We start from the raw sequence: 137,223 nt of genomic DNA on the forward strand, positions 1-137,223 counted from the left end.
TACAACTGACAGAAAAATTCTTCAAAGAGTTAAAGAAAATAATAAGGAAATTTTTATGGAGAGGGGGGAAACCGAGGATAGCACTAGATAAATTAACAGAATGGTATAAACAAGGAGGCTTACAATTGCCAAACTTTAAAAATTATTATAGAGCCGCACAATTAAGATACCTATCAGACTTTTATCAAACAAGGGAAAAACCAGACTGGACGAGATTAGAATTAGATAAAATAGGGGAAAAGATACCTGAACACATATTATATAAATGGGATGAAAAATTGGTACAACATAGAACTTCTCCAGTATTACATCATCTGTTCAATATTTGGAAGAAGATTCATGTAGAAAGGAATAAAACAAATTACCAACTACCAAAACTAATACTGACGCAAAATCAGCTACTCCCTTTTACAATAGATAACCTTTCCTTTAGAGAATGGGAAAAAAAAGGGATTAAAAGAATAGAAAATTGTTTTTCAGGAAGTAGATTCTTATCCTTTGAACAAATGAGAGATAAGTACAATATAACTGGAGATACAGCGCTGGCATATTACCAACTGAGATCCTACTTGAAGGATAAATTAGGAAGCAATTTGAGTTTACCAGAGGGAAGTAACCTTGAATATGTGATTACAGATACAATGTTAATCAAAAGATTTATAACAAATATGTATATTAAACTGCAAGAAAAGGAGAATGAGGAAACAAATGGTAAAACTAAACAAAAATGGGAACAAGATTTAAATATAAAGATGGGAGAAATTATGTTCTGGAACGATGAGAAATACAATATATACGAGGCTACGTATGATACAATATAATTGGTTACACAGACTATACATTACACCTCAAAAGTTAAATAAATGGGACCCAACAATATCTGATAGATGTTTTCGATGTAAAAAAGAAATGGGAACAACAATTCATGCAATCTGGACATGTGAGAGAGTAGAAAAATTTTGGGATGATCTCAATCAGATATTAAATAAAATAACAGAAGAAAATACCAAAGAATCCAGAGATCTTTCTCCTAAGTAACATAAAAAACAAAGAATTTGGAATTGATTTGGAGGATGCACAAAAAAGATTTGTTAAGATAGCCATAGCCGTAGCAAAAAATTGTATTATGTCAACCTGGAAATTGGAAGATAATTTGAAAATACAACAATGGTATATAGAAATGAATAAATGTATTCCATTAGAAAAAATAACATATAGTATAAGAAATAATATTGAAATATTCGAACAAATATGGGAGCCTTACATTAAATACAATAGCGAAAACCTACCGGGGACAAACATTACCTAAGTTGATGGAAGGAGAAGGAAAGAAAAGAATGGACTCAGTAGAATTTCTGGTGTATTTTTGTTGAATGACAACATTGTCTGACTGGTTTAATGCAACCTGGATTGTATACCTAAAATTGATGAGAGGGGGGGTGGGGGTGGCTTGGGAGGAGGGAGGGGAGGAGAAAAAGTCACTGTATATGTGTGAAAAGGAAAAAGTGTGTATCATGGCTAATGTGATTTATGGTGTGAAAAATAAAAAATTTAAAAAAAAAGATTGGGTGAGGGGTTGGGATTCAGTTTTGAATTACGATTGGGTTTGGGGTTGGTTTGGATTGGGATTGGATTTGGGGTTTGGATTGACGTTGGGATTTGGATTGGGATTAGGATTGGGTTTGGAATTTGGGTTGTGTTTATGATTAGAATTGGCATTTGGGTTAGGATGGGGGTTGGGATTGGGATTTGGTTTGTGGGTGGGATTGTGTTTGGGGTTGAAATTAGGATTGGAGTTTGCTTTGGCTTTTGGGTTATGATTTGTTTGGGTTTTGAATTATGATTGGAATTGAGATTTGTATTGGGATTGGTTTCGGTTTGGGATTGGGATTGGGTTTGGGTTTGGGTTTGGGATTGGGTTGAACATTGAAATTAGGATTGGGTTTGGGATTGGGGTTGGAATTGGGAGTGGTTTTGTATTGGGATTGGGTTTGTGGTTTGGATTGTGTTTGGAATTGGGATTGGTTTGTGGTTGGTGTTGTAATTGGGTTTGTGTTTTGGATTGGGTTTGGGGTTGAAATTAGGATTGGGTTTGGGTTTGTGGTTGGGTTTGTGGTTGGGATTAGGTTTGAGTTGGAATTATGATTGGGTTTGAGATTGGAATTTGTGTTGTGTTTGTAATTAGAATTGACATTTGGGTTAGCGTGGGCGTTGGGATTGGGTTTGGGTTTGTGGGTGGGATTAGTGTTGAGGTTGGGATTGTGTTTGTGTTTGAAATTAGGATTGGATTTTGCTTTGGCTTTGGGGTTAGGATATGTTTGGCTTGTGAATTATGATTGGAATTGAGATTTGTATTGGGATTGGTTTCGGATTGGGATTGGGTTTGGGGTTGAGATTGGGTTTGGGTTTGGTATTGGGTTTAGCATTGGAATTAGGATTGGGTTTGGGATTGGGGTTGGAATTGGGAGTGGTTTTGTATTGGGATTGGGTTTGTGGTTTGGATTGTGTTTGGAATTGGGATTGGTTTGTGGTTGGCATTGTAATTGGGTTTGTGTTTTGGATTGGGTTTGGGGTTGAAATTAGGATTGGGTTTGGGTTTGTGGTTGGGTTTGTGGTTGGGATTAGGTTTGAGTTGGAATTATGATTGGGTTTGGGATTGGAATTTGTGTTGTGTTTGTAATTAGAATTGACATTTGGGTTAGCGTGGGCGTTGGGATTGGGTTTGGGTTTGTGGGTGGGATTAGTGTTGAGGTTGGGATTGTGTTTGTGTTTGAAATTAGGATTGGATTTTGCTTTGGCTTTGGGGTTAGGATATGTTTGGCTTGTGAATTATGATTGGAATTGAGATTTGTATTGGGATTGGTTTCGGATTGGGATTGGGTTTGGGGTTGAGATTGGGTTTGGGTTTGGTATTGGGTTTAGCATTGGAATTAGGATTGGGTTTGGGATTGGGGTTGGAATTGGTAGTGGTTTTGTATTGGGATTGGGTTTGTGGTTTGGATTGTGTTTGGAATTGGGATTGGTTTGTGGTTGGCATTGTAATTGGGTTTGTGTTTGAATAGCTATTAGAATTGTGATTGGGTTAGGACTGAGTTTGGGTTGTGATTGGGTTTGAGTTGGAATTATAACTGGAGTTGGGATTTGAAATGGGTTTGTGATTCGGTTTTGAATTGGAATTGGTTTTGTGGTTGAGATTATGTTTTGTGGTTGAGATTATGTTTTCGGTTGGGATTTGTTTGGGATTAGATTTGGGATTTGGTTTGGTATTGAAATTAGGATTGGGTTTTGAATTGGGTTTGGGTTTGTGGTTGGATTTGGGGTTGGTGGTTTGTATTGAGATTGGGTTTGGGGTTGGGATTGGGTTTGGTATTGGGATTGGGTTTGGAATTGGGATTGGGATTTTGTTTGTGATTTGGTTTGTGGTTTCAATTAGCATTATGTTTCCAATTGGGATTGAGTTTGGGATAAGGATTGGGTTTTGAAGTGGGATTGGGTTTGGAATTTGGGTTGTGTTTGTTTTTAGACTTGGTATTTGGGTTAGGATGGGTATTGGCATTGGGCTTGAGTTTGTTTATGGGATTAGTTTTGCGGTTGGGATTGTGTTTGGGGTTAAAATTAGGATTGGATTTTGCTTTGGCTTTGGGGTTAGGATTTGTTTGGGTTGGGAATTATGATTGGAATTTAAATTTTTATTGTGTTTGGGGTTGGAATTAGCATTGGGTTTGGTGTTGCAATTAGGATTCCATTTTGAATTAGGTTTGGGTTTGTGGTTGGGTTTAGGGTTGGTATTGGGTTTGAATAGGGATTAGGTTTGGGATTGGGTTAGGTCTGGGTTGGGGTTGGGATTGAGTTTGAGTTGAAATTATGATTGGCTTTGATATTGGGATTGGAGTTGGGATTGTGTTTGGGATTCGGTTTTGAATTGGAATTGGGTTTGGGGTTGGGATTTGGATTGAGATTGGGTTTGGGTTTGAGATCGTGTTTGAGATTGGAATGGGTTTGGCATTTGGGTTCTGTTTGTGATTGGAATTGGCATTTGGGTTAGGATGGTGGTTGCAATTGGGATTGGGCTTGTGGGTGGGATTAGATTTGTGGTTGGGATTGTGTTTGGGGTTGAAATTACGATTGGAGTTTGATTTGGCTTTGGGGTTAGAATTTTTTTGGGTTGGGAATTATGATTGGAATTGAGATTTGTATTGTGTTTGGGGTTATAATTAGCATTGGGTTTGGAGTTGGATTTAGGATTGGGATTGGGATTGGTTTTGGGGTTGGGATTGGGTTTGTGATTCCGTTTCCGTTTGGTATTGGGAATGAGTTTGGGGTTGGGAATGTGATTGGGATTAGGTTTGAGATTAGTATTGGCCTTGGAATTAGGCTTGGGTTTGAATTGGGATTGGTTTTGGGGTTGGGATTGGGTTTGTGATTCCGTTTCCGTTTGGTATTGGGAATGAGTTTGGGGTTGGGAATGTGATTGGGATTAGGTTTGAGATTAGTATTGTCTTGGAATTAGGCTTGGGTTTGAATTGGGATTGCGTTTGCGGTTGGGATTTGGTTTGTGGTTTTGAATTAGGATTATGATTTGAATTGGGATTGGTATTGGGGTTGGGAATTGGATTGAGATTGAGTTTGGAATTGGGAATGGTTTGTGGTTGGCGTTGAGATTGGGTTTGTGTTTTATAGTGTGATTGGGTTTGGAGTTGGGATTGGTTTTTGGGTTGGGATTAGGTTTTAGGTTGGGATTAGATTTGGGATTTGGTTTGGTTTTGAAATTAGGATTGGGTTTGAATTGGGTTTGGGTTTGTGGTTGGTTTGGGGTTGGGATTAGGTTTGAGTTGGAATTATGATTGGGTTTGGGACTGGGATTGGAATTTGTGTTGTGTTTGTGATTAGAATTGACATTTGGGTTAGCGTTGGTGTTGGGATTGGGTTTGGGTTTGTGGGTGGGATTAGTGTTGAGGTTTGGATTGTGTTTGTGGTTGAAATTAGGATTGGATTTTGCTTTGGCTTTGGGGTTAGGATTTGTTTGGCTTGGGAATTATGATTGGACTTGAGATTTGTATTGTGTTGGGGGTTGGTATTAGCATTAGGTTTGGTGTTGCAATTAAGATTGGGTTTTGAATTGGGATTGGGTTTTTGGTTGGGTTTGGGGTTGGAATTGGGTGTGAATAGGGATTAGGTTTGGGATTTGGATTGGGTTAGGACAGGGTTATGGTTGGGATTGAGTAGGATGAAGATTCGGGTAAGAGGTAGAAAAGAGAATATAGGTGAGGGTCATTCTCTGAAATGCATATATTTTAATGCAAGAAGCATGGTGAACAAGGTAGATGAGCTAAGAGCATGGACAGATACTTGGGGTCATGATATTGTGGCAATTAGTGAGACCTGGCTACAGGAGGGGCGAGACCTGGCTACAGGAGGGTCAGGACTGGCAACTTAATATTCCAGGATACATTTGTTTTAGATGTGATAGAGCAGGGGGTAAAAAAAAAGGGGGAGGAGTTGCTCTGCTTGTTAAGGAGGACATTACTGCCGTGAGGTGGCAGGATGGTGTGGAGGGATTGTCTAGTGAGGCTGTTTGGGTGGAATTAAGGGGTGAAGGAGGCATGAGGGTGCTAATAGGGATGTATTACAGACCACCAAATGGGCCAAGAAAATTAGAGGAACGAATTCGTAGGGAGATAACGTATATGTGTGAGAATCATAAGGTAGTGATCATGGAATATTTTAACTTCCCTCACGTTGATTGGGATACCCATACAGTTAGAGGGCTGGATGGGCTAGAGTTCGTTAAATGTGTTCAAGATTGTTTTCTAAATCAATTAGTAGAAGAACAGACTCGGGACGGTGTAATACCAGATCTCCTGTTAAGGAATGAGCTAGGTCAGGTATTGGACATTAATGTTGGAGAACAAATTGGGTCTAGTGATCATAACTCTGTTAGTTTAAAGGTAGTTTTAGGGAAGAGCAAGGAAGGGCCTAAAGTTGAGGTTCTGGATTGGAGAAGAGCAAACTTTGAAGGAATAAGAAGGGATTTGGGGAGTATTGAGTGGGACAGGATATGTTCAGGTAAGGATGAAAAAAAAATGGAGGATATTCAAAAAAGACATTTTGAGGGTACAGTGTAGATATGTCGCAGTGAGGATCAAAGGAAAGGCTGGAAATCATAGGGGGGCTTGGTTTTCGAGGAATATTGCAAATTTGGTTAGGAGAAAAAGGGAGGTGTACAAGAGGTATAAAGAGCAGGGAGCTGGGAGTTTAAAGGAGGACTACAAGGAGTGTAGAAGGAATCTTAAGAAAGAAATTAGAAAGGCCAAAAAAAGGCACGAAGAGGCTTAGGCAGACAGAGTAAAAATAAATCCAAAGGGTTTCTATAGGTACATTAAAAGTAAAAGATTAGTGAGGGATAAAATTGGACTCATTGTAGATAGCAAAGGTAGGCTGAGTGAGAAGTCAGAGGAAATGGGGGAAATTTTGAATGATTTCTTTGCCTCAGTATTGAGTAGGGAAAAAATATTGAACCAGTTGAAGTAAAGAAAAATAGTGGGGAGGTCATGAACCATATAAGGATAACCGAGGAGGTAGTGATGGCAGTGTTGAAAAAGATAAAGGTGGATAAATCTCCGGGACCGAACAAACTATTCCCAAGGACACTCAGGGAGGCTTGTGGACAGATAGTGGGGCCATTAACAGAGATATTTAGGATGTCACTGGTCAAGGGGGTAGTGCCAAAGGATTGGAGGGTGGAGCATGTGGTTCCGCTGTTTAAGAAAGGTTCCAAATGTAAACCTGGGAATTTTTAGGCCCGTGAGTCTGTGTGGTGGGTAAGTTGTTCTAAGGGATGGAATTTACAAATATTTGGAGGTACAGGGATAGATAAGGAGTAATCAGCATGGTTTTGTCAGGGGTAGATCATGCTTGACAAACCTGATTGAGTTTTTGCGAGGGGGTTACAAAAAAGGTTGATGAAGGGAAAGCTGTGGATGTTGTCTATTTAGACTTTAGTAAAGCTTTTGACAAAGTTCCCCACAGGAGGTTAGGAAAAAAGGTGCAGGCATAAGGAGGTAGTGTAATGGATTCAGCAGTGGTTGGATGGGAGGTGTCAGAGAACAGTGGTAGAAAATTGTTTGTCCAATGGGAGGCCGGTGACTAGTGGAGTTCCTCAGGGATCGGTCCTGGGTCCACTATTGTTTGTTTTAAATATTAACGATCTGGAAGTAGGGGTGGAGAATTGGATAAGCAAGTTTGCGGATGCTACAAACATTGGTGGTGTTGTGGACAGTGAGGAAGATGGTTAAAAGGTGATTTAGGTAGGATGGAGGTGTGGGCTGAGAAATGGCTGATGGAATTTAATACAGATAAGTGTGAGGTGTTACATTTTGGAAAGGCAAATCTAAATAGGTCATATGCATTAAATGGTAGGCTATTGAGATGTGCAGAGCAACAAAGGGATTTAGGAGTGATGGTAAATAGTACCCTCAAGGTTGATACTCAGGTAGATGGTGTGGTGAAGAAGGCATTTGGAATGTTGGCCTTCATAAATTAGAGTATTGAATTCAAGAATAGGGAGGTTATGATGAAATTGTACAAGGCATTGGTGGGGCCAAATTTGGAGTACTGTGTACAGTTTTGGTCACCAAGTTATAGGAAAGATATAAACAAAATAGAGAGAGTACAGAGAAGGTTCACGAGAATGTTGACAAGATTTCAAGGTTTGAGTTACAGAGAAAGGTTGTGCAGACTAGGGCTTTTTTCTCTGGAGCGTAGAAGATTGAGGGGGGACTTGATAGAGTTGTTTAAGATTTTAAAAGGGACAGACAGAGTAAATGTGGATAGGCTTTTTCGATTAAGAGTGGGGGAGATTCAATAGAGGGCATGGTTTAAGATTGAAGGGGGAAAATTACAAGGGGAACATGAGGGGAAATTTATGCAAAGGATGGTAGGGATGTGGAATGAGCTTCTGGCAGATGTGGTTGAGGCGGGATCATGGTTACATTTAAGAATAGACTGGATAGTTACATGGAGTGGAGAGGACTGGAGGGGTATGGACCGGGTGCTGGTCAGTGGGACTAGGAGGGTAGGAATTTGTTACGGCATGGACTAGTAGGGCCAAACTGGCCTGTTCTGTGCTGTAAGTGGTTATATGGTTATATGGGTTTGAGTTGGAATTATGATTTAGTTTGGGATTGGGATTGGAGTTGGGATAGTGTTTGGGATTCGGTTTTGAATTGGAATTGGGTTTGGGGTTGTCATTTGGATTGAGATTGGGTTTGGGGTTGGGATTGTGTTTGGGATTGGGTTTGGAATTTGGGTTGTGTTTGTGATTAGAATTGGCATTTGGGTTAGGATGGGGTTGGGATTGGGATTGGGATTGCGGGTGCGATTAGATTTGCGGTTGGATTTGTGTTTGGAATTGAAATTAGGATTGGATTTTGCTTTGGCGTTGGGGTTAGGATTTGTTTGGGGTTGGGAATTATGATTGGAATTGAGATTTGTATTGTGTTGGGGGTTGGAACTAGCATTGGGTTTGGTGTTGAAATTAGAATTGTGTTTTGAATTGCGATTGGTTTGTGGTTGGGTTTGGGGTTGGGATTGTGTTTGAATATGGATAAGGTTTGGGATTGGGATTCAGTTAGGTCTGGGTTGGGGTTGGGATTAGGTTTGAGTTGGAATTATAATTGGAGGGGGGATTGGAATTGGGTTTGGGATTTGGTTTAGGATTCGGTTTTGAATTGGAATTGGTTTTGGGGTTGGGATTAGGTTTTGGTTGGGATTGGGTTGGCATTAGATTTGGGATTTGGATTGGTTTTGAAATTAGGATTGGGTTTGGGTTTGTGGTTGGATTTGTGTTTGGGATTGGGTTTGGGATTGGGATTGGAATTTGAGTTGTGTTTGTGATTAGAGTTGGGTTTTGGGTTAGGATGGGGGTTGGGATTGGGTTTGGGTTTGAGGGTGGGATTAATTTTGCGGTTGGGATTGGGTTTGTGATTGCGTTTTGTATTGGGAATGGGTTTGGGGTTGGGATTGTGTTTGGGATTAGGTTTGAGATTGTGATTGGTGTTGGAATTAGGCTTGGGTATTGAATTGAGATTGCGTTGGTGGTTGGGATTTGGTTTGTGGTTGTGTTTGGGTTTGGGGTTGGGATTGGGGTTGGAATTATTGTTGGGGTTGGGATTGGATTTGGGATTGAAATTGGGTTTGGGACTGGGTTTTTGGTTGGGATTGTTTTTGAGGTTGGAATTGTGATTGGAGCTGGGATTGGAATTGGGTTTTTGATTGGGTTTAGCATTAGAAATAGGATTGGGATTGGGGTTGGTTTTGAATTGGGATTGAGTTTGGGATTAGGATTGGTTTTGGAATTTGGGTTGTGATTTTGTTTAGAATTGGCATTTGGGTTAGGATAGGTGTCGGCAATGGGATTGGGTTTGTGGGTGGGATTATTTTTGTGTGGTTGGGATTGTGTTTGGGGTTGAAATTAGGATTGGACTTTGCTTTGGCTTTGGGGTTAGGATTTGTTTGGCTTGGGAATTATGATTGGAATTGAGATTTGTATTGTGTTGTGGGTTGGAATTAGCATTGGGTTTGGTGTTGCAATTAGGATTGTGTTTTGAATTGGGATTGGTTTGTGGTTGGGTTTGGGGTTGGGATTGGGTGTGAATAGGGATTAGGTTTGGGATTTGGATTGGGTAAGGACAGGGTTAGGGTTGGGATTGGGTTTGAATAGGAATTATAATTGGAGTTGGGATTGGAATTGGGTTTGGGATTTGGTTTAGGATTCAGTTTTGAATTGGAATTGGTTTTAGGGTTCGGATTAGGTTTTCGATTGGGATTGGGTTTGGATTAGATTTGGGATTTGGTTTAGTTTTGAAATTAGAATTGCGTTTTGAATTGGGTTTTGGTTTGTTATTGGATTCGTTGTTGGGATTGGGTTTGACTTGGAATTATGATTGGGTTTGGGATTGGGATTGGAATTTGTGTTGTGTTTGTGATTTGAATTGGCATTTGGCCTAGGATGGGGGTCAGGATTGGGTTTGAGTTTGTGGGTGGGATTAGTTTTGCGGTTGGGGTTGTTATTGGTGTTGAAATTAGGATTGGATTTTGCTTTGGCTTTGGGATTAGGATTTGTTTGGGTTGGGAATTATGATTGGTATTGAGATTTGTGTTCTGTTTGGGGTTAGAATTAGCATTGGGTTTGGTGTTGCAAATAGGATTGTGTTTGGGATTGTGTTTGGATTTGTGATTTGGATGAGATTGGAAATTGGTTTATGATTTGGTGTGTATTGGGATTGAGTTTGGAGTGGGATTTAGGATCGGATTGTGTTTGTTATTGCAATTAGGTTTGGGGTTGGGATTGGGATTGGTGTTGGAATTAGTCTTGGGTTTTGAATTGGGATTGCGTTTCCGCTTGGGATTTGGTTTGTGATTGTGATTGGGTTTCGGATTGGGATTGGGATTATGGTTGGGATTGGGATTGGGTTTGGGATTGGGTATTTGGTTGGATTAGTTTTGAGGTTGTAATTGTGATTGGAGTTGGGTTTCGAATTTGGTTTTGCTTTGGGTTTGGGTTTGTGGTTGGGTTTGGGGTTGGGATTGGGTTTGAATAGTGATTAGTGTTGTGATTGGGTTAGGACTGAGTTGGGGTTGTGATTGGGTTTGAGTTGGATTTATAATTGGAGTTTGGATTGGAATTGGGTTTGGGATTGGGTTTGTGATTCGGTTTTGAATTGGAATTGGTTTTGTGGTTGGGATTATGTTTTCGGTTGAGATTCGGTTTGGATTAGATTTGGGATTAGGTTTGGTTTTGAAATTAGAATTGGGTTTTGAATTGGATTTGGGTTTGTGGTTGGATTTGGGGTTGGGGGTTTTTATTGAGATTGGGTTTGGAGTTGGGATTTGTATTTAGATTGGGTTTGGGGTTGGGATTGGGTTTGGAATTGGGATTGGGATTTTGTTTGATTTGGTTTGTGGTTTCAGTTAGGATTATGTTTTGAATTGGGATTGAGTTTGGGATTAGGATTGGGTTTTGAAGTGGGATTGGGTTTGGAATTTGGGTTGTGTTTGTGATTAGAATTGGAATTTGGGTTAGGATGGGTGTCAGCATTGGGATTGGGTTTGTGGGTGGGATTAGTTTTGCGGTTTGGATTGTGTTTGGGGATGAAATTAGGATTGGATTGTGCTTTGGCTTTGGAGTTAGGATTTGTTTGGGTTGGAAATTATGATTGGAATTGAGATTTGTATTGTGTTGGGGGTTGGAACTAGCATTGGGTTTGGTGTTGAAATTAGGATTGTGTATTGAATTGCGATTGGTTTGTGGTTGGGTTTGGGGTTGGGATTGGGTGTGAATAGGGATTAGGTTTGGGATTTGGATTGGGTAAGGACAGGGTTAGGGTTGGGATTTGGTTTCAAATTGAATTATGATTGGGTTTGGGATTGGAGTTGGTATTGGGTTTCGAATTCGGTTTTGATTTGGAATTGGGTTTGGGGTTGGGATTTGGATTGTGGTTGTGATTGGGTTTCAGGTTGAGATTGGGATTGTGATTATGGTTGGGATTGGGATTGGGTTTGGGATTGAAATTGAGTTTGGGACTGGGTTTGGTGTTGGGATTGTTTTTGAGGTTGGAATTGTTACTGGAGTTGGGGTTTGAATTGGGTTTTGGTTTGGGTTTGGGTTTGTGGATGGGTTTGGGATTGGGTATGAATAGGGATTAGAGTTGTGATTAGGTTAGGACTGAGTTGGGGTTGTGATTGTGTTTGAGTTGGAATTATAATTGGAGTTGGGATAGGAATTGAGTTTGGGATTCGGTTTTGAATTGGAATTGGTTTTGGTGTTGGGATTAGGTTTTCGGTTGGGAATGGGTTGGGATTAGATTTGGGATTTGGTTTGGTTTTGAAATTAGGATTGGGTTTTGAATTGGGTTTGGGTTTGTGGTTGGCTTTGGGGTTGGGATTGGAATTTTGGTTGTTTGTGTGATTAGAATTGGCATTTGGTTTAGTGTGGGGGTTGGGATTGGGTTTGGATTTGTGGGTGGGATTAGTTTTGCGGTTGGGATTGTGTTTGGGGTTGAAATTAGGATTGGATTTGGGATTGGGTTTGGTGTTGCAATTAGGATTGGGTTTGGGATTGGTGTTTGGATTTGTGATTTGGATGGGATTGGGAATTGGTTCGTGATTTGATGTGGATTTGGATGGAGTTTGGAGTTGGATTTAGGATTGGGATTCTGTTTGGTATTGGGATTAGGATTGGGTTTATGATTATGTTTGGTATTGGGAATGCATTTGGGGTTGTGATTTGGATTGGGATTAGGTTTGAGATTGGGATTGGTGTTGGAATTAGGCTTAGATCTTGAATTTGGATTGCGTTGAAAGTTGGGATTTGGTTTGTGGTTGTGATTTGGTTTGGGGTTGGAATAAATTTTGAGTTAGTGTTGTGATTGTATTTGGAGCTGGGATTGGGGTTGGAATTTTGGTCGGGTTGGGATTTGATTTTGGATTGAAATTGGGTTTGGGACTGGGTTTGGGTTGAGATTGTTTTTGAGATTGGAATTGTGATTGGAATTGGGTTTTGTATTGGGTTTAACATTGGAATTAGGATTGTGTTTGGGATTGGGGTTGGAATTTGGATTGGGTTTGAATTGGGATTGAGTTTGGGGTTGGATTGGGTTTGGTATTGTGATTGGGTTTGGGTTTGGGATTGGGTTGGTAATTGTGATTGGGTTTGGGTTTGGGTTTGTGACATGGATTAGGGTTAGTATTGTGTTTGTTTTTAAAATTAGGATTGGGTTGTGATTGGGGTTGCGATTGGCATTGGGTTTGAATTGGAATTATGAATGGGTTTGGGATTGGTATTGGAGTTGGGATTGGGTTTCGGATTCAGTTTTGATTTGGAATTGGGTTTCGGGTTGGGATTGGGTTTGGGATTGAAATTTGGTTTAGATTTTGGATTTGGATTGGGTTTGGGGTTGGGATTGGTTTTGGAGTTGGGATTGGGTTGGGATTAGATTTGGGATTTGGTTTGTTTTTGAAATTAGGATTGGGTTTTGAATTGGGTTTGGGTTTGTGGTTGGCTTTGGGGTTGAGATTGGAATTTTGGTTGTTTGTGTGATTAGAATTGGCATTTGGGTTTGGATGGGGGTTGGGATTGGGTGTGAATAGCGATTAGGTTTGGGATTTGGATTGGGTAAGGACAGGGTTAGGGGTTGGGATTGGGTTTGAATTGGAATTATGATTGGGTTTGGGATTTGGATTGGAGTTGGTTTTGGGTTTCGGATTCAGTTTTGATTTTGAATTGGATTTGGGGTTGGGATTTGGATTGTGGTTGTGATTGGGTTTTGGGTTGGGATTGGGGTTGTGATTATGGTTGGGATTGAAATTGGGTTTGGGACTGGGTTTGGTGTTGGAATTGTTTTTGAGGTTGGATTTGTTACTGGAGTTGGGATTCGAATTGGGTTTTGGTTTGGGTTTGGGTTTGTGGATGGGTTTGGGATTGGGTATGAATAGGGATTACAGTTGTGATTAGGTTAGGACTGAGTTGGGGTTGTGATTGGATTTCGGTAGGGATTAGAGTTGTGATTGGGTTAGGACTGATTTGGGGTTGTGATTGGGTTTGAGTTGGAATTATAATTGGACTTGGGATAGGAATTGAGTTTGGGATTCGGTTTTGAATTGGAATTGGTTTTGGTGTTTGGATTAGGTTTTCAGTTGGGAATGGGTTGAGATTAGATTTGGGATTTGGTTTGGTATTGATATTAGGATTGGGTTTTGAATTGGGTTTGGGTTTGTGGTTGGCTTTGGGGTTGGGATTGGAATTTTGGTTGTTTGTGTGATTAGAATTGGCATTTGGGTTAGGATGGGGGTTGGGATTGGGTTTGGGTTTGTGGGTGGGATTAGTTTTGTGGTTGGGATTGTGTTTGGAGTTGAAATTAGGATTGGATTTAGGATTGGGTTTGGTGTTGCAATTAGGATTGGGTTTGGGATTGGTGTTTGGATTTGTGATTTGGATGGGATTGGGAATTGGTTCGTGATTTGATGTGGAATTGGATCGAGTTTGTCTCCGCTCCATCCTCAACATCCATTGGAGCGCTTTCATCCCTAACATCGAAGTACTCGAGATGGCAGAGGTCGACAGCATCGAGTCCACGCTGCTGAAGATCCAGCTACGCTGGATGGGTCACGTCTCCAGAATGGAGGACCATAGCCTTCCCAAGATCGTGTTATATGGCGAGCTCTCCACTGGCCATCGTGACAGAGGTGCACCAAAGAAGAGGTACAAGGACTGCCTAAAGAAATCTCTTGGTGCCTGCCACATTGACCACCGCCAGTGGGCTGATAATGCCTCAAACCGTGCATCTTGGCACCTCACAGTTTGGCGGGCAGCAACCTCCTTTGAAGAAGACCGCAGAGCCCACCTCACTGACAAAAGGCAAAGGAGGAAAAACCCAACACCCAACCCCAACCAACCAATTTTCCCCTGCAACTGCTGCAACCGTGTCTGCCTGTCCCGCATCGGACTTGTCAGCCACAAACGAGCCTGCAGCTGACGTGGACTTTTTACCCCCTCCATAAATCTTCGTCCGCGAAGCCAAGCCAAAGAATGGATCGAGTTTGGAGTTGGATTTAGGATCGGGATTGTGTGTGGTAATGGAACTAGGATTGGGTTTGTGATTGTGTTTGGTATTGGGAATGCGTTTGGGTTGGGATTTGGATTGGGATTAGGTTTGAGATTGGGATTGGTGTTGGAATTAGGCTTGGATATTGAATTTGGATTGTGTTGGTGGTTGGGATTTGGTTTGTGGTTGTGATTTGTTTTGGGGTTGGAATAAGTTTTGGGTTGGTGTTGTGATTGTGTTTGGAGTTGGGATTGGAGTTGGAATTTTGGTTGGGGTTGGGATTGGATTTTGGATTGAAATTGGGTTTGGGACTGGGTTTTGGGTTGATATTGTTTTGAGGTTCGAATTGTGATTGGGTTTGGGTTTGGGTTTGTGACAGGGTTTTGAGTTAGTATTGTGTTTGATTTTAAAATTAGGATTGGGTTGTGATTGGGGTTGCGATTGTGATTGGGTTTGAATTGGAATTATGATTTGGTTTGGGATTGGGAATGGAGTTGAGATTGGGTTTCGGATTCAGTTTTGATTTGGATTGGGTTTGGGGTTGGGATTTGTTTTGGAGTTGGGATTGGGTTGGGATTAGATTTGGGATTTGGTTAGTTTTTGAAATTAGGATTGGGTTTGGGTTTGTGGTTGGCTTTGGGGTTGGGATTGGAATTTTGGTTCTTTGTGTGATTAGAATTGGCATTTGGGTTAGGATGGGGGTTGGGATTGGGTGTGAATAGGGATTAAGTTTGGGATTTGGTTTGGGTAAGGACAGGGTTAGGGGTTGGGATTGGGTTTGAGTTGGAATTATGATTGGGTTTGGGACTGGGATTGGAATTTGTGTTGTGTTTGTGATTAGAATTGACATTTGGGTTAGCGTTGGAGTTGGGATTGGGTTTGGGTTTGTGGGTGGGATTAGTGTTGAGGTTGGGATTGTGTTTATGGTTGAAATTAGGATTGGACTTTGCTTTGGCTTTGGGGTTAGGATTTGTTTGGCTTGGGAATTATGATTGGACTTGAGATTTGTATTGTGTTGGGGGTTGGAATTAGCATTAGGTTTGGTGTTGCAATTAAGATTGGGTTTTGAATTGGGATTGGGTTTTTGGTTGGGTTTGGGGTTGGAATTGGGTGTGAATAGGGATTAGGTTTGGGATTTGGATTGGGTTAGGACAGGGTTATGGTTGGGATTGAGTAGGATGAAGATTCGGGTAAGAGGTAGAAAAGAGAATATAGGTGAGGGTCATTCTCTGAAATGCATATATTTTAATGCAAGAAGCATGATGAACAAGGTAGATGAGCTTAGAGCATGGACAGATACTTGGGGTCATGATATTGTGGCAATTAGTGAGACCTGGCTACAGGAGGGTCAGGACTGGCAACTTAATATTCCAGGATACATTTGTTTTAGATGTGATAGAGCAGGGGGTAAAAAAAAGGGGGAGGAGTTGCTCTGCTTGTTAAGGAGGACATTACTGCCATGAGGTGGCAGGATGGTGTGGAGGGATTGTCTAGTGAGGCTGTTTGGGTGGAATTGAGGGGTGAAGGAGGCATGAGGGTGCTAATAGGGATGTATTACAGACCACCAAATGGGCCAAGAAAATTAGAGGAATGAATTCATAGGGAGATAACGTATATGTGTGAGAATCATAAGGTATTGATCATGGGATAATTTAACTTCCCTCATGTTGATTGGGATACCCATACAGTTAGAGGGCTGGATGGGCTAGAGTTCGTTAAATGTGTTCAAGATTGTTTTCTAAATCAATTAGTAGAAGAACTGACTCGGGACAGTGTAATACTAGATCTCCTGTTAGGGAATGAGCTAGGTCATGTATCGGACATTAATGTTGGAGAACAAATTGGGTCTAGTGATCATAACTCTGTTAGTTTTCGGGTAGGGAAGAGCAAGGAGGGGCCTAAAGTTGAGGTTCTGGATTGGAGAAGAGCAAATTTCGAAGGAATAAGAAGGGATTTGGGGAGTATTGAGTGGGACAGGATATTTTCAGGTAAGGATGTAAAGAAAAATGGAGGATATTCAAAAAAGACATTTTGAGGGTACAGAGTAGATATGTCCCAGTGAGGATCAAAGGAAAGGCTGGTAGTCATAGGGAGGCTTGGTTTTCGAGGAATATTGCAAATTTGGTTAGGAGAAAAAGGGAGGTGTACAAGAGGTATAAAGAGCAGGGAGCTGGGAGTTTAAAGGAGGACTACAAGGAGTGTAGAAGGAATCTTAAGAAAGAAATTAGAAAGGCCAAAAAAAGGCACGAAGAGTCTTTGGCAGACAGAGCAAAAATAAATCCAAAGGGTTTCTATAGATACATTAAAAGTAAAAGATTAGTGAGGGATAAAAATTGGACCCCTTGTAGAAAGCGAATGTAGGCTGAGTGAGAAGTCAAAGGAAATGGGAGAAATTTTGAATGATTTCTTTGCCTCAGTATTCAGTAGGGAAAAAATATTGAACCAGTTGAAGTAAAGAAAAATAGTGGGGAGGTCAAGAAGCATATAAGGATAACCGAGGAGGTAGTTATGGATGTGTTGAAAAAGATAAAGGTGGATAAATCTCCGGGACCGAACAAAATATACCCAAGGACACTCAGGGAGGCTTGTGGACAGATAGTGGGGCCATTAACAGAGATATTTAGGATGTCACTGGTCAAGGGGGTAGTGCCAAAGGATTGGAGGGTGGCGCATATTGTTCCGCTGTTTAAGAAAGGGTCCAAATGTAAACCTGAGAATTATAGGCCCGTGAGTCTGACGTCTGTGGTGGGTAAGTTGATGGAAAGTGTTCTGAGGGATGGTATTTATAAATATTTGGAGGTACAGGGATTGATAGTGAGTAATCAGCATGGTTTCGTCAGGGGTAGATCATGCTTGACAAATCTGATTGAGTTTTTGCGAGGGGGTTACAAAAAAGGTTGATGAAGGGAAAGCTGTGGATGTTGTCTATTTAGACTTTATTAAAGCTTTTGACAAAGTTCCCCACAGGAGGTTGGAAAAAAATGGTGGAGACATTAGGTATGAATAAGGAGGTAGTGAAATGGATTCAGCAATGGTTGGATGGGAGGTGTTAGAGAGTAGTGGTGGAAAATTGTTTGTCCAATTGGAGGCCGGTGACTAGTGGAGTTCCTCAGGGATCGGTCCTGGGTCCACTATTGTTTTTTATATATATTAACGATCTGGAAGTAGGGGTGGAGAATTGGATAAGCAAGTTTGCGGATGCTACAAACATTGGTGGTGTTGTGGACAGTGAGGAAGATTACCATAGATTAAAAGGTGATTTAGGAAGGCTGAGAAATGGATGATGGAATTTAATACAGATAAGTGTGAGGTGTTACATTTTGGAAAGGCAAATCTAAATAGGTCATATGCATTAAATGGTAGGCTATTGAGATGTGCAGAGCAACAAAGGGATTTAGGAGTGATGGTATCTGGTACCCTCAAGGCTGATACTCAGGTTGATGGTGTGGTGAAGAAGGCATTTGGAATGTTGGCCTTCATAAATCGGAGTATTGAATTCAAGAGTAGGGAGGTTATGATGAATTTGTACAAGGCATTATTTTTTTTATTTTTTTTATTTTTCACACTATAAACCACATTGATCAAGATACATACATTTTCCTTTTCAAATATATACAGTGTCATTTCTCACCCCCCTCCCTCTTCCCATCCCACCCTCCCTACCTCCCCTCCCATTCATTTAAAGTTCAGAATCTAAGATACATTAAACCCGTCAAACAATGTTGTCACTGAATAAAAATAAACAAGAAATTCCACTGAGTCAATTCTTTTCATTCTCTTCTCCTTCTGTCATTTTAGGTGGTAGATGTCCCCGGTGGGTTTTCTCTATTATGTTTCATGTATGGCTCCCATATTTGTTCAAATATTGTAATATTATTTCTTAAATTATGTTATTTTTTCGAATGGAATACATTTTTTCATTTCTATATACCATTGTTGTATTCTCAAATTATCTTCTAATTTACAGGCTGACATAACACATTTTTTTGCTACGGCTAGGGCTATCCTAACAAATCTTTTTTGTGCACCATCCAAATCAAGTCCAAATTCTTTGTTTTTTATATTACTTAGGAGGAAGATCTCTGGGTTTTTTGGTATATTGCTTTTTGTGATTTTATTTAATATCTGGTTTAGATCTTCCCAAAATTTTTTCACTTTCTCACATGTCCAGATTGAATGAATTGTTGTTTCCATTTCCTTTTTACAGCAAAAACATCTGTCAGATACTGTTGGGTCCCATTTATTTAACTTTTGAGGTGTAATATATAGCCTGTGTATCCAGTTATTTGGATCATACGTAACCTCGTATTTATTGTATTTCTCATAGTTCCTGAGCATAACTTCTCCCATGTTTCCTTCTTTATCTTTATGTTTAGATCTTGTTCCCATTTTTGTTTAGTTTTACCATTTGTTTTCTCATTCTCCTTTTCTTGTAGTTTAATATACATGTTTGTTATAAATTTTTTGATTATCATTGTGTCTGTAATCACATATTCAAAATTACTTCCCTCTGGTAACCTCAGATTGCTTCCCAATTTGTCCTTCAAGTAGGATTTCAGTTGGTAGTATGCCAACACTGTATCATGAGTTATATTATATTTATCCTTCATTTGTTCAAAGGATAATAATTTATTTCCTGAAAAGCAATTTTCTATACTTTTGATCCCTTTTTTCTCCCATTCTCTAAAGGAAAGGTTATCTATTGTAAAAGGGATTAGCTGATTTTGCGTCAGTATTAGTTTTGGTAGTTGGTAATTTGTTTTATTCCTTTCTACATGAATCTTCTTCCAAATATTGAACAGATGATGTAATACTGGAGAATCCCTACATTGTACCAATTTTTCATCCCAATTATATAATATATGTTCAGGTATCTTCTCCCCTATTTTATCTAGTTCTAATCTAGTCCAATCTGACTTTTCCCTTGTTTGATAAAAATCTGATAGGTATCTTAATTGTGCGGCTCTATAATAATTTTTAAAGTTTGGCAGTTGTAAGCCTCCTTGTTTATACCATTCTGTTAATTTATCTAATGCTATCCTCGGATTCCCCCTTTCCATAAAAATGTCCTTATTATTTTCTTTAACTCCTTGAAGAATTTCTCCATCAAGTGTATTGGCAATGTCTGAAATAAATATTGTATCCTTGGGAAAATGTTCATTTTAATACAGTTTATCCTTCCTATTAGTGTTAGTGGTAAGTCTTTCCAATGCTCTAAGTCGTCCTGTAATTTTTTCATTAGTGGATAATAATTGAGTTTATATAGATGGCCGAGGTTTTTATTTATTTGTATACCTAAGTATCGTATTGCTTGCATTTGCCATCTGAATGGTGATTCTTTCTTAAATTTTGAGAAATCCGCATTATTCATTGGCATTGCTTCACTTTTATTTGCGTTAATCTTGTATCCCGACACTTCTCCATATTCCTTCAATTTCTTATGTAATTCTTTTATTGATATTTCTGTTTCTGTTAAGTATACTATAACATCATCTGCAAATAAACTGATTTTATATTCCTTGTCTTTTATTTTTATCCCTTTTATTTTATTTTCTGTTCTTATCAGTTCTGCTAGTGGTTCTATGGCTAACGCGAAGAATAAGGGCGATAGTGGGCATCCCTGCCTTGTTCATCTGCTTAAGTTAAATTGTTTTGATATATATCCATTTACTGTCACTTTCGCCAATGGCCCCTTATATAATGCTTTAATCCAATTAATATATTTCTCTGGTAAACTGAATTTTTGTAGTGCTTTGAATAAATAATTCCATTCTACTCTGTCAAAGGCCTTCTCTGCGTCTAAAGCAACCGCTACTGTTAGAGCTTTATTTCCTTCTACTGCGTGATTAAGTTAATAAATTTACAAATATTGTCTGTTGTTCATCTTTTTTTAATAAATCCAGTTTGGTCTAGATTTAATATTTTTGGTACATAGTCGGCTAATCTGTTTGCTAATAGTTTAGCTATTATCTTATAATCTGTGTTAAGTAAAGATATTGGTCTATATGACGCTGGTGCGAGTGGATCTTTCCCTGTCTTTGGTATTACTGAAATTATTGCTGTTTTGCATGAATCTGGTAAGCTTTGTGTTTTATCAATCTGGTTGATTCCTTCCAGGAGGGGAGGAATTAATAAATCTTTAAATGTTTTATAGAATTCTATTGGGAATCCATCCTCTCCTGGTGTTTTATTATTCAGTAGTTTTTTTTATTATCTCTTGTATTTCTACTATTTCAAATGGTTCTATTAATTTATTTTGTTCCTCTATTTGTAATTTTGGTAGTTCAATTTTAGTTAAAAATTCACCTATTTTGTCTTCTTTCCCTTCGTTTCAGTTTGGTATAATTGTTCGTAGAATTATCTGAAGTTTTCATTAATCTCCGTTGGATTATATGTGATTTGTTTGTCTTTTTTTCTTGATGCCAATACCATTCTCTTAGTTTGTTCTGTCTTAAGCTGCCATGCTAGAATTTTATGCATTTTTTCTCCTAGTTCATAATATTTCTGTTTTGTCTTCATTATGTTATCTCCACCTTATTTGTTTGTAATGTTTCATATTTTATTTTTTTATCTGCCAATTCTCTTCTTTTCGTTGTGTCTTCCTTCATTGCTAATTCTTTTTCTATATTTGCTATTTCCCTTTCCAACTGCTCTGTTTCCTGATTGTAGTCCTTCTTCATCTTGGTTATATCACTTATTATTTGCCCTCTGATTAATGCTTTCATTGCACCCCATAGTATAAACTTATCTTTCACTGATTCCGTATTTATTTCAAAGTACATTTTAATTTGTCTTTCAATTAATTCTCTAAAATCCTGCCTTTTAAGTAGCATGGAGTTTAATCTCCATCTATACATTCTTGGAGGGATGTCCTCTAACTCTATTGTCAATATCAGGGGTGTGTGGTCCGATAATATTCTAGCTTTATATTCTGTTTTTCTAACTCTGTCTTGCATGCGAGCTGATAACAGGAATAGGTCTATCCTTGAGTATGTTTTATGTCTACCTGAATAATATGAATATTCCTTTTACTTTGGGTGTTGTTTCCTCCATATATCCAAAAGTTGCATTTCTTGCATCGATTTAATTATAAATTTGGTTACTTTGTTCTTTCTGTTAATTTTTTTTCCAGTTTTATCCATGTTTGAATCCAAATTAAGGTTGAAATCCCCTCCTATTAGTATGTTCCCTTGCGTGTCTGCTATCTTCAAAAAAATATCTTGCATAAATTTTTGATCTTCTTCGTTAGGTGAATATACATTGAGTAAATTCCAAAACTCCGAATACATCAGACATTTTATCATTACATATCTCCCTGCTGGATCTATTATTTCCTCTTCTATTTTAATTGGTACATTTTTACTGATTACTATAGCTACTCCTCTAACTTTTGAATTATATGATGCTACTGTTACATGTCCTATGAAATCTCTCTTCAAATTCTTGTCCTCCATTTCAGTTAAGTGTGTTTCTTGCACAAATGCTATATCAATTTTTTCTTTTTTCAGTAAATTTAGCAGTTTCTTCCTTTTGATTTGGTTATGTATTCCGTTAATATTTAAAGTCATATAGTTCAACGTAGCCATTTCATACTTTGTTTATCTTTCCTTTCCGTTTCCTCATCATCACCTTTCCTTCTTATCCATTTCTGCTTTCTTGTTTTGTTATAAGACAACATTTCTAAAACATCAAACATTTCCCTTATTCTCCTATCTAAAATTTCTTTAACCCCACTTTCAATGTCATTATGGAAATTCAATGTCATTATGGAAAGAGAGAAATCAGGGCCAAGGATTGAGGTTTTTGATTGGGGAAAAGCTAGATTGGAGGAGATGCGAAAGGACTTGCATTGGATGTGCATTGGGACAATTTGTTTTATGGGCAGGATGTAGTAGAGAGATGGAAGTCTTTTAAAGATCAGATTTTGAGAGTGCAAAAGCTTTATGTTCCTGTTAGGTTAAAAGGAGGGGAAAAAGGTTTGAGAGAGCCGTGGTTTTCAAGGAATATTGGAAACTTGGTTCGAAGAAAAAGGGAGGCGTACATTCGATATAAGAAGCATGGAGTTAAGGAGATGTTTGAAAGATACATTGAATGTAAGAGGAATCTTAAGAGAGGAATTAGGAAAGCTAAAAGAAGGTACGAGGAAACTATGGCAAGCAGGGTGAAAACTAATCCAAAAGAGTTCTACAAATATGTTAATGGTAAGAGGAAAGCTAGAGACAAAATTGGTCCCTTAGAAAATCAGAGTGGAAAACTGTGTGTGGAGCCTAGAGAAATGGGGGAGATATTGAACAGTTTCTTTTCTTCGGTATTCACTAAGGAGAAGGATATTGGGAGATGTGGGATAAAAAAAGCAAATTGGGTAAATATGGGGAATATAGAGATTACAAAAGGTGTAGTTTTAAGGCTTTTGAAGAATATAAAGATGGATAAGTCTCCGGGACCAGACGGGATCTTCCCCAGGACATTGAGAGAAGTGAAGGAGGAAATAGCAGAGGATCTGGCGGTAATTTTCCAAATGTCATTAGATATGGGGATAGTGCCGGAGGATTGGCGCATTGCGCATGTGGTTCCGTTGTTTAAAAAGGGTTCAAGGAGGAAGCCTGGCAACTATCGGCCTGTAAGTTTGACGTCTGTGGTAGGTAAATTAATGGAGAAAATTCTTAAAGATAGTACTTATAAACATCTGGATAGACAGGGTCTGATCAGGAGCACTCAACATGGATTTGTGGGAGGAAGGTCATGTTTGACCAATCTGATTGAATTTTTTGAAGAGGTGACTAGGAATGTGGATGAGGGTAGCGCAGTGGATGTTGTCTATGTGGACTTCAGTAAGGCCTTCGATAAGGTACCACATGGAAGGTTAGTTAGGAAGGTGCAGTCTTTAGGTATAAATTTTAAGATAGTCAAATGGATTGAACATTGGCTGAAAGGGAGAGGCCAGAGAGTGGTAGTGGATAATTGTCTGTCAGGTTGGAGGCCGGTGACCAGTGGTGTGCCTCAAGGATCTGTATTGGGCCCATTGTTGTTCGTTATATACATTAATGATCTAGATGATGGGGAGGTGAATTGGATTAGTAAATATGCAGACGATAGTAAGATAGGTGGAATAGTGGATAATGAAGAAGGTTTTCAAGGATTGCAGAGGGATTTGGGCTGCTTAGAAAAGTGGGCTGAAAAATGGCAGATGGAATTTAATGCTGATAAGTGTGAGGTGCTTCATTTTGGTAAGAAGAATCAGAATAGGACATACGTGGTAAATGGGAGAGCATTGAGGAATACAGAAGAGCAGAAAGATTTAGGAGTAACGGTACATCGTTCCCTGAAGGTAGAAACTCACGTGAATAGGGTGGTGAAGAAGGCTTTTAGTATGCTGGCCTTTATCAATCATTGCATGGAATATAGGAGTTGGGAGGTGATGTTGAGATTGTATAAGACGTTGGTGCGGCCTAATTTGGAGTTCTGTGTGCAGTTCTGGTCGCCTAATTATAGGAAGGATATAAACAGAGTGGAGAGAGTGCAGAGAAGGTTTACCAGAATGTTGCCTGGGTTTAAGCATCTGGAGTATGGGGAGAGATTGGACAGATTGGGTCTTTATTCTTTGGAGCGTAGAAGGTTGAGAGGGGATTTGATAGAAGTATTTAAGATTATGAAAGGGATAGACAGAATGGATGTGGATAGACTATTTCCGTTAAGAGGAGGAAAGATTAAAACAAGAGGACATGAGTTAAGAATTAAGGGGCAGAGGTTTAGAGGTAACATGAGGGGGTACTTCTTTACTCAGAGAGTGGTAGCCGTGTGGAATGATCTTCCGGGAGAAATAGTGGCGGCGGAGTCAATTGTATTATTTAAGAAAAGGTTGGACAGGTATATGGATGAGAAGAAGATGGAGGGTTATGGGCATTGTGCAGGGAGGTGGGACTAGAGAGGGGTGTTTGGTTCGGTGCGGACTAGAAGGGCCTAATGGCCTGTTTCCGTGCTGTAATTGTTATGTTATGTTATGTTATGTATCCCCTCCCCTTCCTGAGTTACCCTTTATCCCTTGTCGGGCAACCACATCTCCCTCTCCATTTGGATTTGCGAATTCACTCGCAAGCGTCAACTGATTTTGCATTGACCGTAATGTCTCCCCACCCAGCCTCCCCCAGAAAACATTTCAATTTTCATATGTAACAAAGGTCACTCTCTTAATTCCCTCCTTACTTCCTCTCTTCCCTTTCTTTCCCTTGTTAATTCTTATCTATACTCTATATATTTTCTTTTAAATACATGTACACACATATATACATACACACACGCACATATATATATATATATATATATATATATATATATCCATATACACACATACATATAGTTCATGGTCATTTTTGCTCTCGTTACATGTCTTCATCTCTCTGTCTGTTTTGTAGTTGTTCTGCAAATTTTCGTGCTTCCTCCGGATCCGAGAATAGTCTGTTTTGCTGCCCTGGAATAACTATTTTAAGTACCGCTGGGTACTTTAGCATAAATTTATGTCCTTTTTTCCATAGGATCGCTTTTGCTGTATTAAACTCCTTTCTCTTCTTCAGGAGTTCAAAACTTATGTCTGGATAGAAAATTTTTTTTTGACCTTTGTATTCCAGTGGCTTTTTGTCTTCTCTTATTTTCTTCATTGCTTTTTTCCAATATATTTTCTCTTGTTGTATATCTTAGGAATTTTACTAAAATGGATCTTGGTTTTTGTTGTGGCTGTGGTTTCAGGGCTAATGTTCTATGTGCCCTTTCTATTTTCATTTCTTCCTGTAATTCTGGTCTTCCTAGGTCCTTGGGGATCCAATCTTTTATAAATTCTCTCATATTCTTGCCTTCTTCATCTTCCTTAAGGCCCACTATCTTTATATTATTTCTTCTATTATAACTTTCCATTATATCTATATTCTGAGATAACAGCTCTTGTGTCTCTTTAACTTTTTTATCAGATTCTTCTAATTTCTTTTTTAAGTCTTCTACTTCCATTTCTACGGCTGTTTCTTGTTCTTCCACCTTATCCACTCTTTTTCCTATATCTGACATGACCATCTCTAATCTATTCATTTTTTCTTCTGTACATTTAATTCTTCTTTTTATTTCACTAAATTCTTGTGATTGCCATTCTTTTACTAATTCCATATATTCTTTAAAAAAATATATCCATTGTCTTGCCCTTCCCTTCTTCTTCCATTTCTCTATGTTGTTCTTCTTCTTCCTCTGGGTTGGTCATCTGTTGTTTCATTGATTTCTTTTTACTCTCTTCTTTCTTGTTCTCATTTTTTTTCTATGTTCTCTTCTTCTTGTTGTGCTGTTGCTGTCATTCTCAGCTGTGGAGATCGACTCCTTAGCTGGTCCCCCCTCCCGTCAGTGTTTTTTTTGTCATGCGCGGTTGCGCGCTTTTGCTTGGCTCCGCGACCCATTTTTGTAGTCCCGAGCTCGGGACTTCGACTGACCTTAGGGAGCGGGCTTCTCTCTCCGCAGCGGGCCTCCTCAGACAGGTAAGGCCTTCACCTTCTTCTTCCGATGTCTTTTCTTCTTCTCTTCTTCCCGTTGCTTTCGACTTTTCTTTCTTCGTTGCCATTTTCTTCCCACCTTTATTTTCACTTTATTTTAATTTTCGTGTTTGTGCCTTTGTGTTTTCTGTGTTTTTTTTAAACTTTTCCGGAGAGGGCTGGAGTTCCCCGACCGGCCACTACTCCATCACGTGACTCCTCCAGTCTACAAGGCATTGTTGAGGTCAAATTTGGAGTACTGTGTACAGTTTTGGTCACCAAATTATAGGAAAGATATAAACAAAATAGAGAGAGTGCAGAGAAGGTTCACGAGAATGTTGACAAGATTTCAAGGTTTGAGTTACAGGGAAAGGTTGTGCAGACCTGTGCTTTTTTCTCTGGAGCGTAGAAGATTGAGGGGGGAATTGATAGAGGTGTTTTGCGGTTGGATTTGTGTTTGGAATTGAAATTAGGATTGGATTTTGCTTTGGCATTGGGGTTAGAATTTGTTTGGGTTGGGAATTATCATTGGAATTGAGATTTGTGTTCTGTTTGGTGTTAGAATTAGCATTGTGTTTGGTGTTGCAATTAGGATTGGGTTTTGAATTAGGTTTGGGTTTGTGGTTGTGTTTGGGGTTGGGATTGTGTTTGAATATGGATAAGGTTTGGGATTAGGATTGAGTTAGGTCTGGGTTGGGGTTGGGATTAGGTTTGAGTTGGAATTATAATTGGAGGTGGGATTGGAATTGGGTTTGGGATTTGGTTTAGGATTCGGTTTTGAATTGGAATTGGTTTTGAGGTTGGGATTAGGTTTTCGGTTGGGATTGGGTTGGGATTAGTTTTGGGATTTGAATTGGTTTTGAAATTAGGATTGTGTTTTGAATTGGGTTTGGGTTTGTGGTTGGATTCGTGTTTGGGATTGGGTTTAACTTGGAATTATGATTGGGTTAGGGATTGGGATTGGAATTTGAGTTGTGTTTGTAATTAGAGTAGGGTTTTGGGTTAGGATGGGGGTTGGGATTGGGTTTGGGTTTGAGGGTGGGTTTAGTTTTGCGGTTGGAATTGGGTTTGTGATTGCGTTTTGTATTGGGAATGGGTTTGGGGTTGGGATTGTGATTGGGATTAGGTTTGAGATTGGGATTGGTGTTGGTGTTGGAATTAGGCTTGGGTATTGAATTGACATTGCATTGGCGGTTGGGATTTGGTTTGTGGTTGTGATTTGGATTGGGGTTGGAATTATGATTGGGGTTGGGATTGGATTTGGGATTGAAATTGGGTTTGGGACTGGGTTTTTGGTTGGGATTGTTTTTGAGGTTGGAATTGTGATTGGAGTTGGGATTGGAATTGGGCTTTGGATTTTGTTTAGCATTGGAAATAGGATTGGGATTGGGGTTGGTTTTGAATTGGGATTGAGTTTGGAATTTGGGTTGTGTTTTTGTTTAGAATTGGCATTTGGGTTAGGATAGGTGTCGGCAATGGGATTGGGTTTGTGGGTGGGATTATTTTTGTGCGGTTGGGATTGTGTTTGGGGTTGAAATTAGGATTGGACTTTGCTTTGGCTTTGGGGTAGGATTTGTTTGGCTTGGGAATTATGATTGGAATTAAGATTTGTATTGTGTTGTGGGTTGGAATTAGCATTGGGTTTGGTGTTGCAATTAGGATTGTTTTGAATTGGGATTGGTTTGTGGTTGGGTTTGGGGTTGGGATTGGGTGTGAATAGGGATTAGGTTTGGGATTTGGATTGTGTCAGGACAGGGTTAGGGTTGGGATTGGGTTTGAATAGGAATTTTCATTGGAGTTGGGATTGGAATTGGGTTTGGGATTTGGTTTAGGATTCAGTTTTGAATTGGAATTGGTTTTGGGGTTGGGATTAGGTTTTCAGTTGGGATTGGGTTTGGATTAGATTTGGGATTTGGTTTGGTTTTGAAATTAGAATTGTGTTTTGAATTGGGTTTTGGTTTGTTATTGGATTCGTTGTTGGGATTGGGTTTGATTTGGAATTATGATTGGGTTTGGTATTGGGATTGGAATTTGGGTTGTGTTTGTGATTAGAATTGGCATTTGGGTTAGGATGGGGGTTGGGATTGGGTTTGGGTTTGTGGGTGGGATTAGTTTTCTGGTTGGGATTGTGTTTGGTGTTGAAATTAGGATTGGATTTTGCTTTGCCTTTGGGGATAGGATTTGTTTGGGTTGGGAATTATGATTGGAATTGAGATTTGTGTTCTGTTTGGGGTTAAAATTAGCATTGGGTTTGGGATTGGGTTTAGTGTTGCAATTAGGATTGGATTTGGGATTGTGTTTGGATTTGTGATTTGGATGTGATTGGAAATTGGTTTATGATTTGGTGTGTATTGGGATTGAGTTTGGAGTTGGATTTAGGATCGGATTGTGTTTGTTATTCCAATTAGGTTTGGGCTTTTGATTGTGTTTATTATTGGGAATGTGTTTGGGGTTGGGATTGGGATTAGATTTGAGATTGGGATTGGTGTTGGAATTAGGCTTGGGTTTTGAATTTGGATTGCGTTTCCGCTTGGGTTTGGTTTGTGGTTGTGATTGGGTTTTGGGTTGGGATTGAGGTTGGGATTATGGTTGGGATTGGGTTAGGACTGAGTTGGGGTTGTGATTGGGTTTTTGGAATTATAATTGGAGTTGGGATTGGGATTGGGAATGTGATTCCGTTTTGAATTGGAATTCGTTTTGTGTTTGGGATTATGTTTTCGGTTGGGATTGGCTTGGGATTAGATTTGGGATTTGGTTTCATTTTGAAATTAGGATTGGGTTTTGAATTGGGTTTGGGTTTGTGGTTGGATTTGGGGTTGGGGGTTTTTATTGAGATTGGGTTTGGAGTTGGGATTTGGATTGAGATTGGGTTTGGGGTTGGGATTGGGTTTGGAATTGGGATTGGGATTTTGTTTGTGATTTGGTTTGTGGTTTCAATTAGGATTATGTTTTGAATTGGGATTGAGTTTGGGTTAGGATTGGGTTTTGAAGTGGGGTTGGGTTTGGAATTTGGGTTGTGTTTGTGATTAGAATTGGAATTTGGGTTAGGATGGGTGTCGGCATTGGGATTGGGTTTGTGGGTGGGATTAGTTTTGCGGTTGGGATTGTGTTTGGGGTTGAAATTAGGATTGGATTTTGCTTTGGCTTTGGGGTTAGGATTTGTTTGGGTTGGAAATTATGATTGGAATTGAGATTTGCATTGTGTTTAGGGTTGGAATTAGCATTGGGTTTGGTGTTGAAATTAGGATTGTGTTTTGAATTGGGATTGGTTTGTGGTTGGGTTTGGGGTTGGGATTAGGTGTGAATAGGGATTAGGTTTGGGATTTGGATTGGGTAGGGACAGGGTTAGGGTTGGGATTGGGTTTGAATTGGAATTATGATTGGGTTTGGGATTGGGATTGGAGTTGGAATTGGGTTTCAGATTCGGTTTTGATTTGAAATTGGGTTTGGAGTTTGGATTTGGATTGTGGTTGTGATTGGGTTTCGGGTTGGGATTGGGGTTGTGAGTATGGTTAGGATTGGGATTGAAATTGGGTTTGGGACTGTGTTTGGTGTTGGGATTGTTTTTGAGGTTGGAATTGTTAATGGAGTTGGGATTTGAATTGGGTTTTGGTTTGGGTTTGGGGTTGGGATTATAATTGGAGTTGGGATTCGCTTTTGAATTGGAATTGGTTTTGGTGTTGGGATTAGGTTTTCGGTTGGGATTGGGTTGGGATTAGATTTGGGATTTTGTTTGGTTTTGAAATTAGGATTGTGTTTTGAATTGGGTTTGGGTTTGTGGTTGGCTTTGGGGTTGGAATTGGAATTTTGGTTGTTTGTGTGATTAGAATTGACATTTGGGTCAGTGTTTGCGGTTGGGATTGTGTTTGGGGTTGAAATTAGGATTGGATTTGGGATTGGGTTTGGTGTTGCAATTAGGATTGGGTTTGGGATTGGTGTTTGGATTTGTGATTTGGATGGGATTGGGAATTGGTTCGTGATTTGATGTGGATTTGGATCGAGTTTGGAGTTGGATTTAGGATCGGGATTGTGTTTGGTAATGGAATTAGGATTGGGTTTTTGATTGTGTTTGGTATTGGGAATGAGTTTGGGGTTGGGATTTGGATTGGGATTAGGTTTGAGATTTGGATTGGTGTTGGAATTAGACTTGGATCTTGAATTAGGATTGCGTTGGCGGTTGGGATTTGGTTTGTGGTTGTGATTTGGTTTGGGGTTGGAATAAGTTTTGGGTTGGTGTGATTGTGTTTGGAGTTAGGATTGGGGTTGGAATTTTGGTCGGGGTTGGGATTGGATTTTGGATTGAAATTGGGTTTGGGACTGGGTTTTGGGTTGAGATTGTTTTTGAGGTTGGAATTGTGATTGGAATTGGGTTTTGATTTGGGTTTAGCGTTGGAATTATGATTGGGTTTGGGATTGGGATTGGAGTTGGGATTGGGTTTCGGGTTGGGATTGGGGTTGTGATTATGGTTGGGATTGGGATTGGGTTTGGGATTGAAATTGGGTTTAGGTTTTGGATTTGGATTGTGTTTGGGGTTGGGATTGGTTTTGGAGTTGGGATTGGGTTTGGTATTGGATTTTGGATTGGGTTTAGGGTTGGAATTTGGATTGGGTTTGTGGTTGGGTTTGGGTTTAGGGTTGGGATATAGATTGTGTTTTGAATTGGGATTGGGTTTGGGGTATTGGTTGGGATTGTGTTTAGATTTGGGATTTAGATTTGGTTCTGAATTGGGATTGGGATTGGTTTTCAGGTTGGGATTGTGTTTGAGGTTGATATTAGGATTGGATTTTGGTTTTGTTCACGGTTGGTATTTGTTTGGGATTGGAATTCGGTTGGGATTGGGTTGCGAATTAGGATTGGGTTTGGGATTGGAATTGGATTTATGATTTGAATGGAATTTGGAATGGGTTTGTGATTTGGATTAGGATTGAGTTTGGAGTTGGATTTAGGATTGGGTTTGGTATTGGGATTGGGTTTGGTATTGGGATTGGGTTTAGGGTTTGGATTAGGATTGGGATTAGGTTTGAGATTTGGATTGGATTGGAGTTGCAATTAGGATTGGATTTCGGATTGGGACTGTTTTTGGGATTGGTATTGGGTTCTGATTTGGATTGAGATTGGGATTGGGTTTGGGGTTGGAATTAGGATTGAGATTTGGTTTTGGATTCGATTTATGATTGTGTTTCAGATTGGGATTGTGTTTGGGTTTGGAATTAGGATTGGGTTTATGATTTGGATTGGGATTGGGTTTGGGGCTGGAATTAGGATTGTGTTTGTGATTTGGATTAGGATTGGGTTTTGGGTTGGGATTGTGTTTGGGTTTTGAATTAGGATTGGGTTTGTGATTGGGATTGGGGTTGGTATAGAGTTTGGGGTTGGATGCAGTGTGGTTAGCTCATATTATTACAGTGCTACCCTCCAGCGTTTGAATCCGCCACTGTCTGTAAGGATTGTGTACATTCTCCCCATCTCTGTGTGGGTTTCCTCAGATTTTCTCCTACCCTTCATAAACCGGGATTTCAGGTTAATTGTGCAGCACGGGCTCATGGGCCTGAAGGACCTGTTACTGTGCTGTATGTCTAAATTAACTTTTAAATTTACAAGCCTGCCTTCTGGCCATCCATAACTCTGGCCATGTGGATTGTTAATTGAAGGTTAGAAAAAAGCTTCAAAGGAATAGTTGGCAGTTTTGGAGAGCAGGAAACCTCTCAGTGCATTACACAGAGTTACTGCAAAGCATTGACAACCAATTACACTAAACTGCTATAAATCCATTCAACTCCAGATTAGAAGCATTTCCTGGTAGATCATTCATTCAGTGTTCACATGTCCTCCTAAATTCCGTTTATTGGCTTTCTCTCTTTACTTTGGGAGATTAGGGCTTGTTCACTCCCAGGCTTTTGGCCTAATGGGTGGATGGTTTGTAGGCCTCATTCTCAGGCTAGGCAAGGCTTTAATGGGTAGATGGTTTGTAGGCCTCATTCTCAGCCCAGGGCAAGGCAAGGGGAAGGCATTAATGGGTGAATGGCTTGTAGGCATTCTCAGGCTAAGCAAGGCTTTAATGGGTGGATGGCTTGTAGGCCTCATTCTCAGGCTAGGCAAGGCTTTAATGGGTAGATGGTTTTTACGCCTCATTCTCAAGCTAGGCTAAGCTTTAATGGGTTAATGGCTTGTAGGCCTCATTCTCAGGCTAAGTAAGGCTTTAATGGATGGATGGCTTGTAGGCATTCTCAGGCTAGGCAAGGCTTTAATGGGTAGATGGTTTTTACACCTCATTCTCAAGCTAGGCTAAGCTTTAATGGGTTAATGGCTTGTAGGCCTCATTCTCAGGCTAAGTAAGGCTTTAATGGGTGGATGGTTTGTAGGCCTCATTCCCAAGCTAGGCGAGGCTTTAATGGGGGGATGGTTTGTAGGCCTCATTCTCAGGCTAGGCGAGACTTTAATGGGTGGATGGTTTGTAGGCCTCATTCTCAGGCTAGGTGAGGTTTTAATGGCCTGGGGAGGGTAGAATGGGGAAAGGCTTTTGGTCCATGCTGATTTTCCAAGTTTTCCGGAAGAATCCATGCAGCCCAGCCTTAAAGATTTTCCTCTCAGCCGAGGCCGATCAGTGGGCTGTTGGCCATGGGATTGTGCCAAGCTGAAACCCCCCCCCCCCCCCCACCTGATTATCGAAAGGAGATTGTCGAGAGGAGATGAGTCAGTTAGGGAGGTACGGGGCGGTCTGTTCCCTCTGCCGGAAGGGAGCAGTGAGAAGGGATAGGGACAGCAGGGATAGGGATCAAACCCAGGTCTCTAGGCCCATGAGACAGGGACTCTATCCCTGTACCACTGAGGTTCCCAGTAGACGTGTGACTGTGGTAAGTGCAGGATGTGATCACCCAGTCAGGGAATCGTTGGCCACACAGGAAACAGGCAGGAGTTGTCAGATTGGGAGCGATGCTGCCAAGACAAACAGATCGACAGGTCAGGCCCTGCATGTGAACACACTCCTGACATGGCCCGTCCATCGCTCTTGCTGGGGCAGGAGTGAAACACAATTCATGGAGCAGGTCAGCAGCTCCTCTGGATCCCCCTAGATGGCCCCTCTATCTCCCCTCCCCTTCGCGCTTTCCCCCTCTCTTTCCCCTTCCCCCCTCTCCCCTCCTTACCCTTCCCTTTCTCCCCCTCTCCCTCCCCAACCCCCTCTCTCCCCACTCCCTCTCTCCCCTTCTCACTCTCTCTCCCCCCCTTCTCACATTTTCTCTCCTCTCTCTCCTCACCCACTCCTTTCTCTCTCCCCCTCTTTCCCCTTCCCCCTCTCTCCCATCCTTAAGCCTCTGTCCACCTCACTCCCCCTAACCTTCTCTCCTCTCCCCTTCTCTCCTTCCCCTTCTCACTCTCCCCCTCCCCTCCTTACCCTCCTCTCTCTCCCCTTACTCTCTCTTCTCTCTCCCCCTCCCTCCTCATTCAAAAGGCGACCAACCTGCCTTTTAAACACATTCAGAGCCGCAGCCTCCACTCCCGTCCGGGAGGAGCAGTTCCTCCTCATCTTCCCACCCCGAATCTACACTCTCTCCATCTCTCCCCTCCACTCTCTCCCCTTTTTCCTCTTCTCTCCCCTCTCCCCCTCCCACTTCTCACTCTCCCTCTCCCTCTTTCCCTTTCCCCCTCTCTCCCAATCTTACCCCTCTTGCTCCCTCACTCCACCTCATCTCTCCCCTTCCCCTCTCTCCCATCCTTACCCCTCTCTCCCCTTCTTACCCTCTCCCCTTTCTCTGAATCTTCTCCTCCTACTCATTTTCTCCCCCTCTCTACTTTATTTCCCTTCCTTTTACAGCCCTCTCCATCTCTCCTACACTCCTTTCCTCATTCTCCCTCTCTCTCTCCATTTGCCCTCTCATTCTCTCTATCCCTTTCTCTCCCTGTCCATCCTCACCCTGCTTCTCTCCCTCACTCTCCATCTCTCTGTCTCTCAGGGGTCAGGGGTAAGTTTTTTACACAGAGAGATGTAGGAACCTAGGGTGTAGTGGTAGTGGAGGCTGGATCATTGGGAGCATTTAAGAGACTCTTAGGCCCATGGATGGAAGGAAAATAGAGGTTTCCAGGGTGACGAGGAGCAGGTTTACATGGATTAGCACAATATCGTGGGCTGAAGGCCCTGTACTGGGCTGGAATATTCTCTGTTCCATTCAATGTATCAGCCTCATGTTCACCCCACTGGAGATTAATGTTCACCCTCACAAGAGGCATTGCAGAGTGGATTCACCAGGTTGGTTCCAGGGATGAGGGGATTAGCCTAAGAGGAGAGGTTGAGTCGCCTGGGACTGAACTCACGGGAATTTAGAAACATGAGAGGGGATCTTATAGAAAATAAGGTAGAGGTTGGCAATTTGTTCCCATGGGTGGGGGAGACCAGAACTAAGGGACATGGCCTCAAGATCCAGGGGAGTAGGTTTAGGACGGAGATGAGGAGGAACTGCTTTTCCCCAGCAGGAGGTGAATCTGTGGAATTCGCTGTCCATTGAAGCAGTGGAGGCGACCTCAGTAAATAGATTTAAGACCAGGTTGGGTAGATTTTTACATCGTCGGGGAATTAAAGGGATACGAGGAAAAGAGAGGTCGGTGGAGATGCGCCCATCATCGGATCAGCCGTGATCTCCTTGAATGGTGGAACAGGCTCGACGGGCCGAATGGCTGACTCCTGCTCCCGTTTCTGATGCTCCGGGAGTTCTCCGAGCTGTGAAGGATTCCTAGCTAAGGGTGATGTAAGTGTCTGGCCAAGCAGAGTCTCAGTAAGGAGTCGGCCGGGCTTCCCACCAGCCCATTAGACCGTGGCCGGTGCAACTGTGGACAGTTCCACCTACCTGCTCCTCACCCCATGGCCCTTAATTCCCCTGCTCTTGCAGAAGGCGATCGGCCTGCCTTTTAAACACATTCAGAGCCGCAGCCTCCACTCCCATCCGGGAGGAGCAGTTCCTCCTCATCTCCCCACCCCGAATCTAGTCCCGCCGCGGAATCCACCTTCCTGCCCTGTTTCTGTAAGAGCGAGGCTCCTATCGCCAAAATCTTCCTTTCCCTGATTGCAGGGAGTTTGAACACTGACCCACTTTGTCCCAAGACCAGTCCCTGAGAGAGAGAGGGAAGCCGCTGCAGCGAGAGACACCAGGAAGCGACTCACAGCGTGTTTTTTATTTTCTTTTCCTGAGGGTGAGAGGTTAACGCGCTGGCTTTGACTGGCGATTTCCTCTGCATTGTGTTCGATGGCGCCACGAAGAGGAGGAAGTAACCTCTGTTCCAAAATTCAAAATAAAATTAACCTCGAGCCCAGGCCCACTCTCTGACCCTGCCCCCTCCCATTCCGCACACCGCCAGTAAAATCCATGAGCTCAGCTGGGAACTCGACGGCCTTCTGGGGCCTGTTTCAGGCCACTGCCGCCGTAACCGCCATTCAGGCCCCGCGAGGATCCTTCTATCCCATCTGCCCACCACACTTCTTGCGAGTAACTGTCTCAATTTAGTTCTTTTTTTCAGACACCCAGCGCGGTAACAGGCCCTTTCGGCCCACGAGCCTGTGCCAGCCAGTTACACCCTATTAACCCACAACCCCCAGTACGCTTAGAAGAGGGGGGGGGAGGAAACCGGAGCCCCCGGGGAAAACCCATGCAAACTCCTTTCAGACAGCGCGGGATTCGCACTACGGTCCTGGCGCTGTAACAGCATGGCACTCACCATCGTGTCACCCTTCGAGGACCTTCCTAGATCCAACCCACTAAAGGCATCGTGAAGAAAACTCGTCAGGAGATTGCGGAGGTTTGGTACGACATCAGAAACCCTGGCAAATTTCTACAGAGGTGCGGGGGAAAGTGTGCTGACCGGCTGCATCACGGCCTGGTACCATTCAGCCCATCGAGGCTACATCACCATTCAATAATGAGCTGATCCATTCTCCCACTCAGCCCCACTGCCCGTCCTTCTCCCCATAACCTTTGATGCCCTGACTAATCAGGAATCTATCAATCTCTGCCTTAAATACATCTAATGACTCGGCCTCCACAGCCGCCCGTGGTAACAAATTCCACAGATTCACCCCCTCAGGCTGAAGAAATCCCTCCGCCCTTCAATCCTGAAGTTGTGCCCTCTTGTCCTGGACTGCGATTTTTGAGGAAGATTGATAAGGGCAGGGCAGTGAACATCAGAACGCAGAACAATGCCCAGGAGAGAGCCTACAGTGTGTGTGTTGACTTCGATGCAGGTTTAATCTACCTGTACGTGATATGTGCCCTTCCATTCCCGACCTGTTCGTGGTCCCAGCAGACAAAGGAATGCTGGCGCAATTCAGCGAGTGTGGCCTGCACCCGTGGGGAGAAATGTTCGGTCAACTTTTCGGGTCAAGATCCTTTATCCAGACTCAAATCATTGACTGTGGCTCCCCCCAGATTCACGATTCAATTTGTTTTCATGTAATAAAGACACAGAATTTGGCCTATTTCTGCTCCGATGTCGGAAGGACTCAGAATTCCCTCCAATGACTGTCCTATCACTGGCCCTATCACTGGTCCTATCACGGTCTGTCCGTGCACCTTTCTTAAATAACGGCATCCGCCTATGGCAAATAGTGATGCAAATACAGTACATCTGTGCCGACCCAGGGGGGAGGGTGGCTAACGGGAGGGGGGTTCTGGACACCACGGGGTACAGGGGTGGTGGATGGGTGGCCATCAGGGGAGTGAGTGGCCACCAGGGAGCGTGGGGTGGGTAAGTGGCCATCAGGGGCCCAGGGTGGGGGTTGTGGCCACCTGGGGGCGGTTGGCAACCGGGCGCGCAAGGGGTGGGTGAGTGGCCACCAGAAGGATGGATGGGCACCAGGGGGCACGGGGTGTGGGTGAGTGGCCATTGGGGGGTGAATGGCTACCAGGGAGCGCAGGGTGGGGTGAGTGGTCACTGGGAGAGATGAGTGGCCACTAGGGGGCGGGGGGGTGGGTGAGTGGCCATCAATGATGGTGTGAATGGCTATCGGGGCGCAGGATGAGGGATGTGAGTGGCCATCAATGATGGTGTGAATGGCTACCAGGGGGCGCAGGATGAGGGGGTGAGTGGCCATCAGGAGGGGTGAATGGCCATTAGGGGGCACAGGGTGTGGGGTGGGTGAGTGGCCATGGGGGTTGGTGGGTGAATGGTCAGCAGGGGGATGCATGGCCACTCACCTTCTAGGGGGTGCAGAGGGGGTGGGTGAGAGACCATCGGGAGGTGAATACCTACAAGGAGGAGCAGGGTGGGGGGGGATGAATGGCCAGCAGGGTGCATGGGAGGGTGAGTGGCCATCAGGGGTGTGTGGCCACTAGGGGCACAGGGGGGGGTTGGTGGGTGAGTGGCCATTAGTGGGGTGAGCGGCCACCAGGGGGTGCAGGGGAATGGGTGAGTGGCCATCAGGGGGGTGAATGGTCACTGGGGGTGCAGGATGGGGGGTGTTGGGTGGCCATCGGGGGGAGGGGTGAATGGCTACCTGGGGCACAGGGTGGGAGTGGGTGAGTAGCCATCAGGGGGCGCATGGCCACTCACCTTCTAGGGGGCACAGATGGGGTGGGTGAATAGCTACAAAGAGGCGCAGGGTGGGGGGGATGAGTAGTCACCAGATGTTGAATGGCCAGCAGAGGGTGTGGGAGGATGGGTGGGTGAGTGGCCATCAGGGGGGGTTGAGTGGCCACTAGGGATACAGGTGTTAGTGAGTGAGTGGCCATGGAGGATTGAATGGCTACCAGGGGGTGCAGGGTGGTGGGGTGAGTGGTCATCAGAGGGTGAATGGCCACCAGATGGGGTAAGTGGGTGAGTGACCATCATGGGGTGTGAATGGCTACCAGAGTATGCAGGATGGAGGTTGAATAGTTGCTAGAGGGTGAATAGCCAGCAGGGTCGTGAGGGGTGGGTTAGTTGCCATAAGGTAGGTGAGTGGCCACCAGGGGTTGAATGGCCACCAGAGGGTGCAGGGGATTGGGTGAGTGGCCAACAGGGCGGGGTGAATGGTCACCAGGGGTGCAAGGTGCGGGGGTTGAGTGGCCATTGGGAGGAGGGGTGAATGGCTACCTGCGGCACATTGTGGGGGTAGGTGAGTGGCCATCGGGGGGTGAATGGCCATTAGTGGGGTGAGTGGCCACCAGGGGTTGCAGGGGGATGGATATGGTCATCGGGGGGGGGGTGAATGGTCACCGGGGGTGCAGGGTGGGGGGGTTGGGTGGCCATCACTGGTGGTGTGAATGGCTACCAGGGGGTGCAGGATGAGGGGATGAGTGGCCATCAGGAGGGTGAATGCCAATTAATGTGGTGAGTGACTACCAGGGGTTGAGTGGGCACCAGGAATTGAGTGTCCACTAGGGGATGGGGGAATGGGTGAGTGGCCATCGGTGGGGGTGTTAATGGTTACCAGGGGTACAGGATGAGGGAGGTGAGTGGCCATCGGGGATGGTGTGAATGGCTACTAGGGGTGCAGGATGAGAGGGGTGAGTGGCCATCAGGAGGGATGAATGGCCATTAGGGGGTACAGGGGGTGGGGTGGGTGAGTGCCATGGGGGTGAATGGCCACGAGGGGTCATGGTAGTTGGTGGGTGAGTGGCCATCGGGGGTAGTGTGAATGGCCATTAGGGGGCACAGAGTGGGTGGGTGAGTGGCCATCGGGGGGTAAATAGCTACAAGGAGGCGCAGGGTGGGGTGGATGGGCAGTCACCAGAAGGTGAATGGCCAGCAGGGGGCATGGGGGTGTGGGTGAGTGGCCATCGGTGGAGTGAGTGGTTACCAGGGAGTGCAGGGTGGGGGGGTTGAGTGGAAATCAGGGGGTGAATGGCCACTAGGGGGTGCAGAGGTGGGGCTGAGTGGCCACTTGGGGGCGGGAATGTGTGAGTGGCCTTCGGTGGAGTTGTGAATGGCTATCACAGGGCTCAGGATGAGGGATGTGAGTGGCCATCGGTGGTGGTGTGAATGGCTACCAGGTGGCGCAGGATGAGATGGGTGTGGCATCAGGGGTTGAATGGCTTTTAGGAGGCACAGGGGGTGGGGTAGATGAGTGGCCATGGGGGGATGAGTGACCACCAGGAGGCATGGGGGTTGGTAGGTGAGTGCCCATTAGTGGGGTGAGTGTCCACCCGGACTTGAATGGCCACCAGTGGGTGCAGGGGAATGGGTGAGTGGCCATCAGGAGGGTGAATGGCCATTAGTGGGGTGAGTGGCCACCAGGGGTTGCAGGGGATGGGTGAGTGGCCACCAGGGGTTGCAGGGGGATGGGTGAGTGATAATCAGGGGAGTGAATGGTCACCGGGGGTGCAGGGTGGGGGTTTGGGTGGCAATCACTGGTGGTGTGAATGGCTACCAGGAGGCACAGGATGAGGGGTTGAGTGGCCATCAAGAGGGTGAATGCCAATTAATGTGGTGAGTAACCACCTGGGGCTGAGTGGGCGCCAGAAATTGAGTGTCCACTAGGGGGCGGGGAATGGGTGAGTGGCCATCGGTGGGGGTGTGAATGGTTACCAGGGGCACAGGATGAGGGAGGTGAGTGGCCATTGGGGGTGGTGTGAATGGCTACTAGGGGGTACAGGATGAGGGGGGTGAGTGGCCATCAGGAGGGATGAATGGCCATTAGGGGGCACAGGGGGTGAGGTGGGTGAGTGGCCATGGGGGGGGTGAATGGCCACAAGGGGGCGCAGGGTTGGGTGGATGGGTAGTCACCAGAACGTGAATGGCCAGCAGGGGGCATGGGGGGTGGGTGAGTGGCCATCGGGGGGGGGGGGGGGGTGAGTGGCTACCAGGGAGTGCAGAGTGGGGGTGTGAGTGGAAATCAGGGGGTGAATGGCCAGTAGGGGGTACAGAGCATGTGGGTGAGTGGCCATCAGGGGGGTTGAATAGCAACCAGGAGGCGCAGGGTGGGGGGAAATGAGTAGTCACCAGAAGGTGAATGGCCAGCAGGGGGGATGGGAGAGGGTGGGTGAGTGGCCATTAGGGTGTGAGTGGCTACCAGGGGGTGCAGGGTGACGAGGTGAGTGGACATTAGGGGTGAATGTCCAGCAGGTGGTGTGGGAGGGTGGGTGGGTGAATGGCCATCTGGAGGTGTGGGGGTGGGGGTGTGTCTGTGGGGGATTGAATGGCTACCAGGAGTTGCAGAGTGGGAGTGTGTGTTCATCAGATGGTGAATGGCCAGCAGATGGCGTGCGTAGGGTGAGTGACTATCAGGGGGGGTGAATGCCTACCAGGGTACGCAAGGTGGGGTTTGAATTGTTGCTAGAGGGTGAATGGCCAGCAGGGTCATGGGAGGTGGGTTAGTCACCATAAGGAGGGTGAGTGGCCACCAGGGGGTGAGTGTCCACCAAGGGGTGCAGGGGGTGGTTCAATGGCCATCAGGGGCTGCAGGCTGGGGTGTGAGTGGCCATTGGGGGTGAATGACCACTTGGGGCACACGGGTGTGGTGGGTGAGTGGCTATTGGGCTGAATAACCACCAGGGGGCATAGGGTGTAGGGGTGAATGGCCACGGTGGGGGAGTGAGTGGTCACTAGAGAGCGTGGGGGCATGGGGGTGTAGGTGAGTGGTCATGGGAGGTGAATGGCTACCAAGGGTAGCAGGGTTGAGGGTGTGAATGGTCATCAATGGGTAAATGGCCGGCAGGGGCATGGGAGGTTGAGTGGCCATCAGGGGTGTGTGGCCACTAGGGGGCATGGGGGGTTGGTGGGTGAGTGGCCATTAGTGGGGTGAGTGGCCACCGGGTGTTGAATGGCCACCAGAGGGTGCAGGGGATGGGTGAGTGGCTATCGGGGGGTGAATGGCCATTAGTGGGGTGAGTGGCCACCAGGGGGTGCAGGGAGACGAGAGAGTGGTCATCAGGGGTGCGAATGGTCACTAGGCGTGCAGGGTGAGGGTTTGGGTGGCCATCGGGGGGACGGGGTGAATGGCTACCTGGGGTGCAGGGTGGGGGATGGGTGAGTGGCCATTAGGGGGGGTGAATGCCCATTAGAGGGGTGAGTGTCCACCAGGGGGTTGAATGGCCACAAGGGGTGCAGGGGGGTGAGTGGTCACTAGGGGGGTGAGTGGCCACGAGAGAGTAGGGGGATGTCTGAGTGGCCATCAGTGGGGGTGTTATTGGCAACCAGGTGCACAGGATGATGGGGGTGAGTGGCCATTGTTGGTGGTGTGAATGGCTACCAGGAGGAGCAGGATGAGGGGGGTGAGTGGCCATCAGGAGGGTGAATGGTTATTAGGGGTCACAGGGGGTGGGGTGGGTGAGTGGCCATGGGGGGTGAGTGGCCACTAGGAGGCATGGGGGTTGGTGGGTGAGTGGTCATCAGGTGCGCAGGATGAGGGGGTTAATTCTACCATGGCTTCTAGGGGGGCGCAGAGGGGGTGGGTGAGTGGCAATCGGGGGATGAATAGCTACCAGGAGGTGCAGGGTGGGGTGTGAGTGGCCATTGGGGGTTGAATGGCCACTAGGGGGCGCAGGGGTGTGATGGGTTAGTGGCTATTGGAGGCAAATAGCCACCAGGGGGCATAGGGTGTAGGGGGTGACTGGCCACGGTGGGGGTGTGTGAGTGGTATGGTTAGGGTTAGGGTTAGAACGTGGGTGCATGGGGGGTGTAAGTGAGTGGTCATGGGAGGTGAATGCCTGCCAAGGGGAGCAGGGTTGAGGGAATGAATGGTCACCAGGGGGTAAATGGCCAGCAGGGTGCATGGGAGGGTGAGTGGCCATTTGGGGTGTGTGGCCACTAGGTGGAACGGGGGCGTTGGTGGGTGAGTGGCCACCAGGGGTTGAATGGCCACCAGGAATTGAGTAGCCACCAGGGGGAGTAGGGGGATGAATGAGTGGCCATCAGGGGAATGAATGGTCACCAGGGGGCGCAGGGTAGGGGGTTTGGGTTGCCATCAGGGGTGTGAATGGCCACTAGGGGCGCAGGGTGTGGGCAGGTGAGTGGCCACCAGGGGGCGGCAGGAATTGACTGCTCAAGGTTAATGGTTCGAATCCTGCTCAGAATCAGGATTTATTGCCATGAACAAGTCATAAAATTTTATGTTTAACTTCAGGGTCACAGGGCAAACATTTATATTATAACCATCTTATAATGTTACTGTAAAAATAAAAATATTATCAGTAATATTACACGAAAAGTAATGCAGTGGCTTTTGTTCATTGATTATTCAGGAAACTGATGGCAGAGGGGAAGATGTGCCACTGCGTGCTCATCTTTGGGCTCCTGAACCTCCTTCCTGATGGTAGCAGAGTGAAGAGGGCATGGCCTGGGTGGTGGGGGTCCTTGAGGATAGAAGCTGCTTCCTTGAGACACCACCTCATGTGGACATCCTCGATGAAGTGAAGTCTGGTGTCTGTGATGTCGCAGTCCGAATTAACAACCCTCTGGAGTTTATTCTTGTCCTGAGAGTTGGTGCCTCCCTACCAGGCAGTGATACGACCAGCAAGAATAGATCAGGGCTAGATCCAATCCCACAGAGTTTTTAAAAAACTGCCATTTAAAAAACTCCCTGTTTCAGATCGAAGATGTGATCACGTTGCAACTATACAAATCTATAGTGAGATCACATATATTCATTTCTGTTCATCTCATTACAGGAAGGATGTGGCGCTGTGGAGAGAGATTCACCAGGATGTTGCCTGGATTGGAGAACATATCTTATGAGGCAAGACTACAGAGCTGGGACTTTTCTCTTTGGATGGAAGGATGAGAGGCGACTTGATAGAGGTCGACAAGATTCTGAGGGGCGTAAACAGGATGGACGGCCAGCGCCTGTTTCCCAGGGCAGAAGTAGCAATCACCAGAGGACGTCGGTAGAAAGTGAAGGAAAGGAAGTTTAGGGGAGACATCAGGGGTGTTATTTTTTTACACGGAGAGTTGTAGGTGTCTGGAATGCCTCGCCACGGGTGGCGGTGGAGGCTGGAACATTGGGGGCATTTAGATGGACGTATGGATGGAAGAAAAATAGAGGGTTATGGGGTAGGTCAGCACCACATGGAGGGCATTGCTGCAGTGTTCTATGTTCTCTAATTAACCTGCTATGAACGACGAGGTTTCGTCAATCTTCAAACCCACCAGAATCTGTTTCACAACATTTGAGGTTTTGCAGCAGGTGAGAAATCGGTAGGAATTACATTTCGGTAGACATAAATAATCAGTGTTAATAAAGAGAAAGTGGTTCATTGTCCATTCTGAAATTTGACCTGTTCCCCCAGGTGAGGTCCTGTTCCGCCAGGTGAGATTCCGCCCCGTCAGGTGAGGTCCCGCCCCCCCCAGGTGAAGTCTTGCCAGGTGAGGTCCCGCCCCGAGAGCTGAGGTCCCGCCCCGCCAGGTGAGGTCTTGCCAGCTGAGGTCCCGCCCCGAGAGCTGAGGTCCCTCCCCGAGAGCTGAGGTCCCGCCCCGCCAGGTGAGATCCCGCCCGTACTTTCACCTCCAGGAGCGGCCACCAGCCCGGCCCCAGACTCGGCGCTGGAGCGGGACCTGGCGGCGGGGGGGGTGGTGAGTGCAGCGGAGCTGCGGGAACGGGAACGTTTCTAATCCGCGCGGTGGTAGCGCCTGCACCGTCCCTCTCGCAGAGTCTTCAAGGCGCGGGACGTGACGGCGTTTTCTGCCGACCTCTGCAGTTTGGTTTAAGATGGGGTGAAGTAAACTCGACCAACACCAAACTGCAACACTGGTCGGCGGGGCAGAGAGTTTAGGTCGTTTCTGTAAACTTCAGAAAAGTTCCCAAAGGCTTGTTCGGGACCAACGGCCCCTTCCTCTGTGTCCTGTCTCCTCCCGTCCAATTCTCTCACCGCTCCGCCGCCGAAGATGTCATTTTATTTCAAATTTAGGGGGGAGCAGCTCTCAAAATAACTTTATATAAAAGGCTTTGGAGTGCGGGAATGCGGAAATTCAGCTGGTATTTTGTTCTCTGAGTCACTTGCGAATTGTGAGTCGTTAATCACGAACGTGAGAGTCTGCAGACTCTGGTTGAAGTAAAAACACAATTCTGGAGAAACGCAGCAGGTCACACAGTGTCCTTTATGTAGCTAAGATAAAGTTACAGAAGCACCATTTTGCTCACACCCTGATGAATAACTCGAGCCTGAAACGTTGGTTCTGAACCTTTATCTTTGCTCTACAAAGTACACTTTGACCTTCTGAGTTTCTCCAGGTTGTTTTTACTTCAACCAGGTGTCTAAAGTGGAATTTAATGTAGACAAGTTTTATCCGGATGGTAAAGTAGATCAGCAAGTTTGCAGATGACACTAAGATGTTGTGGACAGCGAAGAAGGTTTTCAAAGCTCGCAGAAGGATCTGGACCAGCTGGAAAATGGCAGATGGAGTTTAAAGCAGACAAGTGGGAGGTGTTGCATTTTGGAAGGACAAAGGACAAACCAAGAAAATGATTGGACACTGAAGAGTGCACAGAGGGATCTGGGAATACAGGTACATAATTCTCTGAAAGTGGCGTCACAGGTGGACAAGGTTGTAGAGAGAGCTTTTGGCACATTGGCCTTCATAAATCAGAGTATTTGAGTTCAGGAGTTGGGATGTGATGGTAAAGTTGAGGCCAAGTTTGGAGCATTGTGTGCAGTCTTGGTCACTGAACTACAGAAAAAATATCGATAAGATAGACAGAGTGCAGAGAAGATTTAGCAGAATGTTGCCGAAACTTCAGGAACTGAGTTACAGGGAAAGGTTAAACAGGTTCTGACATTATTCTCTGGAGCGTAGAAGAATGGGAAGAGGTGTTTAAAATTATGAGGGGGGTAGACAGAGTAAATATAGGTTGGCTTTTTCCACTGAGGGTCAGTGAGATACAAACCAGAGGATATAGGTTAAGGGTGAAAGGGGAAAAGTTTAGAGGGAGCATGAGGGGGAACTTCTTCACATAGAGAGTGGTGGAAGTGTGAAATGAGCTGAAGTGGACAAAATATTTCCCCTCACCTTCACTCCATGGCTTCTAACTATGGACTGCCCAACCCTGCAAAGTCTATGCCCAGCCAGTATATCTTATCTGCTCCCTCGTGATTTTGTAGACCTTTCTAAGAGCCCCCTAAATGTAGGAGGGAGAGATTTAAGAGGAGCCTGAGGGGCAACCTTTTCACTCAGAGGGTGGTCTTAACCTGGAATGAGGTGCCAGAGAGTGCAGGCAGAAGTAGACCACTCTATGCTCACCTGCACAGAAGGATGGGGAGGGCAGGAGGGACTTCATCGAGACATTTTGAACGCTGAAAGGCCTGGACAGAGTAGATGTGGCAAGGATGTTTCCCATGGTTGGGGAGTCTTGGGCAAGAGGGAACAACTAAAGGATAAAAGGGCGTGAATTTTAAACAGAAACGCGGAAAAACTTCTTCAGCCAGAGGGTCGTGAGTCTGTGGAACTTGCCACGGGCGGCTGTGAAAGTGAGGTCATTGGATGTGTTTAAGGCAAAGGTTGACAGGTGTTTGATTAGTTAGGGCATCAAGGGGAGTGGGGCTGAGTGGGAGGATGGATTAACTTATGATAGAATGTCAGGGCGGACTCGATGGGCTGACCTCTGCTCCTGTATCTTGTGAACAGACACGTGGACGGATCTCTGGACAGGGTTGGAGTTTAGAAGGAGATGGAGCAGATGTAGGCATCTGGTCCAGCACAGATGCTGGGCTGAAGGGCCTGTCCTGTGCCATACAACTGTATAAGATTAACCTCTACAACATTAGCATTTAACTGCAAGGTTTGTGGTAACACAACAGGCAAATCCAACTTAAAACATCAATCAAAAATAGAAAATAGCTGTTACTTGATGGAATCCATCTCGAAGATGGATTTGTTACCTGATCCTCTGTCCCCAACTAGATTCACAGATGTTTGCTTCTCTGGAGGATTGTTTTGCAGTGGAATTTTGACTCAGCATATGTATTTTTGAAGTGAATCTTAGTTTTGTCACCAAATTGTCGAGTTCTTACAGGCCTACTTGTCCATGCTGGCCAGCTAGTCCCATGTGCCTGCATTCAGCCCATTTCCCTCTCACCTATCTGCGCTGGATGGGTCACGTCTCCAGAATGGAGGACCATCGCCTTCCCAAGATCGTATTATATGGCGAGCTCTCCACTGGCCACCGTGACAGAGGTGCACCAAAGAAAAGGTACAAGGACTGCCTAAAGAAATCTCTTGGTGCCTGCCACATTGACCACCGCCAGTGGGCTGATAACGCCTCAAACCGTGCATCTTGGCGCCTCACAGTTTGGCGGGCAGCAGCCTCCTTTGAAGAAGACCGCAGAGCCCACCTCACTGACAAAAGGCAAAGGAGGAAAAACCCAACACCCAACCCCAACCAACCAATTTTCCCTTGCAACCGCTGCAATCGTGTCTGCCTGTCCCGCATCGGACTGGTCAGCCACAAACGAGCCTGCAGCTGACGTGGACTTTTTTACCCCCTCCATAAATCTTCGTCCGCGAAGCCAAGCCAAAGAAAAGATCCACATACCTGTGTGTCTTGTAAACGTTCTCATTGTCCCCACTCCTACCATTTCCTCTGGCCGTGCGTTCCACACATCCACATTGTAATGATCAATCTTATAGAGTCATTCAGCACAGAACAGGCCATTTTGCCCAACATCCAAATAGACCCAGTTGTCCTACAGTGTGGAAACAGGCCCTTCAGACCATTTTGCCCACGCTGACCAAAATGTCCCACCTGCCTGCTTTAGGCCCCGCATCCCTCTAAACCCGTCCTGTCCTCGGATCCGTCTGAACGTTACAATAGTTCCTGCTTCATTCACCCTCTCTCCAGCTGCCAGTTCCACACACCACCACCATCTGTGTAAAAACATCCCCCCCCCCTCCGGTTCCTGTTAGATCTTCCCCCACCTCTCAAACCCATGTCCTCTGGTTACTGATTCCCCTGCTCTGGGTAAAAGACTCTCTTAGTTCACCCGATCTGTTCCCCTCCTGGTTTTCTATTCGAGTTGCCTTCCAGTTGGACTGTGTTTCAACAGGTTTGATGTTGGGGGAGCCTGTAAGTGGGGCGGTGAATCACACAGAGAGACCGGTTTTGGTGACATCTCCCACGTGATGTGATTTGTTGAAAGGAGTGATCCATCCAGAGACTTCTGTGGGAGTCAGGATTAGGCAGACATTTCGGTGGCTCTGGCGAGTCACATCAACATTGGGCTCTGCCTGGCTGCAGCAGTTTCTTAAACCTCCCCTTCCTACCCCAATCTTAAATACTCCAGCACCATTCTACAGCACAGAAACAGGACCTTCAGCCCATCTAGTCTGTGCTGAACTGCTCCCAGACCATAATCCCTCAATGTTCCTCCCATCCATAGAAAATTCCAACACAGACAAGGTCCTTATAACCAAGAGCCTTATAACCATCGAACACTACAGCACAGAAAACAGGCCCTTCAGCCCTTCTAGTCTGCACCAAACTATTATTCTCACTGACCTGCACCTAGTCCATATTCCCTCCTCCCCCTCCCATCCACGTACCTGTCCAAATGCTTTTCTTAAATGTTAAAATTGAGCCCGCATTCACCACCTCAGCTCATTCCCCATTCCCACCACTCTCTGTGTGAAGAAGTTCCTCCTAAACTTTTCCCCTTTCACCCTTAGCCCATGTCTTCTGGTTTGTATCTCACCAACCCTCGGTGGGAAAAGCCAACCTACTCTGTCTGTCACCCTCATAATTTTAAATACCTCGATCAAATCTCCCCTCATTCTTCTACACTCCAGGGAATAAAGTCCTAACCTGTTTAACCTTTCTCTGTAACTCAATTCCTGAAGTCTGGGCAACATCCTAGTAAATCTTCTCTGCACTCTAAATATCTTATTGAGATCTTTCCTGTAGTTCGGTGACCAAAACTGCACACAATACTCTAAATTTGGCCTCACCAATGTCTTATACAACCTTACCATCACATCCCAACCATTTCTCCAGCTGGCCCAGATCCCACTGCAAGCTTTGAAAACCTTTCATGGTGTCCACAACACTTCTAATTCCACCTTGTCTCATGGACCCAATTCCACCCAGACCTCTCCCATCCTTGTACCTGTCCAAATTCTTCTTAAATGTTAAAATTGAGGCCCACATTCACCACTTCAGCTCATTCCACATCCCCACCACTCTCTGTATGAAGAAGTTCCCCCTAAACCTTTCCCCTTTCAACCTTAACCCAAGGCCTCTGGTTTTTATCTCACCTACCCTCAGTGGGAAAAGCCTTCTTGGCATTTACCTTTATGAAATCTCCCTTCGTTCAGGGGAATAAAGTCCGAACCTGTTTAACCTTCCATTCCTGAAGACCAGAGCTCTGGAAAGACCTGTCAATGGAAATGTCAGTGATTTTTCTAACACCATCCATAACTATAAATATATATTCTTGATCTTTTATATTTATAAATTTTTCCCATTGGTAATTTAAAAACTATTGTGTTTTTTTTTACAAAGTACAATTGTGGCTGCAGCAAGTAAGAATTTTAATGCTTCTGTATGGTGTACAAACTCTTTATACTGGACTTTAGGCCATGGGAGCAGAAGGAAGCCATTCCTTCTGTCTGTCCCGCCATTTCATCCTCCCACTCAGCCCCACTCCCCGGTCTTCTCTCCCCATAATCTTTGATGCCCTAGCTAATCAGATACCTGCCGATCTCTGCCTCAAACACACCCAACGACCCGCCCTCCACAGCTGACCGTGGCAGGATTTCTCAGAGGTTCACCAGCCTCTGGCTGAAGAAATCCCTCCGCATCTCTATTCTAAGGTGGCGCCCTTCAGTCATGAGGTTGTGCCCTCTTGTCCCAGTCTCTCCTACCGTGGGGAAACAACCTTTCGACATCTACTCTGTCCAGGCCTTTCAACATTCAAAATGCTCGATGAAGAGGGTCATCATTCTTCTTAACCCCAAGGAATCAAACATTACTCATATGGGACTGTAATGGAACCCCCTTATACATAGAAAAACCTACAGCACAATACAGGCCCTTCAGCCCACAATATTGTGCTGAGCACATCCCTACCTTAGAAATTACTAGGCTTACCTATAGCCCTCGATTTTTCTAAGCTCCAGGTACCTGCCCAGAAGACCCTATAACTCAGCCTCCACTACTGTTGCCAGCAACCCATTCCGTGTACCCACCACTCTCTGCGTAAGAAAAAAAGTACCCTGGACATCTCCTCAGCACTTAAACCTGTGTCCACTTGGGGCCACTATTTCAGCCCTGGGAAAAAGCCTCTGACTATCCACATGATCAATGTCTCTCATCATCTTAAACATCCCCATCAGGTCCACCTCTCGTCCTCCGCTGCGCCAAAGAGTAAAGGCCTGCTCCCTAGTCCAGGCCACATCCTTGTCAATCTCCTCTGCACCCTCTCTACGGCTTCCACATCCTTCTGGTAGTGAGGCGGCCAGTACTCCAAGTGGGGTATGACCAGGGTCATATGAGAGAACCAGCAGATGATTCCCCCGGGTAGCAGTGAGCCTGGGCACTGGACAGGGCTGAGGGGCACTCAGCAAAATCCCCCAAATTAATTGGAGGAGGTGCACACATCTCTTTCAAGCCAACATCCCCTGGGGTGAAACGCGCCAGTCTACAGTTGCCGTGATTGTAGAAACGCAGGAGGAGCCCAGGCGGTCACGCAGTGCCCTTAGGAGGTAACAATACATTACCGATGTTCCGGGCCTGAGCCCTTCTTCAGGGTGAAGATCCGTGAAGAAGGGTCTCAGGCCTGAAATGTCACTAAAATATGTTTACCAACTATGGACGCGGCGAGATCGGTCTATGGACGCGGTGAGATCGGAGGATCAGAGCCAACACCACCAGAGTGAGGAACACCTTCTCCCCACGGGCAGGGAGGACGCTGACGACCAAAGGAACAGCTTACACTGACCCTCCAAGACACTCGTATCTATGTATCAGTATTTATATATTTTTATACTTGTATATTTGTCCTACCTGTGTATTGTCTGTCTGTGTGTTATGTCTGGGTATGTGTCTGCGTGTTTCGCCCCAAAGATTGGAGAATGCTGTTTCGTTGGGTTGTACTTGTACAATCGGACAACAATAACCTTGACTCCACCTTCCTCCAGCATTTCTTCTTCCCCTAGGGATGCTGATGCTGCTTGTACCTTCCTTGCACTTGCTTTGAGTTGGGGCCATGCATAACTGGGAAGACTTTCCCTGGTCGTTCTACCCATGTATATGACAAAAAGGTCTAATTCATTCAATAGGAGAACTGCGATGGTTCTCCCAAAACCACGGCACAGTCTATAAGGGGTTTGTACGTTCTCCCCATGACCTGCTTTTCTCCCGCCTCCTGAAAAACGTATGGGTCAGTAGGTTCATTGGGAACATGGGACCCTGAAAGTGGCATCACAGATGGATAAGGTCATAAAGAGAGTTTTTGTCACATTAGCCTTCATAAATCAGAGTATTAAGTACAGGAGTTGGGATGTGATGGTAAAGTTGTATAAGACATCAGTGAGGCCAAATTTGGAGAATGGTGGGCAGTTTTGGTTACCGAACTACAGGAAAGAAATCAATAAGATGTAAAGAGTGTGGAGAAGATTTACTAGGATGTTGCCCGGGCTTCAGATACTGAGTTACAGGGAATGGTTAAACAGGTTTGGACTTTATTCCCTGGAGCATAGAAGAATGAGGGGAGATTTGTGAGGGGGACAGTCAGAATAAATGTAGGTTGGCTTTTTCCACTGAAGGTTGGTGATACACAAACCAGAGGACAAGGGTTAAGGGAGAAAGGGGAAAACTTTAGGGGAAACTTCTCACAGAGAGCGGTGGGAGCATGGAACGAATGTGGGCTCGGTTTTAACATTATAGAAGAATGTGGACAGGTACATGGATGGAAGGGGGAGGAGGGATGTGGACTGGGCGCAGGCCAGTGGGACTAGTAAGAAAAATAGTTCAACATAGACTACAAGGGCCAAAGGGCCTTTTACTGTGCTATAGAGTTCCATGGTTCTGGATTCATTTCATAATGTGAATGTATTGGATTTAGTCTCACATATGCAGAATATTAATTCATGACAGAAACTCAGTAAAACCTCACCACTAGGCCCTGAATAACGTTGCAAAAAAAAAACCAGAGCAAACAAAATCGCTTTGTGCATCAGAGGGGCTCTGCGTGGCCGAGATTCTGTGTGTGACCGAGGGGCTGCGCATGACCGAGGGGCTGCGCATGACCGAGGGGCTGCATGTGGCCGAGGGGCTGCGCAAGGCCAAGGGGCATGCAGGAAAAGGATGAGTTTTGTTCACACGTCCCAAGGTGCAGAGGCTGGTTTGTGTCTGTCCGGGGCAGCACAGTGACTGTTCTCTGCTCAATCCATCATCTCTCTCCTTTTCATTGGAACCTGAAAACCCTGCAACACACGAGTAGGCCCTTCGGCCCCTCTAGTCTGCGCCAAACTATAATTCTGCCTCGTTCAACTGACTTGCAGCCAGTCCATATTCTTTATCTCTCTTCCACTCATCCTGTCTCCTCTCTCATCCCTCTCTCCCCTTCTCTCTCCACCTCCACCCTCTCCCACTCCCCTCTCCCCTCCTCTCTCCTCCTCCACCACCCTATCCCGCTACCCCCTTGCCTCTCTCCCCTTCCAACCTCTCCCCTCCACCCTCTCCCACCCTCCCTTTCTCTCTCCCCCTCTCCCCTCCCCCTCTCCCCTTCTCTCTCCTCCTCCACCCTCTTCTCCATCCTCTCCCCCCACCCTCTCACTCTCCCCTCTCCCTTCCTCTCTCCTCATCCTCCCTCTCTCTCTTTTCCCCCAATTCTCTCCCTGTGGGCTGTTCCATGGGGCATGGGGCTTTCAGCGGGACCTAGGCAGTCCCCTCTGTCACCTGTGGGTAATTGCCAGTGACAGGAGGATGGGACGCAACCAGAGTATTGGCCCCCACTGCGAGAGGACATGTGCGAGGGTTGGGTGCCAGGTGTGGTGAGACCACATCTGAAATCATGCAGGGATCAGTCCCGGGGTTGGGGTGGTGGTGTGGTGCTGTCAGTCAGGACCAGTGAGAGGGGATGGCCTCCTTCAGTCAGGAGAGCTGATGTGACCCCGGTGGCTGAGCCTCCATGAACTGACCCACATGGATGGGCCCCATCACAGTGCTCTGCCCTATGAGTATACAACACAGTAACAGGCCTTTCCCTTCTGGCCCACGAGTCCGTGCCACCCAATTACACCCCATTAACCTCCAACCCCCGATACATTTCAAACAGAGGGAGAAAACCAGAGCCCCTGGGGAAAACCCACACAAACTGTACAAACTCCTTACAGACAGTGCAGGATTCAAACCCCAGTCCTGATCGCTAGCGCTACACTAACCATGACAAAGTATTTGATCAGTGAAGGGTTACGGGGAGAAGGCCGGGAAGTGGGGCTGAGTGGATGTTGGATCAGCTCATGATAAAATGGCGGGGCAGACTCGATGGGCTGATGGGCCATCTTCTGCTTCTAGATCTTGTGGTCATTCAAACCACTGCAGTCAGTGTATCTTCTAGTTCAAGTTTATCGTCATCTGACTGTATCTGTACAACCAGAAAAAACAGCATTTCTCTAGACTTGGGTATGCACGCAAACACCCACATGCACGCATGCATGCACACACACACACATATGAACATGCAGACACACATGCACTCACATGCTCACATGCACATGTACACAAAAATTTATAACTTTAAATAAATCTATATGATTATTATGGGATGTTGTTACTCCATTACAGAATCATCAATCTCACAGCCTGCGGGAAGAAGCTGTCCCCCAGCCTGGCCGTCCTGATTTTGACGTTCCTGTACCTCCTTCCTGATGGCAGAGGGTTAAAGATCCTGTACGTTGGATGGAAAGGGTCCTCGATCATTCTCTGAGCCCTGTTTAATAGATCTCACACATCAGAGTGACTGCAGCAAGTAAGAGTTTTGTTACATTTGAACATTTTAATTATTTTAACTAAAAGTAGACTTTATTCACAGTAAAAACACAGCGCTGGAGGAATTCAGCAAAAATATCAGGCCTGAGCCCTTCAGCGTCGAGTTTTTACTTCAAACGCAGTTTTATTTAAATTGAGCGGCACAGTGGGTGTGGCGATCAGGCTAAAGCTATTCCAGCGCCAGCGATCTGGACCAGGGTTCGAATCCCGTTTGTACGTTCTCCCCGTGCCTGCGTGGGTTTTCCCCCGGGGGCTCCGGTTTCCTCCCACTGTTCAAAATGTACCAGGGGTTGTAGGTTAATTGGGTGGCGCAGGCCTATGGGCCTGTTACTGTATTGGGCAGCATTACCCTCCGTTCTCCATTCCCAACCCTGTGACACCTTGTCGCTCCCCCTGTTTCCTGTTACCACCCCGTGACACCTTGTCATTACCACCCCCCATTCTCTGTTACCACCCCTGTGACACCTTGTCATACCTCCCCTCGGTATCAGCCCCTCAGTGCCCGGTGACAGATGTGGTACTTCCCCACAGCGCCCTCGCATTTGCTGCGCCAAGCGTCAGTGTTTCCCTCTCTCTCTCTTCCCTTTTCCCTGACTCTTCCACGGAGCCAAAATGAATCCTCACCTCTCCTCATATCATATCCAATTAACACCTTTCATTGGTCTGGACTCTACCCCCCTTATTCTTTCCCAACTTTCATTCGCCAGCCTTTAATTCAGACACTTGCCTTTTCTCACACGTCCCAAGGTGCAGAGGCTGGTTTGTGTCTGTCCGGGGCAGCACAGTGACTGTTCTCTGCTCAATCCATCATCTCTCTCCTTTTCATTGGAACCTGAGAACCCTGCAACACACGAGTAGGCCCTTCGGCCCAAAATTTCGGTAATAGATCTTCACTTTCTGTCCACACTGCAAGGGCATCCATTACCTTCCACAGATGCTGCCTGTCCCAGTGAGTTCCTCCAAAAGTGTGTGTGTGGGTGTATATGGGTGTGGGTGTGTGTGCGTGCGTGCGTGAGTGTATATGTGTGAGTGTGCGCACGCGCGTGTGTGTGCACACGCGAGTATGCGTGTGGGCGTCAAGAGGTTAGCATCACACATTGACAGCACTCGTGACTCAGGTTGGAATCCGCCGTTGTCTGTAACGAGTTCATATGTTGTCCCCATGATCTTCATGGGTTTTGTTCAGGTGCTGAGGTTTTCTCAACCTTCCCCCCCACCCCCCAGAAATGAGTGAGCCAGGATTTTAATTGGGTGTAACTGTGTTGAGGGTATTGTGAGCAAGAATAGCCTGTTGCCTGCTGGATCCAAAAAATTATCCGCAAATAAGGCAATCGGAAACTGTGTTGAGATCAGTCAAATCACATAGGGAATGGAGGAAAACCTCCAGCAGCAGGGAAAATTGAAGTTGTAAAGGACAGGGCAAGGTCATCATGCTGTGCCAAAGAGGGGGTCATTCAAGAGTCTGATAACAGCAGGAAAGACACTATCCTTTAATTTACAGTTTGGTGTTGGTAACCCGGGGGAGGGGCACTCAAACCTTAAATCGATGTGGGAGACAGCAGGCATGAGAATGAGACAATCGTCCATCACCACATAAATGTCTTTGTACTTAAAGCAGTGGGATGTTTGGGAATGATTAAGGGGGTGGTGTGACTGACCCAGGGAGTGTGTGATGGGAAACTGTGAAGGGAGCTTCACTCTGTGTCTGATGCCAGGAGTGTGTGATGGGATGGTGCGGAGGGAGCTTCACTCTGTGTCTGACCCTGGGAATGTGTGACGGGATGGTACGGAGGGAGCTTCACTCTGTGTCTGACCCCGGGAATGTGTGACGAGACGGTGCAGGGGGAGCTTCACTCTGTGTCTGACCAGGAGTGTGTGATGGGATGGTGCGGAGGGAGTTTCACTCTGTGTCTGACCCCGGGTGTGTGAGATGGGGATTCCACTCTGTAATTGACCAATCATCAATACAAAATCATGGTAAACACCTTCGCAGTGAGTCAGGTGTTTGGTGCATTCCTAGTTTCTGAGTGTGTTTGTTTCTGAACTCGGCACTCCTCGATGAACACAAACACAGCCCCAAGCCGCTGAAGGGCACCTCGGAATTCCAGTCACACCAGATCTGCTCTGTCCTCGCTCCACCCTCCATTCATTTCTCGGAGGAGCATACTGTTCACTGAGCCTTTGTCTATCCTCTTTCTCTCTCTGTTTCGACCTCATTTTCACATACACCCCCTATCCTCATTCTCTCTCTCTGTCTGTCTCTCTCTCTCTCTGAGCCCTAGACTAATTCTCTGCATTTGTCTTCATTGCCATCCAGCTCTCCCTGTTTCTGCATCTCTCCCTGTATCTCTCTATTTCCCTTTTCTCTCCCTCAGTGTGAAGGAACAGAGGGACGTTGGGGTCCAAATCCATATGTCCCTCAAAGTCACTGCGCAGGGTGACGGTGGGAAAGAAGGCCTAAGGGATGCTGGGCTTCACTGTTCAGGGGATTGAGTTCAAAATCTATGGAGTCATGTTGCACCTCTGTACAACTATGGTGAGACCCCATTACATTCAGTTCTGGTCACCTCATTACAGGAAGGATGGGGACGCTGCAGAGAGGGTGGGCAGAGGAGATTCACCAGGACATTGCCTGGATTGGAGAACATATCTCATGAGGCGAGGTTAGCAGAGCTGGGATATTTCTCTTTGGAGTGAAGGATGAGGAAACTTGATAGAGGTCGACAAGATTATGAGAGGCATAGACAAGCGATCGTTTCCCAGGGCAGGATCAGCAAACACCAGAGGACGTGTGTCCAGAGTGAACGGAGGGCATTTTCAGGGTAAGTATTTTTACACTGAGAGTTGTGGGGGCCTGGAATGCCTCGCCGGGGGAGTGGCGGTGTAGGCTGGAACATCAGGGGTGTTTAAGAGCGGTATGTGGATTGAAGTCAACTAGAGGGTGATGAGGTGGGGGGGTTTTATATATAGATTGGCACAACATTGTGGGCTGAAGGGGCTGTACTGTTCTGGAATGTTCTTTTATTGGTTACTGGGTTATTATTCAATATTAAGGTTGTCATGGTTAATGTTTATGCCCCGAATGTAGATCACCCTGAGTTTTTTAGATCTTTGATATTTTACCCAATCTAAATGAATATCATTTAATAATGGGTGGGGATTTTAACTGTTGTTTGAATCCCCTGCTAGATAGGTCGAGACCTTCACAGTTCCTACCGAATAAATCGGCTACATATATTAACTCTTTCCTTACTAACTCCGGAGCTGTTGATATTTGGAGATTTCTTCACCCAACAGATAAAGAGTTTTCCTTTTTTTCTCATGTATACCACTCATACTCGAGAATTGATCACTTTTTTATTGATTCACGTTTTATTTCACTTGTAACTGCTTGTAAGTATGACATTATAGCCATTTCGGATCACTCTCCATTACAACTCTCTCTTAAATTCAAAGACTCTGTTTCTACTATTAAGCACTGGCGTTTTGATGTTACATTATTGCAAGATTTAGACTTTGTTAAATTTATGAAAGAACAAATTAACTTTTTTTTCAACAAATTACACTACGGAAATTTCTTATGGAATATTGTGGGATACATTCAAGGCTTATATTCGTGGTCAAATTATTTCTTACTCAGTAGCTTTGAAGAAATCCATCAAAAACAAGACTCATCTATTGGTTGAGAAGATTAAAGACATTGACAAGAAATATGTGACTGATCCTACTGAAGAACTTTACAAACAAAGAATTGAACTGCAGATGGAATATAATTTGTTACTTACATCTTCGATTGAAAACCAGTTAATTAGATCTAAATCTGATTTTTATGTGCATAGTGAGAAATCGGGTAAACTGTTGGCTAATCAACTGAAGAATATTTCAGTTTGATGCCAAATTGTGGAGATTCGCAAACAGAATGGAGAACTGACTGTTAACCAGGAAGAGATAAATCAATCTTTCAAAAATTTTTATACATCCTTATATAGTTCAGAATCCCCTCAAGACCTTAGTAATATGTTTAATTTTTTAGAACATTTGAAACTCCTAAAAGTATTACCTCAAGATTACTTAGAATTAAGTAAACCCATTACAGATTCTGAGATCAATAATATTATTTCCTCACTGAACTCGGGGAAAGCACCAGGTCCTGATGGATATTCTGTGGAATTTTATAAAGCTTTTTCTTCTACTCTCTCTCCCTGGCTTATTAAGATGTTTGATGAATCTATCACATTGGGTAAACTACCACAATCATTTTACAGAGCTACGATTTCTCTAATCTTGAAAAAAAATAAAGACCCGACCAAATGTTCTTCTTATAGACCAATTTCTTTGTTGAATGTTGATTCTAAGATCTTCTCTAAAATTCTAGCGACAAGGCTAGAGAAGATATTACCATATATTATCTCTGAAGACCAGACTGGATTCATTAAAAATCGTTATTCCTCCTTTAATATTAGAAGATTGATGAATATTATTTACACCCCTTCACATAAGTCCTCAGAATGTGTTATTTCATTAGATGCTGAGAAGGCCTTCGATAGAGTAGAATGGCCTTATTTATTTACAGTTCTTGAAAAATTTAATTTTAGTCCAATATTTATATCTTGGATTAAACTTCCCAGTTGCCTCGGTTTTTACTAATACCCAAAGATCGCCATATTTTCGATTATTTCGGGGCACCAGGCAAGGGTGCCCCCTTAGCCCTTTATTATTTAACTTAGCTTTAGAACCTTTGGCAATTGCTATCAGAGAAGCACCCAATATTACTGGTATTATTCGTTGCAGGGATATTCATAAAGTATCACTATATGCAGATGATTTATTGCTATATATTTCCAATCCTGAAAATTCTATTCCTGCAGTTTTATCTTTATTAGCCCAATTTAGTAATTTTTCGGGATATAAACTGAACTTAAATAAAAGTGAATTATTCCCTTTTAATGGATGGGTTCCTATTTATGATAGTTTGCCTTTTAAAATAGCTAGAGACTATTTTATATATTTAGGGATTAAGATTACTAAAAAACATGAAGATTTGTTTAGGACTAATTTTTTCCCTCTATTGGACCTGATCGGTAGTTTACTTACCAATTGGTCACCATTATCCCTATCTATGATAGGCCGAATTAATGCTATTAAGATGATGATCTTACCTAAATTTTTATATATATTCCAAGCTATACCTATTTTTGTTCCTAAATCTTTTTTTTGATAAGGTCGATTCTAAATTGTCTTCATATATCTGGCAAAACAAGAATCCTAGATTGGGAAAAAAATATTTACAGAAATCTAAACTGGAGGGAGGATTGGCATTACCCAACTTTAGAATTTATTATTGGGCAATTAATATTAGTTACTTAAGGTATTGGTTGAATTATTCAGAATTATCTCTAAATCCCCATTGGGTAAATTTAGAAATTAAACTGGTACAAAATTTCTCAATTAGTTCTATTTTGGGAACTGCTCTCCCTTTTACTCTTACTAAACTATATAAACTAATTGATAATCCAATGGCTAAACATACACTACGTATATGGTTTCAATTCCGGAGATTTTTTGGCCTAAGTCATTTTATCTTGGAAACCCCTATTGTACTAAATTTCTTTTTTCATCCCTCTCTAATTGATAAAGCTTATTTACTCTGGAAAGTTAAAGGTATAACATGTTTTTCGGATTTATTCTTGGATAACTCTTTCATGTCATTTGAACAATTATCCATGAAATATGATTTACCTAGATCTCATTTCTTTCGATATTTGCAGATTAGGAGTTTCTTACTTTCGACTTTACGCTCTTTTCCCAATCGGGAGACTACGACTGTTTTAGAGGATATCTTTGGCTTGGCTTCGCGGACGAAGATTTATGGAGGGGGTAAAAGTCCACGTCAGCTGCAGGCTCGTTTGTGGCTGACAAGTCCGATGCGGGACAGGCAGACACGGTTGCAGCGGTTGCAGGGGAAAATTGGTTGGTTGGGGTTGGGTGTTGGGTTTTTCCTCCTTTGCCTTTTGTCAGTGAGGTGGGCTCTGCGGTCTTCTTCAAAGGAGGTTGCTGCCCGCCAAACTGTGAGGCGCCAAGATGCACGGTTTGAGGCGTTATCAGCCCACTGGCGGTGGTCAATGTGGCAGGCAACAAGAGATTTCTTTAGGCAGTCCTTGTACCTTTTCTTTGGTGCACCTCTGTCACAGTGGCCAGTGGAGAGCTCGCCATATAACACGATCTTGGGAAGGCGATGGTCCTCCATTCTGGAGACGTGACCCATCCAGCGCAGCTGGATCTTCAGCAGCGTGGACTCGATGCTGTCGACCTCTGCCATCTCGAGTACTTCAACGTTAGGGATGAAAGCGCTCCAATGGATGTTGAGGATGGAGCGGAGACAACGCTGGTGGAAGCGTTCTAGGAGCCGTAGGTGGTGCCGGTAGAGGACCCATGATTCGGAGCCGAACAGGAGTGTGGGTATGACAACGGCTCTGTATACGCTTATCTTTGTGATGATTTTCAGTTGGTTGTTTTTCCAGACTCTTTTGTGTAGTCTTCCAAAGGCGCTATTTGCCTTGGCGAGTCTGTTGTCTATCTCATTGTCGATCCTTGCATCTGATGAAATGGTGCAGCCGAGATAGGTAAACTGGTTGACCGTTTTGAGTTTTGTGTGCCCGATGGAGATGGAGAGGATATACTATATTTAAAATTCCCTCCAAAAGGTGTGATATCTAAATTATATAATATAATTACAAAAATAAATTCTGGGACTTTTGGAAAGTTTAAAAATGATTGGGAAAGAGAACTCAACCTTCATATTTCCAATGAAAATTGGAATAAAATTCTGCGACTGCTAAACTCCTCTTCTCTATGTGCAAAACATTCACTGATACAGTTTAAAGTTGTTCATAGAGCTCAAATGTCTAAAGATAAACTCCATCGTTTTTATTTTCATATCGATCCTATATGTGATAAATGTCAATTGGAAATAGCTTCCCTTACACATATGTTTTGGTCCTGTCCCTCTTTACAGAATTATTGGAAGGAAATTTTTTCCATTATATCTACCGTTTTGAATATTGTTTTACAACCACATCCCATTACTGCAATTTTTGGATTACCTATGATAGATTTGACTTATTTATCTCTTCCTGCGGATCGTATGATTGCTTTTCTTACACTAATGGCTAGAAGATCTATACTATTGAATTGGAAAGAGGTTAATCCTCCCACTGTTTTCCAATGGTTTACCCAAACTATACTATGTTTAAATTTAGAGAAAATTAGAAACTCTGTCTATGAATCCCCTTCTAAGTTTGAGTTAACCTGGCGACCATTTATTCAATATTTTCATTTGTGGTGAGTTGATCTGGCTCTGTTTTCTTTTTATGATTATGTATGATAATTGGGCTGTTAGATGAGATCGGAGTGATCGGCGTGATTTAGCTATTTCAGATTTGTTTTTTCTTCCTTTTTGGGGTTTTTTTTTCTCTCTTTTTTATATATTTTTATTAATTATATCATTTTTTTTTAGAGATAGTTCATACTCTAAACTGATCTAAAAAATTTTTTATGATATATTTTTATTCTGCAATATTATTGTTTAATATCTCTGTATTAATTTGTTATTTACTATGTATTTTTCATATCTCTTTGAACTGTATGTGTTTATAAATTATAATAATAATAAAAAGATTGGAAAAGAAAGAAAAAGGAATGTTCTATGTAAGCTCCAACCCTGTGAACTGCGTCTGCAGCCCAGAGTGAGGGGTGGAGTGGGGGTGGGGAGATGGGTAAGAGGACCTGCCCGGTTCTGCAGGGGACTGAGTCAGTGGGCCACCCTGTGGGAACATGCTCACCCCTTCCCCTGTGCTCCACCCTCCGCAGGCTGCCATGTCACCGGACGAGGGCACAGAGTGGCTGCGCCAGATGCTGAAGGAGGTGCAACTGGAGCAGTTCTACCTGAGGATCCGGGACGAGCTCAACGTTACCCGGCTCTCACACTTCGACTTCGTCAAGACCGCAGACCTGGAGCGCATCGGCATGGGTCGGCCAGGTAAAGACAGCCACTCACCTTCTCCTCCCCCTCTCCCGCTCCTGGGACTGTGCCCATTCCCCCCACCCCATCCCGCCCTCCTCCCCAGGTCTGTGCCTGCTCCCCACCCCCAACATTCACCCCCCACCCCACCTATTTCTCTGGTCTGTACCTGTTCCCCCACTCTGCCCTCCTTCCCAGGTCTATGCCCGTTCCCCCATCTCCCCTCCTCCCAGGAACTGTTCCCACTCCACCCACTCCCACCCCCTTCCTCCCCTCTCCCTTGGACTGTCCCCACTCCCCACCCCACCATCCTTCTCAGGACTTGTTTCTCTCGCCCCCATCTCCCCTCCTCTCCCCAGAATGTTCCCACTGCCCCACTCCACCCTCCTCCATCCCACATCTGTCTACAACTCCATGTAATCTTTCTCTCTTTTTCCCTCCCTCTCTAAATCTATCTCTCCCATTCACCTATCAATCTTTCTCTTCCCCTTCTCTCTCCCTCCCTCCCTCTTTCTATCTTTCCCTCCCTATTATTATTTTACAATCTTTTTCACTCTCACATTCTCCCTCTCTGACATTCTCCTCCTCACATAGAAACTAGGATCAGAAGGCCATTCAGCCCTTCTAGCTGGCACTGCCATTTCACATGAGAATGGCTGAATATGTGACCTCAGTACCTTGTTTCAGTTCATTATCAATTCACTGTACATCTACAAGCCAATTAAACCATGGTTCTCTGGACCATGGTGCACATGCGCACACACTCACTCACACACACTCACACAGACACACTCACACACACATACGCTCACACACACACTCACATGCATGTGCACACACACACGCACACGCTCACATGCATGCCCACACAGACACACAGTGTTCACATATATGCGCATATGCGCGCGCGCACACACACACACACTCATGTGCCCTCAAGCTCAGACACACCCACACACACATTCACATGTGCACATGCACACAAGCGCACACACTCGATTATCACTTATAATATAGATATAATTTAAAATAAATATGTACAAATATTTTGGAATAATTTACTCATTTCATTAATAACCCATTTACAAGATAACCATTAATCAATCTCACAAGCTGCGGGAAAAAGCTGTTCCTCAGCCTGGCCGCCCTGATGTTGATGCTCCTGTACCTCCTTCCTGTTGGTAGTGGGTCAAAGATCCTGTGCCCTGGATGGAAAGGGGCCTCGATAATTCTCTGAGCCTGATTTAAGCAACTCTCCTGGTGAATGTCGTCAGTAGAGGAAAGGGAGATCCCAGTGATCGTCTTGGTCATTTTGATGTCCCTCTGTATTGATGGTCAGCGTAGTGGTTTGCGCAACATTGTTACAGTGCCAGAGACCTGGGTTTGAATCCCATGCTGTCTGTAAGGAGTTTGTACATTCTCCCATGCCTGTGTGGGTTTTCTCCCGGTTGTCTGGTTTCCTCAAAGGCGTACGGGGTTTGTGGGTTAATTAGTCACACGGATGAAATTGGGCGACATGGGTTCATGGGCCAGAAGGGCCTCCTCCCGTGCTGAGTCTCTAAGATAAAAAATATATTGGGCTCAACAGCTTTCTATCGGAGAGAGGTTTTCATTTTCTTCACTCTCTCTCTCTCTCTCCCCCTCTCTCACATCCTTTCTTTCCTGCTCTCCCTCTCCCTTGCTCTCCCTCTCCCTCACTCCCTTACTCACTCTCCCTCCCTCACCCTCCCTCCTTCTCTCTCACCCTCACACTCCCTCCTTCTCCCTCTCCCTCCTCCCTCTCCCTCCCTGCTCCATACTCTCCCACTCTCTCTCACTCTGCCTCTCTCAAAAAACACCATGCCCTGCATTTTGTCTCAGCAACCCCATGCCCTTCATTTTGTCTCAGCCAAACTACCCTCTGTCCTCTTTGACTTACTGCGACACCATGCCCTGTACAGTTATGACACCACCTGCTATACTGAACTGCGGGTTGACTTGCACAGAGAGAACACAAATCAAAACTCTTCAGTCTCTGACAAAGACCAAATCGATTCTGTCCAATCTCCCCACCACTGTGATGGGCCACCCCGGCCGTCAGAGAGGTGATTGGATGGAATTGCCTTCTGCGTTGGTCGGGCTGTGCTCACGGTAACTTTCCTGCCTCTCCCACAGGGCACCGGCGCCTGTTCGAAGCTGTCAAGCGTAGGCGGGCAATGGGACGGCCCAAATCCTGGATGTTCAAGGTAAAGTGTGGGGCTGCAAACCTCTGCAGATCAGACAGGAGGGCAGGGTGCAGCTCAGGGCACCCAGTTGCACAAGGGAAAGGGTGCAGAAAAGGTTCATGATGATCGATGAGGAGAACGGGGAAAGAGTTTGCAAATGGAATACAACATTTGGAAGTGCACTTCAGTAGGAGAAACAATCAGGCAGAATATTATTTGGATGGGGAGAAAATTCAAAATTCTGACGTGCAAAGGGACACGACACCCTGAAGGTAAACCTCCAAGTTGAGTCAGTGGTGAAGGAGGCAAATGCAGTGTTGACGTCGTATCTAGAGGGTTGGGAGATCAGAGCAGGGGTCTGTGGGGACTGGGTGAGACCCCGCCTGGAGAATGGGGTACAGTTCTGGGGGCCGTATTTGAGAAAGGACATGCTGGCGTTGGAGAGAGTTCAGAGAAAGTTTACTAGAATGATTCCAGCAATGAAAGGGTTAGTAAATGAGGAATTATTTTTGGCTCCTGGACTGTTCACATTGGAGGACAGAAGGATGAGGGGGGAACCTCATTGAGGCGTTTGAACGCTGAAAGGCCTGGACAGAGTCGATGTGACGAGGACATTTCCCACGGTCAGGATAAAAGGGCATCAATTAGGATTAGGGCATCAAAAACTCGAAGGCAAGGCCAAAGCATCTGGGAGGGGAGATTTCAAAGGGGACCTGAAGGGCAGCTTTTCCACCCAGAGGGCTGGTGGGTCTGTGGAACAAGAGGAAATGGTGGAGGTAAGGACAATAACAGTAAACACCTGCTATCCAGCAGCTCCAGGGATTCATAGATGGTCGATGAGTGTATTTTCAAATTGCACATTGTGTGATTGGCGAACTAACGGTGGGGCACGCCAAGTTAAACCTGTGTGTTTTACTTATTTATTTTCCTCGGCTGGTTGCTTGAGGCTGCCGATGGTTGGCTGTGGGAGCGCTGGAGGCAAATCCACGGATACGGGGACTCTCTTTTGCTTCTCTTTCTCTGTCTGTAAGAGACGCCGGGCAATTTTTGCTGATGGCGAATCCGTCTGCCGTAAACAGATTTTGTGTAACACTGTCTTTATTACGTAACCAGAAATTAAATCTTGAATAGAGCCCAATGGGGCGAGCTCAGGTAGTAACCAGCATGGAGAGTTTTAGCCAAAGGGCCTGTCTCTGTTCTGTCTAATTCCGTGAGATTGCCAATGCACGATGTGCCACCATTTTAGACACAGCGAGATCCCGATTGCATGATGTGCCACCATTTTAGATACTGGACACAGCGAGATCCCGATTGGTGAGGATGTTGCCAGGACTCGGGGGGCCTGAGCTACAGGGAGAGGGGGAGCAGGCTGGGGCACAGGCGGATGAGGGGTGATCTCACAGACATGGACAGAATCACGGGAGGAACAGATCGGGTCTTTCACCCAGAGCAGGGGAATCGGTCACCAGAGGACACGGGTTTAAGGTGGTGGGGGGGGGGGGGAATTTAACAGGAACCTGAGGGGGAATGATTTTTGCACAGAGGGTTGTGGGTGTGTGGAACAGGCTCCCGGAGGGGGTGGTTGAAAAAACATAGAAATCTGCAGCACAGACCAGGCCCTTCAGCCCACAGTGCTAGTGCTGACCCAATAACCCACTTTAACAACTGTCTCGAATTTCCCTACTGTACAACCCTCTATTTTACAGTTCCATGAACCTGTCTAATGGTCTCTTAAAAGACCCTATCGTCTCTGCCTCCACCACCCTTACCGGCAGCACATTCCCTGCACCTACCCATCTCTGTGTGAAGAACATACCCCCCACCCCAATACTTACTCCCAGGCATCTTAAAACTACACCCCCTCATGTTGACCGTTTCAGACCCCGGGAATAAAGCCTCTGGCCATCCACATGCCTCATCATCTTGTACACCTCAATCAGGTTGCCCTTCATCGTCCGTCGTTCCAAGGAGAAAAGACCAAATTCACTCACCCTCTCCTCATGAGGCATGGTCTCCAATCCCGGCAACTGGACTGAGGCAGGTGCTATTGTAATGTTTGGACTAGATCCATGGGTGATAGGTTTAGAGGGAAGTGGGCAGGTGGGACCAGTGGGGGTGGATAATTTGGATGGATCTGTGGATAAGACAGGTTTAGAGGGAAGTGGGCAGGTGGGACCAGTGGGGGTGGGATATTTGGATGGATCCGTGGATGACAGGTTTAGAGGGATGTGAGGAGAGGGGGCACAGGCAGGTAGGATCAGTGTGGGTGGGACATTTAGATGGATCTATGGATAAGACAGGGAGAGGGGGGGGACAGACAGGTGGGACCAATGTGGGTGGGATACTTGGATGGATCTGTAGATAGGACAGGTTTAGAGGGATGTGGGGAGAGGTGGGACCAGTGATGCTGGGATATTTTGGTCACATGGGCAGGTTGGGCGGAAGGGCCTGTTTCCCTCCCTGTGACACGTGAGCTCCTGTTCCAGTCAGTGACAGTGGGCCTCGTGTCAATCATACCTTTGGCTTGTGATGGGACCTGTTTACACCCCACCCACCCCCACCCCCCAACCCCACCACAACACCATCCCTGGCCTGGTTTCAGAATTCTTTCATAGGACGAGGAGGGATGAACCATTTCCTCCTCCATTCTTCGCCAAACTAGTCAAAGTACTTCACCACGTTATCGCTGTTATCGGGATGGAGCAGTGCAGTGCAGGCTTTTCAGCCCACGATATTGTGCTGACCCATATTAACCACTCAAAACTCTAACCCTTACACCCGTAACCCCGTAACCCTCCACTTCTCTTCCATCCATGAGCCTGTCGGAGGGTCTCTTAGACGCCCCTACTCTTCCATCCCGGGCGAGGCATTCCAGGCCCCCAACACTCTGTAAAAAAACCTCACTCCTGACGTTTCCCTCCCAGCTCACTGACAAAAGGCAAAGGAGGAAAAACCCAACACCCAACCCCAACCAACCAATTTTCCCTTGCAACCGCTGCAATCGTGTCTGCCTGTCCCACATCGGACTTGTCAGCCACAAACGAGCCTGCAGCTGACGTGGACTTTTTACCCCCTCCATAAATCTTCGTCCGCGAAGCCAAGCCAAAGAAAGAAGAGCTTAAACTGATAAGTTCTGTATTTGCTACACCCGCCCAGGACTGGCTCCCCAGCCCATCCAATCCCCTCACAAACTTATCCACCTCTGCGTCCCTCCAAAGAGAAAAGTCCTAGCTCTGCCAACAGATTCACGAACAATCTTCCAAAAGAATCTCTTCGACACAAACACTGCCAAAACTCAACACCTGCCAAGGTTCACCCGGCACTCTCTGTAAGGAATTTCCCCAGAGGCTCCGGTTTCCTCCCACCGAGTGAGTGTAGATTAATCGGGGGTGATTGGGAAACATGGGTTCATGGGCTAGAGGGCCTGTTACCCTGCGGTAGGTTGAAATGTAACAATCTCTCCCTTCTCAGGAGATCCCACTCCCTTGTGACACAGAAAGCATCTGTTCCACCTGACCAGTCCAGTTTCACTCAAAGATGGACCCTCCCTGCTAATTTTCTCTGGTCTCCCTCCCCGACTGCAGACGCTGAAAATCTGAACTAAAGCTGGAAACGCTTTGGAGATCGGGAGAGAAAGAGATGGTTACGGGTCCAGGACTAAAAACAAGATTCAGACCATGTGACACCAAAGGTGGTAGGGAAGATGGCGATAAGTATCTGTGATAGGGGAGACTTGTTAATGTCTTCAAGGGGCAGAGAAGGCAGAAGAGGCAACAAGAAGTTGGCTCACTGCCATGAGTGGAAATTGGAGATGGGTAATAAATGCTGGTCTTTTTGCTATCAGATAATTATTTAAAACTGTGGCCCTTTCCTCTAAGATGCTGGTGGGTCCAGGGTTGTGGCCACTCAGCTCCTTAACCCAGCCGTTACTTTGGCCTGACAGATGTTCAGCAGCAGGAGTGGGGATTACTACGAGGAGCCATCGTACATGGGGGGGCTCGCTCCCTCGGCCCCAGAGTCGGACTTTGCCCTGAAGTGTCTGATCAATGACCGAGACCTGGTCCTGCACGAGCGTCTGGGGAACGGCTCCTTCGGTGTGGTGAGGCGGGGGGAGTGGAGGCTGCCAAGTGGTCGTGTGGTGAGTCAAAACCCCTCGCCCCACCTTCTCCACACTGCTCACCTCATCACTCCCTCTCCCCATCCCTCACTCTCTCTCCTCCCCCTCTCTCCTCCCCCTCTCCCCTCCACCTCCATCACCCTCCCCTTCTCACCCTCCCTCACACTCCCCCTTCCCCCCCCATCCCACACCAAACCCCTCACCCCCCACACCAAACCCTTCATCCCCCACCCCCTCCTTCACCCTCCCCCTCTCCCCGGCTCTCTCTCCCCTTTCTCTCTCCCCCTCCCTTCGGAGAGGGTCAGGGGCTGCCTGCAGCTACCTTCCGATTGGACCCTTGCCTCTGGTTGACCCATGGCCTCTGCCTTTCAGTTGAACGTGGCTGTCAAGTGCTTGAGGCCGGACATCTCCAGCGAGACAGATACCATGGAAGACTTCCTGCAGGAGGTCAATGCCATGTATGCCCTCAACCACCCCCACCTCATCCAGCTGTACGGGGTCATCCTCACACACCCCATGAAGATGGTGAGTTCCAGCTCCATCCACGTGCCCTGCCCCGGATCCGCAGCCACCTTCCAACACCTCCTAGTGTGGCTGACCCTTGCCTTTCACCCCAAACTCCACAACCCTCGCCTCGCACCCTGGATCAGCTTTCTAGGCCAGCCCAGGCCAGTGTGGAAGGCCACAGGGATAGGGGAGGGAGGGCTGCGTCCAGCACTGTGACTTGCTTCTTGGTCTGGCTTGGGTTAGGAATTACTCCTGGATTTTGGCCAGGAAACTGGCTTCTAGATGATGGAAGCCACGGATCAGACATAGATTGAAGCTCCCTCCACTTCGTCCCATCACACATTCCCAGAGTCGGCCCCAGAGTGAAGCTCCTTCCACACCATCACATCACATACTGTCAGGGTCAGAAATAGAGTGAAGCTCCCTCCACACTGTCCCATCACACACTTCCAGGGTCAGACACAGAGCGAAGCTCCTTCCACACTGTCCCGTCACACACTCGCGGGATCAGACACAAAGTGAAGCTCCTTCTACATTATCACATCACACACTCCTGGGATTGGACACAGAGTGAAGCTCCCTCCACACTGTCCCATCACACACTTCCAGGATCAGACACAGAGTGAAGCTCCTTCCGCACCGTCCCATCACATACTCCCGGTGTCAGACACATAGTGAAGCTCCTTCCACACTGTCCCATCACACACTCCCGGGGTCAGACACAGAGTGAAGCTCCTTCCGCAACGTCCCGTCACACACTCCCAGGATCAGACACAGAGTGAAACTCCTTCTGCACTGTCTAGTCACACATTCCCAGGGTCGAACACAGAGTGAAGCTCCCTCCCCACTCTCCCATCACACACTCCTGGGATCAGACACAGAGTGAAGCTCCTTCCACACAGTCCCATCACACACTCCCAGGGTCAGACACAGAGTGAAGTTGCCTCTACACCAACCCATCACATACTCCCGGGATCAGTCACTGAGTGAAGCTCCCTCTACATTGAAGGTGTAAATTTTTCTTTGAGATTTGGAGGAGAGGAGGGAAGAAGGGGCAGGAGGAGGAGAGGGAGGGAGGGGGAGGAGGAGAGGAGGGAAGAAGGGGCAAAGAGGAGGGAGGGGCAGGGGTGGAGGAGAGGAAGGAGGTTGGGCTGGGGAGGAGGAGAGGAGGGAGGAAGGGGCAGGGGAGGAGTAGAGAGGAAGGGGCAGGAGGAGGAGAGGAGGGAGGGAGGGGCAGGGGTGGAGGAGAGGAGGGAGGTAGGGGCTGGGGAGGAGAAGAGGAGGGAGGTAGGGGCTGGGGAGGAGGAGAGGAGGGAGGAAGGGGCAGGGGAGGAGAGGAGGGAGGAAGGGGCAGGGGAGGAGAGGAGGGAGGGATGGGCAGGGGAAGAGGAGGAGAAGGGGCAGGAGGAGGAGAGGAAGGGGTAAGGGAGGAGGAGAGGAGGGAAAGGGCAGAGAGGAGGGGGATTGGGCAGGGGGAGGAGGAGAGGAGGGAGGAAGGGGCAGAGGAGGAGGAGAGGCAGGGGTGGTGGAGGAGGGAGAAAGGGGCAGGGGAGAAGGGAGGGGCAGGAGGAGGAGAGGAAGGGGTAGGAGAGGAGGAGAGGAGGGAAGGGGCAAAGGAGGAGGAGAGGAGGGAAGAAGGGGCAGCAGGAGGAGAGGAGGGGGGAAAGGGCAGGGAGAGGACGGAGGGAGGTAGGGGCTGGGGAGGAGGGGAGGTAGGGGCAGGGGAAGAAGGGTAGCGGGAGAAGGGACAGAAAGATGTTGGTGAGCTCAGCCACTTCCCGTGGGGAGGGGGGTGGACAGTAGACCATTCCCTAATGCTCTGCGCTGTGGGACAGGTGACAGAGTTGGCACCCCTGGGGTCCGTGTATGACCTCCTGCGTGGTCGAAATGCATGCTTCCCCCTACACCTGCTGTGGCTGTATGCGGTCCAGGTGTGTGACGGCATGGCCTACCTGGAGAAGAGCCATTTCATTCACCGCGACCTGGCCGCCCGCAACATCCTGCTGGCCACCGAGGAGCTGGTGAAGATCGCTGACTTCGGCCTCACCCGCTCGCTGGGCCACGCTGACCACTACGTGATGCAGGCACGGCGCAAGGTGCCCTTCGCATGGTGAGGTTCACGGGGAGGGCTGGGGTGTGTGTGAGTCTATGCCCATGTATGTTTGCACGTCCATGATTGAGTGTGATTATGTGTGTGTGACTGGGTGCACATGTGTTGCACGTACGTGTCTGCGCGCGAGTGTGTGTGTGTCTGTTTACTGTGACCAAGGGCAGTAGCTCCAAACCCCAACCCTGACCTCAACCTTGGCACCTGACTTCATCCCAACCCCTACCCTCAAACTGACCCAAAGGCCGTCTCCAATCCCTGCCCCGACCCCAACCTATGATCCCATCTGTGACCCCAACCCTGCCCTTGACCCTGTGAATATCAGCCCCCATGGAGGGGAGTGACCGCACGTCAGGTGACTTTACCACGGTCTCACCCACCCCACAACTTTCTTACAGGTGCGCTCCGGAAAGCCTGAAGTCTGGAACCTTCTCCCACGCGTCCGACGTCTGGATGTATGGGGTGGTGTTATGGGAGCTGTTCTCGTACTGCGAGGAGCCATGGATGGGCCTGTATGGGCGAGAGGTGAGATTACTTGGAAGGGGGTGGAGGGAGCGAGGAGAGACAGAGGGCAGAGGGAGGGGGTGGAGAGCATAAAGAAGGGTGTGGAGGGAGCAAAGAGGGGGAGAGCAGCGAGGAGGGGCGTAGAGTGCAGGGAGGGGGAAGCAGTGAGGGAGAGAGGGGAAGAAGGAGTGAGGGGGAAGGGGGGTGTGGAGGCAGGCAGAGAGCAGCAGCAAGGAGGGGGAGATGGGGCAAGACGGAGCTATTAGGGGAGAGGAGGGGCGTAGGGTGCTTGGGGGGAGCAAAGGGGGGGAGAGGCGGTGTGGAGGGAGGCAGAGAGTGGCGGAGAGGGTGCGATTTGTGGGGAGAGGGCATTGGGAGAGGATATTCCCTGGAGCGTAGAGAATGAAGGAAGATTTTTGATTTAAAATGTTTAACCGTGCATTCAAATAAATGTAAAAATATAGATGTAATAATGTTTTTAATATCCAATACATGATGATATCCCAACTCTGATGAGAACAGATGAGCACTGGAAGAGAACGGATGAGAATGGGGAGAGAATGGGCAGAACGGATGAGAATGGGGAGAAAACGGATAAGAATGAGGTGAGAACGGGGAGAGAACGGAGGAGAATGGGAAGAGAATGGGGAGGACGGATGAGAATGGGGAGAGAATGAATGAAAATGGATGAGAACAGGAAATGAATGGGGAGAATAGATGAGAGTGAAGAGAACGGATGAGAACGGGGAGAGAACAGATGAGAACAAGAGAGAATTAATGAGAACTGAGAGAACGAATGAGAACTGGGAGAAAACGAATGTGAACGGGGAGAGAACAGATGAGCACTGGAAGAGAATGAATGTGAATGGGGAGAGAATGGTGAGAATGAATGAGAATGGAAAGAATGAATGAGAATGGAGAGAATGAATGAGGATGGAGAGAATGAATGTGAACGGGGAGAGAATGGAGAGAATGAATGAGGACGGAGAGAATGAATGTGAACGGGGAGAGAATGGAGAGAATGAATGAGGACGGAGAGAATGAATGAGAATGGAGAGAATGAATGAGGACGGAGAGAATGAATGAGGACGGAGAGAATGAATGAGGACGGAGAGAATGAATGAGGACGGAGAGAATGAATGAGGACGGAGAGAATGAATGAGGACGGAGAGAATGAATGAGGACGGAGAGAATGAATGAGGACGGAGAGAATGAATGAGGACGGAGAGAATGAATGAGGACGGAGAGAATGAATGAGGACGGAGAGAATGAATGAGGACGGAGAGAATGAATGAGGACGGAGAGAATGAATGAGGACGGAGAGAATGAATGAGGACGGAGAGAATGAATGAGGACGGAGAGAATGAATGAGGACGGAGAGAATGAATGAGGACGGAGAGAATGAATGAGGACGGAGAGAATGAATGAGGACGGAGAGAATGAATGAGGACGGAGAGAATGAATGAGGACGGAGAGAATGAATGAGGACGGAGAGAATGAATGAGGACGGAGAGAATGAATGAGGACGGAGAGAATGAATGAGGACGGAGAGAATGAATGAGGACGGAGAGAATGAATGAGGACGGACTGCTGAAAGTGTTGAAACCCATCACATTCCCTGCAGGTCTTTGAGGTTACGAAGAACATTTAGAAATCTAAAAATATTTAAAATTTTATTCTATTTTTAGTAGATACGGGCACTAAGCTTGTAAAAATATAATTTAAGGAAAAAAAATGTGTAACTTTCTCAAAGGGAACAGAACTGTCACTTCCTCCTACTCCATCGATCCAAACTATCCCTCCCCCCCCACTCCATCGCTGTGTCTAACAAATTCCATCCAGTGTTTCGTTGGGTCTTAACCCTATAATGTTACCTATAAAAATAATTCTGGATTTTGAGGAAATTGTATTCCTGTAATTTGTTCTGAAGAATCTCCTAATTCCAGTCAGAAGGGTCTTTACTTCATCTCAAGACCATGTTGAATGTACGAAAGTTCCCAGCTCTTCACCACTGATCTGATAAATCTGATTTTAATGTATTTAATTTTAATGAGGGGAGATTTGATCGAGGTATTTAAAATTATGAGGGGGACAGACCAAGTAAATGTAGGCAGATTTTATCCACTGAGGGTCGGTGAGATACAAACCAGAGGACGTGGGTAAAGTGTGACAGGGAAAACGTTTCGGGGCAACTTTTTCACACAGAGAGTGGTGGGGGTGGGGAATGAGCGTAAGTGGTGAATGTGGGCTCAGTTTTAACGTTTGAGAAGAATTTAGACAGGCCCAGAGGGCATGGACTGAGTGCAGCTCTGTCGGTTTAATAGTTCAGCACAGACTGGACAGGCCTGGTTCTGTGCTGCAGTGGTTCTGGGTCCAGAAGACTTTGATGGTTTAACCGACTGTGCTGCTGTGCCTCCAGATACTGACGCTGATTGATCGGGAGGGCAGGCGGTTGGAGCAACCAGCCGACTGTCCGACCAACATCTACAACCTGGCCCTGTGCTGCTGGTCAGCTGCTCCCGAGGACCGTCCTACCTTCAGTTCACTCCAGCCGCTGATCAAGGAGGTACCATCCTTCCCTTCCCGCCCACACCCACTCCTCCACACTGTGAGAGGTGAGGGTCGCGGGCCTTCATGCGGTGTGGGGGGGGGGGTGGGGTTTGACCTCACCCCCCTTTCCCCAGGGGAGCAGTTGGAAAGGCACGTGGATCCAGTGAGTGGAGATGACGTGGGGGAAGTGCAGTGCAGAGAGGGGCAGTGGGTGAACAGAGACAGACGTGCGTTGACGGGAGAGGGCGTGGGTCATCGAGAAGGGAATGGGGCGGAGGGAAGGAAAGGAGAGAGAGGGGTAGGGTAAGAGAGAGACTGGGGGAGGAGGTTAACGAAGACAGGAGGTAATGCCGTCGGGTTGGAGAGTCCCCAAATTGTAAACAATTTGGCTGTACAACGCGGTAACAGGCCCTTCCAACCCACGGGTCTGTGCCCCCAATGCATCTACAACCCCCGGTATGTTTCGAACAGTGGGAGGAAACCGGAGTCCACGGGGAAAACCCATGTAGACACAGGGAGAATGTACAAACTCCTTACAGACAGCATGGGATTCGATCCCCTGTCCCGCTCGCTGGTGCTGTAACAGCATTGGGCTGACCGTGGTTCCTCCAGTTTGCGGGAAGCCCCGGTTTGGCAGTGCGTGAGGCCGTGGCCGTGTCGGTGTGGGAAGGTTGTGGGGTTGAAGTGGTCGGCCACTGATAGGTCTACAGCGGACAGAATGAGGGCGCTCAATGGAACGAACCCCTCCCCCGCCCCTGTCTCCCCCAGGGATTGTTCTTCTGTTTCCTTCCTCAGGTCCGGCCGTTGGAGGTTAAATCACTTCAGGACTTCAGCGAGGCGGGCAAGCTGAAGATGCACATCAATGACATCATCACGGTGATCGACGGGCGGTAAGGAGGGGGGAGGGGGGATGGACAGTAAGGGTGGAAGGGTGAGGGGAGGGAGGGAGCAGGAGGAGGGGAAGGGGGGATTGATTGGAAGGGGGAGGGAGGGAACGTGGGAGAGGGAGGGGGACAGACGGTAAGGTGGGGGGATGGGCAGTAAGTTGGGGGAAGGGTGGCAGAGGGTAAGGTGGGGGGGTGGGGGACTGAGAGGTGATGATGAATGTGACCTGGTCCTGGATGAAGGTGGGGACTGACAAACTGCAGGCTGAGTCCAGGGGGAACCTAGAACCAGGGGACACTGGTTCTGAACAAAGAGCTCACCCGTTTTAATTTACATACATCACAGCAACAAGCCCTTCCGGCCCACATGTTACGCCTGATTGACCTACAACCCCCGGTACATTTTGAACAGTGGGAGGAAACCAGAGCCCCCAGGGAAAACCCACACAGACATGGGGAGAACATACAAACTACTCACAGACAGCATGGGATTCGAACCCCTTACGCTGGCGCCGTAACGGCATTGTGCTGACCTCCACAGTAACTGTACAGCCCCGAAGTGGTGGCAGAGATGAGGAGGAATCTCTTTTCTTGGAGGACCACAGATCATGGGTCTTCTTGGCCGCAGAGAGGTTTAATATAGAAACCAAACCTATCACGGTAACAGTCCTTCCGTGTGACAGATTAACCTACTAACCCCGTGAGTTTTTTGAAGGTGAGAGAAAACCGGAAATGCACCAGTTCACAGGGAGAACTTGGTGTTGGATTTAATGAGGTCAGGGGCAAGGGAACAATTCACAGTGAAAGGTAGGACCCCGAGGAACTCTGATGGACAGAGGGGCCTCGGACTGCAAGTCCAGAACTTGCTGCGCTCAGATGCCAGAGGTGTTCTGTGCTTGTTAGAGGATTAAGGTGGTACATCAATGGGGAAAAAAGGTCACGAACCACTGGCCTCGAATTTCCCCACTGCATTATCCTCCATTTTCCTCAGTTCCACATACCTGACTAATTGTCCTGTTGTCCCTGCTCCACCACCGTTACCAGCAGTGCATTCCCTGCACCCACCCCCCCCCCCCCACCAACCCCACATACTTACTCCCAAACACCTTAAAACTACACCTCCTCATTGGCCATTTCAGCCTCCGGCCATCCACATGATCAATGCCTCTTGTTGTCTCTACACCTCGATCAGGTCACCCCTCATCCTCCATTGCTCCAAGGAGGACTGGTGACACGGTTGGCATAGTGGTCAGCATACGCTGTTCCAGTGCCAGCGATCAGGACTGGGGTTCAAATCCCGTGCTGTCTGTAGGGAGTTTGTACGCTCTCCCTGTGTCTGCGTGTGTTTTCCCCCCGGGTGCTCCGATTTCCTCCCACCATTCAAACTGCACAGGGGGTTGTAGGTGTAAATTGGGCGGTGCAGGCTCATGGGCCGGAAGGGCCTGTTACCGTGCTGGATCTGTGTGTGGAGGGACGTGAGCTGATATGATAGGTTAGATTGGCCATGTGATTGATGAGCTGAAGGGTCTGTGGTCGTTCTAGGGTGGGGCAGGCTTGAGGGCCTGTGTGCATGGGGTGGGGACTGGCCTGTTGACGTCCACCAGGACACAAGGTCCCACCTGCTCCATGGCCTCACGCTCTTTCTCCCCCCCTCATTGTGTAGGCCTGAGCTGGTGTTCTGGCGAGGACAGAACAGGAAAACGTTACAAGTGGGTCTGTTCCCGAAGAGCCATGTGGCTTCCAGCACCAGCCGCCCAGGGTCACTCATCAGCTTGCCCCTGAGGAGCACTTTCGTCCACGCTGGGCACTTGGACATCGACCCCCGCCGTTCCTGGGGCATCCCAGAGAAGAAGAACGAGTGAGTCCTGGTCCACGCCAGATCAGGGCAGAGCACGGAGACCCCTAGGCCTCCTCTAGATATTCTGACAATCGACTTCAGCAGCTTCCCAACCACAGTAAATGCTTCCCTCCAACAGACCTGTCCCACGGCCTCGTGGGATTCCAAAGATCGTTTCCATCCCATACCAGCCTCCCTCCGACCGTGAATCCGCACCCACACCCCTCCCCAGGGCACAGGGATAACCCAGAATACACTGACTGGTGTCTCCATTCCCACAGGAAACTTGGCATTAACCTGGCGGACACTCGGAATCCCATTCAGCTGCTAAGGATGTCGGGTCAGTGGGCGTGAGAGAATGGTGCTGCGGGCTGGCATGTTGCTGAGATGATCATGGCATGTCTCTCTCTCCCCTACCCTCTTTCCCATCCATCTTTCCCCTCCCTCTCTCCTCACCCTCTCTCTCCCTTCCCTTCTCTCCCCTCCCCTCTCCCCACTCTAACCCCCCTCTCTCTCCCCCTTCTCCTTTCACTCCCTCCTTCCCCCTCTGGACCATACCCCTGACTAGACCTTGCCTTTGCCCTTTGCCCCCAGGCCTTTCCCGCAGCCTTGATTCGAACATCGACAACACAGAACAGCTATGCGGGGGTGCCCATGGCCCAGAACGCTACCCCAGAACTGCCTCCAAGGACCGCCTGAGGTGTATCAGCGAGCAGGCTGCAGCCAATGGGTCCGCCAGAACCCAGGAGAGCCAGAGGCCTAAGCAAGGCCAGAGGAATGAGCGACGCTGGGCCGCAGAGGCCGAGGATGTGGTCCCCGCAGTGACAAAGATGCGCCTCCGAGCGCCCCAGCAGAGGCCCAATTGCTGGTCGCTGCACTGGCCACAGGAGCAGGAGGCAGCTGGACGATCGCAGCACCAGGACTCAAGGGGCAACAGGCCGATGGAGCAGCAAGGTAGACCCCGAGGCGCCAAGGGCAATTACCTGAGCAAGAGCCTCTCCGAGGAGTTGCAACCCACCCTTACGGAGGCAGCCCAAAACCGGCAGGGGAGAAACCCCAGTCTGCAGAGCAAAATTAAACGTGTACGTTCTCACGGAACATTGGGCAGGGAGGCGGTGCGAGGGGGATGGGTCTCACCCAACAAGAACTGATTCGTCTGCTGTGGTCCGTGGGTTGGCGAGATCTGTAAAATCCACTGGAAAGAGGCTGCTGAAGCTCTGTATCAAGAAAACCAGATTGGCCCACTTTTTCGTGATGGCCTTGATGATGTACTGAGGTCAGGGAGGGGATTCAGCACATTACCAATTTGGTCTTCCAATGTCCAATCAGAATGGTCAGTCCAGGTCTTCACCAATTTGGTCTTCCAATGTACAATCAGAATGGTCAGTCCAGGTCTTCATCAATGTTGGTCTCCAATGTCCAATCAGAATGGTCAGTCCAGATCTTCACCAATTTGGTCTTCCAACGTCCAATCAGAATGGTCAGTCCAGGTCTTCACCAATTTGGTCTTCCAATGTACAATCAGAATGATCAGTCCAGGTCTTCACCAATGTTGGTCCTCCAATGTCCAATCAGAATGCTCAGTCCAGGTCTTCACCAATGTTGGTCTTCCAACATCCAATCAGAATGGTCAGTCCAGGTCTTCACCAATGTTGGTCCTCCAATGTCCAATCAGAATGGTCAGTCCAGGTCTTCACCAATGTTGGTCTTCCAACATCCAATCAGAATGGTCAGTCCAGGTCTTCACCAATGTTGGTCCTCCAATGTCCAATCAGAATGATCAGTCCAGGTCTTCACGAATGTTGGTCCTCCAATGTCCAATCAGAATGGTCAGTCCAGGTCTTCACCAATGTTGGTCTTCCAACATCCAATCAGAATGGTCAGTCCAGGTCTTCACCAATGTTGGTCCTCCAATGTCCAATCAGAATGCTCAGTCCAGATCTTCACCAATTTGGTCTTCCAATGTCCAATCAGAATGGTCAGTCCAGGTATTCACCAATGTTGGTCTTCCAATGTCCAATCAGAATGGTCAGTCCAGGTCTTCACCAATTTTGTCTTCCAACATCCAATCAGAATGGTTAGTCCAGGTATTCACCAATGTTGGTCTTCCAATGTCCAATCAGAATGGTCAGTCCAGGTCTTCACCAATTTTGTCTTCCAACATCCAATCAGAATGGTTAGTCCAGGCCTTCACCAATGGCAGCCCTTCAATGTCCATTAGTATCAGAATAGAGTGGAGAGAAGGTCGGGACTGGCCTGAGTTTGGGGCTGAATTGAGAGGAAATAATAGGTAGGCTGATAAGAGAGGGAGGGAAAGGAAGTGCCTCTAGGGTGGTCTCTGGGGTGAGTGGTCTGGCTGAGTGGGGGAGATGTTTGGAAGGGAGGGTATTGGGTAGGGAAGGAAGTGGCTGTAGAAGAGGTTTGGGTGTTCACTGAGGGACGCTCTTGCCCACCCCCACTCCCTGAGCTAGAGAAGGGCATGGTGGGGGCACTAGTTGCCGATGCCAGTGACTCCTATAACTGTGTGTGTGCAGTGGAGTGACAGTCATTTCTGTGGTAGGTGCAGGAAGCAGTGCACGGAGTCACCACAGAGGAATGCCAGGAGGCTCTGCAAATCACCCACCTCGATACACAGAAGGCTATCCAGCACCTAAAGGTCAGAGGCAGGTTGGCTGGGGCAATGGGTGGGTGGCTGTACAAGGGGTGGGGAAGTGCAAGGTTGGGTGGGGAAGAGGGTGGTTGGGTGGAGAAGTGAAGGATTGGGTAGGGAAGAGGGGGTTTTGTGTGGGGAAGAGAGGGTGTTGGGTGAGGAGGAGGGGGTGTTGGGTGGGGAAGAAGGAGGTTGGGCGGGAAAGAGTAGTTGTGTGGAGGAGGGAGGTGGTTGTGTGGGGAAGAGGGAGGTTGAGTGAGGAAGAGGGATGAAGTAAAGGAGAGGTTGGGTGGGGAAGAGAGTGGTTGGGTGGGAAAGAGGGGTTATTGGGTGGGGAAGCGAGTGGTTGGGTGGGGAAGAGGGGGTGTTGGGTGGGGAAGAGGGGGTGTTGGGTGGGGAAGAGGGGGTGTTGGGTGGGGAAGCGAGTGGTTGGGTGGGGAAGAGGGGGTGTTGGGTGGGGAAGAGGGGGTGTTGGGTGGGGAAGAGGGGGTGTTGGGTGGGGAAGAGGGGGTGTTGGGTGGGGAAGAGGAGGTTGGGTTGGGAAGGGGAGGTTGGGTGGGGAAGAAGGGGAATTGAGTGAGGAAGGGGCATGTAATGGAGGGTGAAGGCCATGACTGGGGGCATTGTATGGGTGAGGTTGTTGTGGGAAATGGGTCATCATGTATGGGTTGATTGAGGCCATTGGGGGAAGGGGCCCTGGGGGATTGAGCAGGGCTTTGGCGTAGGTGGGCACGACATTGGCATTTTCGATTAGTTAAGGAGGCATTGGTTGGGAGTCCCTGTGATTGGTGGAAATGCCCATTCAGGGGCTGAATGGGGAGGAGGGGAGGAAATGTCTGTGGGGTGGCTCTGAGTGGGAACAGGGTGGGCTCTGGCTGAGGGTGGGGGGAGGCTTTTGAAGGATTGGGAGGGAGTGTTGGGTAGGTAGGGAAGGAATTGCCTATAGGAGAGCGTGCGGAGTGAGCTGAGAGACCCTCACCCTTCCCTCTCTCAGGCCCCAAGATGGCGAGAGGCAGATATGGCAGTGGGTAGGTGGCCGCCATTGGCTCAGTGATCCCCATTGCAGAGGGCAGCAGGGTCAGTGAAAAGGGGTTGGTCTTTGCTGCCAGTTCACCTCTCGCCATCCCTCCCCTCCACCAGGTCCAACACCTCTACAACATGAGCCAAATGAACCAGGAGGAATGTCAGCAAATCCTACAGGAATTTAACTGGAACCTGCAAAACGCCAGCCAGTTCCTGCTGAAGCGGAGTGTGAGTCCTGAGGGTGGGGCAGTGGGAGAAGGCTTGCTGACCACAAGCCACCCAAACCAGACAGGATTGAGGGAAGGAGGGGAGGAAATGTGTGATGGGACAATGTGGAGAAAGATTTACTCTATCTGACTCCTGGAGTGGTGACGGGTCGGTGCAGAGGGAGAGATTGTGTGACGGGATGGTGCGGAGGGAGGGAGTGTGGGACAGGTCAGTGCAGAGGGAGAGAGTATGGGACAGGGCAGTGCGGAGGGAGTGTGAGACAGGGCGGTGCGGAGGGAGTGTGGGACAGGGTGGTGCGGTGGGAGTGTGGGACAAGGCGGTGCGGAGGGACAGGATGGTGCAGAGGGAGTGAGTGTGAAATGGGATGGTGCGGAGGGAGAGAGTGTGGGACTGGATGGTGCAGAGCTAGGGAGTGTGTGTCAGGACAGTGCGGAGGGAGGGAATGTGTGACGGGATGGTAAGGAGGGAGGGAGTGTGTGACGGGACGGTGCAGAGGGCTGGAAGATGTGTTGGGACGGTTGGAGGGAAGGAGTATAGTACAGGACGGTGCAGAGGGAGGGAATGTGGGATGGGGTGGTGCGGAGGGAGAGAGAGTGGGACGGGATGGTGTGGAGGGAGAGAGTGTGGGACAGGACATCGTGGAGGGAGGGAGTGTTGGACGGGACGATGTGGAGGGAGGGAGTGTGGGACAGGATGGTCTTGAGTGAGGGAGTGTAGAACAGGAGGGGGGAGTGTGGGACGGGACGGTGTGGAGGGAGGGAGTGTAGGACAGGATGGTGTGGTGGGAGATACACTGAGCCCTGCTCTCTCTGCCCTGGAAGTGCTTGCCTCAATTTCAGGCAATTTACTGAAGAAAGTTTTTTTGACTTGCAGTTGAAAACATGACAATTTCGGGAACTGCGGTTTCATCGCTGAAATAGTTGACACCATTCGTAGAAACTTCTGCTGCCCACTGTGGGATATGGACCCAATTTAAAATTTTGCTGCTGTGTTAAGAACCACTCCATTTACAGCCAGAATATTGTGTGGATATCTGCATGTTGATTAGCTGGACCAGCTAACATCACTGAAGGGAACTGGGATGGCAGGAAAGAGGAGGACTATGGGTAATGGCTCCTTCCCTGTGTCTGAATTTTTGGCAGCCTCTGAGGCCTCTGGGTCCACGTGATGCACTGCGGACTGGCAGGAGGGGATGGTGGAACTGGCAGGAGGGGGTGGTGGGACTCGGGTTGGAGACACATGATCACAGAAATGGGGGCCCATGACTCGTGGGGTATTTTTACACCAGCGGCTGGATCCGGGGTTGGCTCGTCTACAGCCAGTCCCACCTCCCAAAATTATCTCGGCATCTTGCTCTGGTCCTCAACGTCCAACGTACAGGGATGCAAGGTGTTCTGCCCAATGACCCTCCCATCTCACATCCTCCCCTCTCCCTATCCTGGATCAGTTGGCAAGTTTGGACAATAAATGCTGTTACATCCCAAGCAGAGATTGTTGCTTTCACATTTATTCCAATTCCAAAGCCGTCTGCAAGTTTGCCGATGACACCACGGTCATTGGCAGAATCATAGACAGCGAGGAGGAAGTGTCCAGGAGGAAGCATCCAGGAGGAAGATGGATCAATTTGTCAAGTGGTTCGCGCCAACAACCTTGCGCTCAACGTCAGCAAAACCAAGGAGATGACTGGGGACTTCAGGAGGGAGTCCGGGAAACATGACCCAGTCCTCATCATGGGTTCGGCAGTGGAGAGGGTCAAGAACTTCAAATTCCTGGGTGGCAACATCTCCTGGAGCAATCACATTGATGCAATCATGAAGAAGGGTCACCAGTGGCTGTACTTTGCGAAGGAGTTTGATGAGATTGTCTGGCACTGAAGATTCGTAAATTTCTACAGGTGTCACATGGAGAGCATTCTGGCCGTTGCATCACTGCCTGGTAAGAAGGTGCCAACACTCAGGACAGGAAAAAACTCCAGGGGGTTGTTAACAGCCTACAACATCAGGCACCAGTCTTCATTCCATCGAGGACAAGAGATGGTGTCTTAAAAAAGCAGCCTCTATCCGCAAGGACCACCATCCAGCCAGGCCGTGCCCTCTTCACTCTGCTCCCATCGGGGAGGGGGTTCAGGAGCCTGATGAGAACCCAGCGGCATAAGGGCAGCTTCTTCCCCTCCGCCATCAGATTCCTAAACAATGAACCCCAGACACGGCCTCACTTCCTCTTTTTCTATTTATAGTTGTACGGTGGTTTATTCGAATGTTTACCCTGTGACGCTGCAGCAAAACGACGAATTTCATGCCAATAAATGCCAATTCTGTTAGCGATGCCCCTGTCCCCAGTATGAGCTGGGTAAGAAATCCCAATTGGCCAGATTAGGTGGGAGCAAATTTCCACTCCAAAAATACATGACCCAGTGGATTCACTCATTCCTTCCTCCACCCCTCCCCTTTCTTCCCTAAATCAGGTCCAACTTGCCCTTTTGCTTCTCCGGTTCCAGCTTTTGTCCCCCACGTCTCTCCAACCCCACCCTGTCCAAATCTTCCTCCTCCACCTTTCCTTCCTGCGTGACCTGCTGAGTTTCTCCAGCACGCTCGCATGTTACAGCCCGTCCAAATCCAGGTTAGTGGGTGAACTGCTGAGGTTCAGACCCCTCTCTCCCACTGCGAACCTCCATCAACCTCACCCCAAGTCTCCGTCAGGTCATACCTGGACCCTTTGGAATCAGTTTGACTTGCAAATGAACTGCACGCACTCACGAGTCCCTTTCTGCACCTCACCAATTCATGTTGCAGCTATACTAACCTTTGGTCAGGTCTTCCTTGGAAGTCTGTGCAGTTTCTGGTCGCGTTATTACAGGTATGGTACAGGCACTAAAGGGATTCAACAGGATGTGGCCTGGATCTGCGGATGCAAGTTATGGGGAGAGGTCGGGCTAACTTCCTCTGGACCTGAGATTCACCAGGATGAGAAGCGTCAATGGGCAGTCCGAATCTTTTCCCTGGGGTAGAAATGTTGCATACTGGAGGACGATTGCTTCCGGAGGGAAGGGAAACATTTATGGGAGATGTTCGGGTGGGGGGGGAGAGTGGTGAGAAGTTTTTATTTTGCACAGAGTTGTGAGTGCCTGGAACAGGCTGCCAGGGGCAGGTCTGGGATAGCAGAGTTTAAACGGCTTCTTGATGGAACTTAGAAACCTGCAGCAGAGAACAGGCCTTTTGGCCCACAGTGTTGTGCTGACCCAATATAGGGTTACCAGATTTGCCAAATAGAAATACAAGACAGCATGTTCAAATGTAAATGATTTCTAATTCCCATATAAACAAGTACATTGAGGTAAAATAAAATTACTACATGGAAAAAAAACATTCAACTAAAAGTGACAAGTCATCTGAATTAAATTTAAAAAAAAATGAATGAAACGTGTTACATGTGCAGTTCCAAACAAGTTCATAACATTGCCGTCTTCGGGTCACTTTCTTCAATGGAGTTATTTGATATTTGTTTTTATGAAGGAAAATACATGTGCAACATAAAATTCCAAATTGTACGGCTCTAAACTGCTGAATTTTGCAATTTATTTAAAAATTACAGCACAGTTAAGGCGTCCTGATAAAGTCAATAGAGGACATAGGACAAAACCATTAAATGCAGGACATGGCCTGTATATACGGGACAGCTGGCGACCTGACCCAATAACCTACTCTGACAACAGCCTCAAAATTTCCCTACTGAACAACCCGTCATTTCTCTCAGTTCCACGAACCTATCTAACGGTCTCTTAAAAGACCCCATCGTCCTTGCCTCCACCACCATTACCAGCAGCACATTCCCTGTACCCACCCCTCTGTGTGAATAACATCCCCCCCCATACTTTGCTGCCAAGCACCTCCTCGTGTTGGCCGTTTCAGCCCTCGTGACGAAGCCTCTGACCGTCCACAGAGGTGCCTCTCCACATCCTGAACACCTCAATCATCCTCCATCACCCCAAGAGGAAAAGACTAAGTTCACTCAACCTTGGCAAATGGAGTTTCATCGAGAAAAGTATGAGATGTTGCATTTTGGAAGGTCAGGTCTGTGATTCTTAATAATGTGGAAGAACAGAGGGGCCATGGGGTCCAAATCCGTACATCTCTAAAGGTTGCCATACAGGTTGATAGGATAGTTAAGAAGGCCAGTGGGAAGCTCGGCTTCATTAGTTGGGGAATTGAGTTCAAGAGCTGTGAGTTAACATTGGAGTTCTATAAATCTCTGGTGGGACCCCACTTGGAGTATTGTGTTCAGTTCTGGTCACCTCATTACAGGAAGGATGTGGAGAAGGGGAGAGGAGATTCACCAGGATGTAGCCTGGATTGGAAAATAAGTCTTATGAGGCAAAGTTAGCAGAGCTGGGATTTTTCTCTTTGGAATGAAGAAGGATGAGAGACTTGATAGAGGTTGTCAGGATTATAAATCAGGTAGATGGCCAGTGCGTTTCCCAGGGCAGGAATAGCAAACACCAGTGTACAAAGTAAAGGAAGGGAAGTTTTGGGGAGATGTCAGGGGTACATTTTTTTTTACAGAGAGTTGTGGGGGCCTGGAATGCCTTGCTGGGGGGGTGCGGGGGTGGAGGCTGGAACATTAGGGTCATTTAAGACTCTTAGACACCCATGGATGGGAAAAATAGAGGGTTTACAGGGAAGGGTTAGACTGTTATATAGGTCAGCACAAAATCGTGGCCGAAAGGCTTGTATTGTGCTGGAATGTTTTATGTTCTAAGACACCTTCTATTAAATCACCTCTCGTCCATTTTCCCTCCTGCTAACCTTGCTTCTTAAGACAGTTCCAATCCAAGTAACATCCCCAAACAGGCCTTTCATGTGAAGCAACATGACCTGTGCATCCACAGGACTGATTTACTGCATCCCGTACTCCCTCTGTGGCCTTCTCTACCTCGGAGAGACCGGTCACAAATTGGGAGATCGCTTTGCCCAACACCTCTTCTCTGTCCGAGCCAGACCGACCTCCCAGTCGCCAACCATTTCAACTCCGAGTTACCCTCCCACACTCGCGTGTCTGTCCATGGCCGTCTGTAAGGAGCTTGCACGTTCTCCCCGTGTCTGCGTGGGCTCCAATTTCCTCCCACCGGGGGTTGTAGGTTAATTTGGTGGCACGGGCTCATGGGCTGGAAGGGCCTTGTTACCGTGCTGGATGTTGAAATTTTTTAAAATGTGTGGTAAATATAATAAAGGTTAGAGTTTACTAATAACATGTTTTCAGGGCTTTAAACTTATTCTCACAATTACAGGATCCCAGATAGCGCACAAGCAGAGGACACAAGAACAGAGCAAAATAGGGCCACTTGATTCATCTCCATCTGCCAACCCGATTGTGATCCCCAACTCCTCCTCTGCACCTGGTCCCCCACCCCCAAACCTTTCACACGTGGACACCTCCTCTTTAAACCCACCAAATAATCCTGTCTGTGCAGCTTCACACCTTGCTCCCACCCACCCCAAGTCCCGACACACCTCGGAGTTGTACGCTCCACTCCCTTATTTAGGCCTCTCCTACCAGTGAAACACCCTTCCCCCACCCTGACCCCAACGGGACTCGCGTGGAGAGGGTCTCCCTTTGGGTCGGATACTCCCCTTCAGAGGTTTGGTGTTTGAAACAGGGAAGTGTTCTGCTGAGTTCCATGACAGCTGAGATCCCCAGCACAAGTCCCCACAATCGAAAGAGGTCACGGCACAATCATCCCTGGGGCCTGCATAAACGGTGCTGATCACCGGCAGTCAGCAAGAACACACTCCCCTCCCTCAGGGATCTCGTCCGTGTCGGAAAGTCCCTCCTTGTTGTTTCCCTGGGTGGGACCGTCACTGCCACACCCCGCAGCGCTGGTCGTCATTTCGTCCACGCTCGAAGTAGACAAAATCCTGCGGGAGAGAGGGTGGGGGGAAGTGACGGAAGAGAGGGGTGGTGGGGAAGAGGAGTGGGTTGGGAAGAAAGGAATGAGGGATTGGGGGAGACGGAGTGGAGATAAGGGCAGAGGCATTGGGTGAGAGGGAGTGGGGGAAAGGGAGGGGGAGGAGTGGGGAGAGTCGGAGTGAGGGGGAGATGGCGAGGCATTGGGCGAGAGGGAGTGGGGAAAGTAGGAGTGAGGAGAGAGGGAGGGGGAGATGGAGAGGCAGTGGGGGGAGATAGGGGTGGGGAAGTGGGGGTGGGGAGGGAGTGGAGAAGAGGAGGGGTGTGGCGGGTGAGGAAGAGGAGGGGTCGGGGAGGGGGATGGGGTAGAGGTAGGGGGAAGAGGGGCAGAGGGAGAGGAAGGGGGTCGGGAGTATGGGGGAGGGGAAGAGGGACGGGGAGGGGTTCAGGGGAAGAGAAATAGCGTGTTATAAGTAGCGGTGGAGAAGGGTGCACATTCACTCGCACGGGATGAAATCACTGGTAGAAGTCGGCAGGTCAGAGAAGCTGAAGATCCGTGTAGTGGAGCGGACATCGTGGGGAGTGGATGTCGGGGGGAACGGTTGCTGGGGGAGCGGACTGAGTCAGTAGCTCAACAAGCCCTGGCAAGAACAGGTAAAAGCTGTTGCAGGGGCTAGGGATCTGTGTATATCGCAGACACGCGAGCTGTGGCAGGGTCTATGGGTCTGCGCGTAGCTCAGACACGCAAGGTGCGTGGCCCAGAAACACAAACTGTTACAGGGATGGAGGGATCTGACTTTAGCTCAGAAATGTGAGCTGTTACAGAGATGGAGGGGCCTGCATGTACCTCAAAAACACTAGCTGTTGCAGTGATGGAGGAGGGTCTGTCTTTAGTTGAGACACGCAGGGGTGAAGAGTCTGCGTTTAGCTCACACAGGTAGTGCAGGAATGTGTACTGTGCCAGGGTAGAGGGGTGTACACATCAGGGTGAAAGGTCTGCAGTGGCGGACAAAACGCAATCTCCGATCAATACACAAGACACCAAAGGGAGCGCTCACCCCTGTGGGAGACAGTGAGTCGGACGCCGTGCGCGCATACGTACAATGAGGAAACAGGCTCCCAGCAACGCGGCCTTCATCTTCACGTCAAGATTCTTGGGGAACTGCACACCAAAGTTATCTGCGTCAGTCGCAGCCTCCCTCACTAGTCCACTCCACTGCTTACTGATCCGGCCCACGTTTCTCGATTCATCCGGAGGCTTCACCTTCACCGCGGTTGAGAGGAGACGGTGAGGGTGGTGAGGGAAATCGGGACGGAGCCCTCCCCTCGATACCCCTCCCACCAACCCCACCTCTCCCGGACGCCTCCCCACACTCCTTCCCCCATCCCTACCACAATCACCCTTCCCCTCCATCCTCACCACCACCCCTTCCCGTCCATTCCCAACCTTTCCCCTCCATCCCCACCCCTCTCCCTTCCCTCATCTTGTCCCACCCCCACCCCCACCCCTCCATCCCCACCCCTCTCCCTTCCCTCATCTTGTCCCACCCCCACCCCTCCATCCCCACCCCTCTCCTCCCTCCCCTCCAGCCCCAACCTCCCCTCCAGCTCCACCCCTTCCCCTCCATCCCCCACCTTCACCCCCATCCCCTCTCCTCATCTCCCAATCCCTCTTCCCCACACCTCTCACCTGGAAGGCCACATCCCCACAGCAGGAGTAGGTGAAGCAGGGCCCGACCACCCTCAGGACAGTGACCCCTTCCACATCATGGATGGAGAATTTGGGCAGGACCGGGTGCCAGGTCTGCCGCACGTAGGCAATGGTGGTCCCGGGGGGCGACTGCACTTCCAGCTGCCCAGGGGTGCGGTGGGGAGGGGGGGAAAGGGAAGCAGAGGGGATGGGTATCCAGGCTCTAGTCTGACCATCTGCCACCTGCCCCAACCCACCTCCACTCCCTCCCAACCCGCCCTCACCCACGCCGACTCCCTCACCACCTGCCCATACCCCCATCTGCCCCTACCCACCCCCACACCAATGCCTTCACCACCCACTTGCACTTGCCCCCACCCACCCCTTTGCCACCCAACCCCCCCCCCACCCTTGGTCACCCTCATTCACACCTACCCACCCCCACTGTGAGGAAATTGGAACCCCGGGGAAAACCCACGCAGACACAGGGAGAACGTGCAAACTCCTTACAGACAGCGTGGGATTCGAACACTAGCCCCGATCGCTGGCGCTGTAACAATAAATAGTTCATGATCTCATCTAAACCCATGCTATCCCTGGATCCATCCAATCTTAAATGTTGCAATAGTCCCGGCCTCAGCCACCCCCTCCGGGAGCCCGTTCCACACACCAACCACCCTCTGTAAAAACATCACCCCTCAGGTCCATTAAATCTCCCCCCCCCACCTGAAATCCGTGTCCTCTGGTGACCAATTCCCCTGCTCTGGGTAAAAGACCCTCTGCGTTCACCCTATCTTCCTCCCGTAATTCTGTCCACGTCTGTGAGATCATCCCTCACCCTAGCCTGCTCCCCCTCTCCCTGTAGCTCAGCTCTTCACCCCCCCCCCCCGAGTCCTGGCCAAATCCTCGTCAATCTCTGCCCCCTCTCCAGGTCATCAACCCCTTTCCTGCAGCACGGTGACCAAAACGGGACACAATCCCCCAAAAGGTGGCCATGAGAGCACCAACGTCCCTCCAATGGGACGGGAGCTGCTCTACCCAAGGTCGGAAGCTGCAGAAGACAGTGAATGCAGGTTGGAACATCACGCTAAACCCCAATCCACACCTCCTGCTATCCAGGAAAGGCAGCCGACACACTGAAGGCCCTGCCACATGCCGGACACACACTCTTCCCCCTCCTCCCATCAGGGAGAGGACTCAACTCGTGCACCAACGGGGCTTAAACACAGTTCTTTCCCCGCAGTCATCAGGCTCCTGAGTGAACCCCAAGCAGCCCTTGCCAAGCACCGACTAATCGTTCACTCCAAGACGCCCCACTATAACGGACTTTTGCTCAACTTTGTACAGATGTGTACGTGTTAGCGCTGACTGGATAGACTGCTCGCGAAACAAGTCCTTCCCGCAATAAACATGAACTTTCAATGGGCTCGACGTTAAACGATCAGAAACTTGGTTTGTTGTTTGTTTTCTGCCCAAGAACAGTCCCCAGGCCGGGTCTGTGGTTATATCAGAGATCCACGGTCAGTGAACAAACACCTCGTCTTGTCTCCAGGTGAAATGGGTAAGAATAACTGATCTAAAAGGTTTCAATTGTCCCATCCCCATTTCAGAATGCCTGCCCCTAACCTCCGATCGAGTGGTGTGCCGTGGAGGAGGCCCTTTGGCCCATGGAGAACATATAGGCCCACAACCCCTCATTCATACTAATCCCGGTTTGTTTTCACCTTGTGACCAACCCTCTCCATCCACATCACACACTGGAGGGAGATTGGGGCAAGTTAACCCAATGACTGCCCACCCCCTCAACCTGGTTACTTGCAAACTCCGCACCAGCAGCTCCAGAGGTGGGGATCGAACCAGGGCCCTTGGAGCTGAGATACAGCTGCCTGCCCTGTCGCCAGAAATGCTTTCTCCTCGTTCACACAAGCTCCCCCCTCCCCCAGTGAGGCAGCTACAGTGTTCAGCCCAAGGCAGGCCTGACTCACAACCAGACGGCCATTGTTTCCAAATGCTGAGGTCAGGACATTCTACAGTTACAAACATGCTTCTGCGTGACTCCTCCCCAAAACTAAGCCAGCCCACGCCCTTCAGAGTGCACCCAGATGCTCTTGAAAGGGAGGGCCTTAAATCAAGGCTGAGTCACTTGCTAGGCCGCACCTAGCAACCGGCATCTGGGAAGGAATGTGGTGACTCTGCTTTCAGCCAACCCTGTTTGGGCAGGAGAGAAGAAAGTGGAGAGGGATGAAGGAGCTGGGGGAAGTGCACTTCATCAAATGCAGCCAAGGGGAGACACATAAAGGCAGAAAATGGTGGACATAGTCAACAAGGGAGTCAGCCACTACAGGGAAAGGTGGAGCCAATGCCTCAGGCCCAGGAATCACCATTTTCAGTTTTTATATCGTGTTTAAATCACACTCAATTTTACTTTTACCCCTCTTTGGAACCAGAGAATATCACAGCAAACAGGTCTTCAGCCCTTCTAGTCTGTGCTGAACCATTTTTCTGCTCAGTCCCATTGAGCTGCATGCGGTCCATATTCCTCCACACCCCTCCCATCCTCCATGTACTTGTCCAAATTCTTCTATGTTAAAAGTGAGCACACATTCACCACCACACCCCCCACCACTCTCTGTGTGAAGAAGTTCTCCCTAAAGTTTTCCCCTTTCACCCTTAACCCATGTCCTCTGATTTGTATCTCACCTACCCTCATTGGGAAAAGTCGACCTACATTTACTCTGTCCCCCTCATAATTTTAAATACCTCAATCAAATCTCCCCTCGTTCTTCTACACTCCAGGGAATGAGGTCCAAACCTGTGTAACCTTTCCCTGTAACTTAGTTCCTGAAGTATGGGCAACATCCTAATAAATCTTCTCTGTGCTCTTTCTATCTTTTCTGTAGTTTGGTGAACAAAACTGCACCAATGCTCCAAATTTGGCCTCACCAATGTCTTGTACAACTTTACCATCACATTCCAACTCCTGGACTCAATACTTTGTTTTATGATTTGGTCGGCTTTGTGTAGATCCAGAAGAAATGGGATCTTCAATGGTTTTTTTTTCATCAGTATTCACTCGGGAAACGAGCACAGAGTCATGGGAAGGGAGGAAAACCAGCAGTGAGGGCATGGAGCCTGTACTGATTAAAGAGGAGGAAGTGCTGGCTATCTTAAAGCAAATAGAGTGGATAAATCTCTGGGGCCTGACACGATATTCCTTCAAACCTTGCAAGATACTAGTGCAGAAATGGCAGGGGGTCTGGGAGAAATAGTTAAAATGTGCTGAACCACGGGGGAAGGGCCAGAGAATTGGAGGGGAGCTCACATTGTTCCATTGTTTGAAAAAGGCTCCAAAAGTAACCCTGCAAATTCTAGGCCAGTGAGCCTTACATCAGTAGTAGGTCAATTATTGGAAGGTGTTCTAACAGATCAGATGTACAATTATTTAGATAGCCAGAAACTGATTAGGGATAGTCAACATGGCTTTGTGTGTGGTAGGTCATGTTTAACCAATCTTGTAGAGTTTTCCGAGTGAGTTTCCAGGAAAGTTGATGAAGGAAGGGCTGTGAATTATCTATGTGGACTTTAGTAAGCCCTTTGACAGGGTCCCACATGGGCGGTTAGTCAGGAAGGTTCAGGCACAAATTAGTGAACTGAATTCGACAGCAGGTGGACGGGAGAAGCCAGAGACTGGTGGTGGATGATGCTTCTCAGACTGGAGGCCTGTGACGAGTGGGGTTTCCTCAGGGATCGATGCTGGGACCATTGTTGTTTGTCGTCTACATCAATGATCTGGATGATAATATGGCAAATTGGATCAGCAAGTTTGCTGATGACACCAAGATTGGAGACGTTATAGATGGCGAAAAAGGTTTTCAAAGCTCGCAAAGGGATCTGGACCATCTGGAAAATGGCAGATGGAATTTAATGCAGACAAGTGTGAGGATTTTGGAAGGACCAACCAAGAAAGGACGTACATGGTAAATGGTCGGGCACTGAGGAGTGTGGTAGAACAGAGGGATCTGGGAATACAGGTACATAATTCCCTGAAAGTAGCATCACAGGTGGACAGGGTTGTACAGAGAGGTTTTGGCACATTAAATCAGAGTACTGAGTACAGGAGTTGGGATGTGATGGTAAAGTTGTATAAGACATTGGTGAGGCCAAAATTTGAGCATTATGTAGTTTTGGTCACCGAACTACAGGAAAGTTATCGATAAGATAGAAAGAGTGCAGAGAAGATTTACCAGGATGTTGGCTGGTCTTCAGAAACTGAGTTACAGGGAAAGTTTAAACAGGTTTTGACTTTATTCCCTGGACCGTAGAAGAGGGGAGATTTAATAGTCACTGTGAGCATTGGCTGGCGCCCAAACAGTAGGAGAACCTTGTGTCGACTTTAACGCTGTGACTGCAATGTTGGTCACTGAGACCCTGGTCCCGACATGATCTGAATGGACCCCTCCCTGAGGATGGGCAGTGTGATGGGGAGGGGGAATAGCCGGTCTTACCCTGGGGTGTCCCCACCTCTGGAAAGCCCCTCCCCCATCCAAGGGAAGACATTTTGCCCTGGAATGTGCCCCTCTCCCCAGATGGCCCCCTCCCTCTGGGAAGCCCCCTAACTCCCTTCCCCTCCCACGTCCCCTCACAGCCTCCCCAGAAACCTCAACCCCTGAAAACCCCACCTGCCCTCCAGGAATCCCTCCCTCCTCCTGGGAAAAGACCCTCCTCTTGGGAATCCCCATCACACCTGAAGGAATCCCCATCACACCTGAAGAAATCCCCCCCCCACACCCCCCCTGGAAGACTCCTTTACCCCAGGAAGCACCCCCCCCCCCCCCATGCCCCACACTCACCTCCTGCAGGCAGCAGGGAAAGCAGCAGCTGGTGCACCTGAGGGGCCGGACCAGGTGGATGACCTCGCGGTCCGAGTGATCTCGCAGTTTCACATGGCAGCAGCGCAGGGAACCACAGCAGTTGCGGGCACAGCAGTTACTGCTCTCCTTGGCGCTATAGATGCACTGGCCCATGCTGTTCTTCAGCAAGTACTTGTTCCTCGTCTCGAAACTCGTGAGAGCTGAGGGAGGGGCCGAGACAGTTAGCTAAATTCCCCCCCTCCTTCTGAACCACCTCCCCCAACCTCTTTCTGAGCCCCCACTCTCCAACACACCCTCTCCAAGCCTCCCTCTCTCTAACCCCTCCACTCTGAACCGTCCTCTCTCTGTGACCCCATTTCAAAATCCTCTCTCTGAGCCCTCCCCTGATCTTCCCCTCACTCTGATACTCCTACCCTGACCCCCTCTCTCTGATCCCTCCCCTTCTCCAATTCCCCCCTCCGACCCCTTTCCCTGAACCCCTGCTCTGAATTGTCCTTTCTCTGACCCCCCCCAACCGCTCTGAACCGTCCTCTAACTCCAAATCCCCTCTCCCCAACCCCCCTCTCCACCAAACTTCCCCTCACTCTGACACTCCTTCCCAAAACCCCTCCCCTCTCTAATTTCCTCCTCCAAGACCCCTCTATCCCCCTGCTCTGAACCGTCCTCTCTCTCTGACCCCCATCCCCAAATCCCTTCTCCCCATCCCCCTCTGACCCACCCTCTCCGGCCCCCATCTCCATTTCCCTTTCTAAGCTTCTCCTCTCTCTGATCCCCCTCTCTAACTCTCCAATCCGTCCCACTCTCTGACCACCCCTGTCCCTCACCCCTCTGATCCTTCCCCATCAACCACCCCTCTCCATCTCTGAGCTCCCTCTCTCCAACCCCTTTCGCTCTGACTCCCCTCCCCTCTCTCTAACCACCCCTTTTGTCCGACTCTCTCCACAAGTCCACCTCTCTGACCCCCGCCTCCGCTCTGCCCCAGTCCCAGTTCGTACAACTTTCCCCTGCTGCCCCACATAGGGCCTGACTCGAGCACTCTCACCTCTCACCCCGATCTTCTCCCCATAATCTTTAACCCCCGGACTAATCAAGAAACCCTCAAATTTCCCCCAGGCCCCCTTACTCCCCACCGCTGGAGAGTTTTGAGGTCAGAACCTGTAATGGGGAGAGTGCTGGGGTCAGGGCCTGTAATCGGGCCCTGCAATGGAGAGGGTCTGTAAATCCAAAGGGGTTTCTGGAGTGGCAAACATCCATCTCTACAAACCCCCCCACCCCCGCACTCACTGAACCCAAAGGGGGCTGAGAGAGGGGCCGGCAATAACCCGAGGTGGGGTTAGACACGCTTGAAGCAGACTCACCTTCCAAGATCTCCACCTTCTGATGGATGAGGACTTGGTCGATCTGCCACAAAGAGACACACACACACTTGGCTGGGTGAGCTTCACCGTGGCAGGAGAATGTTCAGACCCTTAGATCTGCATGCCTGTTCTATTGTGTTCCCACAAACCCTTTCTTGCCCTCATACTTTATAAATTATTGAGTACAGGAACCAGAGAACATTAAAGCACAGAAACAGGCCCCTTCAGTCCTTCTAGATTGCGCCGAACCATTTTTTTTGCCTAGACCCACTGACCTGCACCCAGTCCATATCCCTCTACCCCCTCCCATCCATGCACCTGTCCAAATATTCTTCTTTAATGTTAAAACTGAGCCCACATTAACCACCTCAGCTCATTCCCCACCCCTATCGCTCTCTGTGTGAAGAAGATCCCCCTAACCTTTTCCCGTTACATCCTTAACCCATGTCCTATGGTTTGTATCTCACCAACCTTCAGTGGGAAAAAAGCCGACCTACATTTACTCTGTCTGTCCCCCTCATAATTTTAAATACCTCGATCAAATCTCCCGTCATTCAGGAGTTGGGATGTTATGGTAAAGTTGTATAAGATATTGCTGAGGCCAAAATTTGAGCATTGTGTACAGTTTTGGTCACCGAACTACAGGAAAGTTATCGATAAGATAGAAAGAGAGCAGAGAAGATTTACCAGGATGTTGGCTGGACTTCAGAAACTGAGTTACAGGGAAAGGTTAAACAGATTCGGACTTTATTCCCTGGACCGTAGAAGAATGAGGAGAGATTTGATTGAGGTATTTAAAATTATGAGGGGATAGGTAGAGTAAATGTAGGTCAGCTTTTTCCACTGAGGGTAGGTGAGATACAAACCATAGGACATGGGTTAAGGGTGAAAGGGGGAAATTTTAGAGGGAACATGGGGGGGGACCTTCTTCACGCAGAGAGTGGTGGGAGTGTGGAACGAGCTGCCAGCTGAGGTGGTGAATGCTGGCTCAATTTAAGAATTTGGACAGGTACATGGATGGGAGAGGTGTGGAGGGATATGGACTGGGTTCATGTCAGTGGGACTAGACAAAAAAAATGGCTCAGCACAGACTAGAAGGGCCAAAGGGCCTGTTTCTGTGCTGTAATGTTCTATGGTTCAAAGAGTTTCTCATATCCCTTAGCCGAGTGGCAGTGCCTGCTGGCTGGGGTCATGGGCCGCATGAAGCCCCCTTCCCCCCCTTACTGCCCCCAATGATGACACCTCTCTCTCCTCACACCCCCCCGTCCCATTAAGATGGTGCCCTTTTGTTTTCCCCCCCACATTGCACGTGGGCTAAGATGTCTGCTTCTGGCCCTCCACCTCAGATTCTCACCTGTGCCAGGCACTCCAATCCTGGCGGGCAGTCGACTCCTGCCATCAAGGGGGCATGGACGATGCCAGGGTCCTCGTCCTGGCTATGGAGGGTGCCTGCCGGGGGCCTCTGTACCACCGGCCCACTGTAGTAGGGTCCACTTGGGGGCTGCAGCGTGCTGCCAGCAGCCGGAGATGGGTAAGGAAGGAAGCCGAGTGGCAGTGCCTGCTGGCTGGGGTCATGGGCCGCATAACTGGGCTGTGGGTAGCCATACTGTGGCAAAGGGAAGACGCCCGGCTGCGCCACGGGATAGGCCGAGGGCCCCGTCGGGTAGCCTGTGAGGAAAGAAACATCAGGTACTCAGGAGGGCAACCGGACAATAGGGAGGCTAGCCCCTGACCTTTCACCCCTGCTCACTCATGGCCAGATACTGACCTCTCATCTCGAAAGCCCCTGATCTTTCACCCTTGAAAGTTGCAAGCTATCATTGACCTTCCATCCGCGAATGCCAATAATATTGAACATAGAACACTATAGCACAATACAGGCCCTCGATGTTGTGCTGACCCATATATTCCTTAATAAAAAATTAAACGCTCCTTACCCGTCACCCTCTATTTTCTTCCATCCATGCATCTGTCTAAGAGAATTAAATGCCCCTGATGTTTTAGCCTCCACCACCAACCTTGGCAAGTCATTCCAGGCCCCCACAACTCTCTGTATAAAAAGCCTACCCTTGATATCTCCCCTAAACTCCCCTCCCTTCACTTTGTATAGACGTCCTCTGGCTACGCCTGCCCTGGGAAAAAGGCGCTGACTGTCCACCCTGTCTCTGCCTCTCATATCGACCTCTTATCAAGTCTCCTTTCATCCTTCAGTCCAAAGAGAAGTCCCAGCTCTGCTAACCTTGCCTCATGAGACTTATTTTCCAATCCAGGCAACATCCTGATGAATCTCCACAGCTTCCCCATCCTTCCTGTAATGAGGCAACCAGAACTGAACACAATACTCTCCATGTGGGTCTCACCAGTGATTTGTAGAGCTGTGACATGACCTCCCAACTCCTGAACTCAATCCCCCAGCGTCCCAGAGGCCATCTTAACCATCCTAATCTTTCACCCCTATCTCCCCCTCTGACCCTCCCTCAGGGAGGGGAAAGCTGGACTTTCACTCTCTGTGGGGTAGGGGGGGCTTTGGAAGAGATGGTGACCTTCATCAGTGGGAGAGAAGTCTGGACTTGGAGCATTCCCACCGAGCATTTGGACACTTGAAGACTGCTGCATACATCATGGCAATAAGCCCCTTCCTGCCCACGCTGCCCAAATTCACCCCTCGACTGAAAAACTGGAGGGGGGGGGATGAAACAGGAGTGCCCAGATGGGTGCATGGGTGGTCCTGTCTGGCTGCAACACTGTGTGGGACAGGAGCTGCAAAGCATCGAACCGGAGATTAATGCAGAGGATCGTTGAAAAGGACAAGACAATCACCGGAGTTTCCCTTTCCTCTACTGACGATATTCACTGGGACAGTTGCTTAAATTGGGCTCAGAGAATTATTGAGGATCCTTTCCATCCACACCCAGGTCCTTTGACCCACTACCAACAGGAAGGAACAGGAAGGAGGTACAGGAGCATCAAGATCAGGATGGCTGGGCTGGGGAACAGCCTTTTCCCATAGGCTGTTAATTAGATGAACAGTGTCCTGTAACCGAGTAAATCATCCCAAAATATTTATGTATATTTATTTTAAATCATGTGTCTGGAGAAATGCTGTTTCATCTGGCTGGTTCTGTACAGTCCAGATGATAATAAATTTGAACTTCTGCTATCAAAGAGCTGGAGGGGGAAAGGAAAATGCAGATTGTGTAGAGGAAGCTTCACTCTATGTCTGACCCTGGGAGTGTGTGATGAGACGGCGCGGAGGGAGTTTCGCTCTGTGTCTCTCCCCAGGAATGCGCAATGGGAAGGTGCAGAAGGAGCTTCACTCTGTATCTGACCCTGGGAGTGTGATGGGATGGTGCGGAGGGAAATTCACTCTGTGTCTCTCCCCAGGAGTGTGCAATGGGAAGGAACTTCACTCTGTGTCTGACCCCGGGAGTATGTGATGGGATGGTGCGGAGGGAACTTCACTCTGTGTCTGACGCTGGGAGTGTGTGATAGGACGGTGCGGAGGGAGCTTCACTTTGTGTCTGACGCTGGGAGTGTGTGATGGGATGGTGCGGAGGGAGCTTCACTCTGTGTCTGACCCCAGGAGTGTGTGATGGGATGGTGCAGAGCGAGCTTCACTCTGTGTCTGACCCCACAAGTGTGCGATAGGACAGTGCGGAGGGAGCTTCACTCTGAACCTAACCCCGGGACTGTGTGATGGGATGGTGTGGAGGGAGCTTCACTCTGAACCTGACCCCAGGACTATGTGATGGGATGGTCCAGAGGGAGCTTCACTCTGTGTCTGACCCCATGAGTGTGCAATAGGACAGTGCGGAGGGAGCTTCACTCTGAACCTGACCCCGGGACTGTGTGATGGGATGGTGTGGAGGGAGCCTCACTCTGAACCTGACCCCGGGACTATGTGATGGGATGGTGCAGAGGAAGCTTCACTCTATGTCTTACCCCGGGAGTGTGTGATGGGACGGTGCTCTGCTTCCAACCCCCAGACACGAATGTAAAGTGGCCGCCACTGCCTTTATGCCAGACTCTGACTGAGGAGGAGGTTGTATTGAGGAGGTCATGCCCCACAGAGATCATCGTACCTGCCTGTGCTAGCACAGGGAAATCTCTGTGGCAGCTGCAGGGAGAGTGTGGGAGGGCAATGTCAAGGTTAGCACCTACCTGGAGAAGACATGGGCAGTGATCGGATGCTGTCCACCACCCTCTGCGGACAGAGGGTCCAGGAAACCCCCTGGAAGAGAGGAGCAGGCAGTGAGCAGGAGTCCACAGAATTGCCAGGAATAGTGTGCGCCACATCACTCAGGTCCCCTCCCCCATCATGGACCCAGCCTCCCCCAACCATACAAGGTGGGGGGGAGCCATGGATGCAACCTCATACGTGACGGAAGAAACAAGCCTCCTTCCCTCTATTTCCCCCCCCCCCCATCCACGTTTCCCAAATGGACCTCCATACCCTCTCACATAGGCCCTGCCTGACCAGCCCAGCCTCCACTGGTTTCGTTTCAGTCTTCCAGCATCTGCGGGATTTTATCCGTAACTTTCAATGGGATGCAAATCTCCCACCATCCAGACTGAGTACTTTACAAGTCTTGGTGTCCTGGAGTTATTCAAGACAGAATATGGCCCTTTGGCCCATTCCTCTCCATACTGACCCACCGACACTAATCCCACACCAGCATTCATTCCCCATCCCTCAATGCCCTGATCATGTCAATTATCTGCCAAGACCTTTGGCCCATAACCCAGTGATCAGAGGTTGGTAATCATTTCCCATTATTGGTCTGGATCGGGTGGAGGTGAGATTTACCAGGATGTTGCCTGGATTGGAGAATATGTCACATAAAGTGGGGTTAACAGAGCTGGGACTTTTCTGTCTGGATCGAAGAAGGATGAGAGGAGAGGTGGACAAGATTATGAAGGGCTTGGATCAAAGGGCTTGGAAACTTCCTGTTTCCCAGGATGGGAATAGCAAACACCAGGGGACATCTGTACAGAGTGAAGGGAGGGAAGTTTAGGGGAGACATCAGGGGTAAATAGTTTTACATAGAGAGTTGTGGGGCCTGGAATGCCTTGCCAAGGGGTGGAGGTGGGGGGCTAGAACATTAGTGGCATCTAAGAGACAGGTGCCTGGATGGAAGAAAAACAGGGGTTGTGGGTCTGAGGGAGGGAAGGGCTAGATTGTTGGTTTACATGGGTCAGCACATTGTGGGCTGCACTGTGCTGGAATGTTCTGGATGTGCATCAGTGGCTGGGATCTCCTAGCAGCTAACCATTTCAGTTCTGCATTCCACTCCCACGCCAAGATATCTACCCACAGCCTCATGTACTGTCCCGCCAAGACCACCCGTAAATTGGTGGAGTGACACCTCATATTCCACCTGGGCGCCCTCCAAATGGACAGTGTTTCCGGGCTATGCCGGCCGCTCCCTCACTTCCCCGTCCCTCTGTCCTCTTCCCTCCACCTCCCCACCCCCTTCCCTCTCCACTCACAGAGCCATCCCCTCTGTTGCTGACGAGCCCTCACTCCCTCCCTTATCCACCCTGTGGGTCCATACTCCTCCCCATCATTTTGTTCGGGCGCCTGCCCACATTTTGCTCGCACTTTGATGAAGCCCGTTGACTCTGTAGCTTTCTTTGCTGTTAACTCCAGCAGAATAAAACCAATCTGGTAAAACCCCGAAAGTTTCACGGCCTTTTTGAACTTCGACAGTCTGAAAGGGACGCAGAACCTGAGCGAGTCCCAGTTCGACCTAGTTCCCCCTGCACCTTGCCCTCCTCCCGCCCCGTCCTCCGTTCAAATGCACCCTCGCTGAGATTCGGGGTCTGGGACACCTGCCTCCGAAACAGAGTCTCCTGGACGCTGAGATATCGCAGGCAGCCACATTCCAATCTTCTCCCCCTCCCTCCAGCCCAGCCACTTCAGCCCGTCACGGGACAGAGGCAGGTTCTGGCAGCGCTAGGCGCCCATCTGCTTCCAAAAAGGGGCTGGGGGACGGGTGCAAAGCCCAGATTCAGAGGAATGGTGGGGGAGGGGTTTCCCGGCTATGTGGTGCTCTGCGGGGAGAAATGCCTCCGCTCCACCCCTCTCCATTCAACCCCAGTCTCCCCACCCGCTGCCCGGAAAGGGAACCCGACCCATCACGGGCGGGGAAATGAGAAATTCGGGCACCAACGGGGGCTTCAGGACGGTTCCTTCCCGAGGCCGCAGGGATGAAGCGCACAATGCCGCCAGGACTCTCACCCCTAGAGACCCAAGAACCGGGATCATCACCCCCACCCCCCGCCGAGACCCTCACCCCTCGGGACCCAGGAACGGGGATCCTCACAACACAGGATCACCGGCCGGGACCCTCACTAATTCAGGATCCTCACCCCGACAAGGACGCTGATCCCCGGGACACAGAGACCGGGTGCTTCACCCCCCCCCCCCCCAATCCCCGGGATCCAACGACGGGTCCCTGATCTCCCTTCCCCGCGCGAACCCCCTCCTCCCGACACGCTCACCGACCCCCGGATCCTCGGTCCTCCGGCCGCCGCCGCTCGCGTCCTCCGGCTTCCTGTGCTCCGGTGGGACCCGTGGGCGGCCCCGCTGCTCCCCCCGCCTCCCTGGGCACCGAGCCAATGCACAACTCCCTCCCTCATCTCTGTCCCTCATCCCTCCCTGCTCCCCATCCCTCCCTGCTCCCCATCCCTCCCTGCTCCCCATCCCTCCCTGCTCCCTATCCCTCTCTCCCTCCCTCCTTTCCCTCTCCTCCCATCTCCCTCCCCTCTTTCTCCCCTCTCCTTCCCTCCCTCCTTCATACTCTCTCTCCTTCATCCCCTCTCCCACTTCTCTCTCCTTCCTCCCCTCTTCCACCCTCCCACCTCTCTCCCCTCTCCCTCCCACCTCTCCTTCCTCCCCTCTCCCGCCCTCCCACCTCTCTCCTTCCTCTCCTCTCCCACCCTCCCACCTCTCCATACCCTCTCCCTCCCTCCTCCCCTCTCTCTCTCCCCCCTCCAACCCTCCTCCCCTCCCCCTCCCTTCTTCCTCCCCTCCCCATCACTCCTTCCTCTCCTCTCCCTTCTCCCCTCTCAATCCTTCATCCCCTATCCCTCCTCTTCCTCAACCCTTTTTCTTCTCTTCCCTCCCTCCTTCTCCCTCCTCCCTCCCTCTCCCTCCCTCCCTCTCCACCCCCCTTTCCTCCACCTCTCACCATTCATGCTTCCTGTCTCCTCATTTCCTTGGCCAAGGGTTGGTGGCTCATTGAAAATACAGGATGGAGGGAGGAGGAGAGGAAGTGGGAAGGTGGGGGAGATGGGGGAAGGGAGAGAGGGAGGGAAAGTGGGAGGTAGAGGGTGAAGGAGGAAGAAAAGGAGGCAGAAGGAAGGAGGAAGAGGGAGGGAGGCAGGGAAGAAGAGGGGGAGATGGAGATGGGCAAGAAAAGGAAGGATGGAGAGAGGGGGAAGGGAAGGAGGGAGAGATGGAAGGCAGAAAGGTTTGGGAAGAGAGGGGAGGTGAAACAAGAGAGAATGGGAGGGAGAGGAGATGGCGAGGGGAGAGAGGGAAGAGGGAGGGAGGGGAGGAGGGAATGAGTGAGGGAGGGTGGAATGAAGGAGGGGAGAGAGACTAACAGAAAGAGAGTGAGAGGGGCTCATGTTCAATGCAGACACCTCTGGCAATCCCATGGAGGGGTGGGAAGGGTGATTATTTTCCAGCTCCTTCAGAGCCAGGGAAAGATTCTGGGAGTGGGAGGGTTTTGGCCACTGGAATGTAAAATCTGGTGGAAAGAAAACAATGCTGGGAAACTCAGCAGTCTCGCAGCGTCCACAGGAGGTTAAGATACATCACCGACGTTTCGTCCCTCCTTCAAGGTAGAAGCAAAAAGCAGGCAGGTGCCTGAATTAAAGGCTGGGGAGGGAAAGGGGGAGAGAATAGGAAGGGGAGGAGTCCAGACCAACAGACAAAAGGGGGTTAATCAGCTGTGATAAGAGGAAAGGTGAGAGTTGATTTTGGCTCCATGAAAGGAAAGAGAGAGAGACCTGGGGGTAAGGAGATGAGGAAGGTAGAGGGTGGAGGGCTTAACGAACACTGGAAAAGTTTTTAATGCCATCTGGATGGAGGGAGCCCAGTTGGAAGATGAGATGTTCCTCTAATTTGCGGGTGGTCTCAGTCTGGCCATGCATGAGACCATGGATGGACATGTCAGCAAGGGTACAGGACAGGGAATTGAAATGGGTGGCCACTGGGAGAGCCACGCTATTGAGGTTGACAGAGCTGAGGCACTCAGCAAAGTGAGCTCCCAGACTGCTCCCGGTCTCTCCAACAGAGGAGACCACAAGTGAAGCACCGGGTGCAGTAGACGACCGCTGCAGATTCACAGGTGAAGTGTTGAAGGCCAAATATAGAAACACTTGTTTTAGGATTTCCACACTCACAGCATCTCTGTGTGGCAGGGATGACCATGGGGGTCTATACACGAGTACAAGGCACAGATGTACTGACATTGTGTCTCGCTGCTGCCAAACAGGTAGGTAACTTAGACTAACGAACAAGAGAGTTCTACTAGCAGATAGAGAAACAAAATATAATGAACATCCACGTCAATGCAATCATGAAGGCTCTTCAGTGGCTGTACTCTGTGAGGTATTTGGGGAGATTTGGTTACTGAAGACTCTCGTTAACGTTTACGGGTGGACCGTGGAGAGCATTTTGGCCAGTTGCATCACTGCCTGGGACAGAGGCCCCAACTCTCAGGACAAGAATAAACTCCAGAGGGTTGTTAACTCAGCCCCTGTGACATCACAGGCACCACACTCCATTGACGACGTCTACATGAGGTGGTGTCTTAAACAAAGCAGCCTCTATTCTCAAGGACAACCCCCCCCCCCCCCCACTCCACCATCCAGGCCATGCCCTCTTCACTCTGCTACCATTAGGAAGGAGGTCTAGGAGACTGAAGATGAGCACCCAGCAGCGCAAGGACAGCTTCTTCCCCTCCGCCATCAGATTCTTGAACGGACAACGAACCCCATACATGACCTCACTTTCTTTTCTGTTTACACTTTGATGCTGCTGCAAAACCACAAATTTACTGATGTGTTCATGACAATAAATTCTGTTTCTGATATCAGAAGATGTCTAAATATTCTAGTTGACGTTACAGTGAGACTAAAAGATGGTATTTGAATTGTGCAGACAAATCTTTGGTGAGAGTTGATGGTTAGGGTACGGGGGAGTTCAACTCCCTGATCACTGTTTGATGAAATCTGTTCTTGAACCTGGTCTTCAGGCTCGTGTACCTTTTGCCCAAAGGGAGCAATGAGAAGAGGTTGTGACCATGGGGCTGGGGGTCCTTGATGGTGCTGTCACATTGATGTCTGCAGTGGACAGGAGGTCAGATCCCATCGTTGGGCAGAGAATCCCACAGATCCACTCCCATCTGGGAGAAGCAGTTCCTCCACATCTCCGTCCTAAACCCACACCCCTGAATCTTGAGGTTGTGCTCCACAGTTCTAGCCTCACCTCCCAGTGGGAACAATCCTCCTGCCTCCATCATATCTCTCCTGCATGACCCTGTGCATCTACAAATGGCCAAACACTTGTTTGGAGACCATGACCCCTCACACAAGACATCCCACCCAGGGGTCCTTGCGTCTACACGATGAACGCTGAGGGAATTTTGTGGATGTGTCACTCGGCTGAATATTGACCTCCAGTTTCCATTAAACCCTTTCCCATCTCTCTTTCTCCATCATTCCCCTTCCCTCCAGCTCCCCACCCCCTTCCCTTTCCATTCAGAGCTGCCCCGGCACCTTTCTCTTCCACCCTCCCACCCATATCCACCTGTGGCTTCTTACCTGTTGGCCTGTGATCCTCCTCATGCCCCTTCCTCCCTCCTCTCCTCCTCCACCTGCCCTTCCAAACTCCTCCTCCCCTGCTCCTTCCTCCCTCCTCCCCTCCTATCCCTCTCCCTTCTCCCCTGCCCCCTCCCTCCTCTCCTCCTTCCTGCTCCTTCCAACCTCCTCTCCTCCTCCCCTGCCTCTTCCTCCCTCCTCCCCTGCCCCTTCTCCTCCCCTGCCCCTTCCTCCTCCTCTCCCTGCCCTTCCCTCCTCTCCTCCCCTGCCCCCTCCTCTCTCCTCCTCTCCTCCATCCTCTCCTCCCCTGCCCCTTCCTCCTCTCCTCCTCCCCTTCCTCTTCCTCCCCCCTCCCCCCTGCCCCTTCTCCTCCCCTGCTCCTTCCTCCCTCCTCTCCATCTCCCCCCTGCGTCTTCCTCCTCCCCTGCTCCTTCCTCTCCTCCTCCTCCCCTGCCCCTTCCTCCTCCTCTCCCTGCCCTTCCCTCCTCTCCTCACCTCCTCCCCTGCCCCCTCCTCTCCTCCTCCCCTGCCCACTCCTCCCTCCTCTCCTCCTCCCCTACCCTCCTCCTCTCCTCCCCCCTACCCTCCTCCTCTCCTCCCCTGCCGCTTCCTCCCTTCTCTCCTCTCACTGACCTTTCCTCCCTCCTCTCCTCCCCTGCCCATTCCTCCCTCCTCCCCGCTCCTTCCTCCCTCCTCTCCTCCCCTGCACATTCCTCCCTCCTCCCCTGCCCCTTCCTCCCTTGCCCCTGTTTATTCAGCTACCTGCCTCCATTTTGCCCACACTTATCCAAGGGCGCAGCCCCCCAAATATTGGTTACCCTTTTCTTTCTACAGATGCTGAATGACCTGCCAAATCTCTCCAGCAGTTTGAAAGCAAATTATCACTTTTGTAAATTGCATTATATCAGGGGCGTCGCTGCGTGGGACAGGATCGGCACTAACCAAGTCCACGGTCGAAGTTTGTGAATGTAGCTCATGTCGAGGTCAAAGTTTAGATATAATGTCAGTACACACATGGTGTACAACCCGGACATTCTCTTTCCTGAGGGCCAGGCAGAATTTCTCATTACTGGCCATCACACACACCCTCCCCCCTCTCCCCTACATCAACCCCACCTCCCTCTCCCGTACCTCCCAATAGCAGCCAATGTATTAAAGGAACCATCCCACACCAGACACACTCTCTCCCCCCACCCCCCCACCACCCCGTCCCATCAGGAAGGAGGTTCATGTAGGTGAGATCAAACACCCTCAGATTCTAGGACAGTATTTGCCACCATTATCGAGACTCCTGAATTCTATCTTTGGTGTTCGTTCAAGGTGTGCAGAAAAGAATCTGATTGAGTGAAGCACAAAAGTCTGCAGATGCCATGATTTTAGGAAGAACATTGAAAGTTCAGATTTTTTGTTGAAGTGCATACATGGCATCACATACAACTCAGACTCTACTTCCTGCTGGTGAGGCAGAATTACCACCTATTGGCAGTGCAAATAAAACTGTACACAATGTGCATGTTGGGCACTATCGGTAGCCCCAGTAATGATGCAGGCAGAAGACTGAGGGGAACGATAGGCTGTATTAAGCAAGAGACTGCTGGCCCGGGTCTAGGCTAGGAAGTTGAGCAGGAAGGAGAGGGGACTCAACCTTTATGGCCAGGGGTCACATGGGAGGAGCTAAGGTAGGGAGCCCCCTGGAGGTCGGGCCAGCCAGTACATACAGCCATATCACCATAGTGCACAAGCAAACAAATAAAGAAATGTATTTAGACATTCAATAACAGGCCCTTCTGGCCCACGAGCCCCTGCTCCCAATTAACCTACAACCTCCCGGTACGATTTGAAGGGTGGGAGGAAACCAGAGCCCCAGGGAAAAACCCATGCAGACACAGGGAGATCGTGCAAACTGTTACGAGCCCAGAGGACCCCAAAACCCAGCAGAAATAGATATTCACCAAGACAAATGGTTACTTAAACAAAAGTTGCTTTTAATTATCTTTAAACATGAAAACAGAATCACACTTTAACTTATCACTATTAACTTACTTAACCTAACTTAACTCCCTGTAATTCTAAGCACACGTGTATATAATGTGTGTGTAAGTTCAGAAAAGTTCTTTGGTTGACAGTCCAATCTCACTTCTCATTCCTTCAAGTTCACTAATTGCAGCCAATTCTTATACTGTGCAGAGAATTTAACATGTATAAAGTTCACCAGGCTTTGGTGCTCGAAAGGTAAATGTCTACCGTTCGGGAAGGTTCTTGTTGGTTTTCAGAGAGAGAGATGAGTTGTTCCAGGACATCCACAACTGATGTACTTCCATCAGTCAGCTCAGTGTCTTGCTGACGAAACTTTCCCCTTCAGGGTTCTCCAGATGATAACCTCTTTCTTTCAGGTCACTACAGAGCTCCTTTCTGTTTCCCTTATTCCAAGTGAAACATTAGACAGCCAGTCCTCTCCTCTTGCATGAACCACAAGGGCTTTGACTAGGCCCTCTTCCAAACGGGTTTGCCAGCTTGTCCTATTCCAGTCCCACGTGCTGTCTGCTGGCTGTAACATTGTACAAGTGATCTGTGTGTGTGTGTGTGTGTGTGTGTGTCCCTCTGACTCGCTGAAAGAAAGCCTGTTTAACTCTCTCCGCTTAAAAAAAAACCACATGACTCTCTCAGTTCTCTTCCAGACATAGCAGCTCCAACATGCTCTTTCATTTGTTGTCTTTTGTAAACAACAATTCATTAGTGAGGTCTTGAGCACTCTTCAAAGCTCTTGCAAAAGAGAGGAGTCACGTGATGGAGTAGTGGCCGGTCGGGGAACTCCAGCCCTCTCCAGAAAAGTTTAAAAAAAACACACAAAACACAAAGGCACAACATAAAAATTAAAATAAAGTGAAAGTAAAGGTGGGAAGAAAATGGCAGCGAAGAAAGAAAAGTCGAAAGCAAGGGGAAGAAGAGAAGAAGAAAGAACGTCGGAAGAAGAAGGTGAAGGCCTTATCTGTCCGAGGAGGGCCACCGCGGAGAGTGAAGCCCGCTCCCTAAGGTCAGTTGAAGTCCCGAGCTCGGGACTACAAAAATGGCTTGCGGAGCCAAGTAAAAGTGCGCAACCGCTCATGCGCGACTCCTCGCGCATGCGAGATGCGCATAACAAAAATAACACTGACGGGAGGGGGGACCAGCTGAGGAGTCGATCTCCACAGCTGAGAATGACAGCTACAGCACAACAACAGGAAGAGAAATTAGAAAACAACGAGAACAAGAAAGAAGAGAGTAAAAAGAAAACGAAACAACATATGACCAATCCAGAGGAAGAAGAAGAAGAAGAACACAGTGAAATGGAAGAAGAAGGGAAAGGCAAGACAATGGATTTTTTTTTTAAAGAATATATGGAATCAGTAAAAGAATGGCAATCACAAGAATTTAGTGAAATAAAAAGAAGAATTAAAAGTACAGAAGAAAAAATGAATAGATTAGAGATGGTCATGTCAGATATAGGAAAAAGAGTGGACAAGGTGGAAGAACGATAAACAGCTGTAGAAATGGAAGTAGAGGACTTAAAAAAGAAATTAGAAGAATCTAATAAAAAAGTTAAAGTGACACAAGAGCTGTTAGCTCAGAAGATAGATATAATGGAAAATTATAATAGAAGAAGTAATATAAAGATAGTGGGCCTTAAGGAAGATGAAGAAGGCAAGAATATGAGAGAATTTATAAAAGATTGGATCCCCAGGGTCCTAGGAAGACCAGAATTACAGGAAGAAATGGAAATAGAAAGGGCACATAGAACATTAGCCCCGAAACCACAGCCACAACAAAAACCAAGATCCATTTTAGTAAAATTCCTAAGATATACAACAAGAGAAAATATATTGGAAAAAGCAATGAAGAAAATGAGAGAAGACAAAAAGCCACTGGAATACAAAGGTCAAAAAAGAATTTTCTATCCAGACATAAGTTTTGGACTCCTGAAGAAGAGAAAGGAGTTTAATACAGCAAAAGCGATCCTATGGAAAAAAGGATATACATTTATGCTAAAGTACCCAGCAGTACTTAAAATAGTTATTCCAGGGCAGCAAAACAGACTATTCTCAGATCCGGAGGAAGCATGAAAATTTGCAGAACAACTACAAAACAGACAGAAAGATGAAGACATGTAACGGGAGTAAAAATGACCATGAACTATATGCATGTGTGTATATGGGTATATATTATATGTGTGTGTGTGTATGTATATATGTGTGTACATGAGTGTATCCGTATTTAAAGGAAAATATATAGAGTATAGATAAGAATTAATAAGGGAAAGAAAGGGAAGAGAGCAAGTAAGGAGGGAATTAAGAGAGTGTTCTTTGTTATATATGAAAATTAAATTCTTTTCTGGGGGGGCTGGGTGGGGAGGAGTTACGGTCACTGCAAAATCAGTTGATGCTTGCGAATTAATTCGCAAACTCAAATGGAGAGGGGAGATGTGGTTGACCGACAAGGGATAAAGGGCAACTCAGGAAGGGGAGGGGATAGTGGGGTTAAAGAAATTTTAGATAGGAGAATAAGAGAAATGTTTGATGTTTTAGAAATGTTGTCTTATAAAGTGTTCAAAACAAGAAAGCAGAAATGGATAAGAAGGAAAGGTGATGATGAGGAAACGGAAAGGAAAGATAAACAAAATATGAAATGGCTACGTTGAACTATATGACTTTAAATATTAATGGAATACATAACAAAATCAAAAGGAAGAAACTGCTAAATTTACTGAAAAAAGAAAAAATTGATATAGCATTCGTGCAAGAAACACATTTAACTGAAATGGAGCACAAGAAATTAAAGAGAGATTGGGTAGGACATGTAACAGCAGCGTCGTATAATTCAAAAGCTAGAGGAGTAGCTATATTAATCAGTAAAATTGTACCAATTAAAATAGAAGAGGAAATAATAGATCCAGCAGGGAGATATGTAATGATAAAATGTCAGATATATTCGGAGTTTTGGAATTTACTCAATGTATATTCATCTAATGAAGAAGATCAAAAATTTATGCAAGTTATTTTTTTGAAGATAGCAGACACGCAAGGGAACATACTTATAGGAGGGGATTTCAACCTTAATTTGGATTCAAACATGGATAAAACTGGGAAAAAAATGAACAGAAAGAACAAATTAACCTAATTTATAATTAAATCGATGCAAGAAATGCAACTTTTGGATATATGGAGGAAACAACACCCAAAGGAAAAGGAATATTCATATTGTTCGGGTAGACATAAAACATACTCAAGAATAGACCTATTCCTGTTATCAGCTTGTATGCAAGACAGAGTAAGAAAAACAGAATATAAAGCTAGAATATTATCGGACCACTCACCCCTGATATTGACAATAGAGTTAGATGACATCCCTCTAAGAATGTATAGATGGAGATTAAACTCCATGCTACTTAAAAGGCAGGATTTTAGAGAATTCATTGAAAGACAAATTGAAATGTACTTTGAAATAAATATGGAATCAGTGAAAGATAAGTTTATACTATGGTACGCAATGAAAGCGTTCATCAGAGGGCAAATAATAAGTTATCAGAGGGCAAATAATAAGTTATGTAACCAAGATGAAGAAGGACTACAATCAGGAAACAGAGCAGTTGGAAAAGGAAATAGTAAATATAGAAAAAGAATTAGCAATGAAGGAAGACACAACTAAAAGGAGAGAATTGGCAGATAAAAAAATAAAATATGAAACACTACAAACATATAAGGTGGAGAAGAACATAATGAAGACAAAACAGAAATATTATGAACTAGGAGAAAAAACACACAAAATTCTAGCATGGCAGCTTAAGACAGAACAAACTAAGAGAATGGTATCGGCATCAAGGAAAAAAGACAAACAAATCACATATAATCCAACGGAGATCAATGAAAACTTCTGAGAATTCTACGAACAATTATACCAAACTGAAAGCGAAGGGAAAGAAGACAAAACAGATGAATTTTTAACTAAAATTGAACTACCAAAATTACAAATAGAGGAACAAAATAAATTAACAGAACCATTTGAAATAGTAGAAATACAAGAGATAATAAAAAAACTACCAAATAATAAAACACTAGGAGAGGATGGATCCCCAATAGAATTCTATAAAACATTTAAAGATTTATTAATTCCTCCCCTCCTGGAAGTAATCAACCAGATTGATAAAACACAAAGCTTACCAGATTCATGCAAAACAGCAATAATTACAGTAATACCAAAGACAGGGAAAGATCCACTCGCACCAGCGTCATATAGACCAATATCTTTACTTAACACAGATTATAAGATAATAGCTAAACTATTAGCAAACAGATTAGCCGACTATGTACCAAAAATAGTAAATCTAGACCAAAATGGATTTATTAAAAAAAGACGAACAACAGACAATATTTGTAAATTTATTAACTTAATTCATGCAGTAGAAGGAAATAAAGCTCCAACAGTAGCAGTTGCTTTAGACACAGAGAAGGCCTTTGACAGAGAAGAATGGAATTATTTATTCAAAGTATTACAAAAATTCAGCTTACCAGAGAAATATATTAATTGGATTAAAGCATTATATAAGGGGCCATTGGCGAAAGTGACAGTAAATGGATATATATCAAAGCAATTTAACTTAAGTAGATCAACAAGGCAGGGATGCCCACTATCGCCCTTATTGTTTGCGTTAGCCATAGAACCACTAGCAGAACTGATAAGAACAGAAAATAAAATAAAAGGGATAAAAATAAAAGACAAGGAATATAAAATCAATTTATTTGCAGATGATGTTATAGTATACTTAACAGAAAGAGAAATATCAATAAAAGAATTACATAAGAAATTGAAGGAATATGGAGAAGTGTCGGGATACAAGATTAACGCAAATAAAAGTGAAGCAATGCCAATGAATAATGCGAATTTCTCAAAATTTAAGAAAGAATCACCATTCAGATGGCAAATGCAAGCAATACGATACTTAGGTATACAAATAAATAAAAACCTCGGCCATCTATATAAACTCAATTATTATCCACTAATGAAAAAATTACAGGACGACTTAGAGCATTGGAAAGACTTACCACTAACACTAATAGGAAGGAAAAACTGTATTAAAATGAACATTTTCCCAAGGATACAATACCTATTTCAGGCATTGCCAACACACTTGACGGAGAAATTCTTCAAGGAGTTAAAGAAAATAATAAGGAAATTTTTATGGAAAGGGGGGAAACCGAGGATAGCATTAGATAAATTAACAGAATGGTATAAACAAGGAGGCTTACAACTGCCAAACTTTAAAAATTATTATAGAGCTGCACAATTAAGATACCTATCAGATTTTTATCAAACAAGGGAAAAGCCAGATTGGACTAGATTAGAACTAGATAAAATAGGTGAGAAGATATCTGAACATATATAAATGGGATGAAAAATTGGTACAACGTAGGAATTCTCCAGTATTACATCATCTGCTCAATATTTGGAAGAAGATTCATGTAGAAAGGAATAAAACAAATGACCAATTACCAAAACTAATACTGACGCAAAATCAGCTAATCCCTTTTTACAATAGATAACCTTTCCTTTAGAGAATGGGAAAAAAAAGGGATCAAAAGAATAGAAAATTGCTTTTCAGGAAATAAATTACTATCCTTTGAACAAATGAAGGATAAATATAATATAACTCACGATACAGTGTTGGCATACTACCAACTGAAATCCTACTTGAAGGACAAATTGGGAAACACTCTGAGGTTACCAGAGGGAAGTAATTTTGAATATGTGATTACAGACACAATGATAATCAAAAAATTTATAACAAACATCTATATTAAACTGCAAGAAAAGGAGAATGAGGAAACAAATGGTAAAACTAAACAAAAATGGGAACAAGATCTAAACATAAAGATAGAGAAGGAAACATGGGAAAAGTTATGCTCTGGAACTATGAGGAATACAATAAATATGAGGTTATGTATGATACAATATAACTGGATACACAGGCTATATATTACACCTCAAAAGTTAAATAAATGGGACCCAACAGTATCTGACAAATGTTTTCGCTGTAAAAAGGAAATGGGAACAACAATTCATGCAATCTTGGCATGTGACAAAGTGAAAAAATTTTGGGAAGATCTAAACCAGATATTAAATAAAATCACAAAAAGTAATATACCAAAAAACCCAGAGATCTTCCTCCTAAGTAACATAAAAAACAAAGAATTTGGACTTGACTTGGATGGCGCACAAAAAAGATTTGTTAGGATAGCCCTAGCTACAGCAAAAAAATGTATTATGTCAGCCTGGAAATTAGAAGATAACTTGAGAATACAACAATGGTATATAGAAATGAATAAATGTATTCCATTAGAAAAAATAACATATGATTTAAGAAATAATATTGAAATATTTGAACAAATATGGGAGCCATACATGAAACACAATAGAGAAAACCTACCGAGGACATCTACCACCTAAAATGACAGAAGGATAAGGAAATGAAAAGAATTGACTCAGTGGAATTTCTTGTTTATTTTTATTGAGTGACAACATTGTTTGACGGGTTTAATGTATCTTAGATTCTGTACTTTAAATGAATGGGAGGGGAGGTAGGGAGGGTGGGATGGGAAGAGTGGGGGGGGGGTACGACACTGTATAAATTTGAAAAGAAAAATGTATGTATCTTGATCAATGTGGTTTATAGTGTGAAAAATAAAAAAAATTTAAAAAAAAGCTCTTGCAAAAGCTTTGTAGCTGATATGTCTAGCATGGGGCAGAACTCCAGCATTTCAAATAAGATCTGTTTTAAAGTGTTTGTATGTGACCTACACTAACAAACTGATACTTCCTCTCGACAAGAACCGAATCAAATCTCTGGTTTGACACTTAAATAGAATTTGTGCCACTAATATTTCTATTTACATGGTGATTAATCATGTTCAATCACTGTTCAGTGACAATCACGGCTTCCAGTGCCTGCAGATGAATCAATAGACCATAGACAATAGACAGTAGGAGCTGGAGTATGCCCTTCGACCAATCAAGCCAGCACCGCCATTTTAAAGATCATGCTGATCAGAGGCAGCGGCCCCGGCCTCGGTAGAGTGAGGCAGGCGGAGGCCCTGAGAAGCAGGCAGAGGCCAACAGGTTGGATTGCGACCAGGTATGGTCCGAGCTAGGAGGGGAGGCAGGCCCCTCCAGCCCGGGTAAGAAACCTGCATAGGAGAAGGCCACTCCAATATAAAACCTACGACCCAAGGACCTCGCTGCCACGTCTCAGCTTGCTTGGCCACGGAACACGAACCATGGGTGAAAAGGGTGGGGCCAGTACTGCGCACACTGCACTCCACCTAAAAGCTTCTTTGCGCAGGCCCGAGGACATGTCCACGTCCTCCCCTTCCACACTAACAAACCTTTCCCAATTTATCTCCCAAAAACATATCTATATATATATATATATATATATATCTATAATACTCCTTTCAGACAGCGCGGGATTTGAATCTTAGTCCCTGTGAGAGATGATAAAAACTGATATACAAATATGAACATGAAGATACAAAAATTGACGTGAGTAAATGAATGAAGCCAGTACAAACAGGTTGAGACATGGATATTAGAATGCAGGAAGCAGAATCAGTCTGAGTAAGATAAGGATCTCCTAGCCTTTAGACAGAATCAGTAAGTTCACTGTATGAATAAGATAAGGATAGACAATAGATAATAGTAGTGCAGACGATGCCGCTTTAGTTGCCCATTCAGAGCCAGCTCTTCAGCGTTTTGCGGAAACTGCCAAAATGTTTGGCCTGGAAGTCAGCCTGAAGAAAACGGAGGTCCTCCATCAGCCAGCTCCCCACCATGACTACCAGCCCCCCCCACATCTCCATCGGGCACACAAAACTCAAAACGGTCAACCAGTTTACCTATCTCGGCTGCACCATTTCATCAGATGCAAGGATCGACAACGAGATAGACAACAGACTCTCCAAGGCAAATAGCGCCTTTGGAAGACTACACAAAAGAGTCTGGAAAAACAACCAACTGAAAAACCTCACAAAGATTAGCGTATACAGAGCCGTTGTCATACCCACACTCCTGTTCGGCTCCGAATCATGGGTCCTCTACCGGCATCACCTACGGCTCCTAGAATGCTTCCACCAGCGTTGTCTCCGCTCCATCCTCAAAATTCATTGGAGAGACTTCATCCCTAACATCGAAGTACTCGAGATGGCAGAGGCCGACAGCATCGAGTCCACGCTGCTGAAGATCCAGCTGCGCTGGGTGGGTCACGTCTCCAGAATGGAGGACCATCGCCTTCCCAAGATCGTGTTATATGACGAGCTCTCCACTGGCCACCGTGACAGAGGTGCACCAAAGAAGAGGTACAAGAACTGCCTAAAGAAATCTCTTGGTGCCTGCCACATTGACCACCGCCAGTGGGCTGATATCGCCTCAAACCGTGCATCTTGGCGCCTCACAGTTCGGCGGGCAGCAACCTCCTTTGAAGAAGACCGCAGAGCCCACCTCACTGACAAAAGACAAAGGAGGAAAAACCCAACACCCAACCCCAACCAACCATTTTTCCGCTGCAACCGTGTCTGCCTGTCCCGCATCGGACTTGTCAGCCACAATCGACCCTGCAGCCGACGTGGACTTTCCCCCCCCCATAAATCTTCGTCCGCGAAGCCAAGCCAAAGAAGAAAGAAGACACAGATTTATCAAGTTATGCATATTAAATTAGTAAACCCTAGACAGGATTAGCGAACTCTGCATATGAAGAGACTATAGCTCTGAGAGTGGGAAAGGGGTGAATGGGGACAAGGGCAAGGTTGTGAATAAGGACAATGAGGATAATGACATGAGAAGACACCGACAGGATACCTCTTGGTCCTCCAAGTGCACAGAAACAGCACGTAGGCAGGCAGGATTACCTAATGCCAAACCTCTCCAGGAGGCAGAAGAATGTAAGGGGGAGGGTATTCCTATACTGAAATAAACTGTATAAAAGTTGGGTGAACCCCAGTGTATGTGTGTATTCCCATGGTAAGGGGAAGCACCCAACTTTGCATTGTTGTTTAATAAATGTTCTTTGTTCTCAATTTTTGTCTCAAGCAATTTCTGTGAAGGTACATCTATTTCTAACAGTCCCCATCACTGGCGCTGTAACAGTTGTGCCAACCATGTAAGCACACTGTGCAAAGCAGAGAGGAAAATATCAATAAGGTGCTTCAGTGAGAGTCCTTAAATGAGTCACTGGTTCACGGTGCCATTTGTGTGTTGGGTCCAGTAAAGATGCTCCGAGTTAGGGATTCCCAAGAACTTAAATTTGCTCTCCCTCTGGAGGAACTCAGCTGGGTCCATAGGAGGTAGAGAGCGTTTCGGGCCTGAGCCCTTCCTCGAGGTGTGAGCATAAAGTAGGCAGGTGCCTGAACAAAAGGGTGATGATCCACTTTCCATCTAACCCCCCTCCCTTTTTCTCTGGGCACCTGCCTGCTTTTTGCTTACACCTTGAGGAAGGGCCCAGGCCTGAAATGTTGGTTACCTTTTACTTCCCATGGACGCTGTGCAACCTGCTGAGTTTCTCCAGCACATTTGTGTGTCACACTGTTTACCTCACAGTGTTGAGGGAGAAAGGTACTGCATAAATAACCAAATGCCAGGGTGCAGAACCCATTTGTCATAGGGCACACTCAACAGTAACGACCCCTTCACCCCACACAATCCCTCCTGACCTTCTCACCCATCTACACTAAACTTTTGTTTCCTTTATGGGTGAGAACAATTTATTCTTCGAATGTGAAAAACACCGGCCACAGCCAATATTGTCTTTTCACTGAATTCTGCTCATTTGGTATATCATGAAGTGTGCAATGGGTCAGTGTGAGGGAGCTTCACACTGTGTCCCACCCAGGAATGTGTGATGGGATGGTGCGGGGGGAGCTTCACTCTACGTTTGACCCCAGGAGTGTGTGATGGGACAATGGGGAGGGAGCTTCACTCTATGTTTGACCCCAGGAGTGTGTGATGGGACAATGGGGAGGGAGCTTCACTCTACGTTTGACCCCGGGACTGTGTAATGGGACAGGGCGGAGGGAGATTCACTCTTTGTCTACCCCAGAGTGTGTGATATGAATCAGGTGAATGTAATGAACCCCCCCCCCCCCCATGTGTAAAGAATCTAGATCCCTGGTTTTCTCCCAGTGAGACCACAACATTGTATTGACGGTAAATGGAGCCGTTGTGATAACACGTTGCGGAATTGTAACATCTGTCTCCCTCACCTGGTCATGTGCAGTTTTGGTCTGTGGCTCTCTCCTCTGTTGTGGGGACATGATCAGACATTTTCTTCAGAAACCATGGGCTGCATAATTAACGTAGTGGTTAGTGTAACGCTGTTACAGCGCCAGAGGTCGGGACCAGGGTTCAAAACCCGTGTGGTCTGTAGGGAGTTTCTATGTTCTCCCTGCGTGGGTTTTCCCTGAGTGAACCGGTTTCCTCCCACCATTTAAAACACTCCAAGGGTGTAGGTCAATTGGCCAGCACAGATTCAGGGGGCAAAATGGCTTGTTATTTCCAAATTTAAATTTTTTAATTTAGTGATCTATCATGGACATGCAACATCTCCTCACTTGTCAACAAGGCGCAACAGTGACTCCAATTCCTGAGAAGACTGAAGCAGGCAAGGCTACCGCTCTATTGAAAGCATCCTAGCCAGCTGCATCACAGTGGGGAATGATGGCTGCAGAGAAATGGATCGGAGTGGCAGAGAGAATCACTGGAGTTTCAACCCCCCCCCCCCCCATTGACATGATCTATTGAGATTGTAGTCTATTGAGGGGTGGGGGACTAGGGTGGGGAGGGGTTAGTGAAGGGATGTGTAATGCGTGTCGAAAGAACCAAAGACTTGTTGATCCAAACCAAGGCTTTTATTAACTAAAAGACTGGAGCATATCACATGTAGGTTGACCAGTCCAGAATGACCTGGTCTGGCTGGCAGCAACCCTTTAAGACCTGCCAGTCGGTGTGGCTACACTCTCAGCCAATCACAGTCATCCTACACTACCATCTGTACATATGTACATATACACATTGGTGATAGAATCTGTACTAACACAGGGTGGGGAGAGTAAGTGGGACCGGGAGGGTAGGGGCGGAGTGAGGTGAGGGGGAGGGAGTGGGTTTGGGAAGAGGCGAGTGGGGAGGGGCAGTGGGGTGGGGGAGAGGAAGGGGAGGTGTGGAGAGAGGGTGGAGGAGGTGAGGAGGGGCACTGGGTGGGGTGAGGAGGGGCACTGGGTGGGGTGGGGTGGGAGAGTGAGAGGAGTGAGAAGGGGTTGGGCAGAGGTGAGGGGTGGGATGAGGAGGAGAGGGGAAGGGTTGGGGTGAGGGAAAGGGGTGGGGAGTGGGAATGAGGAGGGGAATTGGGGAGAGGGTGGAGGGATGAAGGGGGGGATTGGGGAGGGGATGGGGGAGGGGATGGGGGAGGGGATGGGGGAGGGGATGGGGAGGGGATGGGGGAGGGGATGGGGGAGGGGATGGGGGTGAGGAGGGGAGGTGGAGGGATGGGGGTGAGGAGGGGAGGTGGAGGGATGGGGGTGAGGAGGGGAGGTGGAGGGATGGGGATGAGGAGGAGGAGAAGGTGGGGAGGGGTGTAGGGATGGGGTGAGGAGAAGGATTGGGGAGGGGGATTGGGGAGGGGGATTGGGATTGGGGAGGGGGATTGGGGAGGGGGTGGAACAATGGGGTGAGGAGGAGGAGGGGAGAGGGAAGGGGTTGGGGAGTGGGGGTGAGGAGGGGGATTGGGGTGGAGGTGGAGGGATGAGGATGAAGGGAGGTGAAGAGGTGAATGGGGTGGAGGGGTGAGAAGTGGGGGAGAGGTTGAGGAGGGGGTGGAGGGATGGGGTTGAGGAGGAGGGTTGGAGGGGAAGGGGTTGAGAAGAGTTGAGGGGCCGAATGGTTCTCCACCTGTTCTTCAGGGCAGACGGACCGGCCCCGCACCTGCGCAATTTAGGCCATCACAGATTGGTTGTAGAGTTAACCAATCGAAAGGATCGCCTTATGAATGATTGAATGCGATAAATGTGAGCTCGTGTCTGATTGGTCTAGGATCACGCGGAGGCATTGCTGACATCCAACGTCAGGCGGATCTCCCGGTAATGTCAATCAATGGAGGCATGGACCAATCAGAAGGTAAAGGCAGGCTTATTCTGAAAGTCTAATTCACGATAGCCAATTAACAATGAGAAATTGAATGATCGACAGGACCACCTTCACACAGGTGGTCTGGCGCTTTACGCATGTCTGATCATGCGTAAACCAATCACAGTAAATATTCTGTGCATTCCACCAATAGGCATGGCGATTGTATTTGAGCGATATCTACCGTCTCCAATGACGGCCAGTCATGGGCGGGCAATGTAATGAGCGAGGATCCGGGACGGGGCCCCCGGGTGGAAAGTTGTCAACAGTGGCGAGGAGGAAGAGGCAGCGCCGAGGCCCTGGTGCCAGGCTCCAGGCTCCAGGCGAGTGGGGCACGAGGAAGATAGTGGAGGAGTGATTGGTGAGGGAAGGGTGGGGGTGGGGGAGGGAGGGGGGTGGGGGAGGGAGGGGGGTGGGGGAGGGAGGGGGGTGGGGGTGGGGGAGGGAGGGAGGGAGGGGGGGGGAGGGGGGGGGAGGGAGGGGGGGGGAGGGAGGGAGGGGGAGGGAGGGAGGGGGGTGGGGGAGGGAGGGTGGGGGAGGGAGGGGGGTGGGGGAGGGTGAGTGTGAGGGAGGAAGGGGATGGGGAGGGAGAGGTGGAGGGTCCTTGCCTCCTGTAACACAAACCTGTGCTGGAGGTGACCTGAACTCGAGGAAACGTTTGAATTTGCAGGTGGGTCACTAATGGAGGTGGGGAGGGGGTAGTGAGGTGGTTGAGGCTTCTTTAGTGAAGAAGCAGAAAAGTTATTTTCCAAGTTCCTCTGGAATGTCAACTTTGGAGATGGAGTCGGTTACATCCTGATCAGGATATTTAGAGAGACACAGGCAAGGGGCTGCGGTGGGAGGGGTGGAAATAATGGAGATGACTAAGAAAATCTGAGGGCTGGTGCAAATCATGGGGTCTGTCCAGGCATTGCTCTGCAGGTTGGGCAGCGTCAATCAAGGCAAAAGGAAATGCAGTCAGCACAAGGCTATTACGGGAACCTGGGTTGGAATCTGGCACTGGCCGTGAGGAGTTTGTATGTTCTCCCTGTGTCTGCGTGGGTTTCCTCTGGGTGCTCTGGTTTCAGAATCAGAATTCATTGTCGTGAATGTGTGTCAGGAAGTTTGTTGTTTTGTGGCAGCATCGCAGGGCAAATATTACTATAAATTACATTTTTAAAAAAATATAGTGCCAAGCAAGAGAAAGTGAGGTTCATTGTCCGTTCAGGAACCTGATGGCGGAGGGGAAGAAGCAGTCCTTATGCTGCTGGGTGCTCGTCTTCAGGCCCCTGGACTTCCTTCCCCAGCGATAGCAGAGTGAAGAGGGTGGTGGGGATCCTTGAGGATAGGTCAGTGGTTCTCAGCCTTTTTCCACTCATGTCCCACTTTAAGCATTCTCTGTGCCATCGGTGCCCTGTGATTAGTAAGGGACTGCTTAAGATGGGATGTGAGTGGAAAGAAAAAGGTTGAGAACCACTGGGATAGAGGCTGCTTTCTTCAGACCCCGCCTCTTGTAGAGGTCCTTGAGGGAGTGGTCTGGTGCCCATGATGTTGTTGGCCGAGTTTACAATTCTCTGTAGCTTTTTTTTGTCCTGTGCATTGGCACCTTGGTACCAGGCAGTGATGCCACCAGCTGGAATGCTCTCCATGGTAGTAGTTTGCAATTTCCAAGATGTGTGGGTTGGTAGGTTGATTGGGATGGAATGGCCTTCTCCTGTGCTGAATCGTTCATGTGAAAGCCAGGGATTTTCATGCGGGCTGCCTCCGAGGCAGGGGGAGAACTTCGTGTCAGTCAATGAGAGCTGATCTAATAGAGGTGTTGTTTGTGCTTCGTTGTCGAAGATGACCGTGATTTCAAAGTCAAGTGGGAGATTGGTGTCTGTGGCTCTGGAGGTGACTGGTGAGTCCAATCTGGGCCCTGAAGGCTTGCCCACATGTGGGACACAAGTGAGTGGGTGCTGTTGTGGCAGTGGATGCTGCTTGGGCCTTGCGCACAGCACGCTTTTGTTGTGCCTCGATGAGGCGCCTGACTTCAGCTGCACGGGGTCCTGTGGTGATCTTGCACCAAGCTGGACGGTCGAGGGCAAGGGTCTCCCATGTGTTGACATCGGCATCCAGGCCTTTGAGGGATGCTTTGAGGCAGTCTTTGTAATGTTTCTTCTCCCCGCCCACCCCAACTGAGCACTTGCCCTGACACAGTTCTCCGTACAGAGCTGCTTAGGCAATTGGCTATCTGGCGTTCTGACCACGTGTCCAGCTCACCTGGTTTGGCTTTCAGCAGGAGGTTATAGACGGTGCAGAGCCCAGCAGGTTCCAGGATTGCCGTGTTGGGGATTTTGTCCTGCCACCGGATGTGGAGTAGTCTGTGGAGACAGCTCAGGTGAAAGTGGTTAAGCTGTTTGGCATGTCTGCTGTAGAAGTGTATGAGATGATGAGAGACATCGACAGGACAGACAGCCAGCACCTTTTTTCCTGGGGCGACACCAGAGGATATCTGTATGAGGTGAGGGGAGGGACATTTAGGGCAGACGTCAGGGTTTACAGTCGTAGGGGCCTGGAGTGTGTTGATAGTGGAGGCTGGAACAATAGGGACCTCTATTGTTACTTAGTCAAATGGATGTAGGAACCTTTTAAGAGGATTATGGGTGTGAGGTGGAAGGGTTAGCTTATTGAGTGGGTTTACATAGTTCAGCACATCATAGGCTGAAGGGCCTGTGCTGTTCAAATGATCTAAGTTCATCACTGCAGTGGAGAGCAAGTAAATTCATCCACTCCCTTCTGCTTCATTTGCAGGTTGTGTGGGGAAGGAGACGTTGGGAAAGACTTCAAGCCTCACTTCTAGTTGCAGGGGAACCCCATGGCATATCGTTGCAGCTGGAGATCTGTTGCCTGATCCTGACCCTTCCCCAACCGCAGGGATTTGTACCCACACCCACCCTCCCTGAGGACTGCAGAATGGCCTGGGACAGTGACACGGGCACCTCGTAGCCAAGGTGCAACTTGCTCCTCTGGTGCATGGTTGGATTTGCTTTGGGGGAGGAGAGCGGGGTCTTTCAGGGACTAACTGGAGGAAGATGTGGGAACTCGTGGACTGAGAAAGGGAGCAATACCTCCTGGGAGGGAGTTTGACTTCGCCCCCAGCACCGAGGGGAAGGGGCTCCGCTCCCCTGGCAAACATGATCAGCAAGAAGAGAAGCGGCTTCCAGATCACCAGCGTCACCTTGGATTATGGCGAGGAGTCGAAGAAGACAGAGAACAGGGAAGTGGAGCTGGCAAACGGAGTCCCAGGACACGCGGGCAGTGGGAGCACATCTGCCTCGGGTAGAGTGGGCGTTGCCAGCCCTGGGAAGACCGTCTTGCCGCTAACCACCGGCTCATCTCTTGTGTCGCAGGCTGGAGCTCGGTTCCCTGACTCTCATGCTTCCCCTCAAGAGCCGCAGGGGACGGATGGGGCTGGGAGCACAGCGACCCTTCTGCAAGCCGTCCCGCCCAGGATGGAGGTGGGTCCCAAGTCGCCACCGAAGGCTGGGGGTGCTTCGCAGCAAGCAGGTGGGATGTGCGGCTCCCGGTTCCGGGTGGTAAAGCTGGATCACATCTCGGACGAGCCTTACCACCGCGGCCGTTGGACTTGCACTGACCTGCGTGACCGCGAGTTGCCAGGCCACATTCTCACCAGAGTCCTGGATGGCGGCAGGCACGTTGGCTCTCTGGATTCGCACTTGGATTTCGGTGGCCTGGCTCACCGGCCGGTGGGCCAGCTGGAGCCCAAGCTGCAGGTACCCAAGAGCCAAGGGTCACCATCGGTGCCGAGCCCAGAAAATGCACCTAGAGGCCGGCCGTTCACTCCCAATAATGGCACCTTGAGTGTGTTTCTCCTCCAGGCCACCAAGAGGCTGAACCTGAACGAGCTAGTCCATCCCTGTCATCGGCCGGGTCGTCCCAGTCTGGCCGTGTCTCCCCAATTCCCGGGCCATGCCCTGACGGATGGTGGTGCAGTTGCTGCCGGCATTCCCGGTTCCACTCCTGGTTCCATCTCTATCAGCGTTCTGTGTTCCACTCCCAGTTCCACCGCTCCCAGTGTTCCCTGTGTAACTCCCGGTTCCACCGCTCCCGGAGTTCCTGGTGTTGCTCCCAGTTCCACTGCACCCGGAGTTCCCGGTGTCGCTCCCGGTTCCACTGCTCCCGGTGCTCCTGGTGTCGCTCCCGGTGCCGCCGTTCCCGGTGTAGCTCCCAGTTCCGCCACTCCCGGTGTCGCTACCGGTTCCGGTGTTCCTGGTGCCGCCGCCGCCGCCCCCGGTGCCGCCGCCGCCGCCCCCGGTGCCGCCGCTGCCCCCGGTGCCGCCGCTCCCGGTGCCGCCGCCGCCGCTCCCGGTGCCGCCGCCGCTCCCGGTGCCGCCGCCCCCGCCCCCGGTGCCGCCGCTCTCGCCCCCCGGTGCCGCCGCCCCCGCCCCCGGTGCTGCCGCCCCCCGCCCCCGGTGCTGCCGCCCCCCGCCCCCGGTGCCGCCGCCCCCGCCCCCGGTGCCGCCGCCCCCGCCCCCGGTGCCGCCGCCCCCGCCCCCGGTGCCGCCGCCCCCGCCCCTGGTGCCGCCGCCCCCCGCCCCCGGTGCCGCCGCCCCCGCCCCCGGTGCCGCCGCCCCCGCCCCCGGTGCCGCCGCCCCCCGCCCCCGGTGCCGCCGCCCCCGCCCCCGGTGCCGCCGCCCCCGCCCCCGGTGCCGCCGCCCCCGCCCCCGGTGCCGCCGCCCCCGCCCCCGGTGCCGCCGCCCCCGGTGCCGCCGCCCCCGCCCCCGGTGCCGCCGCCCCCCGCCCCCGGTGCCCCCGCCCCCGGTGCCGCCGCCCCCGCCCCCGGTGCCGCCGCCCCCGCCCCCGGTGCTGCCGCCCCCGCCCCCGGTGCTGCCGCCCCCGCCCCCCGGTGCTGCCGCCCCCGCCCCCGGTGCTGCCGCCCCCGCCCCCGGTGCTGCCGCCCCCGCCCCCGGTGCTGCCGCCCCCGCCCCCGGTGCTGCCGCCCCCGCCCCCGGTGCTGCCGCCCCCGCCCCCGGTGCTGCCGCCCCCGCCCCCGGTGCTGCCGCCCCCGCCCCCGGTGCTGCCGCCCCCGCCCCCGGTGCTGCCGCCCCCGCCCCCGGTGCTGCCGCCCCCGCCCCCGGTGCCGCCGCCCCCGCCCCCGGTGCCGCCGCCCCCGCCCCCGGTGCCGCCGCCCCCGCCCCCGGTGCCGCCGCCCCCGCCCCCGGTGCCGCCGCCCCCGCCCCCGGTGCCGCCGCCCCCGCCCCCGGTGCCCCCGCCCCCGCCCCCGGTGCCCCCGCCCCAGGTGCCCCCGGTGCCCCCGCCCCCGGTGCCCCCGCCCCCGGTGCCCCCGCCCCCGGTGCCCCCGCCCCCGGTGCCCCCGCCCCCGGTGCCGCCGCCCCCGGTGCCCCCGCCCCCGGTGCCGCCGCCCCCGGTGCCGCCGCCCCCGGTGCCGCCGCCCCCGGTGCCCCCGCCCCCGGTGCCGCCGCCCCCGGTGCCGCCGCCCCCGGTGCCGCCGCCCCCGGTGCCGCCGCCCCCGGTGCCGCCGCCCCCGGTGCCGCCGCCCCCCGGTGCCGCCGCCCCCGGTGCCGCCGCCCCCGGTGCCGCCGCCCCCGGTGCCGCCGCCCCCGGTGCCGCCGCCCCCGGTGCCGCCGCCCCCGGTGCCGCCGCCCCCGGTGCCGCCGCCCCCGGTGCCGCCGCCCCCGCCCCCGGTGCCATCACTGCCAGCGTTCCCGGTTCCATCACTGCCAGCGTTCCTGGTTCTGCTTCCAGTTCCATCGCTGCCTGCGCTCCTGGTTCCACTGCTGCTCCCAGTTCCTCCACTGGTTCCATTGACACCCATGCTTCTGCTGCTGCCATCTTTGTGCCCAGTTCCACTGCTGCCCATATGACACCCATAGCCACCACCACCACTATTCCCAGTGTCACTGCTGCCTTCACCATGCCTGGTCCCACCACCTTTCCCACCACTGGGCCTGGTTCCACTGGTGACACTTCCCCCAGTTTTACTGGTGCAGCCCATACGCCCAGTTTCGACCCACCTGACACTCTCTGTTCCGTTTCCACCACTGCCGCCCCCAAGACTGGTTTCCCCGCCAGCTCCCCCAAGCCGGGTTCCAGCAGGCATGGTTCCACCGCTACTGCAGCCAAGCCTGGTTCCACTGCCCCCAGGCCCGGTATCACCACAGCGGCCAAGGAGACGACTGTCTCCAAAAGCAGTGTCCATTCACTGACCACCATGCCCAAGGAGAATCAGAAGCTTGTTGCAGTGCACCTTCATGGGCTTGAGGACGGACATGTGGACCGGACCCTATCCAACCCGATCTCACCGAGCATCAGCCGGCTGTCTTCAAGGGAGCACAGAGCAATAAAGAAGGCAAGTCTGGCACAAGGTCCCAGCTCACACAGTTTACATTCCCCCACCCCACCATCCCTCAGGAGTTTGACAGGTCCCCTGCTACGGCCTTGAGCTGCAGCCACTGGTTGGGTGCCGAGGTGGCCCAGAAGTAGGGTGCCCACTCCCATCAGGACTGGGCAGTGATGATGGCACCTTGGTCTAAAATCAAACCCTTGCAACTCACCGGGAAAGCCTGATTGTAGGGGCACGGCGGAGGCGAGCTCTCTCCCGCGTGGGGATGGGCTTTGTACCATGTAGGGAGGTTGAAGGGATTGGCTCTGTTCTGTGTAGGGGACAGGCTCTTTCTCACGTTGGAATGGAGACAGGCTCTGTACTTCCACACAGCCTGTATTTGTTGTACAAACTGGGCCAGGGGTGTTTTAGGGATGAGGAAAAATTGGGGGGGGCATTTTTTCCCTGTGTAATTGCCTCACTTTGTAATGTGAAGCGGGCTGGAGGGAGCCTCAATGGGTGTTCTGTGTATGTGTTTGCGCTTTGATCCCCAACATTAAGTGGGATATAATTCCCAGCCCTCTCTCCATTCGTTCCCCCTTCCCAACTGGAGCCCGCATGGGTAGAGGGCCAGGAGACCTACCGCCTGCCTCGCTGCAGTGATCACTCCTTCTGCCTAGCAGTCTGCGTCGTGCCTATCCCAAATATTTACCTTGGCACCTTGCCAAGGGTTGCTGCAGTGGAGCTGAATAGACTCTTGGTGTCTTCTGCATGGCGGAGGGGCCAGGACTTTTAAAAGAAGTAGCTCCCTGTGTCGTGATGGAACCCCAGTGAAATGGTGTTTCAAAGGGCCATTCATCTTGTATGGAGTCTTTCTCTCCCGCTCAGTGCTCCCCGCAAGCTCTCATATTGACTGTGAAACCTCCCCTGCTCCCTGAATCTCCCGGCACAGGAGGAGAGCCTTTGGCTCATCAGATCCCTACCTGATCTTTAAAAAATGTAGACATACAACGTGGTAACAGGCCCATGAGCCCTGTGCTGCCCAAAAGACCTCGGTACATTTTGAAGGGTGGGAAGAAACCGGAGAGAACCGAACCAGACCCAGGAAGAACATACAAATTCCTACAGACAGCACAGGATTCGAACCCCATTCCCAATCGCTGGTGCTGCAAAGGCATTTCACCAACCTTGCAGTCCCACTATTTCTCCACAGCCCTGTCGTATTTTTTCTCGGTCTTTTAAATTAATAATCCAGTTCCCTTTTTGGAGAATTCTTGTTGAATATACTTCCACTGTCCTTCCTGAGAGCACATTGCAATTTTATCTCCTGTTATTATTGAAGCATGGACTCTGGTTAGAGGAGACGGTCACCACTGTAGGTGATCAGTCATGCCCACCAGGATTTGGATCCCTCTGTCAGTTTGTCACCTTTGTCTACTTTTGGAGGAACTGTCCCAATAGTTCCTCATCCCATATGCAGCTGTCACAAATCTCTCCTTGTTCTGTTTAAAGGGCCCAGAATTGGGCCCCAGTCTCTGATACCCTGTCCACAGAAACGGCTTCACTTGGGATGGGGCACAAATGTTGAAAATGGCCAGCTCAGGGTGGTGGAGGCAGGTGAACTGGAGGGGAAAGGCGATAGGAGACAGAAGGAGAGGGAAAAGAAGGGGTGGGGGGTGAAACTGGCAGGAGGGAGATGGATGGATGGGTGGGTGGGTGGGAGGGAGAGGGAGGCTGATCACACCAGCTGGTCTATAATTCCCAATCTGCTGTTTCTGTGAGGTCGGTGCTCAGAACCATTCCTTCTCTCCCACCCCACAGTTGTCTGAGCCTCGGTCCACACCTGTCTCGCCACCCTCCTTGTCCCGGAATAACAGCCCTCCCAGGAAGATTCTCCCCTCCGAGGTCAATGTTGCCAGTTCGCTACGTCTCATCTCGCCCATGCAGACACTTGCCACATCCATGCTGTCAGTGGGATCACACCATGACGGAGAGGACGAGAGGTAGGGCCTTTACTTTCCCAGTGACGGAGGGTTGGGTGGGATTGAAGGGCAGTGGCACTGTTTTCAAACGTCTATGCTAGCCACGGTCTCAGTGAGTTCCAGGAATGTCTTTGGCAAGGTGGAGTGAATTCTCAGCCAGCAGGTTTGCCCTGTTTTCAGTTTGACGGCAGTATCCCTGCCTGAACACCTGTTTATGTTGGGCTGTAACCTACCAACAGTTAGTGTCTTGGCTGCTTTCTGTTGAATAGTTGGTCATGCCAACTTTTGCATCCTTCTGTTGGGTCGAGGGCATCTTTGTCTGGAAACGGACCCGCTAAACTAGCCATTCTCTTTTTTTCCCCAAAATATATCTATTATACAGATGTACATTGGTCTCCTATTTTTTAACAGAAAAGCCAATACTCGTGTACACCAACATTCACACATACCCAGACCCCCTCACTCCCTGACCACCTTGGCCCCTTTGCCGACAGTATCATCAGTATATTACTAATTGTGCTGTGCATTTCATTTTCTCCAGTTTAATAAAGAAACTGATGTCCTTAATCCATTGTGTTATAGAGGGAACCCTGTCAGACTTCCAGTGTAACATGATTAGACACTTGGCTAATAGAGATGTAAGTGCTGATGCAGGGAATTTAGAGAATTTTTACATGATAGAGTAATTAGGGGATATGGGGAGAAGGCAGGTTGGTGGAGTTGGGTCATAAATTAGATCAGCCATGATCGTATTGAATGGCGGAGCAGGTTCAATCGGCCATTTTTGGCCTACTCCTGTTCCTACTTTCTATGTTCCTATGAGTTGTTGGAGATTCTAAATATTGTGGTCAACCAGCCATTCTCAACCATTTGGGCCCAAGACCCTGCTCAGAGATTACGGCCTCCCTGTCCCTGTCTTACCAAAATCGCTCGTAATTCATAGAAAAAACCCATGAAGACTTGCCCTTTATGGAAACATTTTCCAGTGGACCCTCTTAATGTGCATTTGATTTTCTCCAGTTTAATAAAGAAACTGATGTCCTTAATCCATTGTGTAATAGAGGGAACCCTGTCAGACTTCCAGTGTAACTTGATTAGACACTTGGCTAATAGAGATGTAAGTGCTGTTGCAGGGAATTTAGGGAGTTGTTGGAGATTCTAAATATTGCGGTCAACCAGCCATTCTCAACCATTTGGGCCCAAGACCCCGCTCAGAGATTACGGCCTCCCTGTCCCTGTGAAGAAGTCAAATTTTTGTTCCATACTTCGACCGACCACACTAAAAAAACCAAAAAAATATTTGTGTTGCCTGGGGTGAAAAAGCGAGGCTTTTACTTAAATGTGGATGCTCTGGCCCACCTAACATGATTAAATAACATAACATAACAACAATTACAGCACGGAAACAGGCCATTAGGCCCTTCTAGTCCGCACCGAACCAAACACCCCTTTCTAATCCCACCTCCCTGCACAATGCCCATAACCCTCCATCTTCCTCTCATCCATATACCTGTCCAACCTTTTCTTAAATAATACAATTGACTCCGCCGCCACTATTTCTCCGGAAGATCATTCCACACAGCTACCACTCTCTGAGTAAAGAAGTTCCCCCTCATGTTACCTCTAAACCTCTGCCCCTTAATTCTTAACTCATGTCCTCTTGTTTTAAACCTTCCTCCTCTTAACGGAAATAGTCTATCCACATCCATTCTGTCTATCCCTTTCATAATCTTAAATACTTCTATCAAATCCCCTCTCAACCTTCTACGCTCCAAAGAATAAAGACCCAATCTGTCCAATCTCTCCCCATACTCCAGATGCTTAAACCCAGGCAACATTCTGGTAAACCTTCTCTGCACTCTCTCCACTCTGTTTATATCCTTCCTATAATTAGGCGACCAGAACTGCACACAGAACTCCAAATTAGGCCGCACCAACGTCTTATACAGTCTCAACATCACCTCCCAACTCCTATATTCCATGCAATGATTGATAAAGGCCAGCATACTAAAAGCCTTCTTCACCACCCTATTCACGTGAGTTTCTACCTTCAGGAACGATGTACCGTCACTCCTAAATCTTCTGCTCTTCTGTATTCCTCAGTGCTCTCCCATTTACCACATATGTAATATTCTGATTCTTCTTACCAAAATGAAGCACCTCACACTTATCAGCATTAAATTCCATCTGCCATTTTTCAGCCCACTTTTCTAAGCAGCCCAAATCCCTCTGCAATCCTTGAAAACCTTCTTCATTATCCACTATTCCACCTATCTTAGTATCGTCTGCATATTTACTAATCCAATTCACCACCCCATCATCTAGATCATTAATGTATATCTTTGGCTTGGCTTCGCGGACGAAGATTTATGGAGGGGGTAAAAAGTCCACGTCAGCTGCAGGCTCGTTTGTGGCTGACCAGTCCGATGCGGGACAGGCAGACACGATTGCAGCGGTTGCAAGGGAAAATTGGTTGGTTGGGGTTGGGTGTTGGGTTTTTCCTCCTTTGCCTTTTGTCAGTGAGGTGGGCTCTGCGGTCTTCTTCAAAGGAGGCTGCTGCCCGCCAAACTGTGAGGCGCCAAGATGCACGGTTTGAGGCGTTATCAGCCCACTGGCGGTGGTCAATGTGGCAGGCACCAAGAGATTTCTTTAGGCAGTCCTTGTACCTTTTCTTTGGTGCACCTCTGTCACGGTGGCCAGTGGAGAGCTCGCCATATAATACGATCTTGGGAAGGCGATGGTCCTCCATTCTGGAGACGTGACCCATCCAGCGCAGCTGGAACTTCAGCAGCGTGGACTCGATGCTGTCGACCTCTGCCATCTCGAGTACCTCGACGTTAGGGGTGTGAGCGCTCCAATGGATGTTGAGGATGGAGCGGAGACAACGCTGGTGGAAGCGTTCTAGGAGCCGTAGGTGGTGCCGGTAGAGGACCCATGATTCGGAGCCGAACAGGAGTGTGGGTATGACAACGGCTCTGTATACGCTTATCTTTGTGAGGTTTTTCAGTTGGTTGTTTTTCCAGACTCTTTTGTGTAGTCTTCCAAAGGCGCTATTTGCCTTGGCGAGTCTGTTGTCTATCTCATTGTCGATCCTTGCATCTGATGAAATGGTGCAGCCGAGATAGGTAAACTGGTTGACCGTTTTGAGTTTTGTGTGCCCGATGGAGATGTGGGGGGGCTGGTAGTCATGGTGGGGAGCTGGCTGATGGAGGACCTCAGTTTTCTTCAGGCTGACTTCCAGGCCAAACATTTTGGCAGTTTCCGCAAAGCAGGACGTCAAGCGCTGAAGAGCTGGCTCTGAATGGGCAACTAAAGCGGCATCATCTGCAAAGAGTAGTTCACGGACAAGTTTCTCTTGTGTCTTGGTGTGAGCTTGCAGGCGCCTCAGATTGAAGAGACTGCCATCCGTGCGGTACCGGATGTAAACAGCGTCTTCATTGTTGGGGTCTTTCATGGCTTGGTTCAGCATCATGCTGAAGAAGATTGAAAAGAGGGTTGGTGCGAGAACACAGCCTTGCTTCACGCCATTGTTAATGGAGAAGGGTTCAGAGAGCTCATTGCTGTATCTGACCCGACCTTGTTGGTTTTCGTGCAGTTGGATAATCATGTTGAGGAACTTTGGGGGACATCCGATGCGCTCTAGTATTTGCCAAAGCCCTTTCCTGCTCACGGTGTCGAAGGCTTTGGTGAGGTCAACAAAGGTGATGTAGAGTCCTTTGTTTTGTTCTCTACACTTTTCTTGGAGCTGTCTGAGGGCAAAGACCATGTCAGTGGTTCCTCTGTTAGCGCGAAAGCCGCACTGTGATTCTGGGAGAATATTCTCAGCGACACTAGGTATTATTCTATTTAGTAGAATCCTAGCGAAGATTTTGCCTGCAATGGAGAGCAACGTGATTCCCCTGTAGTTTGAGCAGTCTGATTTCTCGCCTTTGTTTTTGTACAGGGTGATGATGGTGGCATCACGAAGATCCTGAGGCAGTTTACCTTGGTCCCAACAAAGCTTGAAAAACTCATGCAGTTTGGCATGCAGAGTTTTGCCGCCAGCCTTCCAGACTTCTGGGGGGATTCCATCCATACCTGCTGCTTTGCCACTTTTCAGTTGTTCGATTGCCTTATATGTCTCATCCAGGGTGGGAACCTCATCCAGCTCTAGCCTTAGGGGCTGTTGAGGGAGCTGGAGCAGGGCGGAATCTTGGACTGAGCGGTTGGTACTGAAAAGAGATTGGAAGTGTTCTGACCATCGGTTGAGGATGGAGATCTTGTCGCTGAGGAGGACTTTGCCGTCTGAGCTGCGCAGCGGGCTTTGGACTTGGGGTGAGGGGCCGTACACAGCCTTTAGAGCCTCGTAGAAACCCCTGAAGTCGCCAATGTCCGCGCTGAGCTGTGTTCGTTTGGCGAGGCTAGTCCACCACTCATTTTGGATCTCCCGGAGTTTGCGCTGAAGATGGCTGCATGCGCGACGGAAGGCTTGTTTCTTCTCTGGACAGGACGGCTTTGTAAGGTGAGCCTGGTGGGCAGCTCGCTTCTTTGCCAGCAGCTCCTGGATTTCCTGGCTGTTTTCGTCAAACCAGCCCTTGTTTTTCCTGGAGGAGAAGCCCAGTACGAACAACAATGGGCCCAATACAGATCCTTGAGGCACACCACTGGTCACCGGCCTCCAACCTGACAGACAATTATCCACTACCACTCTCTGGCCTCTCCCTTTCAGCCAATGTTCAATCCATTTGACTATCTCAAAATTTATACCTAAAGACTGCACCTTCCTAACTAACCTTCCATGTGGTACCTTATCGAAGGCCTTACTGAAGTCCATATAGACAACATCCACTGCGCTACCCTCATCCACATTCCTAGTCACCTCTTCAAAAAATTCAATCAGATTGGTCAAACATGACCTTCCTCCCACAAATCCATGTTGAGTGCTCCTGATCAGACCCTGTCTATCCAGATGTTTATAAGTACTATCTCTAAGAATTTTCTCCATTAATTTACCTACCACAGACGTCAAACTTACAGGCCGATAGTTGCCAGGCTTCCTCCTTGAACCCTTTTTAAATAACGGAACCACATGCGCAATGCGCCAATCCTCCGGCACTATCCCCATATCTAATGACATTTGGAAAATTACCGCCAGAGCCTCTGCTATTTCCTCCTTCACTTCTCTCAATGTCCTGGGGAAGATCCCGTCTGGTCCCGGAGACTTATCCACCTTTATATTCTTCAAAAGCCTTAAAACTACACCTTTTGTAATCTCTATATTCCCCATATTTACCCAATTAGCTTTTTTTTATCCCACATCTCCCAATATCCTTCTCCTTAGTGAATACCGAAGAAAAGAAACTGTTCAATATCTCCCCCATTTCTCTAGGTTCCACACACAGTTTTCCACTCTGATTTTCTAAGGGACCAATTTCGTCTCTAGCTTTCCTCTTACCATTAACATATTTGTAGAACTCTTTTGGATTAGTTTTCACCTTGCTTGCCATAGTAGTTTTCTCGTACCTTCTTTTAGCTTTCCTAATTCCTCTCTTAAGATTCCTCTTACATTCAATGTATCTTTCAAACATCTCCTTAACTCCATGCTTCTTATATCTAATGTACGCCTCCCTTTTTCTTCGAACCAAGTTTCCAATATTCCTTGAAAACCACGGCTCTCTCAAACCTTTTGCCCCTCCTTTTAACCTAACAGGAACCTCTTCGTCTTTTGCTCCAAGGGGAAAAATCCCAAAATTACAAGGAAGGGTGAGGAGTGACTTAATATAGGTCTGTAAGATTATGAGGGGCTTGGATAGGGTAGGCAGCCAGCACTTTTTCCTCAGGGTGACCGTATCCAATACCAGATGACCTCGGTTTAATGTGAGGGAGGAAAGTTTAGGGATTTTTTTTTAAACACACACAGGGAGTGGTGGGGGCCTGGAATGCATTGCAGCAGATGGTGGTGGAGGCTGGTACAAAAGGGAAATGTGAAATGTAAACACCTCTTAGGCACATGAATGTAAGAAAAATAGAGTGTTCGGGTGTGAGGGAGGGATGGGTTAGATTGTTGTGGAGCGGGTTTATGCTGCAGAGTGGGTTTACATGGGTCGCCACAACGTTGTAGCCTGAAGGGCCTGCACTATGCTGGAATGAATTGCATTCTGCCTGCATGTTCAGCCCATTCCAGGCACCCCTCAATTGGTTTGTAAGCAAAATACTCTTCCCACACATCTTTAAACTTTAAACTCCCTCACGTAAATGCACTTCCTATTGTACATGACATTTTTACCCCTATGGATGTCACAAGCAAACATTGACACCTACAACCTTGATTCCCCGGGAGTGTTGGCCTAGATTATAAATCAAAAACTTGGGAGTGATGCCACTGGGAGACACTGCCCTTATTTCATTTATTTTTTCCACTTCCTTCCCCTCTTGGATCTGGTTCAAGGGCTGCGGTAGGTGAACTAATGGAGGTTGACAAGATTATGAGAAGCATAGATAAGGTGGATGGCCAACACCTGTTTCCCAGGGCAAGTTTAGCAAACTCCAGAGGACGTCTGAACAAAGTGAAGGGAGGGAAGTTTAGGGGAGACGTCAAGGGTAAGGTTTTTTTTAACAGAATGGAGGGTGCCTGGAATGCCTTGCTAGTGATGGTGGTGGAGGTTGGAACAGTAGGGGCACTTAAGAGACTCTTGGACAGGCCCATGGATGGAAGAAAAATAGAGGGAGATGAGGTAGGGTTTACTTTTTTTAATATAGGAATAAATGGGTCAGCACAGCATTGAGGGCCAAAGAGCCTGTACTGAGCTGTAGTGTCCTATTTGGTTGAAGCAGCTCCGGTATTGCCATAGAAGCCTTTGCCCACTGGAAAGCCCTGTTTTCAGTTTGTGTGAGGTGTTGCTCCCTTGAGATAGCCTCAAGGGAAACTGAAGCCTTGCCAGTTACTTAAAATAGTTTGGAGTTTTAGTTGGGGGTGATGGGTGTGGGATGCGCCATCTGCCCTTCACCAGGAAAGCCTTATCAGATGGGAGAGTGGATAACTGCTGGCCACTGATTACATTCTCCCTGACATGAGGACACTGTGTACGTGGGTATGCGCTCATCATTGTAACAGCGGCCCAGACTGTCAGTGCTGAAAGCTTCAAGATCTCTTTAAAGGCATTGAGAGTAAACTTGCTTTCACAAGGATGCATTAAAAGGATGATTTGTAACTGTCTTGAGAAGCATCCTGTTTCTTGCTGGACACAATTGAGTGGGAATTTGGATTAAGAAAGAATTTCCATGTTCAGATTTGTCAGAGAACATTTATGACATCACGTACAACCCTAAGATTTCTTTTTCCTGAAGGCCAGGCAGAATTTCTACTTGCACTGGAGATTTCTTCGCCCCCCCCCCCCCCCACCCCCCAAAAGATTTGCTTCCTGAAAAATTATTGGGGATTATAATGGGCAACTTCAATCTGAACACAAAGATAATTTCAGATTTGCTATATCACGTAGCAAGTTGGAGAAACATTCAATTAGCTTTTATTGAATTTACCATGTTTAATTACATAATGACGCTGACACTTTGCGTCAGTTCAACTGACCTAAAAATGTTTTGCTGCTGATTTGCATTTGTACTCAGCATCTGATGCCTCTCGTGTCAGTGTCCGACAATAATTGGCCGGTGTTGATGGATTCCAGTTGCCATGATGCCACTTTTCCACAGTCGCAATGTCCTGGTGAAATCTTTCACCCTGTTCGTCAGTGACGACACCAAGATCAGCAGGGAAGACGTCCAAGCGCAAATGCAGAGAATGAATTTTCAACGACACTTTTTACTTGTCAGTCCGCTGGATATAGTTTGGTGCTCTGTAGTTGCCAAGAACATTCTCAACAGCCTTTAAATGCCTTCCAAGCAAGCCCAGGCCTAAGACAACATTTGGTTAGCACCTGCACTAAGTGCATGCCCAAGCATGCTTGGACTGACCAAAGCAGCTTGCTCTGTGGGCAATATACTAGTAGACTTAAAATATGACAGGAAAGGATTTTTTTTTAAAAAAAATTCGTGATAGGAAATTTTTAAGGTGATTTTCATGATCTGCAGCCCACAAACCATAAAATACACTCAATTGTGTTTAGGAAGCAAAATCCAATGTTATCGGTCGTGCGGGAAAAAAAAAACTAGACGAGAAAAGACACGTGTACAAGAGAGAAACGTAAACAAGAAGCAAGTGCAAACAAACTGTGCAAAACGGAAAATAAATATTCCATAATTAATAAAGTGCAGAGTAGGAGTCCGTAAAGGAGGCCCTGATGGAGTTTGTCGTTGAGGAGTCTGATGGTGGAGGGGGAGCAGCTGCTCCTGAACCTGTGGCGCGAGTCTTGTGACCCCGACACCTCTTTCCCCTTTTTTCCAGACCAGTCTTTGGGCATCCCCGAGTAGATTTGTAATGGAGTCGGAGTGGTAAAATGATAGCTGGTTTGCAAGCAAGAAGCTCTCATAGGGGGGAGGTGAATGAACCGACCTCGCTGATTGAGAAAATCGTTTAAAAAACAAAAAAAAAATTGAAAATACTGGAAATGCTCGAGCAGTGTCGGCAGAGAGGGAAAAAAACAGTTAAACATTCAATTTTGAGACCTTTCGTGGGATTAGGGAAGGAAAGGAGTGGAAGTTTCAGAGAAAGTGTGGGAGGAGTGACGATGACAGCAAGAATGTCTCTGTGATAAGGCATCCTCCTTCTCTGCAACTTAAAAATGAAGATTTTTATTTCCCCCTCCCCATGACCTTGCAAAGCATCTCAGGCCCTAAAGTGGTAACTGTTTCTCCAGTTTCCTGTTCTGTCTGAGCCCATAACATTGATAATGTACCTCCTATGGCTGCTGCTGAGTGTTTTTACTACAATGTCAGCAGGTGCAGACCTTTGTGTTTCACTCCTGTACTCACTGCTGCACTCACTGAGAGTTTTCGGCTGGGGTTGAGTATGGGACACCGAGGAACAGGAGGAACTCAGCAGGTCACGCAGCATCTATAGGAAGTGAAGCGCTCCAACGTTTTGGGGCCTGGCCCTTTTGGAGGGGGTGCTGAAGCAGGCATGTTGGTTACCCTTCCTATGCATTGCTGATGCAGATTTATTGTCATTGTACCTGCGTGCAACTCTGAGATTCTTTTTTCCTATGGCCCAGGTAGAATTACCACTTACTGGAAGGACCTATTATCATGCTGTATGTCAACAAAGGCACCTGAATTAAAAAGGTTTGGGGGTCGGGTGGTGGTGGTGGCAGTAGGGAGGAAAGGGAAGAGGGGAATTGCAGTCCTCTGTACTTCAGTTTAAAAACAGGTCTCTCGATCTGTTTGCTGATCAGTGAATATCATAAATCTAGAATACTGAGTCCAGGAGATGGGAAGTGATGGTAAAGTTGTATAAGAAATTGGTGAGACCAAATTGGAGAATTCTTTGCAGTTTTGGACACCAAACTACAGGAAAGATAGAGCATAGAAGAACGAGGAGAGATTTGATAGAGGTATTTAAAATTATGAGGGGGATAGACAGAGTAAATGTAGGCAGGTTTTATCCATTGAGGGTGATGGGTGAAAGGGGAAAAGTTTAAAGGAAACATAAGGGGGAACTTGGTGAGAGTGTGGAACGAGCTGAAGTGGTGAATGCGGGCTCAATTTTACCATTTAAGAAGAATTTGGATGGGTACATTGATGGGAGGGGTATGGAGGGCTATGGACTAGGTGCAGGTCAGTGGGATGAGGCAGAATTATAGTTTGGCATGAACTAAAGGGGCCGAAGGGGTCTGTTTCTGTGGTTCTAATGTCATTCTAAGGTTATTTCTGTAATTAAATTTAGATATACAACATGGTAACAGACCCTTCCATCCCATGTGCCCATGCTGCCCAATTTACATCCAATTAATCTACAAGCCCCAGTATGTTTCGAATGGTGGGAGGAAACTGGAGCCCCCGGGGAAAACCAGGCAGATACAGGGAGAATGTACAAATTCCTTACAGTGCGGGATTCAAACCCCAGTCCCATTTGATGCCGCTGTAATGGCGTTGCCCTAACCACTACACTAACAGTGTCTTCCCCTACCCAACCCACCAGTGGAGACCAGTTCCATCAGTTAGTATCATTATCACACAGGTGGCTCTGAATGAGTTAAAATATCAGGATTTCTCCTTGTCAAGGTGAACAATGCATGTACAACTGCATGTTTAAACTATGAGTCGATGCTTGCTGTGGGTGGACAGAGTGTTCCTCCATTGCCTCTCTTTGGCTTGGCTTCGCGGACGAAGATTTATGGAGGGGGTAAAAAGTCCACGTCAGCTGCAGGCTCGTTTGTGGCTGACCAGTCCGATGCGGGACAGGCAGACACGATTGCAGCGGTTGCAAGGGAAAATTGGTTGGTTCGGGTTGGGTGTTGGGTTTTTCCTCCTTTGCCTTTTGTCAGTGAGGTGGGCTCTGCGGTCTTCTTCAAAGGAGGCTGCTGCCCGCCAAACTGTGAGGCGCCAAGATGCACGGTTTGAGGCGTTATCAGCCCACTGGCGGTGGTCAATGTGGCAGGCACCAAGAGATTTCTTTAGGCAGTCCTTGTACCTTTTCTTTGGTGCACCTCTGTCACGGTGGCCAGTGGAGAGCTCGCCATATAATACGATCTTGGGAAGGCGATGGTCCTCCATTCTGGAGACGTGACCCATCCAGCGCAGCTGGATCTTCAGCAGCGTGGACTCGATGCTGTCGACCTCTGCCATCTCGAGTACCTCGACGTTAGGGGTGTGAGCGCTCCAATGGATGTTGAGGATGGAGCGGAGACAACGCTGGTGGAAGCGTTCTAGGAGCCGTAGGTGGTGCCGGTAGAGGACCCATGATTCGGAGCCGAACAGGAGTGTGGGTATGACAACGGCTCTGTATACGCTTATCTTTGTGAGGTTTTTCAGTTGGTTGTTTTTCCAGACTCTTTTGTGTAGTCTTCCAAAGGCGCTATTTGCCTTGGCGAGTCTGTTGTCTATCTCATTGTCGATCCTTGCATCTGATGAAATGGTGCAGCCGAGATAGGTAAACTGGTTGACCGTTTTGAGTTTTGTGTGCCCGATGGAGATGTGGGGGGGCTGGTAGTCATGGTGGGGAGCTGGCTGATGGAGGACCTCAGTTTTCTTCAGGCTGACTTCCAGGCCAAACATTTTGGCAGTTTCCGCAAAGCAGGACGTCAAGCGCTGAAGAGCTGGCTCTGAATGGGCAACTAAAGCGGCATCATCTGCAAAGAGTAGTTCACGGACAAGTTTCTCTTGTGTCTTGGTGTGAGCTTGCAGGCGCCTTAGATTGAAGAGACTGCCATCCGTGCGGTACCGGATGTAAACAGCGTCTTCATTGTTGGGGTCTTTCATGGCTTGGTTCAGCATCATGCTGAAGAAGATTGAAAAGAGGGTTGGTGCGAGAACACAGCCTTGCTTCACGCCATTGTTAATGGAGAAGGGTTCA

At 48.4% G+C, this 137,223-nt stretch overlaps 4 protein-coding genes and 3 long non-coding RNA genes across 13 annotated transcripts in view; 3 read left to right on the plus strand and 4 right to left on the minus strand.

Annotated features, from left to right (window-relative positions):
• Positions 1 to 8,753: 8,753 nt before the first annotated feature.
• Positions 8,754 to 14,083, minus strand: LOC138753045 (circumsporozoite protein-like). The gene is made up of 3 exons (XM_069915637.1): positions 13,624 to 14,083; positions 9,933 to 10,104; positions 8,754 to 9,249 (listed from the first exon to the last, which is right to left on the minus strand). Exons 1-3 carry the CDS (start codon positions 14,081 to 14,083, stop codon positions 8,754 to 8,756), a joined length of 1,128 nt encoding a protein of 375 aa, XP_069771738.1.
• A 21,172-nt stretch (positions 14,084 to 35,255) lies between these two features.
• On the minus strand, positions 35,256 to 36,290 carry LOC138754880 (uncharacterized). Its single transcript, XR_011351951.1, has 2 exons — positions 35,814 to 36,290; positions 35,256 to 35,373 (listed from the first exon to the last, which is right to left on the minus strand). It is a non-coding gene; the product is annotated as an uncharacterized lncRNA (long non-coding RNA).
• A 7,200-nt stretch (positions 36,291 to 43,490) lies between these two features.
• On the plus strand, positions 43,491 to 81,104 carry LOC138754874 (activated CDC42 kinase 1-like). 4 transcript variants are annotated; one of them, XM_069919807.1, is made up of 16 exons: positions 43,491 to 43,580; positions 52,786 to 52,969; positions 60,859 to 61,027; positions 63,164 to 63,234; positions 67,157 to 67,351; positions 67,703 to 67,855; positions 69,673 to 69,947; positions 70,343 to 70,469; positions 72,868 to 73,014; positions 73,794 to 73,888; positions 75,546 to 75,740; positions 76,001 to 76,059; positions 76,314 to 76,801; positions 78,280 to 78,375; positions 79,510 to 79,620; positions 80,494 to 81,104. In XM_069919807.1, the coding sequence occupies exons 3-16, from the start codon at positions 60,865 to 60,867 to the stop codon at positions 80,503 to 80,505; spliced, it is 2,187 nt and encodes a 728-aa protein (XP_069775908.1). In that variant the 5' UTR covers positions 43,491 to 43,580; positions 52,786 to 52,969; positions 60,859 to 60,864; the 3' UTR covers positions 80,506 to 81,104. The 4 variants fall into 4 exon arrangements, with proteins under 4 accessions (XP_069775908.1, XP_069775911.1, XP_069775910.1 ...); XM_069919810.1 differs by having other exon boundaries at positions 76,314 to 76,673; XM_069919808.1 differs by lacking the exon at positions 43,491 to 43,580 and adding an exon at positions 44,004 to 44,513.
• Positions 62,054 to 82,626, minus strand: LOC138754881 (uncharacterized). Its single transcript, XR_011351952.1, has 2 exons — positions 82,423 to 82,626; positions 62,054 to 62,567 (listed from the first exon to the last, which is right to left on the minus strand). It is a non-coding gene; the product is annotated as an uncharacterized lncRNA (long non-coding RNA).
• Positions 82,627 to 82,906: 280 nt separating this feature from the next.
• On the minus strand, positions 82,907 to 100,016 carry LOC138754877 (phospholipid scramblase 1-like). 4 transcript variants are annotated; one of them, XM_069919820.1, is made up of 8 exons: positions 99,949 to 100,016; positions 97,602 to 97,671; positions 94,795 to 95,108; positions 93,441 to 93,483; positions 92,062 to 92,282; positions 87,212 to 87,361; positions 86,624 to 86,785; positions 82,907 to 85,532 (listed from the first exon to the last, which is right to left on the minus strand). In XM_069919820.1, the coding sequence occupies exons 2-8, from the start codon at positions 97,612 to 97,614 to the stop codon at positions 85,473 to 85,475; spliced, it is 963 nt and encodes a 320-aa protein (XP_069775921.1). In that variant the 5' UTR covers positions 97,615 to 97,671; positions 99,949 to 100,016; the 3' UTR covers positions 82,907 to 85,472. The 4 variants fall into 4 exon arrangements, with proteins under 4 accessions (XP_069775921.1, XP_069775919.1, XP_069775920.1 ...); XM_069919818.1 differs by having other exon boundaries at positions 87,212 to 87,373; XM_069919819.1 differs by having other exon boundaries at positions 87,212 to 87,373; positions 99,945 to 100,005.
• Positions 85,963 to 96,502, plus strand: LOC138754879 (uncharacterized). The gene is made up of 2 exons (XR_011351950.1): positions 85,963 to 88,772; positions 95,711 to 96,502. It is a non-coding gene; the product is annotated as an uncharacterized lncRNA (long non-coding RNA).
• Positions 100,017 to 117,587: 17,571 nt separating the features above from the next.
• LOC138754876 (TSC22 domain family protein 4-like) overlaps positions 117,588 to 137,223 on the plus strand; it is a 53,259-nt gene continuing 33,623 nt past the window's right edge. Inside the window, exons 1-3 of the mRNA XM_069919817.1 lie at positions 117,588 to 117,831; positions 120,243 to 121,225; positions 125,617 to 125,798. Of these exons, the coding sequence (XP_069775918.1) occupies positions 120,626 to 121,225; positions 125,617 to 125,798 (782 nt within the window). The 5' untranslated portion in view covers positions 117,588 to 117,831; positions 120,243 to 120,625. The remainder of the gene's footprint in view (positions 117,832 to 120,242; positions 121,226 to 125,616; positions 125,799 to 137,223) is intronic.

The sequence above is a fragment of the Narcine bancroftii genome, chromosome 2 (assembly GCF_036971445.1).
Source record: "Narcine bancroftii isolate sNarBan1 chromosome 2, sNarBan1.hap1, whole genome shotgun sequence".
NCBI lineage: Eukaryota > Metazoa > Chordata > Chondrichthyes > Torpediniformes > Narcinidae > Narcine > Narcine bancroftii.

Coding starts and splice junctions, on each gene's coding strand:
- LOC138753045 (XM_069915637.1), bottom strand. CDS start 14,083: ATGAAAGCGCTCCAATGGATGTTGAGGATGGAGCGGAGACAAACTCGA. Junction 10,105..13,623: donor AAACTCAATTCCTATCCCAA/GTCCAATTATAA, acceptor CTAATCCCAAAG/CCAAAGCAAAATCCAATCCT. Junction 9,250..9,932: donor AAACCCAATCATAATTCCAA/GTCAAACCCAAT, acceptor TTCCAATCCCAG/CTCCAATCACAATTCCAACC.
- LOC138754874 (XM_069919807.1), top strand. CDS start 60,865: ATGTCACCGGACGAGGGCACAGAGTGGCTGCGCCAGATGCTGAAGGAG. Junction 61,028..63,163: donor CATCGGCATGGGTCGGCCAG/GTAAAGACAGCC, acceptor CCTCTCCCACAG/GGCACCGGCGCCTGTTCGAA. Junction 70,470..72,867: donor TGGGCCTGTATGGGCGAGAG/GTGAGATTACTT, acceptor CTGTGCCTCCAG/ATACTGACGCTGATTGATCG.
- LOC138754877 (XM_069919818.1), bottom strand. Junction 93,484..94,794: donor GATTGGAGTGCCTGGCACAG/GTGAGAATCTGA, acceptor TCTTTGTGGCAG/ATCGACCAAGTCCTCATCCA. Junction 85,533..86,623: donor TGGGAGCCTGTTTCCTCATT/GTACGTATGCGC, acceptor TCTCTCCCGCAG/GATTTTGTCTACTTCGAGCG.